Source organism: Periplaneta americana, chromosome 11 (genome assembly GCF_040183065.1).
Source record: "Periplaneta americana isolate PAMFEO1 chromosome 11, P.americana_PAMFEO1_priV1, whole genome shotgun sequence".
Taxonomy (NCBI): domain Eukaryota; kingdom Metazoa; phylum Arthropoda; class Insecta; order Blattodea; family Blattidae; genus Periplaneta; species Periplaneta americana.
In genome coordinates, this window is record NC_091127.1 from 133,314,956 (window position 1) to 133,459,134 (window position 144,179).

General features: G+C 36.6%; 1 protein-coding gene and 2 non-coding genes across 4 annotated transcripts; 2 read left to right on the top strand and 1 right to left on the bottom strand.

Moving 5' to 3' along the window:
* Window positions 1-18,185: 18,185 nt before the first annotated feature.
* Window positions 18,186-104,402, top strand: LOC138709349 (nose resistant to fluoxetine protein 6-like). Of its 2 annotated transcripts, none has more exons than XM_069840058.1 (13): window positions 18,186-18,402; window positions 53,422-53,618; window positions 55,939-56,132; window positions 59,454-59,518; window positions 61,712-61,905; window positions 68,070-68,233; window positions 75,965-76,133; window positions 80,469-80,662; window positions 82,123-82,255; window positions 84,203-84,392; window positions 90,639-90,781; window positions 93,961-94,072; window positions 96,362-104,402. In XM_069840058.1, exons 1-13 carry the CDS (start codon window positions 18,213-18,215, stop codon window positions 96,484-96,486), a joined length of 2,070 nt encoding a protein of 689 aa, XP_069696159.1. In that variant the 5' UTR covers window positions 18,186-18,212; the 3' UTR covers window positions 96,487-104,402. The 2 variants fall into 2 exon arrangements, with proteins under 2 accessions (XP_069696159.1, XP_069696160.1); XM_069840059.1 differs by having other exon boundaries at window positions 18,241-18,402; window positions 53,406-53,618.
* TRNAC-GCA (transfer RNA cysteine (anticodon GCA)) lies at window positions 72,517-72,593 on the top strand. Its single transcript has one exon. It is a non-coding gene; the product is annotated as a tRNA-Cys (tRNA).
* A 14,326-nt stretch (window positions 104,403-118,728) lies between the features above and the next one.
* TRNAD-GUC (transfer RNA aspartic acid (anticodon GUC)) lies at window positions 118,729-118,801 on the bottom strand. The gene has a single exon. It is a non-coding gene; the product is annotated as a tRNA-Asp (tRNA).
* Window positions 118,802-144,179: the final 25,378 nt, after the last annotated feature.

Consider the following 144,179-nt stretch of genomic DNA (forward strand, 5'->3'; position numbering starts at 1 on the left):
TTTCCTAGTTTACGTAAATGGATGAACTACTTTTCTTCCCTCCTGTACCTAGTAAAAAGATTTGTTTGTATTTTACACCAGTATCATCGAACTCCAGTCGTGGAAGGAGGTAGCAAACGGTGTTTCCGGTTCTCAACCGTTGATTCAAAGGTATAGCCAGGTTAATATTAGAAATGTTAGTAAAAATAAAATGATGTTCCTGTACTTACTAATGGCGACTATACTGTTACTACCAATAGAACACGTTAATGTTTTGTTTCAGTGCATGATTCCGTCGTGGTATCTCGCGCTGGATATGCAGCTGTTCTTGCTGTCCCCCTTGCTGCTGTATCCCCTGTGGAAGTGGCCGCAGCGATTCAACGTCACAATTCTTATGGCTCTAACATTCACAGGATTCGCCACCCCGTTCACCATCTCCTACCTCGGAAAATACCCAGTCAGTATGCTATTCGAAGAGTAAGTTTCTTCCAAATACAATTATCCAATACATTTGTAAATCAGTAACAGAGAACAAGATTGTGTCAAATATGTTCATCGAAACGGGGGAAATCAAGCGATATCGCTCGTATTTTCTATTTAATGAGCATTTTTGGTAGACAATACCATTGGATAGCGGAGGAACTTATTGTTTCTCTTTGCTCAGTCTCCCAATTTAATTTTTAATTTTATGTAACTTAGATCTCTTTTCAAATTATCTATCCTTATACTGCTTTTTTTGAAGCTTGAAAGTAATGTAATTTTTAGTTAATAATGGAGTTCGACAAGGTTGTCCACTATCACCAACTTTATTTAATATTTATATAAATGAAATTATTTTAAAATGGAACCAAATCTACACATCAGGAATCAAAATAACCAGTGCTCTAACATTACATACCTTACTCTATGCCGATGATCAAGTCATAATTTCCAATTCAGAGGATAATTTACAAAGAGGATTATATACATTAAATAAAGTATTAAAAGATTTTGGGATGGAAATTTCAGCACAAAAATAAAAAATAATGGCATTTTTAGGACAAGACCCAGTCAGAAGTAAGATAATACACAATAACCAGTGCCTCGAACAAGTACAAAATTTCAACTACCTGGGATGTGAAATATCTTATCAAAATTAAAAAGATGTGAACAAGAAAATGACCAAATTTACACAAATTCTAGGAATAATAAACATACATTAAAAGCTAAATTAGTACAAAAATCTACAAGAATAAAAATATATAATACCACTAGCATTACCCTCCCTTTAATACGGAAGCGAGATTTGGACATTAAAGAAAAAAGACATGGACAGAATCAAAGCAACGGAAATGAAATTTTTCAGGAGGACAGCAGGCTATACTCTTTTAGACCGAAAAAGGAATGAAGAAATTTTAGAACAATTAGAAGTAGAGTCAGTAGAAGAAAAAATCAACAGATACAAATTAAATTGGCTAGATCATGTAAGAAGAATGGAAAATTCAAGAATCCCAAAAATTATGATGCAGTAGGCTATAAACCTAGAGGACATCGTCGACCAGGAAGACCTTTTAGAAGACTGCTAGATGGGACAGAAACAGATGTACAGAGGCCTAATTCGTGAAGGATAATGATTTTTTTATTTTAGTAGGTTATTTTACGACGCTTTATCAACAGCTTACGTTATTTAGCGTCTGAATGAGATGAAGGTGATAATGCCGGTGAAATGAGTCCGGGGTCCAACACCGAAAGTTACCCAGCATTTGCTCATATTGGGTTGAGGGTAAACCCCGGCAAAAACCTCAACCAGGTAACTTGCCCCGACCGGGAATCGAACCCGGGCCACCTGGTTTCGCGGCTAGACGTGCTAACCGCTACTCCACAGGTGTGGACTAAGGATGATGATGATGAGATCTCTTTTCATTGAAATTTAAATATTTATAGGAGGAATATTTACGTAGACAATTATTATTAATTCTCTCACTTGTTTGTACAGTAGAGTACAACGACGCTTTATCAATTGTAATGTTTAACTAGCGTCTGAGTGAATGGAGGTGATAATGTGAAATGAGTCCAGGATCCAGCGCCGAAAATTACCCAGTATTTGCTCTACAGTTTCTATTGGAAGTCTATCTTAGAGTGGATGCTCTGGTGGTTATTTTCTTTTTTATGTTGTCATTTCATAACATGAGAATGACCAATCTGATATACAGGGTGAACCAGAATTGACTCCGGGCCCGCTCATTTCACGGTCAAACATGCTAACGTTACTCCACAGCGGTGGACTCAATTTAACGAAGACTAATGATATAGGAAAAAACTGCTAAATTGAAGCAGGTCATGACCGAAACTAATTTTCTGCATTAGGGATGCGTGAATGCATACTTTCGTGAAAATCTTGAAATCGGGTTTTTCGATGATAACAGATACAATTTTGCTCCTTTTTGCTTCCTTATCGAGAAAGTTACTGAATTAATTCCCAATATGCTCAGTAAATTTAAGAGAGCAATAATAAATTAATATCTCAAAGGATAATTATTTGAGTATTTTTATAATACTGTCCGTCCGAGTGATTATATATACAAAATATTTCATAGCGTATTTTGCATTTGAAATAATTACATTACTTATGGTAACTTGTCCCAACCAAACGTTGATAAGATTAGAGACATATCCTATTTTATATTCATTTTGTAAAATATAGGCCTACTAATGTATTTTTTTCGAGTAAAAAACAAACGGTAGGCTATAATTAATTAAGTGGTTACCAGCCAATTACATTAGAAATCATTTACACTGTCGAAAAGACACTTTTTGGTAACGACCGCTAGATGGAAGTACAGTTGCAAGCTATTATATCATGCAATTCCATCAGGGTTATAACGTGACTTCTTTTGCAGTCGCTAGATTGCAGCATAGTGAAATTAATGAAAGTGGTTGTCTTGAAAGTTCATTAGGCTGATCACTCTGTTATTTGTGATCAGGACTGATAGTGAGATAAATTTATTGTGATGTAATGAATTGTTGTGTTTCAGCCAGGACAAACTCTCTGAACAATGGAACCAGCTATACGTTGTCCCTCAGTCCCGTTTCGGTGCGTGGGTCATTGGAATAGCTCTCGGATACCTCATTTATGAAGCAAAACTGAAAAAAATCATACTATCGAAGGTAAAATTCACTGACGTTATGCACGCATTCATAAAAACGTTTTTTTTTATGAGAGTCATTCTGTTTTTAATTCTTCCTATTTTTTCTCGAATGCCATTGCAATAAAATAATAGATATGGAATATACATATATGAATGAATGATATATCATTCAATCATAGTGTTCTGCCCAAGGGAGGTCTTTCACTGCAAACCCAACATTCTTCAGTTTTTCCTAATTTCTGCCTTCCTCTTTGTCTTCGCATATGATCCATATATTTTAATGTTGTCTATCATCTGATATCTTCTTCTGCCCCGAACTCTTCTCCCGTCCACCATTCCTTCTAGTGCATCCTTCAGTAAGCAGTTTCTTCTAAACCAGTGACCCTTTCTGATCAGTTTCAGCATCATTATTCCTTCATCCACTCTTTCCAACACAGCTTCGTTTCTTACTCTGTCTGTACATTTCACACGCTCCATCCTTCTCCATATCCACATTTCAAATGCTTCTATTAGCCTCGCTTCACTTCGTCGTAATGTCCATGTTTCTGCCCCACACAATGGTACATTCCACACAAAGCACTCCACTAGTCTCTTCCTTAGTTCTTTCTCCAGAGGTCCGCAGAAGATGCTCCTTTTTCTATTAAAAGCTTCCTTTGCCATTGCTATTCTCCTTTTGACTTCTTGGCAACAGCTGATGTTACTGTTTATAGTGCACCCCAAGTATATTTAGACAGCTGTTCTCAGATTGTTATTGTTTGTAGCCACGTTAGCTTTTTTTCAGTGCTCAACAAGTCTCTGTATCTCTGTTCTTCAAAAGTCAATGTTGGTGAGAGCTACTTCTTAACCACCTTTATGGCTCTATTAGTAGGCCTATTCTCCGCGGCAAATCTCATACATAGAGGAGAGCCAATCACAGATCGCTGCGGCGCACAGTAGTTCCAAATACAAATCTATCGAGCCATAATGAATAGGCTAACTCTTCTCGTTTCTAGCAGATTTCCATAAACTTTTGTGTACAGGTTACAAATAACATTTTGCATTTGTGTGTAAATTCTGATTACGTTAAAATAAACCACACTTTTATAGGGGTTGAATTTAAAATAATAATAATAATAATAATAATAATAATAATAATAATAATAATTATATGACATGTCTTATGAATATATTGAATAGGCAGTCGTGGACAGCCGATAAGAGGTGGTCCTCCACCTAGGGGTTGGGCGAAGGGCTAACAACCCATCACCATAAAAAACAGCTTGTTACGAATCCATACGGCGGGTTTATGTGAGGGCGGCAATGAACCTGCGGGTTCCTTTAAAGCCATTTGTAAGTAAGTAAGTAATAATAATTATATGAAACAGATTTTTGCAGGGATTGGAACGAATTCACAAGTTGCATTATTTACATACTTTCTGTTTTATTTTACTGTGTGAAAGATGCTAAAATATATATAATAATCGTATATATTCAATCAAATATAATTTAAAATCTTTATTTTAACAGAATAACATATCAATACAATTGTAACAAAACCACTATCTGTAGTCAAATAAAACCACATTTGAAATATTTACAGACATTTAGAGAGATGAACCTCTATTCATTTTCAATCATCAACATCATAATCACCATCATCATCGCTGTCATGATCCTGAAGCAGTCTCAGTACATCAGAAGATACACTTTTTTCTTCTCTTTTAGCGTTTAAGGAAATTAGAGCGTGTGCATCAAATCCGTCATCGTATCGGCTCTACAAAATTTACGCCTGTGATGTTTCCTGAAATTTTTGTAATCTTTATTCCTGGTTTCTTGAGCTTCTTCGAACATCACTCCAACAGGAAGTACGGCTTCCTTTATCAACTGCGCACCATGGATAAGTATTGTATGAACACTTTGCGGCATATAAATATGACACAATTGAGAATGGACATACGTCTATAACCGAAGTGGAATTCGTGGCCATGACTGCAGCCTCCACGCAACGCTGAAGCTTGGGCCTGCTCTGAATCTTATTCAAGCAATGAATAATTTCTGACTGCAACTCAAATGGTATACTTAACAAGAAGTGAATAAATGGCCAGTTAAAACCTGCTTCATATTCGCACAGGAGTAGTGTGGAGTATTTTCCCGGCTTATTTGTTGAGATGCTGACAAGTAATACCCGACACTTCCACGAAGCTATCATTTTTCTCCCACAGGGGGTCGTTGCCGCATGCTGGATCTTGGGCATCATCGCTGGCCTGGGATCCTTGTACGGAGCCACCCCGTTCTACAAAGACGGGCCCCAGACAACGCTATCGGATTCTGCTTTCTACAACGGCTTCTTCAGAAACACTTGGGCTCTGGGAGTTGGCATAGTTATCTTCCTGTGTGTGACTGGATATGGAGGTAAAGTGTATGAGAGTTTCAGTTTTGTGATATTCTGTATTGTCAAAGAGTACAATTTATTATATACTTACTGGCTTTTAAGGAACCCGAAGGTTCATTGCCGCCTTCACATAAGCCCGACATTGGTCCCTATCCTGAGCAAGATTAATCCATTCTCTATCATCATATCCCACCTCCCTCAAATCCATTTTAATATTATCTTCCCATCTACGTCTCGGCCTCCCCAAACGTCTTTTTCCCTCCGGCCTTCCAACTAACACTCTATATGCATTTCTGGTTTCGCCTATACGTGCTACATGCCCTGCCCATCTCAAACGTCTGGATTTAATGTTCCTAATTATGTCAGGTGAAGAATACAATACGTGCAGTTCTGTGTTGTGTAACTTTCTCCATTCTCCTGTAACTTCATCCCTCTTAGCCCCAAATATTTTCCTAAGCACCTTATTCTCAAACACCCTTAACCTATATTCCTCTCTCAAAGTCAGAGTCCAAGTTTCATAACCATAAAGAACAACCGGTAATATAACTGTTTTATAAATTCTAAGTTTCATATTTTTTGACAGCAGATTGGATGATGGAAGCTTGTCAACCGTATAATAACACGCATTTCCCATATTTATTCTGTGTTTAATTTCCTCCCGAGTATCATTTATATTTGTTATTGTTGCTCCAAGATATTTGAACTTCTCCACTTCTTCAAAAGATAAATTTCCAATTTTTATATTTCCATTTCGTACAATATTCTGATCACGAGACATAATCATACACTTAGTCTTTTCGGGATTTACTTCGAAACCTATCTCTTTACTTGCTTCCAGTAAAATTCCCCTGTTTTCCCTAATCGTTTGTGGATTTTCTCCTATGTCTCGTGACCAGAATATTGTACGAAATGAAAACATGAAAATTGGAGATTTATCTTTCGAAGAGGTGGAAAAATTCAAACGTCTTGGGGCAACAATGACAAATATAAATGACACTCGGAGGGAAATTAAACGCAGAATAAGTATGGGAAATGCCTGTTATTATTCGGTTGAGAAGCTTTTGTCATCTAGTCTGCTCTCAAAAAATATGAAAGTTAGAATTTATAAAACAGTTATATTACCGGTTGTTCTGTATGGTTATGAAACTTGGACTATCACTTTGAGAGAGAAACAGAGATTAAGGGTGTTTGAGAATAAGATTGTATTATTCACCTGACATAATTAGGAACATTAAATCCAGACGTTTGAGATGGGCAGGGCATGTAGCACATATGGGCGAATCCAGAAATGCACATAGAGTGTTAGCTGGGAGACCGGAGGGAAAAAGACCTTTGGTGAGGCCGTGACGTAGAAAATGTTATGTTTTATTTAACGACGCTCGCAACTGAAGTGGTTATATCAGCGTCGCCGGATGTGCCGGAATTTTGTCCCGCAGGAGTTCTTTTACATGCCAGTAAATCTACTGACATGAGCCTGTCACATTTAAGCACACTTAAATGCCATCGACCTGGCCCGGGATCGAACCCGCAACCTTGGGCATAGAAGGCCAGCGCTATACCAACTTGCCAACCAGGTCGACCCGAGACGTAGATGGGAGGATAATATTAAAATGGATTTGAGGGAGGTGCGATATGATGATAGAGACTGGATTAATCTTGCACAGGATAGGGACCAATGGCGGGCTTATGTGAGGGCGGCAATGAACTGCGGGTTCTTTAAAAGCTATTTGTAAGTATATAAGTAAGTATATATATATATATATATATATATATATATATATATATATATATATTTGTTGTGTATTGTGCCACAAAAGTGTCATTCTGAAAAGCCTGTGCAGTTTCAACTCAATTGTTTACAAATTTCTTTATCTACAATCTATTGAAATGAACGATGAAAATCGGTTAGGTCACGATAGTCTTAGATAAAATATCTTTCATTAACCTTGAAACTTTGCGTGGACGTATAGCTAGGGCTACTGACAGATATTTTTATGAGTTGCTTCGAGAAGTGTGTGGTGATTTAAATGTTTTCGTGAAGGTCGTATTGCTGTAGAAGGCAATAAATGCCCTATAAGACCGAGATCATCTACGGACTTTACTTCAGAGGTCATTGTTGCTAATGTTTTAGAAGAAGACACACGCATGACTTGTGAAGAGATAGCCCCTGGAGAACAATTCTTAGGGCGCATTGCTGCTTTAGATGAGACGTGGATTCGTGACTTCGAATCTGAATCGAAGTTACAATCAGCTCAATGGAAACATCAGCCTTCACCGTGTCCATCAAAATGTCGTCGGGAACAGTAAAATGTCCAGAAAATAATTATCAGGCTGTTATTGCTACTTATCGTGTCCTTGTTGGCACATCAGTCACTGCAGATTACTACTCAGACATTTTGCGCAATAAATTACGCCAAAAACTCCGCCAGAATCGACCACAGCTATTGGAGTCTGGAGTCCTGCTTCTCCACGATAATACAAGACCGCATAGAGCGTATTCCGAATCTCATCGGTGAGCAATCCGATGGCATCACGGTGTTCCGAATTCCACCGATGGCGTCATTGATGCTCCACTGGTGTCGCACCGGTGCCATCAACTTGCAGAGGTGGTGGCAGTCTCCATCAGCCGCCATCAGTGAATCTGATTGGTTCTTGTATAGGGCGGGAATTAGCAGACGAATAACATCGTGCACTGTTGTGTCATGGTGGTGTGTTCTCCTTTAGTTCTGCTGTATTGTTTGTAATGAGCACAACGTAAAAACAATATGTTAATGGCTTATGAGCGAACATGTCAACGGACCAGTTATTTCTACCGGTTCAAGAAATAAATTGTTTATGCTCTCTTTTCTTTGAACGAGATGGGAGTACGAAAATTTCGCAAAATTTTGCTAGCGTAGCACAGACAACAACTTGTACAGTCGCTATGACAGCCATCGATCCTTCCAGCAGTTTTGTTCCTTATTTCGCTGCAACGTGACGTCATTGATGCCACCGGACTGGTGAGATTCGGAATACGCTGATATCGGCGAGCCGGTGAGGCACGTATTGACTGATTACAATTGAGAAACACGATTTCACCCTCCCTACAGTCCGGACATGAGTCCACCTGATTACGATCTTTTCACCAGACTGAAAAATCAACTTCGGGGCCAGCGTTTTACAACGTTAAATGACCTGAACACAGCTGTGACCCGGCGTATTCGAGAATTAAACGTTATCCAACAACTACCACAGCCGTTGGGAAGTGGTTATTAAACTCCAAGAGAATTATTTTGAACGATGTTGATGTAAGAAGATTAAAAAAAATTAAAATGTATGGCAATTAAGTAACTCTGTACATTATTTCTATGTATACACATACTAGGACATTCAATAAATAGAACAGTAAAAATAATTCATTATGCAGTTATTTACAAACTTGAAAAATTTGTCACTTTTAAACATAGACCTATTCCCCCTGTAAGCATATGTACAGGGACATCATTTTATTTTTACTAACATTTCTAATATTAACCTTGCTATATCTTTGGGTTAACGGAAACACTGTTTGCTACATCCTTCCACGACCGGCGTAAAATACAAATAAACCACTTTACTAGGTATAGGAGAGAAGAAAAGTTGTTCATCCAATAACGTAAAGTAGGACATATCGGGATTTTGAGTTTGATAATTTTCATTAGGTTTTTGTTTAATCAAAATACAGTACTATATTACAATGTAACAATGAGTGTTTTTACTCACGAACTGAGCTGTCCATTCGGACGTATTCATTATGCAGTGTACATTATACTGTCTACAGCACATTAGCGTACAATATAGAGAATGAAGTTACATTGAAAAATAATCATAATATGAATATTTAAACACATTTTTGAAAATGGTGGCCGTCCATTTCGATACAGGCTTCAGTTCTTTTTTTGCATATTATCGCACTATAGATTGTTGTACCTAATTCCAATTACCAGTTCCGTCCTTCGTACTAGTAACTCATGTTGAAATAATTTTGTATCTACTCTATAAAAGAGTACCTTACGCACTGTAAATTTAATCTTCACTTCTGCCCGATCCGAAAAGATAAAATTACTCAGACATGCTATCTACTGTCCTTCCAAGTGGTTCTGTCGCAGGATCGTAGAAAGGAGGGAAATCACGTGACAATTAATTAACGAGGCCTTTTTATTTAAGTTATTTTAAACAGTTGTATAATATTACGTAGACGTCCAATTCCTATTAGAAATTAATGTTTTCAGAAAAGAACTAAGACAGCCCAGCCGCTAGCCCTGACAGAGGAACGACCAGAAGCGGGTCGGGGAAACCGGGATGTGACATAGGCAAACGGACGACAGTGCCAGTGCCAGAATATGATTCAATATTGAAAGCGAACATATTTCTGGAACGTACTATACTGACTAACTCAGTACTGTTTGTGTTTACTATGACCGTAAGGCGACTTCGACTGTACACGCTTGGTTCTGTGTGGAGAACGGTTGCAAGTTTACTAGTAGAGGGGGTGGGAGTGGATTACAATATAAAACTCAGGTACAATAAAAACTGAAGTAAAAATAAAATGATGTCCTTGTATATTTGTACCATCATCCTATAAGTTTCCTAATTCCTACAGATTTCCAAAGTATGTCCACAAAATATGGTATAGATCCAGCCATATTTTACATACATACATACATACATACATACATACATACATACAAGGTACGCCTCACAAAATCTTAGATATGAAACTTGCAGCTTTACGCATTTTCAAGTGTAGGGACTTTTGCTGATCTTAAGGATAAATAGGCCTCTGCCTGATTTTAACCCAGAAACTTTGCAGGCAGAAAACTAGTATTTACTGAATGGTTAACTCTAAATATGACGTTATTTACAATCTTTGATTGCAGGTCCCGTAAACGCTTTGTTGTCGTGGAGGATTTTTCCAAGTCTCAGTCGCCTGACGTACAGCATGTACCTCGTCCACTCCACATACTTGGAAATCCATTCTCTTTCCGTACGAGCTCCCCTTTATTTCTCTGATATGACAATGGTTAGTACAAACATTTACAATGTAATTTCTACCTACATATAACATTGCTGCACATTTTTTTTAAGTTTCACCTACATACTGTGCTACGTATATTAATCTAAAATACTTGGATGTTACGTTAGTCACGTAACCTAACAATTAAGATACTTTGTTGGTTTAGGAGGAATAAACCTCAGACTCTAATAAAAACCGTGGTTATTCCTTCTTTCTTCAGGGGTTGAATCATCCACCTACTACACATAATTGAAAGTTGTTATTTTCATAGTTTCGTACTTTTCTTTCTTGTTTTTTGCTCTTTACAATATATTTTATAATATTGTATTGTCACATACATTTCGAATGTTTAATTTCTTCGTTATTTCATTATTACGGAGACCTCACACTATCAGTATCTGTCAATGTTTCAATATATACATTCTATTGAACGTGTGAAGGTAAGCAAAATGGAGTAACAAAAAATGATAGGATGTTATTTTTGTTGATTTATAATCGCTTTAACTGTGACGTCATTAAATGCGGATCTAGCATATTTTCTCTGAGATAGAGCTCCATGTATTTAGAGATTTAATAATATTATTATGAAAACATATTAATGACGTACAAAAAAGATAAAACGATATATTGGCAATGTTTATTCAGGTGTTCAGGAGATAATGTTTGTTGTTAAATCACATAATAGTAAATGACACTATATGAGCCGTTTAGTTGCAAATTCAGATACATCACTAAAACATAATTTTTCAGTATGAAGGAAAAACCTTTGCAAGGAACCAAGGATTTGCAACCAATATTATTCTTTCACCATACAAATCCATGTGATTTAACTGGCTTTGGAGCATAACAATGCTATAGCAGTTGTAGAATCATATGAAGATATGAAATATAACATTAACTCATTTATAAAAAAGTGATGTATCTGATTTTGCAACTACACGCCTCATATGTGAACTTCTTTGCTTCTTACATTCGTAAAATATCTAAATCTACAAAGCAATATCGTAACTTCATCATTTACCATTTCTGTGAAACGGGAACAAAATCAACATGCTTACATTCAAATGATTCTGTAACAAATATATATATATATATAAAGGAACTGCAACCTTTTTCCTTCATATGAAATATTTTTTCTCTTCACTGTTTCGATCTTCATCATATTTGGATGTTTCATTAAACGGCTAATCATAGCAATCATTGAAAAATATTTTCAAAGTCGTTCGGATCAATTATACGAGCTTCATTTAACAATTCTCACATGATATGAACGTCCCCTACAGAACAATCCCTTTCTCTCTTCCTTTCTATATTGGTGTGTACCTTTTATTGCAGTAGCTAAAGATTTTTATCGGACAGATATTTTCAAAGTTTACCTGCGGCGATCAACTGATTTCGGTGTAATGTTTCAGTTGCCATTATTATTTGGTGATGTGGTGATTTCCTTGATAATATCTACTGCCCTATACCTGGGCGTCGAGGCACCTACAGCGACCCTACAAAGTTATCTGCTAGGAGGTAAAGGTGAGTTTAGAGCGTTCTTCATGCAGCATTATAAAAAAGGGATTGATATGCTGCAGATTTTCAATATAGTCAATACGAAATTGATACAACGCTGGCATAATTCACTACAGATCCTCGAAGGACCGCTGGAAGCATCTCATTTGCGAAATCGCTGTTTTATCCACGTAGGCTACATTGCAAGATGCATCTCAAAAGTGACTTGAATTTCCGCTACCTCAAAACTTCAATATCACTCATTGCATCTCACTCTTATCCACATCACCCTTCCTGATGTTTGATTTAACGAAACGTAATACAGTAGGGGAGAGTTGGGTAGTATCGGACATCGGCTAATATCGGACAGTGATGTTTCTTTCATCTACCACCAGATGGTAGTACCTAAGTGACATGGTTACGTTTCTGTATGCGACATTTGAACACTGCTACTACCATCTGATGGTAGATGAAAGAAACATCACTGTACTATCACATAGTGGTGGTAAATGAAAGAAACATCACTGTCCGATATTACCCGATGCCCGATACTACCCAACTCTCCCCTATAACCAACGACTAATGTTCGCAGATTTAAAGCTGACTGGAAACCATGTTTGTGATGTATAGGCCTAATCCGGCCCGGGAATTAATGTTTCTCCGGTTGCATTTCATGACACAATATAAATGAAAGTGCATGAATGATAGCAAAACTGCAAGGTATGCAGGGTGGAAGTGATAATCTGCAGATTGAAAGGGAAGATAGGGTATTTTTTTATTATGTTCATTTAACGAAGCTCGCAACTGCCGAGGTTATATTAGCATCGCTGGTGTGCCGGAATTTTGTCCCGCAGGTGTTCCTTTACATGCCAGTAAATCTACTGATATGAGCCCGTCGAATTTAACCCTTTCTGACCAGAATTGTTTTTTTTGTGTGTGAAACAATTTTTTCTTTGTAGGGCTATCCATCTTGTATTTTGACCTAAGACCACTGAGAAACAAAAAAACAAAGCAATCCTCTTCCTAATAACAGCTGGCCAAGGAACTGGCGTGTGCTGCACCCTATCGGTAAAGAGCGAAAGTACTTTTGAGGATACCAAATGGTATCGAGTGGAAAGGGTTAAGCACACTTAAACGTCGCATTCGACCTGGGCCGGGATCAAACCCACAACCCGCAAGCACAGAAGGCCAGCACTTTACCGACTGCGCCACTCAGGTCGACACGAAGGGTACACTTACGTTTTGTGATTAAATGCAAGGTTAATGATAAAATTAAGTTGGAAGTTAGGGGGCTATGTCTGGGTTGGGTTTTTCAAGTCAGCAGTCTGATAACCTCGCCGCTAACACAGTCCCCTTTCTTCTCGTAATACAGATGTAAGAGGTCAACGAACTCAGGTCTGTCTTCTTACGTGAACTGTCTCCCATCTCCCTCTTTCGTTACAACGTTGCACTCTGGTTGTATCATCCAGTGGTTTGAAATTAGCTGTCTTTAAATGACATTTACACGAAAACCGTTCACGCTATTGAAATACGCCAGAGGTATAAAAAATACCTTATTACACTTTCAATCGATATGGACAAAAATCACGATCCTACTCCCAATAGTTGCAGAATGAAAGGGTGTTAAACATTTGGGGGGGGGGGAAACATTTTTTCTGAGAATACTGTGAACTTTCCACCAATATGATATTACAGCTTATTAAAACTTTTCTAACACTTGTTTATATTATTTAGGTTATGTTATAACCAGGCTAGAGACCTAGGGACACAGAGTAACCAGTATGAGGTTTAGAGTGCACGGAATATAAATGACGCCATGACCCGTGTGGAGTGACTGCAACAGCACAGATTGGTCCGTAATGTGCATTACCGTTGTGTGTATTGCTGCTTGGCTGCGGTACATGTAACAGGCTTCGGCGTAGGGACACCTGATTGAAGGTTACAACTAACGTTGATACTTTAATGGTAGACATTTATTGTCTACACTAGGAATGTACTGTATATACTGGGTCTGTACTGGGTGAAATATATTTTTGCCGTACTATGACCGACTGTTTATATGTTGAGAAACGAAGTAACGGCGCGCTCCATCTCGCACTCTACTCGACCAACACAACGCTATAGTCAGTGCGTTCTGAACTTCATGCGTTTCTGTGCCCAGGACCGAAGTCTGGTTATAACAGTCCTGCCGAGCACTGTACAACATTAGTTATTCGCTCTGAAAATCTGCAGAGTTATTTCACCTCCATCCTGTATAAGGTTTACTTGAGAATTGATCTTGACCGATGAAAGTAAATAAATACTTGATAAGTACGCCAATAGCATCTCCCACTTCACCCAATGCAGATCAGTGTGGTCTGTGATTCCAAACGAAATAGTCTCTGAACTAATTTGAGGTAATATGGAGCATGTAATATTGCACAAACAAGTTGATATTGCTTCTGTTCTTTTCACAGGTTCGATTAAGCCCCAGACCGTGGCAACATCTCCGTCAGGAAATGACGTCACTGAAGAAGCGAGGAGCCACAACCAGAACTCTACCAAAGACCCAAAGAAATGCATGATAAGACTTCGGATTATTAGGGACTGATGCGTATGAACAGGAAGGATCATTGTGAATCGTCGTTACTTGAATACACTCATGAGGGTCACAACTTAATAAATTGGATGATGATGATGATAATAATAATAATAATAATAATAATAATAATATGGTCATTCCATACAAAATTTTAAGAATATGCCAGTGATGTCATGAATGTTTTTGGGCTTTTAATATAATAATGTTATTATGAAAATAAATTAAACCGCCAAGTATGACCGCCATATCATAATATTTTAGTCATACGCATGACTGAAAAATGGGTGGCAGTTACATGCTATCCATAATTTGAAATATTGTAGATACCCTATATGAAGTGTCATCGAAACTAAAGAGACGCCATTGTAAACCTGAACAACCATGTTTTAATACCTTAAAGACTAATTCGAATAATATTAAGGGATGCTCATAAAAAAACCTCATTGAAAAAAAGAAACAGTTTTATATTCGAATGCACCGATTTAAATTCATGCGAATTTCATTCGTATTGAAGAAAATCTTATTCTTATTCCATCTCTGAAGTTTTATGACGTTATCTCATGACAGGTTCAGACCTGTCTTCGGACAGTTAACTAAACGACAAACATTTAGTGTTATGTTCGTTAGACTTAACTGCTACCATCGCTACTAAAAATACTTGATCAAACGTTTTAACACTTCATTACTCTACACTGATTGCTCTCTGCGATTTTATTCAAACATAAGGATAGGTTAAAATATGATACCGAATGCTACCGGCCCAATGACCAATAATTCATTCAGCATTGTCAGTAGGTCTACTCTTGTTGAAAAGAAAAATAATTCAAGTGGAATAAAAAATTGCAGAGGAAATATTAAAAGAGGAAAATGAAATATCTTACTAATATGCTTATTGTGTATTATCTTATATTTAAAGTCCATTAAGTTTTTTAATTTTATGTTTTCAAGTACTACGTTTCATTGTTGTCTATGCGATATTAAAATTGGAAGGGGAAAGAGTAGACGATTGTCAAAGTAATCGCACCTGGATTTCAAGGTTGCAAGCAAATCATATTTCTGTCTTGACTATCTGCACACTTGATAGGAAACAATGTCATAATAAATATGATCATTTCGAGGTATACTGTCGTTTATTTTTCATCATGTTTACTGTAGCATTAGAAACTAAAGAAATTGCTGCTAAAGTAACGTTCTTCCTTTCCGTAAAAACTTAAAGGGCCGTATTCATAGACATTTTTAGCGCTGGTTTCCGGTGGATAATCAGCGTTTTTCGTATTCATAAACCAGTGTTAGCGATAGGATATGATTTGAATTCTGTACAAGTAACCAGTGGGCCGGGACTAGGTTAGTACGCTCGTAGCGCGTGCTGCGAAATGTCTATGAATAGCACCCTAAGTTTTTAAGCGTACTTAAAATATTTAACAACCGGTTCTACGAACTGCGACAAATTTAACAAGCGGATGAACCGGCTGAATGACACTACTACTTATTGTAATTTAGTTCATAATAGTCATTTATGATACAAGTTCGTAAAGGTTCTCTTTTTGGCACGAGTGTGAAGTTTGTGAAACGAGGCGAAGCCGAGAACCGAAAAGATAACTTTACGAATGTGTATCATACAATGTTTTTTCTACGATACCATAAAATTGTATTAAATACGTATTTAAAGATGGAGAGGTTATAAGATCACGATTTCACCGCCGTATAAATTCAGAACCATTAAGAAATAAATATCCATGGAATTACAGTCTGTTTCATTAATGATCACGATTTCATGACCGTCTAAACCGGCCATATCAATAAAGCGGTTAGGAAAAGTTGAAAGCTACATCTTGCTGCAATGAATACTGCAGATGTAACTTCAGAATAATACTGGATAAAAAAATAAATAGTCTATGAATGTTGAATATATTAATTATTTGTGTTACGTGTTATATTTACATCATGAAAGATCAAGGTAATGCATTAATTTCTTATTGAATGAAGTTTATACATTGAATATTGAATTTTATTTAGTAGTACATAAAGTGATTACTAGAGTCCGGATTTATATGCACCAAAAGTTAAGAATGGCATCGAGTATAACTGAGTGGATGTGGTGTCTGTTATTAAGGTTTTTGAGCCTTGTTTACAAGATTCCAAAATGTAAAAATAGAGAACTCATTCACAAGGACTAGACAATGCATCTTGTAAACTGCGCGCTGATTTGTAAGTAGCAGTTAGGAGGATTAACTATTTTTAACAGTGCCAAAGGGAAATACAGAAAGACAAGAATAGTATCTGAAAGGAGTGGGAGCATGGATTTTATGTTTAGAAACTATACCGACGAACAATATTAACTTTTAGTGCATATAAATCCGGGCTCTACTGATTACTTACTTTTTTAGGCACTTACGTACTTACTTACTGGCTCTTAAGGAACCCGGAGGTTCATTGCCGCCCTCACATAAGCTCACCATTGGTCCCTATCCTCAGCAAGATTAATCCATTCTCTATCATCATATCCCACCTCCCTCAAATCCATTTTAATATTATCTTCCCATCTATGTACCGGCCTCCCCAAAGGTCTTTTTCCCTCCGGCCTCCCAACTAACACCCTAAATGCATTTCTGGATTCGTCCATACGTGCTACTTGCCCTGCCCATCTCAAACGTCTGGATTTAGTGTTCCTAATTATGTCAGGTGAAGAATACAATGCGTGCAGTTCTGCGTTGTGTAACTTTCTCCATTCTTCTGTAACTTCATCCCTCTTAGCCCCAAATATTTTCCTAAGAACCTTATTCTCAAACACCCTTAACCTATGTTCCTCTCTCAAAGTGAGAGTCCAAGTTTCACAACCATACAGAACAACCGGTAATAACTGTTTTATAAATTCTAACTTTCAGATTTTTTGACAACAGACTGGATGATAAAAACTTCTCAACCTAATAATAACAGGCATTTCCCATAATTATTCTGTGTTTAATTTCCTCCCGAGTATCATTTATTTTTGTTACTGTTGCTCCAAGATATTTGAACTTCTCCACCTCTTCAAAAGATAAATTTCCAATTTTTATATTTCCATTTCGTACAATATTCTGGTCATGAGACATAACCATATACTTAGTCTTTTCGGGATTTACTTCCAAACCTATCTCTTTACTTGCTTCAAGTAAAATTCCCGTGGTTTCCCTAATCGTTTGTGGATTTTCCCCTAACATATTCACGTCATCCGCATAGACAAGAAGCTGATGTAACCCGTTCAATTCCAAACCTTCTCTGTTATCCTGGACTTTCCTAATGGCATAATCTAGAGCAAAGTTAAAAAGTAATGGTGATAGCGCATCACCTTGTTTTAGACCACGTGAATTGGGAACGCATCTGACAGTGTACTAGTGTTTTAAAAGCTCACTTTACACATGATGACAGTAGGTAAATTGCAACTTTATGCACTATAAAAAAAAAAAACATATTTACAAGATTTTTCGGGAATTTAAATCCTGACCCTTTGTTAAGAAATTATCAGCTTTCTAGATTACGGTTGGACCTCGCAGTGAAGGAATGTGAGCCAAATGGTGGGTGCTTATCTGTCACAATCGAGAGCGTGATAACGCTGCATGAGTGATTCTCTCAGTCGAAACCATGCGGCTCTTGTCTGTGGTCACGGGATACTTACTGCTCACCTGTGCGCAATGGACACACAGTTTCCCGTACGTACAGCAACTCCAAGACGCTCTCGATCAACTACCGGGCATCTTAAACAACACTCTATGCGGCAAACATCTCGAAGTGTACTTCAACGAATGGAATGTCAGCGACTGGGCAATGCGCAGTAAGTATCGAATATGCGTCTCTGTGCTAACTTCTCGGCCGATACCTGTGACTGCTGTACCGAAGGTCTTTTCACTTGCTCATTATAGGTATACAGGGTATACAGAGTGTAAGGGGTATAAGTGCCGTAGTTTTCACAGTCTTCGGGGACGGTTTACAGGATCAAAAAATATCCATACAACACAGGGTCAAAACTTGATATTTTTTATTCGCGTCATACTGCTTATATCGTTAGTAAAATTACTAAAACAATTACATCAGTAGATATATTGGGTTATTTTACGACACTGTATCAACATCTAGGTTATTTAGCGTCTGAATGAAATGAAGGTAATAATGCCGGTGAAATGAGTCCGGGGGGCCAGCACCGAAAGTTACCCAGCATTTACTCGTATTGGCTTGAGGGAAAACCCCGGAAAAAACCTCAACCAGGTAACTTGCCCCGACCGGGATTCGAACCCGGGCCACCTGCTTTCGTGGCCAGACGAGCTGACCGTTACTCCACAGGTGTGGACTCAGTAGATATATCTAGCAAAGACTTAATATTAGTTTAAATACATATTTGTGTGTTCTATTATGTTTTCATGAAATTAAATAAAATTGCATGCTTAAATTGGTTAATATTCTGGCGTGAGAGACGTAGCAACGTGTTCAACAAGCAGAACTCTGCACAGATGTACGTACAGTGTACAGTAGTGGCAAAAAAAAAAAAAACCGGACCGACTGAATAATCAAAGTCCCCGAAATGAGCCACTGCGCATGCGACGCCCGCATTCACAAGATAGCCAGTAATCTATTGAAATTGTTGTAGTTTCGACTGCTGACGTAGCCCATTTCGAAAGCCATTAGAAAATAAGCTGGTAAAATTCATGTTCTGGGAATAATAAGTTAATTAAGTAATAAAATATCGCTGCAATCGAAAAGTATTGGGAATAAATTTGAATAAGGAACAAAAAAAGTTTCCTTCGCAGGCAGAATTCGAACCACGAAAGTCTTAGTTACCAGTCTATCGTGCTGTCACTGTGAACAAGGCTCTGAAATCAGCTACAAGGGTCGGTCCGGTTTTTTTTTTTTTGCCACTATTGTACATGTCAGCTGAGTTCAAGCTCCCTGTCCATAGGTCTACTGCCGAGAGGATGACAGTTCGGTACCAGGTATTCGATAAAGAACTTACAATGTTATTCACAGTTTAGGAATACCATATGTTATTAATTTATGGAGAAAGTCGTCGTAATTCAAGTGAGGCAAGAAGATGTACCGTCAATGTTTTCCGCAATGAATCGGCGAACTTTTGTATATAGTGGTTTCTCAACGATTATTAGAAACTAGGAGTCTCTTAACTCGTTTCGAAAATCAAACAAACATAAATTTCTTAAAAAATGGTACTGCTTTATGGAAGCGGGAGAGATTAAAATGTTGCATAAAAAAAGTCGTGTGATTTTGTGAAGTAAACCATTATTGTTTATTTTATAGATTTACAATAAAAAATAGATCAATATTTACAATATTGTTAAATTAAGTGGAAATTTACAATAAAGTTCTGTTAATGAGATTGAAAGTTTGTATTTGCTGTTCGTTTTATGTAAACAAAGGTCCGCCCCTGCATTAGAACAGAGCATCTGTTTTGTACCGGTTTGTCTATATCCGCTTGAGTTGTACCTTGTACTTGTAAACTCCCTCCTCCCCATCCAGCAACGTTGCCAAACACCTAATGTTATAAACTTTAATAATTAGTTAAATATTGCAATTAGAAAAAAATTGTGAGAACATGTTTTTCTTCCTTATGACATGAACAATCATCAGTTAAAATAATGGCACTTATATCCCTTATACCCTGTATAAAACATAATAGGGAAATATTTGTGTTGCTGTAAAAAATACATTTAGATTTTTTTGACATAAGTGTTCTATTTCAGTATTTGAAATATTAACACAAAAAGTGGGTTATCCGTCTGGATATAGAAGTTACTCGGACACTGTTGAACATATTTTTTTTTCACATTCAATATCTATAAAGAGCCATCGGCATAGTTCAGTAGGTACAGCGTTTGCTGCTGAGCCCAAGTTGTGCTCAGTTTGTGCTGATCACCTGGTTAGATTTTTTCCAAGGTTTCCTCAACCATAAGACTAAGCTCAAGTAATTTATGGCGAATTTTCGGCCCCATTGCCAAAATAGCATCTCGGTATCACCAAATTCATCGACGCTGAGTAACGATGTGGTTGATACAGCGTCGTTATATAACCGATTTATGGCTAGCCCACACTAGCGTGTTTTTGTGAACATTATTAATCAGTACTGTTCATGAACAATGTTGATCAACATTTCCAGATGTTGTGTTCATGAACAAAACTTCGTTAGCGTTTGTGAATAAAATTGTTCATAGACTTTTTATATGCTTGACATTTCTCATTGCGCATGTTTAGTAGTCTAAACTGAAACTTATTGTAGGTTAAGTAGGTATTTAAAGGTATTGGAGTACGTCCTGTTAAGAAAGTTTTACAAAATTTCTTTGCATAGAAATCTGATGTTTTACTGAGAAGGATAACGCACTTTTATCACATTTATAACCACGTGCCATTCCTCTTCAATTGAGAGAAAAACAAAGATAAGTTATTAATACTGTTTTTACGACCTTCGATACGCAGGTACTCTATCGAATTCGCTAAGTCCGACGGTCGACTCAAAGAGCCTAATCACCGATGAGGTTAGTTCAGACATGAGAGAGAAAACCAAGACATTACAACAGGTCGGAAATTTTAAATTTATAAGTTGTAAAGATGTGTAGCTTGAAAATGAAAGGAATATTTTTATGAAATTACACAATTTATTTTGTGCGAGATCGTGCGTATTTGCTTGTTTTCCGCACAGAACCAATACGCGGTAAGTGTGAAATACCACATTCAGTATTCCCAACGTAACACACATAACAATTTCCCTCTTCTTACCGCTTAAGCGCAACATTCATTTTACTGCTTTAGGCTTTTAACATATTATTTTTAGAGACGTTTAACATAGTAATAATTATAAATTGGAAACTTACCACTGCAATTTCACCTAAATTGCACTGTTAATTATTGTTTTTAAATATTTGCAAAAATTAAGTAAACTCTACAACTCCACTAAAGTTAAGCTTACTACATTCGTGATGCAGGTAACATTAAGGAAGCCGTGAAAAAATCAACAAACTTGCCGATGTTATTACTGCAATATGTTATGTAAATAATATTGTTAAAATATTAAAATGAAAAATAAATCATTACATAACCTTACCGTTTGTTTTAAGTTCGCATTTATAGACTGGGGGGGGGGGAAGACAGACGTATATCACGGCCTGCTGGAGTATAGTAAACACAGAAAACATTTTACAGCAACAATGTTGAAGAAAGATATTTTGGTGTTCCGAAGTTGGCGTCATTAAACAGAAACCAACATGGAGATTTCATTGCAACTAATTAGAAATTCGTCTTTCAGGTATGTAATAAACGATCTTCGCACAAAATAATGTACGACACACGAGCGGTATGTTTGTTTTCATGTTCTCGGAAATTAAAAAAGCTCAACTACGTTTCGCTTTTTCAATCTTTTCCTCGACCATGAAAACGTCAACATACCGCTCTTGTAACGTATATTACTATTGTATTATATGTTCATGTTATAATACTTCCATCATCAAAATAGTAACACAAAGATTGTTGCCAAGCAACTGTGATTTATTTAAATATTATGTTGAGAACGTATGTTTTATCATAAAGTTGTAATAACAATTATCTTACTTACTTACTCACAAATGGCTTTTAAGGAACCCGAAGGTTCATTGCCGCCCTCACATAAGCCCGCCATCTGTCCCTATCCTGTACAAGATTAATCCAGTCTCAATCATCATATCCCAACTCCCTCAAATCCATTTTAATATTATCCTCCCATCTACGTGTCGGCCTCCCCAAAGGTCTTTTTCCTCCGGTCTCCCATCTAACATTCTATATGCATTTCTGGATTCGTCCATACGTGCTACATGCCTGCCCATCTCAAACGTCTGGATTTAATGTTCTTTATTATGTCAAGTGAAGAAAACAATGCGTGCAGTTCTGTGTTGAATATCTTTCTCCATTCTCCTCCAACTTCATCCCTCTTAGCCCCAAATATTTTCCTAAGAACCTTATTCTCAAATACCCTTAATCTCTGTTCATCTCTCAAAGTGAGAATCCAAGTTTTACAATCATACAAAACAACCGGTAATATAAATGTTTTACAAATTCTAACTTTCAGATTTTTTGACAGCAGACTAGATGGCAAAAGCTTCTCAACCGAATAATAACATGCATTTCCCATATGTATTCTGCGTTTAATTCACCCCTCCCCCGAGTGTCATTTGTATTTGTTACTGTTGCTCCAAAATATTTGAATTTTTCATCCTCTTCGAAGTATAAATCTCCAATTTTTATGTTTCCATTTGCTACAATATGCTGGTCACGAGACATAATTATATACTTTGTCTTTTCGGGATTTACTTCCAAACCTATCGCTTTACTTGCTTCAAGTAAAATTCCCGTGTTTTCTCTAATCGTTTGTGAATTTTGTCCTAACATATTCACGTCATCCGCATAGACAAGAAGCTGATGTAACCCGTTCAATTCCAAACTTTCTCTCTCTGTTATCCTGAACTTCCCTAATGGCATATTCTAGAGCGAAGTTAAAAAGTAAAGATGATAGTGCATATCCTTGCTTTAGCCCACAGTGAATTGGAAAAGCATCAGATAGAAGCAGGCCAATACGGACTCTGCTGTAAGACACATTTTAATTAATCGAACTAGTTTCTTGGGAATACCAAATTCAAACTTCTCTCTTAACCGAGTCATATGCCTTTTTGAAATCTATGAATGACTCATGTACTATACCCTTATACTTCCTTTTTTTTCTCTCCAATATCTGTTGAATAAAAATTATCTATACTTGCCCAAATACAGAACGTCACACGATTTGTTCTATAATCCTTACGCAACTAAAGCATAAAGGGAGAAGGGGAAGGTGAGAAAAAGTCAACGAACCTCAAGGCGCAAGTTCCAATAAACATCAAACAGCCACAGCTCAGAAGCAAGCTTCGGTCTTCGCCATATTTGACAAACTTGAACCGAACATAGCTGTAATGTACGATGCTAATTCATATCCACTTTATATTTTTACGACAACAAATTTAAAAAAATGAGGAACATTTAACCGATATCTTTGGCTTGCCCCAAGAATCCAGAACACAACTATAGTTTACAATAAACCATTTGTTGCAAGAGACGAAATGCAATATATGCCAGATCACTCATTATACATGAAAGTCTATATCGAAGGGTCGTTAGGGAAATCTGGGTGACGGAACCTGGTGAGGGAATCAGTGAACGAAAGCCTTTTAGTTTTTGAGTTATCACAAATTTAAGTGTCACTTAACTCGTGATAACTCAAAAACTAAAAGGCTTATGATACTGATGAAAGAGTAATGGAACGGAGAAAAATTCTCCCCGGCGCCGGGATTTGAACCCGGGTTTTCAGCTCTACGTGCTGATGCTTTATCCACTAAGCCACACCAGATACCACCCCGGCGTCGGACAGAATTGTATCAGATTAAGCTCCAACTCTTGGGCTCCCCCTAGTGGCCGCCCTCTGCACTACGTCATAGATGTCTATGAACGTAGGATCGAAGTCCACACATGTGCTGAGGTGCACTCGTTATGAGTGACTTAGTTGGCCGGGATCCGACGGAATAAGCGCCGTCTTAAATCACGAAGTGATTTACGCATATCATATATATATATATATATATATATATATATTATTTTAATGTACCGAAGTACATATGATATTTCTATGCAGATATTCTGCGTCATCATACGATGAAGTAATAAGGGTTTGCTTATAATAAGGAAACCCTTAAGTCAGTTCCGAATTCATAGACAACACTTATTTTCACGTAATGAGTGCTCACTTACAGCTGCCGGACATGACGTCATAACAAAAGCTGACTCTCATTGAACTAATCGAAAGCAGCTCTACATGTGGAGTTGCTATGACAACGAGTTATTAATATTATTGTACTGAATAAGTTATATACAGCAATAGTTTCATGATATGTTAAATTCTAGTCGCATATTAGTTTTAGTTATAATCAGATATCCTACTAGCTGGAACACATATTCTGTAGTAGTGAATTTCTTAAATAAATAAATTAAGCCTATTAGGCCTACTATATAATACTGTATATTGAATTTATTAACATAGTGTTATATTTACTCTGTAATTTGCCAATTACAGCTACATTTTACATTTTTGGCTACGATATCTATACTTAACTCTTTTAAATTTACTTTTATTTGGTATTTTCAATTTATATCTATATCTGTGTCTTTTATTTATGTAGTATCTATTTTTTTTATTTTTAATTTTTAATTTGTAATTATACTTGTATCTTGCATTTGTATCTGTTTTATCTCTTTTCATGTTATATGCAATTCTATGTTTTTTTTTACACAAATATCTGTACTGTTTATTGTAATTGGTGCTTTGTCCTGTTATAGACATAAATAAATAAATTAATTAAATAAATAAATAGATGGATGGATGGATTGATGGATGGATGGATAGATGGATGGATGGATGGATGAATGAATGAATAAATAACGATCAATTTGGCTGAAAATAAGTATGCCGAAAGGAAAGAATTTATCTGAAGAAGCACGACTTCGGCTTCGAGAGCTTGTCTTAAGGCATAAAGACATCGTAGAAAACAGGCAATCTGATTGTGTCTCTGTTCGAAGAAAGAAAGCTGCCTGGGAAGCTATTGTGTCAGAATTCAATTCCAACTCCGAAAATATTGCAAGGAACGTCGAGCAATTGAAGAAACTATAGGGAAATATAAAATTTCGTAGGAAGGCAGAATTCGCGGCAAAAAAGAGAAGCTTATTGAAAACTGGTGGTGGTATCAACATTTTCAACAGCGATGGGACTGGTAATCCTCTGTTGTATGGAAAATATCAACAATTGTGGTCTTGCGAAAACGATATCGCTTCTTAAATTCCAGTTCACTATACATTTCCAGAGGATTCTCCATGTCTCTAATATACCATTTTTTGGGACACGTATATTTTCCTCATTTCGTTCAACAAACTCCACAAAATCCTCAAAATCATTCTCAGTATCCATTTTGAAAATGAGTGGTCACTTAAGGGTACAGGTGAGCTCACTTAAGTAATCACTCATTATGTGAATGAGGGAGAACTATGAATTAGAAACGAGTATAAGTAACCACTTAAGGGTTCACTCATTTATAAGTGACGACTATGAATTTCGCCCTGAATCAACGCTGTGCGGTGTTCGGCGGGGAAGAAAGGGGATGAAGAGAAATCATATGGCTCCCCGTGAGAGAGTAGAATCCGCTCTTGCTGCCCAGCCCTGAAGTACTCAAACAAACAAACAAACAAACAGTGGAAGTTAACAGAGTAGGAAAATTGACAAACAATTAAACAAACAGAAAAACAAACAAAAAACAAACAATGACAGTTAACAGAATAAGAAAAGTGACAAAGAAGTAAGGAAGCAATGAAAGCTAATAAGAAAAAGAAAAATGATAATGGTGCGTCAGTTTTTTCAGTACTCTGAATTCGATTCCATATATTTATTTATTTATTTATTTATTCTGGTGTAGTTAAGGCCATCAGGCCTTCTCTTCCACACCACCAGAAATACAAATACAATAACAGAAATAAAAAGAAAAAAAACACTATAAACAAAGTTAAGTCACATAAAAATATACACAGGTTGCAGTCACACAAACTTTAACTGAGTGATTAAGTACAATGAATTGTATCCTAATTAACTAACATAAACAAGAAACTTGCGATTTTAAAACACAAATCAACACTTCTAGCAATACCTAAAAAGCATTAAACAAGACAAAATTTTCCAATTTAATTTTGAATTTTGATAAAGTCCGGCAGTCCCTGACATCATTAGGTAACGAATTCCAGAGACGAGGTATTTCTACAGTGTAGGAGGATGAGTATAGAGACGTTCTATGATGAGGGATAGAAAGAAGTGCTTGATGCCGGTTTCGAAGAGTTGTAAGAAATTGAAGGCGCGATAAGAGATAATTCGGAGTAGAAGTATGCATGATTCTAAATAGAAGAGACAGTGAATGTATTGTTCTTCGTTCCTTCAGACGCACCCATGAATGTAACCGGAGGGAAGGTGTTATATGGTCAAATTTACGAGTATTGCAGATGAATCGTATGCACACATTATGAACACGTTGTAGTCTCTCAGCTAAGAGTGAACTTACATTAGTTAGCAAGGAATCGCAATAATCAAAATGGGGCATTACAAGCGTCTGAATAAGATTCTTTTTTAGACTAAGTGGTAGAAATTCTTTCATATGAAACGAAGAGTGAAGTTGAGAAAATATTTTTTTGCAAGTGTGTGTTGAGCTGATCTGTACCCTTAAGTGACCACTCATTTTCAAAATGGACACTGAGAATGATTTTGAGGATTTTGTGGAGTTTGTTGAACGAAATGAGGAAAATATACGTGTCCCAAAAAGGTATATTAGAGACATGGATAATCCTCTGGAAATGTATAGTGAACTGGAATTTAAGAAGCGATATCGTTTTCAGATCAATTCGAAGTTGTTGCTCTAGCCAAATTGATCGTTATTTATTTATTTATTTATTTAATACCTGTACTTATTTATTTATTTACCGATATTTACCGATATTTATTTATTTATTTATTTATTTATGTCTATAACAGGGCAAAGCCTCAATTACAATAGACAGTACAGATATTTGTTAAAAAACGTAGAATTGCATATAACATGAAAAAAGATATAAAGCAGATACAAGTGTAATTAAAAATAAAAAAAAAACAAGTAGATACTACCTAAATAAAAGACACAGATCTAGATATAAATGAAAAATACCAAATAAAAGTAAATTAAAAGGGGTTATGTATAGATATCATAGCCAAAAATGTAAAATGTAGCTCTAATTGGCAAATTACAGAGTAAATATAACACTATGTTAATAAATTCAATGTACAGTATTATATAGTAGGCCTAATAGGCTTAATTTATTTATTTAAGAAATTCACCACTACAGAACATGTGTTCCAGTTAGTAGGATATCTGATTATAACTCATATCATGAAACTATTGCTGTATATAACATTTTCAGTACAATAATATTGATAACTCGTTGTCATAGCAACTCCACATGTAGAGCTGCTTTCGATTAGTTCAATGAGAGTCAACTTTTGTTATGATGTCATGTCCGGCAGCTGTAAGTGAGCACTGATTACGTGAAAATAAGTGCTGTCTATGAATTCGGAATTGACTTAAGGGTTCCCTTATTATAAGCAAACACTTATTACTTAATGGTTCACTCATTTTTTAAGTGACGAAAGTCTTCGTTTATTTTATTTACTGCGTCACTACCACTATAGGTGGTTTCGTAAGATTTTGACTGACTCCCTAATTATGAGGAGGGCCAGTTCATTTAGAAAAGATTTGTGCAGCCCTAGAGTCTTACAGAATTGAGAACAGAAGTTAGGTATCGTTCCTCTTGCTCCAAACATCAATCCCGTGACACACACACACACACACACACACACACACACACACACACACACACACACACACACACACACACACACACACACACACACACACACACACACACACACACACACACACACACACACACACACACACACACACACACACACACACACACACACACACACACACACACACACACACACACACACACACACACACACACACACACACACACACACACACACACACACACACACACACACACACACACACACACACACACACACACACACACACACACACACACACACACACACACACACACACACACACACACACACACACACACACACACACACACACACACACACACACACACACACACACACACACACACACACACACACACACACACACACACACACACACACACACACACACACACACACACACACACACACACACACACACACACACACACACACACACACACACACACACACACACACACACACACACACACACACACACACACACACACACACACACACACACACACACACACACACACACACACACACACACACACACACACACACACACACACACACACACACACACACACACACACACACACACACACACACACACACACACACACACACACACACACACACACACACACACACACACACACACACACACACACACACACACACACACACACACACACACACACACACACACACACACACACACACACACACACACACACACACACACACACACACACACACACACACACACACACACACACACACACACACACACACACACACACACACACACACACACACACACACACACACACACACACACACACACACACACACACACACACACACACACACACACACACACACACACACACACACACACACACACACACACACACACACACACACACACACACACACACACACACACACACACACACACACACACACACACACACACACACACACACACACACACACACACACACACACACACACACACACACACACACACACACACACACACACACACACACACACACACACACACACACACACACACACACACACACACACACACACACACACACACACACACACACACACACACACACACACACACACACACACACACACACACACACACACACACACACACACACACACACACACACACACACACACACACACACACACACACACACACACACACACACACACACACACACACACACACACACACACACACACACACACACACACACACACACACACACACACACACACACACACACACACACACACACACACACACACACACACACACACACACACACACACACACACACACACACACACACACACACACACACACACACACACACACACACACACACACACACACACACACACACACACACACACACACACACACACACACACACACACACACACACACACACACACACACACACACACACACACACACACACACACACACACACACACACACACACACACACACACACACACACACACACACACACACACACACACACACACACACACACACACACACACACACACACACACACACACACACACACACACACACACACACACACACACACACACACACACACACACACACACACACACACACACACACACACACACACACACACACACACACACACACACACACACACACACACACACACACACACACACACACACACACACACACACACACACACACACACACACACACACACACACACACACACACACACACACACACACACACACACACACACACACACACACACACACACACACACACACACACACACACACACACACACACACACACACACACACACACACACACACACACACACACACACACACACACACACACACACACACACACACACACACACACACACACACACACACACACACACACACACACACACACACACACACACACACACACACACACACACACACACACACACACACACACACACACACACACACACACACACACACACACACACACACACACACACACACACACACACACACACACACACACACACACACACACACACACACACACACACACACACACACACACACACACACACACACACACACACACACACACACACACACACACACACACACACACACACACACACACACACACACACACACACACACACACACACACACACACACACACACACACACACACACACACACACACACACACACACACACACACACACACACACACACACACACACACACACACACACACACACACACACACACACACACACACACACACACACACACACACACACACACACACACACACACACACACACACACACACACACACACACACACACACACACACACACACACACACACACACACATATATGGCGAGTATTTGACTCTTCGTCACTTACCCATATAAAGTCAGTTGTGTAGAACAATTTAGCCAGAGAGACGTTGCCCAGGGTACGCCGTAAGAGGATTGTCTATGCTGCACGCGCGATGAGATGATGATGGAGATTTTTGGGATGCCACAGGGTAACCGGAGCTCCCGGAGAGAACCTTTGTTTAGCTGGACCAGTGGCTTTTTCAACACAGGCTCTTGTTTTTGTAATATGTGCTACTTTATTACTTAGGGGAAGGTTGCCTATATGGACCAGTTTTTTGTTTTTTAATCCCATGTCTTTAATAATTATTTAATTAAATCAAAATATGTTCTAGTACATTCTACATTCTATGTACTTTCATCCTATAGTGTTATATTTTAAATTACACAATTCCTAATAAATATAAAAATGTAAAACCAAAATCATGGAAATGGTCCAAATTGGAAAACTTGTTTAGCTGGACCAGTGGCTTTTTCAACACAGGCTCTTGTTTTTGTAATCTGTGCTACTTTATTACTTAGGGGAAGGTTGCCTATATGGACCAGTTTTTTGTTTTTTAATCCCATGTCTTTAATAATTATTTAATTAAATCAAAATATGTTCTAGTACATTCTACATTCTATGTACTTTCATCCTATAGTGTTATATTTTAAATTACACAATTCCTAATAAATATAAAAATGTAAAACCAAAATCATGGAAATGGTCCAAATTGGGAAACCGGTTGCCTAATTTGGACTCATAGTGTCCCAATTTGGACCTTTCAAAAATGCATCAGTAATATTAAACAAATAAGTAGAAGAAGGGTATTGATTATAAATATCTTTATGCTCGACCATGCCGAAACGTAGTAATTATACACCTGGTAGCAGACCTTTAATGCATGTCATTAAAGTACACCTACTCATTAAAGGTCAGGTCTTTCAGCCAATGACGACTCAGGTTACAACTGTTCAGCCAATGACAGGTCAGCTTTCTACCGTTATAAAACCGCAAGTATCGATTATTCTCGGATATGCAATCGAAAGAGAATTAGCGAAAAGTCACGGAGGCTGGAAATCCAATACTGTCGCAGAAGGTTATGTTCTGTTATATAATAATTAGCGTTAATTGTAAATAATATTGAAATAAATTCAATTTGTCATCTCGTTTTTCAATGTCTAATTTAATTTCAATGTTATCTCTATAGGTTCTTATGGCCTAGCAAGGTCAATGTGGACATCTGTTCCTCGGAAAAAATTAATACTTTCGCGTCTGCGCACATCTCACAACATACGGGACATTGCTAAAAAATTAATAATATCAAGTTAGAAATATGGTCGAGCATAAAAAGTCGTATGAAACTCGCCTATAATTTTAATTAAGAAGCTCGTATGAAAATTATGAAACTCGCTTGCGCTCGTTTCATAAATATCCATACTCACTTCTTAATTACCTTCATTATAGGCTCGTTGCATAATGTACTATTAATTCACCAAATTTTACGTTAAAATGTATCAGATATTAACATTTGGTGAAAGACGTTACACAATTCTCTGAACTTTGATGACACATTAAAGAAAAACAAGAGAAATCAATTACAGAAACACTATTGCATTCAAGGCAGTAAAGAACCCCGCCGCATTAATAACACAGACTACTGTGGTGTTTACACCTCTTTCATCGCTTATGGCTCCGACTTGGTGCTTCTCTTTCTGGGCTATAACTTTCTGTTGCCTCTTTTGCACCGTTGTAAACCCAGATTCGTCAACGTTGAATACAGTGTTTGCTGTGACAGTTTTCGCAGCAGGTTGGAAAACTGATTAACACTCTCCCTATTGAAATTTTTAGCTCGGGCTATTGATGTCCCTTCTGGGTGACGGAAAGAAATTTTTGAGTTTCGCTTCATAGAAGCACAGAAACACTTCTTTCCGGCATTTTTTTCACCTTGTTAAAGGTGTAGGGAGCATCATATTTTTCTGCGACATCAAAAGCAAGCTTATGCATATCTTTGATTGTCAACCCATCAAATCTTTCTTCAAACAAAAGAATGTGGTCGGCAATAATTTTTCCATATCTCTATTGAAGGTTGCCTCCCTTCCGAAGGACTTCATTGGAAAGCATTTATACAATCAGCATGTCTCTTTGCTGTAGCCTATGACACTCCATACACGCGAGCACACTCGTTGAGTCCATAGTCACCATTTCTTTATGCTGCTACCGCCATCTTCAAAGTATCATTTCATTTCCGGTAGGTTCCCCTTTTTGACATCTTGGAAACATAAAGACACAGAATCCCCCAATACATTACTTTTTCTTAACGTTGACCCTAATATAATGCTTTATATTCATGTTGAAAAAATACTAACAGTTTCCTAAATTGGACCAGTCCAATCCAGGCAACGCGCAGAGGTCCAACCTAGGCAACTTGTTCACGTATGCAGACAGACGACACTAAACAAACACATGAAATTAAAAACTAGTTTTAATACACGCAGATAGTAGCTAATGAAAAATACTTGGAATGTGTAGTATATGAATAGTTATTACTTACTCCCGCTGTATACAGAAGCTTAAGATCCGTAGCGTAAAAATTGTAAGAGAAAACACCAAAACACGTTAACGGGAATCCTATTCGCTAAGATGGCTGCAGCTCACTGAACTTCAAAATAAGTAACTTAGGCAGCGTTAGCAAGCAGAGGTGTCAACTGAAATTTTCCAAATACTTCTACGTATATGGAAATACAACTGCGGTCCAATTTAGGCAAAGGTCCAATTTCGGCAACTCTCCCCTCTATTTATTGTGTACTTTTGAACTCCCGACGACGAGCGTTTGCTCATACGGGGGTAAATTGATTTACTTTATATTTGTGTTTTGTTTTAATATTTGGAATGTTCAATTTTGTTTCATGTATTATATCTATCTATACTAATAATAAATCTGTAGCCGAAATTTTTCTGGTAATTTTCGATTTTCCAAAAAGTAATTGGTCCTAACATATATAATTAACCACCCTGAAACCGAAAATTGCTTTTTTGAAATTTTTGTCTGTCTGTCTGTATGTTTGTTACCTTTTCACGCGATAATTGCTGAACGGATTTCGATGAAAATTGGAATATAAATTAAGTTCGTTGTAACTTAGATTATAGGCTATATGACATTCAAAATACATTATTTAAAATGGGGGTTATAAGGGGGCCTGAATTAAATAAATCGAAATATCTCGCTTATTATTGATTTTTTATGAAAACTGTTACATAACAAACATTTCTTTAAAAATCATTTCCGATAAGTTTTAGTCTTTGAAAAATTTTGATAGGACTGATATTTAATGAGATACATGAGTTTTAAAATTAAAATAACTGCCATCTAAGGCCGTGTAATGAAATAAACAAATGACTTCGTCTATAAGGGGCCTTGGTCAACAACAATCGAAAGCTATGAATCATAGCCTACAGAAAATGTTTCTGTGTTCGTATGAAGCAATATCGGAAGCTTAAATTAACCGATTTGTATAATTAATTATTATTTCACCATTGGAAAATGTAGTTTCTCTGTATGGACATAATGCTATAATATTATTACAGTAACTTCTGAGTGAATTGAGGACAGGTAAGATTAAAATAGCTTCTTATGCACAGAAAACTTGATAGGTTATTCTGTATATTCATTTCCTGTATTTCTTATAATAATGTTTATGAACATATTCATTTTTATCTCAGAGTGTATTGATTTAGTATGCAGTAATAGTACGTTAGCTTAGCAATCCATTATTTTATAATTCAAATTTTAACTATGCTCAATTGAATCGTGTTAAAATACATATGCAATAAATGCAATGCAAAAAAAATGGGTAATGAGCGAAGCAGATTATGTTGCGCTGTTGTAGAAGTTGTTCCTCCTGAGATTCAAGAGCTCCCACAACAAATTAAAAACTTTCTAATTCGAGTACATCCATTATCAACACACTTTTTCATAATATAATATAATATAAACATAATAATAAATCTGTAGGCAAAATTTTTCTGTTAATTTTCGCTTTTCCAAAAATAATTGGTAATAACAATTAAGAAACATGTTAAAGGAATTCTCATTGCACCAAATGAGTGGTCTCTGGATCAAAATGATCGCATTTTAATATTTTAAATACAATTTAAATTAAGTAACATATTAAACGATTTATCCTTCTATCAAACACGAATGTTCCCTGGATCAAATGTCCTATTTTAATTATGTAATTACTTTATATTTATTTATAACGGGTGCAGCGGAGCGCATGGGTACGGCTAGTTATATATAAAATTTGCTGATGTGCCTAACCTAATTTTTTTAACGGAGATTATATTCAAAGAGAAATTGTGAGAAGTGTTGCTGGAATAATGAGGGAAAAACGGGAGGAACCCAGAAAATCCCTCAGCACCTTTGCTTTGTCCATCATAAATACAAATCAGCCAGCGCCGGGATCTGAACTCGAGTCCATAGTCTTCGTAACCAGCACTAACAAGCAAAACTTCTCGTGGGGGCAGATAAAAAAGTTATTTTTTTCTTCCACCATGTTAATAATGTCAAAACAAGTGCCTATAAGCCTACATACACATTTTGGCTACTCCAGAGCATTTACAATGGCCGTCCAGAAACTAAGCTTCCCTGGAGCTGTTTACAGAAAGAAAACACGGTTTCATGGAAAGATTTATTGCAACGGATACAATTATTGTTGAGATATTTTTCAACATTTCCCCCATCTGAATTGAGACATTTATCATACCAGGGGATCACCTTTGTATCTTGTGTTGTAGAAGTCCGCCGTCTGAGATCGGAACCAGTGTGTGACAGCCGTTTGCACCACTCTGTTGATTCCACGGTATGACAAATGTCTCAATTCGAGTGGGGAATATGTTGAAAAATAGTTCAACAATTGCTGTATCTGTTAAAATAAATCTTTCCATGAAATTGAGTTTTTTTATGTAAATGGACCCAAGGAAACTTACTTTCTGGAGGCCCTCATATTTGCGCTCGGGTGTCCATAATTTGTATAAGCACTTGTTTTAACATTATTAACATGGTGGAAGGAAAAACATATCTACCCCATGAGAATGTTTGCTTTGTAAGTTGAAAAATTTGACTTAATATTTAAAAACACGTAGTTGTTTTAGGTTCTGAAACTGGTGGCTAATTTTTGCAATAGAATCCTAATAATGTTTGAAATGTTGCTATCGTTATAAATTTATTTTGCATTTCATGATCAGTATGTGATACACGCAATTGTGGCATGCTTCAGCAAGAAGGATTCTTAGTCTGTGTGAAGGGTGTGCCAGCATTGATTTCGCTGTTCTCCCGAGAACTCATTTAAGCTGTGGAACTGACCATGCTCAAAACATGTGTAATTAGAATGGGATGTTTAAAGTTTGTATATTTTCAAAGGTCAGCATCGTTAATCACCGCAGCCAGGCTTGGGGCGGGGAGTTTATGGTTTCTCCGCTGGATATAAAGACGAAAATTAATATAAGGTCTCATTTACCTACAACCACGAAACAGATTACGCTTCGGAATTAAATGAAGACTCTATCCTTCATTATATTTAATGACATTCGAGTATTAAGGTACGTGTTACAAACCGGAGTAGAGTTCCTGCAAAATCGGAATATGTCTGTGATTAAAATTTGAAGACTTATTATGAAAAGAGACCTCCGTCCTTGATTAAAGCTAGTTTCTAACTAAAAATTTCAGCAGATTTGGGTTCGATGTCCACTAGGAGAATACAAGTTACTTATTAACAATACTGGCCTTATGTCCTTGTATTGAATTTTGTATTTGTTGTCTTTTAAGATGGATTTGTGTCCTACTGTCTACTTGACCATGGTGTCCTCATATTCGTTATCAGTAGGGCTAGGATGTTTTAGGTGCTAAAATCGGGAAAATATTTATTTTTATGTGCTAAAAATAGGGGAAAAAGTTTAATTATGTTTCAATTATTTTATGTGAACATAAACAATATGCAGTACTCACCAGTTACTGCTTATAGTACACCTCAAGTATTTCACGTTGATGCTGTTTCACCAATTGCTGAAGAATTACAGTGCACAATGAGACTCTTGCTCAAGTTGTCCATCACAAATGACTGACGATTATAGCGGAATACTGCATTATACTAGGAAAAAGAGCGCCCTGTCCATTGAGAAACAACATGTTCGTTCCAACAAGCGGTTCATGGATCAGTTCAATTACAGTTCCTGTAGGATCTAATGCGCATGTGCTAGTTGAGCATCTGCTATGGGATTGAAACTTGACTGGACGCTGTTGGAACGCTATCTAAGTGGACCTCGAATTGAGGAATAAGAAGAACACAATACTTGTTTAATAAATATGTAAATTAATTAGATAAGAATTTTATTAAAGTCATTGCATTATTTACCTTAAGACTCAATAATTTATTAATTCATAGCGAACTTCAATTATGCCAGTTACTCATTAATTGAATCTGTTACACCGCCGCATCTCTGAACTGTTACTCTGCCGCTTCTCACAAGTTTTACTCCGCCGCATGTCTCAACTGTTACTCAGCCGCTTCTCACAGATTTTACTCCGCCGCATGTCTCAACTGTTACTCCGCCGCTTCTCACTGGTTTTACTCCGCCGCATGTCTCAACTGTTACTCCGCCGCATGTCTCAACTGTTACTCCGCCGCTTCTCACTGGTTTTACTCCGCCGCATGTCTCAACTGTTACTCTGCCGCTTCTCAGAGCTTTTACACTGCCCTATGTATCAACTGTTACTCCGCCGCTTCTCACTGGTTTTACTCCGCCGCATGTCTCAACTGTTACTCCGCCGCTTCTCAGAACTTTTACACCGCCCTATGTATCAACTGTTACTCCGCCGCTTCTCAAAGCTTTTACACCGCACTATCTATCAACTGTTACTCCGCCGCTTCTCACAGGTTTTACTCCGCCGCATGTCTCAACTGTTACTCCGCCGCTTCTCACAGCTTTTACACCGCCGCATGTCTCAACTATTACTCTGCCGTTTCTCACAGCTTTTACACCGCCCTATGTATCAACTGTTACTCCGCCGCATCTCACTGGTTTTACTCCGCCGCATGTCTCAACTATTACTCCGCCGCTTCTCACAGCTTTTACACCGCCATATGTATCAACTGTTACTCCGCCGCTTCTCACAGGGTTTACTTCGCCGCATGTCTCAACTGTTACTGCGCCGCTTCTCACAGCTTTTACACCGCCATATGTATCAACTGTTACTCCGCCGCATCTCACAGGTTTTACTCCGCCCTAAGTCTTAACTGTTACTCCGCCGCTTCTCACAGCTTTTACACCGCCATATGTATCAACTGTTACTCCGCCGCCTCTCACAGGGTTTACTTCGCCGCATGTCTCAATTGTTACTCCGCCGCTTCTCACAGCTTTTACACCGCCATATGTATCAACTGTTACTCCGCCGCTTCTCACAGGGTTTACTTCGCCGCTTCTCACAGCTTTTACACCGCCATATGTATCAACTGTTACTCCGCCGCATCTCACAGGTTTTACTCCGCCGCATGTCTCAACTGTTACTCCGCCGCTTCTCACAGCTTTTACACCGCCATATGTATCAACTGTTACTCCGCCGCTTCTCACAGGGTTTACTCCGCCGCATGTCTCAACTGTTACTCCGCCGCTTCTCACAGCTTTTACACCGCCATATGTATCAACTGTTACTCCGCCGCATCTCACAGGTTTTACTCCGCCCTAAGTCTTAACTGTTACTCCGCCGCTTCTCACAGCTTTTACACCGTCATATGTATCAACTGTTACTCCGCCGCTTCTCACAGGGTTTACTTCGCCGCATGTCTCAATTGTTACTCCGCCGCTTCTCACAGCTTTTACACCGCCAATATGTATCAACTGTTACTCCGCCGCTTCTCACAGGGTTCACTCCGCCGCTTCTCACAGCTTTTACTCCGCCGCATGTCTCAACTGTTACTCCGCCGCTTCTCACAGCTTTTACACCGCCATATGTATCAACTGTTACTCCGCCGCATCTCACAGGTTTTACTCCGCCCTAAGTCTTAACTGTTACTCCGCCGCTTCTCACAGCTTTTACACCGCCATATGTATCAACTGTTACTCCGCCGCTTCTCACAGGGTTTACTTCGCCGCATGTCTCAATTGTTACTCCGCCGCTTCTCACAGCTTTTACACCGCCATATGTATCAACTGTTACTCCGCCGCTTCTCACAGGGTTCACTCGGCCGCTTCTCACAGCTTTTACACCGCCATATGTATCAACTGTTACTCCGCCGCATCTCACAGGTTTTACTCCGCCCTAAGTCTTAACTGTTACTCCGCCGCTTCTCACAGCTTTTACACCGCCATATGTATCAACTGTTACTCCGTCGCTTCTCACAGGGTTTACTTCGCCGCATGTCTCAATTGTTACTCCGCCGCTTCTCACAGCTTTTACACCGCCATATGTATCAACTGTTACTCCGCCGCTTCTCACAGGGTTCACTCGGCCGCTTCTCACAGCTTTTACACCGCCATATGTATCAACTGTTACTCCGCCGCTTCTGACAGGTTTTACTCCGCCGCATGTCTCAACTGTTACTCCGCCGCTTCTCACAGGTTTTACTCCGCCGCATGTCTCAACTGTTACTCCACCGCTTGTCACAGCTTTTACACCGCCATATGTATCAACTGTTACTCCGCCGCTTCTCACAGGGTTTACTCCGCCGCATGTCTCAACTGTTACTCCGCCGCTTCTCACAGCTTTTACACCGCCATATGTATCAACTGTTACTCCGCCGCATCTCACAGGTTTTACTCCGCCCTAAGTCTTAACTGTTACTCCGCCGCTTCTCACAGCTTTTACACCGCCATATGTATCAACTGTTACTCCGCCGCTTCTCACAGGGTTTACTTCGCCGCATGTCTCAATTGTTACTCCGCCGCTTCTCACAGCTTTTACACCGCCATATGTATCAACTGTTACTCCGCCGCTTCTCACAGGGTTCACTCGGCCGCTTCTCACAGCTTTTACACCGCCATATGTATCAACTGTTACTCCGCCGCTTCTGACAGGTTTTACTCCGCCGCATGTCTCAACTGTTACTCCGCCGCTTCTCACAGGTTTTACTCCGCCGCATGTCTCAACTGTTACTCCGCCGCTTCTCACAGCTTTTACACCGCCACATGTCTCAACTGTTATTCTGCCACTTCTCACAGGTTTTACTCCGCCGCATGTCTCAACTGTTACTCTGCCGTTTATCACAGATTTTACACCACCGCATGTCTCAACTGTTACTCCGCCGCTTCTCACAGGTTTTACTCCGCCCCAAGTCTCAAATGTTTCTCTGCCGTTTGTCACAGCTTTTACACCGCCGCATATTTCAACTGTTACTCTGCCGCTTCTCACAGCTTTTACACCGCCCCATGTCTCAACTGTTACTCTGCCGTTTCTCACAGGTTTTACACCGCCACATGTCTCAATTGTTACCTGCCGCTTCTCACAGGTGTTGCTCCGCCCTAAGTCTTAACTGTTACTCCGCCGCTTCTCACAGCTTTAATTCCGCCGCATCTCTGAACTGTTACTCCGCCTCTTTTCGCAGATTTTATTCCGCCGCTTCTCTGAACTGTTTCTCCCCCGTATCTCTGAACTGTTACAAAGCCCCTTCTCTGAAGAGTTACTCCGCCCCATCTCTGAACTCTTACTGAGCCCCTTACGCTGAAGTTATACTCCACTACATCTCTTAACTGTTACTCCGCTGCATATCTGAACTGTTACTCGGCCCCTTCTCTCAAATTTCAGTTCGCCGCATCTCTGAACTGTTACTCCGCCCATTCTCTCAAGATTTACTCCGCAGCATCTCTGAATTGTTACTGAGTCTCTTTTCTTAAGTGCTACTTCGGCGCATCTCTCAACTTTTACATTGCCGCTTCAGGCAACCGCTGCACCGGAGCATCTGGTAACGCCGTTTCCGTTGCCTCTGGCAACATAGAAGCCGCTACCTCTGGTAATACCGAAAGAGCTGCCTCTGGCAATACCGAAACAGATGCAGCTAGCAATACCGAGCAGCTGCCCCTAGCAATACCGAAAAAGCTGCAGCTACAATACCGAAAAAGCTGCAGCTAGCAATACCGTACAGCTGCAGCTAACAATACCGTACAGCTGCAGCTAGCAATACCGAAAAAGCTGTAGCTAGCAATACCGAAAAAGCTGCAGCTAGCAATACCGTACAGCTGCAGCTAGAAATGCCGTACAGCTGCAGCTAGCAATACCGTACAGCTGCAGCTAGCAATACCGAAAAAGCTGTAGCTAGCAATACCGAAAAAGCTGCAGCTAGCAATACCGTACAGCTGCAGCTAACAATACCGTACAGCTGCAGCTAGCAATACCGAAAAAGCTGTAGCTAGCAATACCGAAAAAGCTGCAGCTAGCAATACCGTACAGCTGCAGCTAGCAATACCGTACAGCTGCAGCTAGCAACACCGAAACAGCTGCCCCTAGAAATACCGAAACATCTGCCTCTAGCAATACCGAAACAGCTGCATGTAGCAATACGGAAACAGCTGCCTCTGACGACACCGATGGCACTTCCTCTGGGAACACCGACACCGCTGCCTCCGCCAACTCTAACACTGCTGCGTCTGGCAAATGCGACACCGCTATCTCTGGCAGCTGCAGAACCGCTGTTTGGTGCAAAGTTTTCGCCGCTGACTGGAATTGAATTGAAACATGTGTCGTCACTATCTCTTATTGAAACGTGTGTCATTATTCATTTGAACTTAATTGAAACATCTTTGTCGTTGGTGACTTGAACGGAAATATCTGTCTTTACTGACTCGAAGTGGAACATATGGTCGTTGCTGACTCGAAACACAAGATCTCTGTTGTTGCTGTTTCGACAGCTCTCTCTTTGCTGTTGCAGAAGATCGAACAAAGACATTAGACCTACCAGAAATATTGAAAATAGCCACTAGAAATAAAGACACCTCAATCTTGTAGAGTTTGAACTAAATATGTTATTTTATTTGGGCTGCAAGTTTTACGCGCTTAAAATAACTCTGGAATCATATTAGGACAACTGATTATTTAACCAATCTTTTATTCTGTAAAATAAGTGTCAAGATGAGTTGTGTTTGTTCCATTAGGGAGGTAATGGTCATATGTTGCCTTAGAAGGATTCTTATAGAGATTTGAACAAGTGATTGACTATAGTCCAAAAATATCGTAACTGTATAAATATATTCGGAAGGCTTTTTTATTTTTATCAAGTTCTTGTCACCATTGCGGCATTTTTTGATTTGGAAACATTTATCGTCTCGATATTGGACGACCTTCGAGTCACCACTGCGCCCCCCTGGGGTAGAGCAGAACGAGTGATGTATTTGGAAGCAAAATGTGCCCTTGTTCTGGAATTTCGATAGTATCGGTAGTTGTTGATTATGTCGTCACCACCACCAAGAATTTTTTAAAATCTTTTTTAGTGCAGGTTTACTTTACATTTTTATTATTATAGACAAAATTGAATGTATTGTTATAGGATTTATTGTTATTTTTGCGATATTTACGAGAATATTTATTATTTTATTTGATATTGATTTTCTTAATATTTATTAATTTCAGACTACCAATTACGCAGGAATACTTAAGTAATGTGAGAAGAAAATATATGGAATCAAATCTAGGTTGTTGGGTCTGCGGAGTACATTTCACTGTGAAAATGTTTAAATGTGAATAAAATACAACTTTTGGCAAAAGAAAAAAAAATAGAAAGAAAAAAATGTGTCCTGGCGCCAACTGTCCTCGAAAAATATACCTTGACGATGCCTGGGCCAGCCAGGTCTGAAATACATCCCTAAGTACAACTAATGATGTCATATCAGTGTGTTAATGTTAAGAAATGCTTACTTACTTACTTATTGGCTTTTAAGGAACCCGGAGGTTCATTGCCGCCCTCACATAAGTCCGCCATTGATCCCTATCCTGAGCAAGATTAATCCAGTCTCTACCATCATATCCCACCTCTCTCAAATCCACTTTAATATTATCTTCCCATCTACGTCTCGGCCTCCCCAAAGGTATTTTTCCCGCCGGCCTCCCAACTAACACTCTATATGCATTTCTGGATTCGCCCATACGTGCTACATGCCCTGCCCATCTCAAACGTCTGGATTTAATGTTCCTAATTATGTCAGGTGAAGAATATAATGCGTGTAGCTCTGTGTTGTGTAACTTTCTCCATTCTCCTGTAACTTCGTCCCTCTTAGCCCCAAATATTTTCCTAAGAACCTTATTCTCAAACACCCTTAATCTCTGTTCCTCTCTCAAAGTGAGAGTCCAAGCTTCACGACCATATAGAACAACCGGTAATATAACTGTTTTATAAATTCTAACTTTCAGATTTTTTGACAGTAGACTAGATGACAAAAGCTTCTCAAGCGAATAATAACAGGCATTTCCCATATTCATTCTGCGTTTAATTTCCTCCTGAGTGTCATTTATATTTGTTACTGTTGCTCTAAGATATTTGAATTTTTCCACCTCTTCGAAGGATAAATTTCCAATTTTAATATTTCCATTTCGTACAATATTCTCGTCACGAGACATAACCATATACTTTGTCTTTTCGGAATTTACTTTCAAATCTATCTCTTTACTTGCTTCCAGTAAAAGTCCCGTGTTTTCCCTAATCGTTTGTGGATTTTCTCCTAACATATTCACGTCATCCTCATAGACAAGAAGCTGATGTAACCCGTTCAATTCCAAACCCTCTGTGTTATCCTGAACTTTCCTAATGGCATAATCTAGAGCAAAGTTAAAAAGTAGAGGTGACAATGCATCTCCCTGCTTCAGCCCGCAGTGAATTGGAAAAGCTACCCTGCAAAATTTAAGATTAGTGAATTAGCATGTTTTTTGCGTGGATCCTTCAAATTTAAAAGTAACGGATAGGGACTGGACAGTCATCGCCTTCCGAAACATTACTGGAAGTATCAGCCTAAAAGTAGTTTAGGAAGGTGAAGAATGTTGGACCGGAGTAGGCCGCGTGGTCTAAGTCAAGATGGCGGTGGTGGTTTACCGATACCCGATCGTATCTAGAATTTAATAATGTGAGGAAGTCTAATGTAGCCCCATGGAGAGAGTTGAGTGGGATGACGGGTAACTCACCTTCTATAATACGAAATTAGCGATCTTGCTTGATTGTCTTACATGAACATCACGCCTCGGCTTACGTTTGTCTTGAAGTTTCCATAGAAACAGCCGGCATTGTGAGATATTTATTATTACGAATGATTGGTATGGAAACATTAATTGTCATTCTTTACACACACGAACACACAAATCCCTGTAGTGTGACTTACTTTTAGCTTGTTACAGTTCGAAGTGACAGTTTTGATAAAGTGAAAAATAGCTAGTTCTTATATCAGCATTGCTTTGTTAGAAACTTACCACTGTTTTGTCTTTGTAAATTGACTTTAAGCGTCATCACACATAACAAATTATAACCTTTATTTCGGAGGATTTTCTTCGTGAATTTGATGTGTCGTGCAGAATAAACTGACAAATATGACTGATGACTTAATTATGGAATATTCATTCGTGGCAAACAATTGATTGGTATAAATTCATGAATCAGTTTAATTCACAATTTTATTACTAATTCGTAGAAAATTGCTTATGTTGTAGCAAGTAATAAAATAAAAAATAATTAATTTTATGTTAAATAAAAGAGTAATATGTGATAGAATATTGTGAAATGTTTAATTTTATTTAATGAAAAGTGAAGTATGGACCTGACTATGAAATATATTTTTCATGTAACAATATCCCCATATAGGCCTATTTATTTAAAATTTAGAAATACAAGACAAATTTATTAGATTGTACATAGGCTACAAGTACAGTATTTGTTACCGAAAATTAGGCGGAAATAGAGTCAAAACATGCATAGAACCTCAAGATTAACTTTATCTTAAGTGAATACGTTCAGATAACTGTTGTGTGTGAAATTTTATGATTTCGATGGTTACTGTAAACCAGTGGTCAGCGAAGATTACGTCATATAAAGTGCAGCCCGCATAAACAGCAAAGGGGAAGATTGGCGGGAGAGTATACCCAAACTGCTTAAAATTGAATGAACAAGTGATTAGTAATGGGACGGAGATCATGTCTTACCCCTCCGCCCTTCTCGCGTAATGTAGGGTTGACACGCGAGTCAAGTAATGCCGACCACTGCTGTACTTATATTTAAATGTGAGCATTTTACGAATTGTAACTCATTTGTCTATCTCTTTAAACCTAATAATTAAGAAAAATAATTCGTTCATTCATAGTGTTCTGCACATGGGCAGGTCTGTCTTTCACTGCAAACCCAGCATTCTCCAGTCTTTCCTATTTTCTGCCATCCTCTTTATCTCCTCATTTGATCCATATATCTTAATGTCGTCTACCAACTTGTATTTTCTTCTGCCCCGAACTCTTCTCCCGTTCACCATTCCTTCCAGTGCATCCTTCAGAAGGCAGTTTCTTCTCAACCAATTCCTTTTCCTCTTTCTGCTCAGTTTCAGCATCATTCGTTCTTCATCCACTCTTTCCAACACAGCTTGTTTTCTTATTGTGACTGTACATTTCACATGCTCCATCCTTCTCCAAACTCACATTTCAAATGCTTCTAGTCGCTTCTCTTCACTTCGTCGTAATGTCCATGTTTTTGTTCTATACAATGCTACAATCCACACAAAGCACTCCTCAATCTTAGTTCTTTCTCCAGAAATCCGCAGAAGATATCTTTTTTTCTATTAAAAAATTCCTTTGCCATTGCTGTACTCCTTTTTAGTTCTTGGCAGCACCTAATGTACTGCTTATACATCACCCCAAATATTTCAAGCTGTCAACTTGCTGTACTGCCTGAGATTATTATGAGACAATTTTGAAAATACAGCACTATCAATAATCCTCGAGGAAGGAGTAACAATAGTCAGTGATAGTTTAAGTCAGTATGATTGGAGTGAAATGCCAAGAAGGTTATCTTTTAAGCCGTTTTTAAAAGTGTTTATTGTCTTGCAGCCCCTAATACTTTGTGACAGGAAGTTCCAATGTCGCGAGGTGGATACTATAAAAGATGATGAATAACGAGATGTTCTATGAAGAGGTATACTTAACGCGCCACAGATAAGTGATCTGGTATTTACATCGTGGTTAGAGTATAGATAAGAGAAACGAGACGAAAGGTAATTTGATGTTGAAGTGTGCAGAATTCGAAAGAGTAAAGACAAAGAGTGTAAAGTTCTACGTTCTTTAAGTCGGAACCACGAAAGACTTGCGAAGGACGGTGGTTTGTGATCATATCGTCGGATGTTGCATACGTATCTGACGTATGCAATATCCGACGATATGATCACATAGCTATATATAATGCACTTGTTTAGGAGTAAGGAACCAGTTGTAGAGCGATCCTGTAGTGCGCTTTATTTGCTGTGATTGTGAGCAGAGATTGCACTAAAGGGCACGTGTCGTACTGTACACTCCGTGTACACTTACATTAATTCTAATGTTATGGGACTAAGAGAACTGGCTTTAGTTATAACTGAAGCTCGAAGTTCCGACTCTTCTTTCCTGTACACGTAACAAGAGACAAGAGTTCATTATAAACAAACGTGTGCTTTCAACGCGAAGGTACAGTCTGATCTTAAAATATGGTCACTGTCTAAATTACCTTATTGCTATAATGCCACGTTGAGTAAAATAAACAATGCATAATATATGTATATTATCCCAAACTAAATTCAGCATGTTCTTCTATTACATTTAGGCCTATGCAAAAGATAGTAAATATCAATACCTTAAAAACAATATACTTGCATACGTCTACCCTGTAATGAGTTTTTGGAATAACATTCTGGGGAAATTCCACAGATAGTAACAGTATATTCCTACTACAAAAAAGAGTAATTAGAATACTACAAGGTGCCAAGTCTAGGGAATCGTGTAGAACTATTTAAAAAAAATACAAATAATGCCTAAGGCTTGTCAGTATATTTTTTTCATTAATAATTTTCCTCGAATGTAATCGTGATAACTTTGTTACTAATTCAACAGTTCACAGCATAAATATGCGTCAAAAAATTACTTTCATACTCCATCGGCAAGTCTATCGTGCTATCAAAAAGGAGTGCGTTATATGGCAGTAAAATGTTTTAGCCTTCCTATCGATATAAAAAATGAAACTCAAAACGTAAGATTATTTAGGGCCAAATTAAAGAAGTACATAATTTCTCACGCCTTCTATTCTGTAGGTGTATTCATGACTTTCAATAACGCTTCATGAAATTGATACTAAAACTTTGTGTTGTACTAGTGGACTATATTGTAAACGTCTTTTGTATATATTTCAACTAGACTGTGACTATAAATTAAAACTTTATAATAGTATTACGTTTTTTGACTTGTTCCATATTCTAGTTGTGAAGCAATGTATGAATACCATGGAATGTTAATAAATACAATACAATATAATACAATACAATACAATGTATAGTTGGACAAGAACAGTAATCAAGTTTAATATTCCGATTTCGTTTCGTAAAGTTTAACAGAATCCTTTTACCAGATTTATCAGGAAGGAGTATTCCCAGAATAACATTTGCAACACATCTTCCTGTTTCATCAAAGAAAACACAAATCTTATTGTCGTACACATTCATTCATTCATTCATTCATTCATTCATTCATTCATTCATTCATTCATTCATTCATTCATTCATTCATTCATTTATTTTATTCCATAAATCTTACATGAGCAATGAAGCTTTAAGATGTGGAACAAGTCAAAATTGTACAATATTACAATTACAATTTTTACAAATTTTTATAGTTTTACAATTTAGTAATTTTCTACAATTTTTACAATTTTGTGTAATTTTTTACATTTTGGCGAGGTGTAGTGAGATGGGGTGAGGTCCGAAGATTCGCCAAAATATTACCCGGCATTTGCCTTTAGGTTGGGGAAAACCTCGGAAAACCCCAACCAGGTAATCAAATCAAAGGGGTTGATGCCAATGACTCGCCATAGACCATCCGGCTTCAGTCCCAAAGGGGGATCCAATCCAAGCCCAAACGCAGCTCGGATCAGCAGCCCAGCGAGTCTGCCGACTGAGTTACATCGATGGCTCTACTAAAAGTATACAATACATAGCCAATCAGATTATTAAATTTACAAACGCAAACGATCATTCATCACTTGAGCTATATGTATAATAAAAAACAAGTAAGTTAATTAAATTTAAGGCATAAACAATTCAACCAGTTGTGATATACAGAAATTGATAATACATATCATGCAAACTACTTCAAATTACAAACACAAACAATTTATCAATAGAGCTATATAGATTACTATTCAATTTAAAGCGTATACAATTCATCGGCCAAAACTATAGGAATATATACAATAAAAAGCAGCATACTTTCATTAAGCTATACAAATTTGTGCAATTAATATCAAGTAGATTAATTCAATTTATAATCATAAACAATTCATCAGTTGAGCTATACAGACTACTATACAATTTACAGCATATGCAATTCATCAATTGAGCTATACAGACTACCATTCAATGTACAGACTACCATTCAGAAACCCTTTCAGCGAGATATGTTATTCCGCGATGACTGTACCGGTTTCTGGTCTTTGTTGCGGAGAATCCGGTACCGGTAATAATCATTTCAACTGCTTTCAAGTTCTAGAATTTTTTTCCACGCAGGAAGTGGGCCGTGGATTGAAATAGTTGGTAATCTGAAGGCGCAAGTTCAGGGCTTTAAGGTCACAACAATCAAATTTTGTTTTCGCATCCTTAGCAGTCTTTCTTACATCAAGTAGTTTCGTGAAAATATGGAGCATCTGTCTGTATTCCTTTCCATGGTGATATATTTCATTTCGTTCTAAATTTACCTATAAATGAGAAACGTGAAATTTGTCAATACTATCGATATAATAATAAAAGTAATAATTTATTTAGTTACCAGAGCTTTCTCAAATCAGAGACTGCCATTAGTCAAAGCATAGAAAACAAAAAAGTGAACAAATAGACAATGAAAGATAAGAGAGTATCTAAGAAAAATTACAAATAAACCAGTGCTGGGCATCGGGAGCGGAACCAGTCTCTAATTAATATTCATCCGTCACTGTAGGCACTTAATTACAACAATATAAAGACTCATCGGTTGTTTATCCATTATTATAATATTATCATACATAGTTATTACGTCATGGCTGAACTTTAAGATAAGAAAGCGCCAAGTGCAGTGTACACAGGGTGCGAATTAACGGGGTTGATGGCGGGGGGGGGGATTTCCTCCCTGCTGGAAAGTTATCCCCCTCTCATAAATTCATATTAACATCCCTGCCAGGGATAACTTCTATCCCCCTCACAAAATATAATTGTTTTAATACGAGTATATGTACTTTATAAAGTATGAAGTAAACAAATAGAATAATATTGATGTATTATCATCACCGGCAAGCTGACAACAATCAATAACTTAGGAATTACACATCTTATCTTAATCCTGTTCATGGACATAATTATTATTATGATCAAGATGCAAGACAAGCAACTCAGTGCGACCAAGCGTTGAGGCGTATCGAATGAGGGTAATAATAATGTTACGTATGATATTATCTGTCTAGGATTCTATCCACCCTCATCAGAAATCTTAATTCGCACCCTGAGTGTACATGAGGGATTATAAAAGACGGGAAGCAGGAAACAATGAACAGCCAATAATAAACAAAAAAGATTCCAAAACTGGAGCAGGATTAAAAAATTCATACCGTGAAAGAAAAACATATGTAAATGTGCAACATTAAAAGTCACTGAAGGAACAGACCTATATTAAATTGCCTCAAAAGTAATTTTAATAGACGACATATTTACGTCAAACTCTTCGGAACCAAGGTTCCACTATTATTATTTTTTTTTACTTTGCATAATGTACAGTCTTAGACAAAAAAAAAAACATTACCGGCTGCCATATGCTAAATCCCCTTAGGAAGACTTCGATTTATTCCGTAAGAGTTTAGATTTACACATGAAGGAATTTCTTATGTGCGACTCCGCTCTATTTTTCCTTTGTTTTGTTTCTTTGTTGCTTTTTGTTCCCGTTTATAAGTCAAATGTTATGAATAATCTACAACGAAGATAAATTAAAGGAGTAAATTAGGTGCAAAATAAATATCCTTTCCCTAGTCGCTACCCGAAGTGAACTTAAACAAATTCAAACTACAGGATAACGGTCATTTTTTGTGTCTAAGACTGTACATTGGAGGGTTTCATTACAAATACTGTAGATGACTGTGAGCCAATGAGATTATAAATTCCTCTACTTTTCCACAAAAATATTATCTTGTTAAGATGTCAACAAGAACTTATGAGAGAGTAATATCGGATCTGACATGGAATTTGGTTTAATTAAGCTTTATTCAAGACCAAATGAATCGTTTTACATCCAGTAAATCTATTACGGAGCTATGCTGGGGCGTGGGTTCAATTCCCTCTTAAATGTTTACGTGGTTGGATTTTATCGAGGTTTTCTCAACTGTAAACCCGATGTCAAGTATTCACACGGCAAATTCTCTGCATCATCACACCAAATACAGAGGGTTGTTTCCGATCTCTGGTAACGAATTTGAATGACATCATGTGCGTCAGGAATCACTCGGACAGCTGAATTGCGGCGAGAGGTGACAAACCAGTAGTGAGTGATTTCATAATCAGAGTTCACGGACTATCACAGAAACAACGTCCAAGAAAATCAAGCCTTTTTGGGAGGGTACATAACAACTCTTTCTGATGCCAAGTACAGTTACGTGAAAATCATAGGAGCCTGCAAAAAAAACGTGGTTTCGTTATTTCCAAGTAAGGCATCTTGTGTGTACCTAATAAGACTGGCAAAGCTCGGATGGGTTTAACTCCAGAGTAGAGATGGGTAAAAAATAACACAACAGTTATTTTGGAACTGTTCCGGTCTCGGAACTGTTGCAAAAATGAACAGTAGGTCGGAACCTCCTGTTCCGAAATAACAGTGTTCCGACTCAGAGCTGCTCACTTGCCCAGCTATTGCGGGCTCGCAGTACCTCGTTGCACAAGGCATGTTCCGACTCCGAGATAACAGTCGGAACGTCGGAGCTCGTTCCGATGAACCAATGACAGCTGCGGTTACACTGTTCTCGTTGTTCTTTATGTTGTACTTGGAACTTCGTTGGATGAAGTTGGTACTTGAAACTCTCACGTGGTTGGAGGGGGACGCATGGAAATTGAAATCCTTGCGGTGGCGCGAACTTTAATATCAGCAATTGGAAGACTGGCCAATCATCTGTAATGTTATAGTAAGTATTTAATAATCTGTAATATTCATTCCTATTCAATTCCGCGGGAATTGTTAATTCCCGCTTTATAGTTTATTTCACCATTAGTTGACAAATTCTGTTTTATAAACATTCTACAAAGTCATAAAGTACGCATACTATTATTAATTCATTGATCAGCTGATTCTATACATGTAAGGTTAAAGTCGTAAATGGTAATGAGTGGTTTAGTTACAATGTCTGTATGTGTTTGTTGAGGTTAAGTCTGACAAGCACAAGTTTTTGTGATATCTTCTCTGTTATCAAAGAACGACAAAAATGTTGTAGCATTATTTGTTGGAAACTGCCCATATAAGTACTGATTTGGAGAGCGAGGTTTAATGCGAAGTTTAAATTACACTTTGGTAAAGATGCGTTTCCAACATTTTACTAACCCACTGCGGGGTTTCCAGGTTTCAGTACTGCCAATATAAGTTATATCTATTTTATTATTTATGAAATTGTAATATTTATTATTATTATTATTATTATTATTATTATTATTATTATTATTATTATTATTATTATAACTGTGCATTAAGAAAAGGAAAAATAAAAATTAATGATTTGTTTTTTTATTATGTAATAGAGAGAACAGAAATTACATACCATATGTTTTAAATGTCATGTTAATTTTTTTAGTTGGCTACCATGTCTTTATAACTTTATGTACGAGAACAAAATGTTGTATTCTGCCCTTGTAGTCAACAGCTGTTTAATTACTAACATTAAGCTTTTGAGTTCTGTCCGCATGCACAGCAATTTTCCAAAATCGATTCGAATGTGCATTGCAGTGCCATCTATAGATAAGAATGTGTACTATGTCATGCCTATGAGTGCTCCAATGTGAGCTGCATGGTGAAGAGGAAGGGTAGATTAGATTAGATTAGATTAGATTAGATTAGATTAGATTTATTTATTTAACCTGGTAGAGATAAGGCCGTCAGGCCTTCTCTGCCCCTCTACCAGGGGGTACTGTACCGTTCGTTTGAACGACTCCTCAAAAGGAACAAGAGTCAAAGAGAATGCACGTATCAATGAACGACTCCGACTCATCACCACTGGTGACTGTTATTTGGAACATAGTATTTTTTCGGAACCGGAACCGTCGGAACTGTTCCGGGAAAAGAACAACTTCGCCCATCACTACTCCAGAGTGGAAAAAGCAAGCAAATCCACCCCCGTCACAAGTCGCCGCACCTCACGAGACGATACAAATTAACTCCATTCGAGCTTTACCAATCTCATTAAGTACACAGTAGATGACTTTCTTGGAAATAACGAAACTTGGTTTATTGCAGGCTTCTTTTATTGTCACTTAACTGTACTGGGCATCGGAAAGGGTGTTATGTACCACTCCCAAAAAGGCTCGATTTTCTTCGGAATTTCTGCTTTGAGTCGCCTTGCACTCTGACTATGAGATCACTCACTACTGGTCTGTCACCTCGCGCCACAGTTCAGCTGTCGTGTGACTCCTGACGCACATGTCATTCAAATTCGTTATCAGAGATCGGAAACAATCCTGTATCATCTCGCTATCACCAATTTCATCAACTCTAAATAACCTAGTAGTTGATACAGCGTCGTTAAGTAGAAGACCAACGATTTTACTTTCTTACTTTAGGGAAATCGTAATTACAGTCCCTCCACCTAAATTCTATCGTATTCGCTGGGATTTATACTCGCGATACTACCACTACAGGTTGCCATCGACAAAGAGTACCATGATACAATAGAGTAAATGCCTTGAGGCTTAGTGATACATTGTTGTTAGAGTGAAAAATAACAATTTGAATTATATTAAAACGCATGATATTAAAAAGAAGTAACGTCAAGGAGATGCGAATTAGTCATGGTCCATATGTATGATGCCTGAAAATAGCTATTGAGCCTTTGAGTGCTGCAATTGTTAGATCTCTTAAAATATTTTTATGCACGCCAAAAGATTTACAGAAGTCGACTAGGAGTCGGGGTATGGTCCCACGGGCTCCTATCATTAGTCCCGTAATGGCGATGGATTTCAGATGGTATTTGTCCTTATAAAAACTGATGGAAGGTTCATATATATATATATATATATATATATATATATATATATATATATATATATATATAGGCCTATATATATTCCTTTTTTCCTCGTGTACTTCTTCTGGCTGGTGTTTGTGCGTTTCGAATCTCACAGTAGGGTCTATGATGTAACCTTCAAGAGAGGGAGGTTTAAATGCAATTATGTCAATTCTTCGATTACTGCCCTCACTGGATATGCCGTGTACTTCTTCATATACTGAACAACCTTTGTTCCTTAAGGCAGTTGCTATTATAGATCTTACTGTATGATGCCGCGTATTGCGTAGACGTTCATCGTGTGGACAGGCCCCCAGGACATGGGCAAGGGTTTCAACCTCCCTGTCGCAACGTCGAGAAAATAAACGAATGATTACACGTAGGGTAAACATGTGGTGCGTGGTGCTTTCCAGCGGTGATATAATTTGTTTGGATATTTAATTTTAATGATGCAGCTGGTGTCGATTGCAGTGCTGGATGCGTCCACCAAGATCCCGGACAACGTTCTGATGGGCCAGACTATACATCTGGGTAACTTCGATGAGTGCGTGAGTGTGAAAGATGTGGACACGAAAGAAGGCATCTTCAGCGGCAAGCATTGTCTTGCCTGGTTCCAGAATGGTCAGTTCAACATCACAAAGAAAACCGAAAAACTACAAGGTCTTCCGGTAAGTACGCCTATAGAATTATTCTTGTCTTCGCACTTTCAGTGCCATTTCAATAATTCGATATATTTAGTTTTCTAGCCACCTTCCTGTTTGTTTTTTTCTGCTTCAATATTAACTAAATGCGTCAAGAAACTTAATAATAATAATAATAATAATAATAATAATAATAATAATAATAATAATAATAATATTTTTTTTCCTGCTTCAATATCAACTAAATGCGTCAAGAAACTTAATAATAATAATAATAATAATAATAATAATAATAATAATAATAATAATAACAATGATTTATTTAATTCTAACTTCAAACTGGACATAGACAATGTAAAACTTCAATCTGGTGACTCCGCGACCTTAGACCGAGGTTTATTTATAACATGATACTCACCCGCATTATGTCGTTTCAATCTTTCCTGCTTCAGTTCGGTTCATTTTAATGATCTTGCTTCATTTTTACATCCACACAAATAGATTTTAAAAACAGAAGTGTTACAAATATAAAATAGGGGTACAAATATGAAATAGTGTGATATACGACCTGAGTTGTGTTGTATTCTAGTGGAAGCATTCCAAATTACTACACACTGTTACTCTCTTTCGCGGGAATGTGTTAGTTTGCAGTTAGAAGCTGAAATGTTGAAACGTTTGTCATTATTGCGTTTTCAAGGAAAGTGAATATTTTGGCGGCAAGTTCTTTTCTTGAATATACATTGTTGTTCCTTAATGTTATAAATATTAATGATATAATTATATTCTTACCGAGAAATAATCGTCGTTTATAGCAATGTATATATTTAATTGATTTTGTTTTTAAATTATAATTTTTGAGGTTATGACTTACATCAGTGTGCCACAAATATGAAATTCTAGTAGGCCTAATATTAGTATTCCATCTTCATACTCTGGTTTTCTATTTCGTTACTAGTGTTGGCACCTGTAGGAGGAAAAACATCATCTTCCAACAAACGTAGAAAACAGTGGAATGAAAAGGCATTGCAAGAAACCATAAAACAACTTCGAGAAAAGACGTAAGAGACGATTTATCTGGTTTCAGTATTACGGTTCGGAAAACACCTTCTAATGAAGATTCTGAATGCTTGTTCTGTGCTTTTCCTGTAGAGCCCATTTTTATTTTGCAATTTTGTTAATATTGTAACTGGTTAATAATATTCCATATTTCTACCTTCATTTTAAGAAGGAAATATGTTAGATTTTGAGGAAATTATTTCTTTTTCAAACATTTTATAACATCTTACGAACTTCTACGTCCTGTGCACCATTCACAGGGACATTCAGCAATAAACAAGACTATCATTTACGTTCGGTATTCAAAACATGTACACTAGGTTCCAAAACGAAAAAACAAAATGGTATTCCATATTTGTAACACTTTCTCTACCAATAATTCAGACAAGGATGTCTTCAATATATTATTATGATGTATCGAAGTACATATGATATTTCCGTGCAGATATTCTGCGTCATCATATGATGAAAGATGAGTGGAACGGAGAAAAATTCTCTCCGGCACCGGGATTTGAACCGGAGCTTTCAGCTCTACGTGCTGACGCTCTATCCACTAAGCACACCGGATTCCCATCACTTAGTGATTTAAAGACGGCACTTATTCCGTCGGATCCCGGCCACTTAGTCACTCATGAGTGCACCTCTTTCTCTGCACATATGTGGACATTGTGCCACTGTCATACATATATGACGGAGTGCATGAGTGAAGGCCACTAGAGGGAACCAAAGTGGTGGAACTTAAACTGAGATGGGAATCCGGTGTGGCTTAGTAGATAGAGCGTCAGCACGTAGAGCTAAAAACCCGGGTTCAGATCCCGGTGCCGGAGAAAATTTTTCTCTTCCACTCATCTTTCATCATATGTCTTCAATAGCTCATTTGTCACAGTTAGAGATAAATATTACAAAAATAAAGAGTTAAAAGATACTTAAAAATTCTAATGAAGCGACATTTGCATTATGAAAACGTGTAACTACAGTATTCTATATGACATAATGTCCCGGACTCGCATTACGGTATGATCGCTAGTTAGAGTCTTCACGGTGAAGACATTTTCTCATGAAATTTCGGCTAGTTTACAGGACCGGTGTCCACCCAGCATTGAGATGAATTTGGGGGGCTACAGTGAATAGCGAAATCCGGTTTTGCAAGCCAGCTATGACTGGGGAATGATAGTCCTAACCTCACATTATCCTTGTAATGGTTGAATGACGTGAGAGAAACAGTCGACTGATAACGCTTTTCACGCCTATTTATAACGTGCTAAAAGTTTTATTGCTGCTTTCCTTGCAGGATATCCTAATATCGGACAACCCGAGTCTGCGCCTGTCATATTGCATTCCATCGACTTGCGGTGCCGAGGACTTGCAACAAGCGCTCAACTTCGTCCTGCAAGCTCTCCGGCTGTCCTTAGTAGCATCCGTCGGAGATACTGACTGCCACATGGGAGAAGGCAAGACCTTGGCCGTGGAGGCCTGGGTAGCGATGTGAGTTTCACAGTTTTATACAGGATGTAAGGGGTATAAGTGCCATTATTTTAACTGATGATTATTCATGTCATAAGTAGGGCCGTGATATCGGTATATTTGTATTAGGTTGAAGGTGAACACACGACGTCGGACAGAATGTAGTCGACGTGTTTCAAGTACAGGCAGCGGAAGCGAATTTGACACACGTCTAAGCAAGCACGTTCCGTGTTTTGTATACGATTATTGCGTATTATAAAATCAAGACAATACAATCATTGTACATCAAAAAGGTCTAAAATGCTGGTGAGGTTGAGAATAATTGTTAGAAATCATACTTAAATTGTCACAAATGTGGTAAAATATAAGTCTGAAAAGAGGTTTTATTTTTTAATATTTAGAGTTTTGCATTACAGTTTTAGAATATCGAAAACGTATATGGCGTACAATTTTGCTTTCCCTATATTTAACTGTTACATTTTACAATTTATTTATCATATCTACAGTATTTCGTACCTTACTTTTCTTGTACCGTCAAGTGGGGCTACTTTGATAGATTTAACTTACATTTTTTATGGTTAAAGTTTAATTTTTTAGTATTTTAAGATATAAAAAATACGTAGATATCAGATTGTCTTTACCTTGCTATCCTATTTTTAAGAAAATAAATGTGTTGATTTGTACCCGTGAAAAAAAATAAAGACCAGACTATCAAAGCTAAACTGTGATGGGGGCTACTTTGATATACCATTGTTTAAAGCCAGATTTCCGTAGTAACCCGAAGATGACATAATAGAGTCAAACTAAAGTTGTGAGATTTGCTATTATAGAGGTAAATCAGGGCAAATTAAGCAAATGAAATTATATTTAAAGGACATTTCAAATACCACATTAGTATTTCATTTGCAAGAAAAGTACAAAGGCTCATTGTATGTTATAATAGACATAGAAAATTATATAAATTGTTGAAATCAAATTTGTTCTATCAAAACATTACCAATCTCATAAATAATTAATCTGGACTACAAACTAAATCAACTTTTCATAAAAATAATGGAAACAATACTCTAGAATTTACTTGAATTCAAGAACAATAGGGCAGACATAAATCATGGAATTGTCAGTTAGTTCTGCGGCTGAAGAAGGTAAAATCTTGATGAGGTGTTGCATTGAAATAGTAGAAATGTTCTGTCAATTGGCTTAAATTTTGTTTCACTCTCATCAGCTCTTTTGAGACCATGAATCACTATCCCATTTGATGCCATGTCCACAATTTCAAAGACATGTGTGAAGGTTTTCTTATCTTTACTATAAAGAAATTTAGCAAGGATGAAGTTTCCTGTTTTTGGGTTTTTTTATTCTATTTCATATGTTAGCATCTTCTGGAATTTTGGGGCCTGAAACTTTGATCTGCCTATTTACACAAATCACCTGAGGCTCTTCGTCATCATTGCTGCCTTTGTTGTTTGAAGTAGACGCAGTAACTATACTCTTCCCTGCTTCAACATTGAGTCGTCTCTTTTTTCTCATCATAGAGCCAGCTGTACTAGAATTCCCAAATCAGTGTTCTTGAAGAAATGCCATGAGGCAACTCTCAACCTGTTGTTCAACAACTTCTACAGGCTCCGGAATTTTTGAGGACTTCTTTCTTATTGCAAGGACAAATGCCCGGAGAAAAGGAACTGTTTTATCAAAATGTGTTTTATTTCAGACTGTTCTGTATCTTCGGGAAATGATTATTTATTAGTATTTGTCTGTAACTTTGTCTTATCCATGTGGATCAATGCTTTCTTCAACAAGCTTGGAAAATTAACCTTCGGTACAGTTGAAAATCGAGGATTTTTCTTAAGACTCCATCAAAATATGTTTCAAGGCTCCTCTGAAGAATCTGAAAAATTGTTGTACTGACGAGAACCTGGTTCCTTTTTATAATCTCGCACCATAGTAGCTCTGGACGGACAGCGATAACGTCTAAAACAATATAAATGTAATTTTAAATGTTTGACTAGATTATCAATTAAGCTCCATCCTCTCTATCAAAGGTACCCCGTGACTCTTCAACGTAACTGGTGTGCATACTGCAACATTCAAGCGAACGACAAGCAACATTTAAACGCCAAAGAACTATTTTCTTTGAAGATAGAATTGAATATTCATTTATAAGTATGCTTACCTGTATAGCTTCAAAATTTTGCAGGTATCAGAAATCCTCATTCACTTTATAAACCACAAAATATTAATTTCTCCTCTACAACATGTAATATTTATATAGCACCGTCGCTATCTCATAACTAGTTTAACAGAGCTGCCAACACGAGATCCAAAGTTGGCCACATTCTGATATCTTTCACGCGAATTCGATTTTAGTAATCGATGGAAGTGGTTATCAAAGTAGCCCCCAATATCAAAGTAACCCCTAATGACGGTATGTTGTTTGCGTGGTTTCGGTCCCTGCTGAAATAAACAACAACATTCATTTTCAAAGTTTCAAATGAAAATGACTGCCGAGTGTCGGATAGTATAATCTTGTAAGCGGAAGAACTGCGTTCAACATCTGTTGAAACCAAGGGCGCATATGTGAAATATTTCAAATCATCCACTTCTACATCAAGTTGATAACAATCGCTATTGTCATCTTACAAAACTCTTACATTTTCCCATAATGAATTGAAATCACCGCTTTTATGTATTACTGTGTTCATTTTCGCACACACCTTTTTGCTTATATCATCTTGCAGATCATTCACTTTTGAGATGAGATTATTTACTATCGAAGTTTGCTCCACCAATTTCACACCAATCATTTCGAGATATTCGATTGTAGAGGGGATAAATCCAAAATTAGATTAAATATATTCACACTGTTTTTTAATATTTGGGTCACCAAGGAGTGTTTGGACATTACTTATGGAAGCTGCATCGTTTCCGTCAAACATCTGTATGACTCCTTTTACCCTTATAAACAATAATCGTATACAAAACATGGAAAGTGCTTGCTTAGGCGTGTGTCAAATTCGCTTCCGTTGCCTGTACTTGAAACACGTCCGGCGTCTTGTGGTCACCTTCAATCGACCTGAAACTAATACAAATATACCGATGTCACGGCCTTACTTATGACATAGTACCTGTACTTTCGTCACTAATTTCACTTGCTGTTTCAATTTTAAAATACATTTATTGCAGTTTTAAACATTTGATCTCTTTCAGCAACATTAATTTTAACACCTAAAGCAACAAAATGTATACCCTAAGTGAAATAATTTTAAAACAATGAAGATAAAAAAAAAAGTAGTAAACAGAATGAAGTGTCCATTGATACCAGTTTTGCAATTCTTGTTGCAGTGGAGTCTTCATATTCATTATCTTGCTGGTAGTCTCAAGTACTGCTTACGATCTTCTGGAAAAAGGTGCGTATCTGTGTTTCAAGTCAGGATTCACGTCATAAAATGTATGAATTATTAAACAATATATTTTAATCCACAACTTTCAAAGAAGGAACTCAATGCCTCTTAAAGAATACTAAAATCACTATCGTCATAATAATAATAATAATAATAATAATAATAATAATAATAATAATAATAATAATAATAGTAATAATAATAATAATAATAATAATAATAACTTAGAAATGACTTTTAAGGAACCCGGAGGTTCATTGCCGCCCTCATATAAGCCCGCCATTAGTCCCTATCCTGTGCAAGATTAATCCAGTCTCTATCATCATATCTCACCTTCCTAAAATCCATTTTTATATTATCCTCTCATCTACGTCTCGGTCTCCCCAAAGGTCTTTTTCCCTCCGGCCTCCCAACTAAGACTTTATATGCATTTCTGGATTCGCCCATACGTGCTACATGCCCTGCCCATTTCAAACGTCTGGATTTAATGTAACTAATTATGTCAGGTGAAGAATACAATGCGTGCAGTTCTGCGTTGTGTAACTTTCTCCATTCTCCTGTAACTTCATCCCTCTTAACGCCAAATATTTTCCTAAGAACTTTATTCTCAATTTATAAATTCTAACTTTAAGATTTTTTGACAGCACACTAGATGACAAAACCTTCTCAACAGAATAATAACAGGGATTTCCCATATTTAGTCTGCGTTTAATTTCCTCCCGATTGTCATTTATATTTGTTATTGTTGCTCCAAGATATTTGAATTTTTCTACCTCTTCGAAGGATAAATCTCCGATTGTTATATTTCCATTTCGTACAATATTCAGTATTAATAATAATAATAATACTTGCTTTCAAATGTCTTCTAGAGAACCAAGATGCTCAGTGCCGCCCTCACATAAGCCTGCCATCAGTCCCTATTCTCAGCAAGATTAATACAGTCAAATCCATTTTAATATTATCCTCCCATCTACGTCTCGGCCTCTCCAAAGTTCTTTCTCCCCTCAGGTCTCCCACCTAACACTCTACACGCATTTCTGGATTCATCTATAGCCTACGTTCTACATGCCCTGCCCATCTCAAAGTCTGGATTTAATGTTCCTAATTGTGTTAGATGGAGGATACAATGCGTGCAGTTCGGTGTTGTGTAACTTTCTCCATTCTCCTATAATTTCATCCCTCTTAGTCCCAAATTCTTTCCTAAGCACCTAATTCTCCAACACCCTTAACCTCTGTTCCTCTTTCAAAGTGATACCCAAGTTTCACAACCATACAGAACAACAGGTAGGGTAATATAACTGTTTTTTAAATTCTAATTTTCAATTCTTTTAAAGCAGACTGGATGACTTCTCAACCGAATAATAACAGACTTTTACCATTAATAATAATAATAATAATAATAATAATAATAATAATAATAATAATAATAATAATAATCTACGTCAAGGACTGGTTCCTTCTGGATCTGTTCCGACTCCAAACTTGTAACAATACATTATTGGTCTGCTCCTTCCAAATGTCTCCTTCCAGCTAGTATTTATAGTGTAGAAATGCCATTGATAACCTGTTGCTGTATCTGTAGTATATGCTGTGTCCTACATGTGCCACGGATAAGAATAACAATCATAATCGTAATTATCATTAATAAATACAGTAAAACATTTTATGTAAGCTGTCAAACCTGTTTCATCCTAAATAATAGGCCTATATCTATTTATTTACTTTAAATTTGTAATACCTACTTAATGGACTATTTAAAACGAAACTATACTTAATCCCTAGATTCGACTGTAAAATAGGAAGTAGCACCATGATTCTGGAATTTGATGACCTGCGAAGTGAACTTAAAATCCCTATAGTTTCTTGTTTGAAGGCTTAAGAGTCCAGCCATGTCAACGAGTGGCACAACTGAGTCACTTCCCCTACTTAGATTATTAACGCACACCATTACCCCTATGCGGATGCTCAACTCCCACTACTACTCCGACTAGCAAGTATAGATCATTCGGTATCTCGTGAAACCTACCTGCGTGTGAGAGGAAGGAAAAAAGTGGCTGAGAAGCTTTCCTCCCTCGCTACGCTTCGACTTTCAGCTATAGCTAGCTCGCTTACCCTCACCATAAGGTTCTTGCTACAAGCTACTCGATAGAATAAAATTGGAAAATTAATTCGTGACTCTGGATTGTGGTGTTATTGCAGGAACGAAAAAAGAAGTGCTGGCAGCGTTTTCTATATTCGCGAACGGAAAGAAGCTGCTGAGCACCAAACAATCCGCCGACGCTCTGCAATGTATGCATGGCATGAGGTTCATCACCATGTGCTGGGTGATCTGGGCGCACAGGTATCTGCTGACGTCACAGATGCCCCTCACCAACGGCGTCGATCTACGCCAGGTAACGGCTACCACTAATGTGGACTCAACTCATCAGTCATCCCTTGAAGTCCAAAGGTTTAGCTCTTGTCCCGCAACATGTAGCATTATACAGATCTTTCATTTCAAAACTTTCCAGTCTAAATAACTAATTATTTAATTTGAATTCAATTTAAACAAAAAACACGTTAATTTAGATATTGAGGGGGAAGTCTGAAACCAGACTTAATTGCATTTTAGATTTTACCTCCCATCCCCCAGCCTCCTCACTTTGAAATTTCAAATGGCACCTCCATATTTTTATACTTAAATATGAAAGAGCATGCAATTGTTTATACACCTCATTCATTTGTTTTCGTATCTTTTGTTTTCTATCGTCGCCTGCTAACCTGTATTGTTGTTATTGTTATTAGAGCTGAAGAGAATAAAGCTATAAAAACTTATTGAGCATTTCATGTAATAGCTGTGTTTGTGTATTAAATTATTTTAAAATGGTGTATACTCTTCAAGAGAGAACATAAATCATCCTTAATGATTAAATTTAGGATTACACAAAACAAGCTGATAACAAAAACACAGGTTGCCAGACGACGATAGAAAACAAAAGATGCGAAAACAAATGAATGAGATGTATAAACAATTGAATGCTCTTTCATATTTAAGTTTAAAAATATAGGGATGCCATTTGAAATTTAAAAGTGGGGGTGGCTGGGGGGTGGGGGTGAAATCTGGTTTCAGACTTCCCCTTCAATATCTAAATTGACGTGTTTTTTTTTGTTTAAATTGAATTCAACTTAAATAATTAGTTATTTAGACTGGCAAGTTTTGAAATGAAAGCCCTGTATGTGTTTACTCCTACACCATGCATCAGATAGGCCTACGTACAGTCCACGCACAAAATACATTCATACAGTAGAATCTCAAGCTCCATGCAACACGGTCAGTCTGATATGATTTGTCTTGCGTAATAACAGGATGATTAATGAAGGCACTATACTGGTAATAAGCAACAGTGTTATTGAACATATTATTGTCGTTCAGAGAACATACAAAGGCAGTTGCACAAGTTAACTAGCATTTAAATTATACAGGGTGTTTCAAAAATACGGGGCATAATTTCAGGTATGTATTTCCCACATGTAGACAATCAAAATAGTTCATTACAACATGTGACCGGAAATGCTTCATTTCCGTGTTATGGCCTCCACAACATTGAAATTCACCGGAATGTTTTTCTTTCCGCAGGTCGTTGCCGTCAAAGGAAACATTAAGAGGGCACTCTGACAATTCATTCCGAGGCGAAGGTTACATTCAATGTTGTGTAGGCGTTAGACTGTGCGACATGTATTCAAATCAAGAGCTGGTAATCTGCTGGTGACAGGGCCTGTACACGTTGCAAATGATAAGGATACAATTGATACTCTTTCAACAGTCTCCAGACAGTCGTATGAGGAACATTGACTTGCAACGCTACCCTTCGTGTGCTGGTAGAAGGAGTCATGTTCACAGCCTCCAGAATCTCCTCCTGTACTTCTGGAGTTGTAGATCTTGGTCGTCCCCTTCCCAAACCAGGAGAGTTAAATTTTCCATACTCACACAGACGGTAATGGAGACGTACAAATGTCTTCCGATCTGGACATTGTCGCTGTGGGTACCTCTCCTGGTACAAACGACGAGCCAGCGCAGCATTGCCGTCCGCCTTACCGTACATGAAGTGTATCTCTGCCAGCTCTTGATTTGAATACATGTCGCACAGTCTAACGCCTACACAACACTGAATGTAACCTTCGCCTCGGGATGAACTGTCAGAGTGCCCTCTTAATGTCTCCTTTGACGGCAACGACCTGCGGAAAGAAAAACGTTCCGGTGAATTTCAATGTTGTGAAGGCCATAACTCGGAAATAAAGCATTTCCGGACACATGTTGTAATGAACTATTTTGATTGTCTACATGTGGGAAATACATACCTGAAATTATGCCCCGTATTTTTGAAACACCCTGTATAAAGGAACAGTAATATGCATATTGTCACAATTTTCTGGGGGGGGAAAAAAAACATTATTTTGTTCATAGAATATAATACGTGCAGTGTATAGATGGGTTACAAACATAATCATGATTCACTTATATTTTACATTACTGTCTACATCTTCAATATTTATATTATATACACTTCATATAGCTTCTCCAATAGCGAGACTGTAGCAATGTCTTATTTTTCACTATAATCAGCATTTCATTGAATTACGAATGTTTCGAAGTAAACATTTCTGCGATGCTCACTCAGACAGCGTTTGTATCACACCACAGGACGTAATAGGAGCATAACATGTAAAGTAAGGGATGTCACTTTCACACAAGCTATATTTCTCCAGGTTTTCTTCTGTGGAACCAGCCAACATATTAGCTCGTGTAGCCGACATTACTGCATTCCTACAAACATTCTTTAGTATGTTAACAAATTTATATTTTAGGTTTGTGATAAGTGTCTCTACGTGATGACTACACACAGCCATTGATTACACAATATTCAATAGAGGACGGTGAGATCCTCTAATTAGAATATAATATGCACATGCAATTGCCTGGGGTTAGGAAGTGCGCTCGGACTTAGATTCGATTCTCGCTTGGAGTGATTAACTGGTTGACTTTATTAAAAGATTTTCTCCAATGATCAGACGAATGTCAGGTATTCAATGGCGAATTCTCGGCCTCATCCCGCCAAATGCCATCTCGCTGTCATCAATTCCACCGACGCTATATAACCTAGTAGTTGATACAGTGCCTTTAAATTATTGACTAAAATATATAAATTTTCTAGTGAACTTAAAGCATTTATCGTTGATTAAAATTCACACCAATTACTTATATAAGATTATTGCAATTTAGATGTATTAGATATCATTATCTGACACGTGTAGCTGTTATTGATTATATTTACACTCATATTTTCCTTATCGCCACGAAGATAAATTCGACTTGGAGTCGAAAGCACAATAATATCATATCAGTTTATGTTTGAAAGGTAATGTTTGAGCGTAATGTTGGTTCTGAGAAACATAGCACCACAAACTAACGACAATTTAATATTTCATGAATCCGTCAGTTATCGTTATCATTGATATCAAAATAATTATCATCATCACTGTTTACAAACTGGAAGTAAGATCTTATTGTCTGTCTTAACAACGCTGAATGTGTTCTTGAGATTACAAGTCCAAGCACACTTTGGCCGTGGATGACTCATTGTGCCATCTCCAAATGCTGACGTGGGAGAGAAACGGACGGAATATTTTACCTGGAACCCTCTACCTGGGACAAAATTATTTTTTGCACGATAATGTGTTTTCTCATCGTTACAACAAACTACCGCCACGATTGAAAGTTAATTTTACTGAATTCAGAGTTTCCAATCTAGATAAGTATATATCTATTATTAGAGAGAAATTATTTTAGGCAACGGGAATCGAACTCAGGACCTCTCAGGTTTGCGCACTGAGCGCTCTTTTCATCTGAGCTATGCCGAGACATAATTATGTTTAAATATTACAAATAACTGCTCTAGAGTTATAAAGAGAACCACTGCCTTCTATGTATGCCACAATTCTAAAATGCATGTAAAATTCACACGCAAAAGGCAGTGTTAATTAATATACATTATACGAAACAAATCACTGCATTCGAAATGTACTGGACTTTATTTAAAGCACTCAGACTTCACTTAACAAAAAGAAATACAAATTATTTCAATTGAACACGAAATATTACAAGTAGGCCTATCTGAATCGTATTTACTCCTTCACACTGAAGTTGATGGCGAAGTTTGTACGTTGGCCACACTGCTAACCTTCAGTCAGCTGTTCATAGTGTAATGTACGTATTGTATATCAAGATTTTTTAAAAATATTATTTTCAAAATATACTATCATGCAAAAAATCATGCACTTCTCAACCATGTATCGTAATATACCATTACGTAACATAAGCCTACGACAAGGAAACCCCAGCTTTACTTCCCTTTTGACGGAAGTCATGCTAATAACTTTCGTCTTCCCTAAATTTTCATTATCGTCTACGAGTTTGAAAATTTAAACCTAGATTAGTGGAGAGAGCCGCGCAAATTAACGATTTTCATTACTATTTCATCGTCGCTCCATAAGCCCGCCATCGGTCCCTATCCTGAGCAAGATTAATCCAGTCCCTACCATCATATCCCACCTCCCTGGAATCAATTTTAATATTATCCTCCCATCTACGTCTCGATCTCCCCTAAGGTCTTTTTCCCTCCGGCCTCCCAACTAACACTCTCTACACATTTCTGGATTCACCCATATGTGCTTATGGTGGGCCTCCGTAACAATCTGTTTTTTACGGTAATAGGCTGTTATCCCTTCGCCCAACACCCATGCTGGAGGACCACTCCTTATCGGCTGTCCGAGACTGCTTATTCATTTCGCAGCTGTCCTCCGTATCTGGAGGCCTCCTCCTCTATCCGCAACATGAGGACTCACCATGCGGTGGTGTCATAGATGCAAAAGTCGTAAATTTGTAAATGAAAGCAAATATCTTCTTAATTTGAGGATGTTAAAGAATATCTTCTTGTGAGGAATCATGGAAACAGAAATTTATCTTATTTGGATGGACAGTAAATGATTTCATATTGCATCTTGATTACACAACTTTTAACAGTGTATCACTTCGGAATATGTATGATAAGAACTTTCTTGTGTTAAATATTATCCAGCATACTAGCAGAAATATTCTTACACCACATAGAACAGACATACATACTAAACAAAGACAACAACAAACACGCAGACAACATCATATATTGGCACAGATACGTAGATGACATACTAATACTATACAAAGGAAACAAAAGACAGATCCAAAACCTACATCGACACATAAACAAAATGCACCCAAAGCTACACTACACGTTAGAAATTGAAAACAACAAATCCATAAATTTTCTAGACATCACAATAACAAAAGTAGACAACAAACACACATTCAAAGTATATAGAAAACCCACAACAACAACAACAACAACAACAACAACACACATACACAACACATCCAACCACCCCACACAAAACAAACAAGCTGCATTCCGAACAATGGTACACAGACTACTCAACATACCAATGAACCAACAGGATTACAACGAAGAACTAAACACAATCAAATACATAGCACAAGAAAACGGATACAACCCCAATATAATAGACAACATAATACGTAAGACAAAACAAAATCACAAAAAAACAGAAGAATACAACACAAACACAAGAACACAAAAAATACATCACACTAACATACGAAAACAAAAACACACATAAAATTGCAACCTCATTCAAAAAATTAAACTACAACATCGCATACAGAACAAATAACACTCTACAAAAACATCTCAACACACAAACAACACAAACAAACAAATACAACCACACAGGCGTATACAAACTCAAATGTAACACTTGCAACAACTTCTACATAGGACAGACAGGCAGATCATTTCAAACACGTTACAAAGAACACATCACAGCCATAACAAAGTTACAAAACACCTCCACATATGCAGAACACATCATAAATACCAACCACGCCTACAGAGACATCAACACAGACATGGAAATACTGCACATCCAACCAAAAAGCCAGAAACTCAACACACTAGAACAATATGAAATATACAGACACACGAAAACACACCCCAACGATATTCTAAACACACAACTCAACTTCAAAACACATACACTCTACACTACGAACGCACCCACACAGGAAACAAGAAGCGCCAAGACCAACAACGACCAGTTCCGAATATGACCGAAAATAGGTCGAAACATGTTAACAAGGTACGTTAATATTTAACACAAAGTTCTTATACATATTCCGATTTCATATTGTTCGAAATGAGGACAGAGCAATGGTGGATTATTCAGAAGTGAAGTTTGGACTTTTTGTGAAATCCGGTGAAATCATTCATCGCCAGGAATGGGAAAAATCCAAACTGCACCTCTTCTGGGTGTCATGTAGGCCTAAGTATGTCTTTCAAATGATGAACAGTGATAGTCTATCATCATTCACAGCATAACAAAGAAATGGAAGTATTGTGAAAGGTGTCAAACGTAACAGAAAGTTAAGTGTCGTATTCGTGATATTTTTATTGTTTTTTGGCAGTACATGACTGACTGGTCGCGCCTCTACATCACGAACTCGTCGCTTCAGGGCGACACCTTCCTCACGCTCGCTGGTCTGCTCATCTCGTACGTCTTCCTCAATCGCATGAGGTACAGAATATCTGGCTTCAACATCCTGCTCCATTATTTACACAGGTTCATCAGGTAATATTCTATTTTACAGAACAGAAAGTTTTTCTTCAATATCACCGTCTGTTTCTTGCATAGGTTCACAAGTAAAACATTCTCTTTACTCAATCATAAGTTATTCTATTATTCTGAAAAAGAAGACAAATACTAGCGCTCTACCAGAAAGAACTTTTGCGCTGACTCTCAGGTAGGAGATTCCCCACCAGCACCAGCTGACTACACTAAGGTTCGCGTCGGCCTCGGTAGCGCAGTTGGTATAGAGGTGGTCATCTGTGCTCGAGGTTGCGGGTTCGATCCCGGCCCAGGTCGATGGCATTTAACCCTCTAGTACTCGCGCGGCATACATTGTAATCCACTGCTGTTTATTACGTCATCACATCTCCACTTTCAGTGCTGATAGCGTGAAATTTTCAGTACCTTCCTGTTACAGTTTAGCCCTATTGTCGGGAGTGTTTTGAAGTAATTGACTCTTTTCTGTGTAGTAATATGTTTGTGTGTTTAGACTGGATTACAATTGTAATCCGCGCGAGTGCTAACGCCAGTGTTTTTAACAGGCGAGAATACAAGAGCATAATTTTCGATTTCCTTATTTGTAATTTGATTTATTCTTCTAAGCCGTTCATAAGCATCTTACCCGTATTTTCTATTGTTGCAGTGGTTATTTTATCCTGTAATATAAATATTTATACTACACAACAATGACTTCTCGTATCAAACAGATATGTACTTGAACCCAATAGTGATTAAAATTTTAGGAGTAGGAAATTGTGACCCTTGAGTGTACCTTATAATAACTAACAATTAATATACTATAATAACAATAATAAGTCTTTACTTACAATGTTTGTATCATAACACTCATTAGACCTATATTTTATTGATATCACTCATTTAAATATTATATTTCAGAGTTACACTGTTACATCACAAACAGTTCAGTAAAGTCAGTAAGGTAATGTTAGTATTATATACATGTATATTGTAAAATTACATATGTATATCTGTAAATAATTTGTTTATTAAAAAAAGAGACTGATTACAAAATAATGTAATGCGCGCGAGTACATATTAAGACACTGGAAAAGATTGAAAAACGGGCTCTTAAGTGTTGTCGGAAAAATTCACCATTAAAATGGGACACACTCACGGACAGGAGAACGCGAATTCGATTATGCGCACTGTTCAAAACATACAGAGGTGAGCCTGCCTGGGGAGAAATAAAAAATAGGCTGCAGCCGCCAAATTACTCTTCAAGGAACGACCACTCATATAAATTGAGGGAAAGAAGGCAGAGGACGGACACTGGAAAGTTTTCTTTTCTCAATCGTACTATCAGGGACTGGAATGCTTTACCTGCAGACTTACTAAAGGCTTTACCAACAACCAAAAATGCATTTAAAAATAGGCTTAAGGATCTTACTAATAGACGGTAATTATACACAGTATTCAAAGGGTGTAAATGATATGTTGTTATTGAAGTGTTGTATCAGTGAAGAATTATGTTGTGTCAGTGAAGTGTGTTGTATCAGTGAAGAAGTATGTCGTGTCAGTGAAGTGTGCTGTGTAAGTGAAACGTGTTCCTGTCAGTGAAGCTTTATACTTTATAGTGGCAGTGCAAAGTATTTGAACAGTGAAATGTTTTTGAAGTGTTAGTGAAATCAGGATAGAATCAGTGAAATGTGTCGTAGTTCCAGTGCAGTGAGTGAGTTGACAGCGAAATGAGTGTAATGTTGAAAGGTACATGTGCAGATATGAACATATCATACTCGTGGGTTTTAGTTCGATCTTAGTTTTAAGATACAATTTAGAATATTTCAAATGTTATTTTAAGTGATCGTTTCATTTAATTTAGTATATTCCCTGTTATTATTATTATTATTATTATTAATTATTGTTAGTATTAATTATTAGTATTATTAATTGTATTTTTAATTAATAAGTTTATTATTGTCATTATTGAGTGTAATTAGTTACCACTGCCACCGGGTATATACCCATTGCAGTGTGAATACATACATACATACATACATACATACATACATACATACATACATACATACATACATACATACATACATACATACATACATACATACATACTGGTATCACAAAATTATGATGAGAGTATTGAAGGGTTAAGTGTGCTTAAATGCGACAGGCTCATGTCAGTAGATTTACTGGCATGTAAAAGAATTCCTGCAGGACAAAATTCCGGCACATCGGCCACGCTGATATAATCTCTACAGTTGTGAGCGTCGTTAAATATGCCATAATTCAAACACTCAGGTTCGCGGTGTATCCAGGTTTCGAGCACATTACTCCACTCGTCTGTAGACCAACTTGCTTAGTGCCTCACCAACCGGCCATCGGGGAACGCTATGAAATTATAACGGAATGGAGATGAGACTAAATGATGTAGATGCCTAAAGTGGGGAAATGGGAGGATCTCCAGAAAGCTCCAGCTGCGGCCTTGTGCGCCAGTCTCACTGCAGATTTTTTAATGGGAAATCTCAGACATGACCGGAACTCGAAACCGGACTGTCTAGTCTAGGCGACTGACAGTCACAGTAGAGGTATTATTCTATTTAGTTTTTTAATTGGCTATTTTACGACTAGTATCTGAATGAGATGGTAATAATGCCAGTGAAATGAGTCCAGGATCCAGTACCGAAAGCTACCCAGGATTTTACTCTTTAATAGGTTGAGGAAAAACCCCGGAAAAACCTCAATCAGTTAAATTGTTCCAACCAGGATTGCAACCCCGGTCCGCTCGGTTCACGGTCAAGAATGCTAACCTTTACTCCACAGCGGTGGACTATATTTAGTTAACAGAACGTGTGGCATTAATACTTTCTTCTAGTACTTGCACAGGTTCATTAGGAAACATTCCATATTTACTCAAGAACATGAATAATAGAACGTCCGGTTTAACATTTATTTCTGATTTTTGAACCGGTTCATTAGGTACAGTTGTATCCATGCAAGAAGAGTAAGACGTCTGGCCGCGCATGCGTAATTTCACCCGATCCTCACTCTTGTCACTACCCCACCCAAAAGTACACACCAGTGCAAAATGATACTAGTTGTATGTCTTTTACTTGTATATGTCTCTGTTCACATGCATTTCTTTTGTCTTTTGCTTTTATGAAAGTATATAAGGCACTAGTATGCAGTATCACGATCTGATTCAGGCGCTCGTGTATCGAGCTTCATTAATTACTATTTGAGGTGACTAGTACGAAAACTTTCTCAAGAACGAGAAGCCAGAGCTCTCACTCGCGCGTTTCTCCTCTCAGGACGTCTTCCTAGTTGGTATGAAATTTAACATCATGATATCTCCTCAATTTGATAATGATCGTCCGATTTTAACATCTCGTTCCTCTATTTCTACAGATTCATCTAGAAATATAATGTTTTTATCCAAGAGCATTAAAAACAAACTATACAATTTCAATGTTTCGCTCAACAAGGTTATGGTTATGGGATCTTCACCATAAATTCTCTCATTTATTCATAATTTGTTGTCGAATAAGTAAATTTTTCTATTTTCGAATTTCATACGTATATGATCTTCTACTGTGGAAATATTATATCATTTCCGTCCAACGTTTCTTTTTCCTTAAGTCCTTACCAGAACAAACTGTTGTAATAAATTTTACGAGGTTTAATCTGAAAGTAATTCCTTCTGTTGTACAAATATTTATTTTCTTCTTTCAGAACTATGCAGGTCTACTTTTTTCACTATTCATTAAATCTTTGCTTTTCTTTCAATATCGAATAATTAAAGGGCTCCCTGCAAAAAGGGAGTGAGTGAACCGTGAATAGTGTCATGAATTTCAGGGAGTTATTCTTTGAGATATTTCAAACAAAGTTTTCTGATACAATATTGCTCGTTTTTGCTTCCTTTTTGAGATAAAAATTGTTTTATATGAAAAACATCATAGCGAATTTTGGGAAGCTATTGATTTAAATCCAAATATGCTCAGTCATTTTAAGAGAGCAGTGTATTATGATAATAAATTATTGAAATAATTTTAGTTAATACATCACATATTCATTATATATAATTATATATATTCATTATATATATTACATATATTCATTATATATATATATATATTCATTATTATATATGTGATGTATTAACTGTTAGCAATTGTCACAAACTGAGGTTGAAAATGGCCATAAAGTCATTTAAATGTGCTGTCCTGCATGTATGACTTACATTGTCTAAAGTGCAGGTAGTAAGGCCGTAAAACATTACAACGAGGGGAGTTCGGCCGGCACCGTTGATCGTGTCCCGGCATAGCTCAGTTGGAAAGAGCACTCAGCGCGCAGAGCTGAGAGGTCCCGGGTTCGATTCCCGGTGCCGGAACGAATTTTCCTCGAATTTAATGATGATAATTTTAGTTAGTTTTTTTTTTCTTTAAAGGTACAGAAATCTGATCCGAACAAATGTAACTTATCGTTCTGCAAATAAATTTTAAAATCTTACTTTCTGTACGACAACTTTAACCTATGGCCATAAGTGTTGATATCGATCGTCTGTTAACCGTAACATTACTTTTAACACTACTGAATTTGTATGCTCTCGATCCAGGATCAGGACAAGTTAGTGTTACTCTCGATTTAATATAGGCTACTGGTGCAGTTATTCCATACATTGCACAGAAGTAAAAGTTATAGAATATATTCAAGAATAGCAAAATATTCATATCGCTGTTAAGTCACTGCCTGGCGTGGTCTAGCGGTAGCAAACGAGACGTACGCTACGAGTTTGCATTTGGGCCTAGGTCCAAATCCCAGTTGAGCTGATTACCTGGCTGGATATACTGATGATTTCCCCATCTATAAGGAAAATGCTAGGTAATTTCATCGCGAATCCTTAGATTCAACTTCCTACTACCAATTACAACGATGCTAGATAACGTCACACTTGATGTAGCATCGTTAAATAACCGGTGAAAGCAATTCATTCATAGTGTTGTGTCCAAAGGCAAGTATTTCACCCCAAGTATTTGAAGCTGTCCACTTGTTCCACTGCCTGACGAAAGCACAGCCTACATTTATATTCAAAGTCGTATTTTAAGATGAAGAGCAAGAGATATTATTTTCGGAACACGATTAGAGCAGTTTTAATCCTTAAATTTGAAGAAGTCTGTCTCCCACACTCTTTTTCTTAAGCCGTGTCGGATTGTAAAGAAAACAACTAATGCAATCTCCATACTATACTATACTATTCCCAAATTTACATTGGAGATCCTCAGAAAATTAAAGGTTCCTGAAAACACTCTTCAGACAATTGCATCAACCATTTTAAAATCTTCATTGAATATCGTCAATCACCATTTCTATTTATCTTTATAATATTCAGTGTATATTATTTATTTTCGATAAATTTTTATGGTTTTGATAGCTACCACATCTTGTTGCAGAATATTATTTGTTTTTTTAATTTAATTATGTATTTTTCTAACATTAATTTACATTTTTATTTCTTCATTTGAATTGATTAGGATGCCGATATTTTAAATCCAAGATTTGGACGGCTATCATTTCGATATACCACTATTTTATAATTTTGCTTCAATTTATGTTTTCCTACGGCTAGGTGCACACAGAATCAGACGCGGCGCGGCGCGACGCGACGCGACATTTTGTCTCGTGGTACTTGTCTCCCATTGATTTCTTATGATGCGATGCACACAGAATCAGACGCGGCGCGACGGTCGCGAGCAGACACAGACACGGGGAGACAACATCGAATGACTGCTAGAAGTTCGTCGCGAGGAGACCGTCTGATAGCTACAGTGTACTGCGCATGCGTTAGTAGTGGCTATGATTGAACGATTTACTATCTACAAATACTATAGGTTCGTTCCAACAAGCGGTTCATGGATCAGTTCATGTACGGTTCCTGTACCATCTTATGCGCATGCGCTAGTTCAGCATCTGCTATGGGATTGAAACTGGGCTGGACGCTGTTGGAACGCTTTCGCGGATCGTTATGTACTAAATCCAGAGATGCTATAACTGTAATCATCTTTGCTAAGAACGGGATGCTTAATTATTATCGTTTCGCAGCTAATTCTAATTGCAGAAAATAGAATTTCGATCATTTTCTATAAAAAGATGACAAAAAATATGGAAGGCAAGAATTCCGATAATTCAACGTCGTGTACTGGGGGACTCTCATCTAAAAATAGTTATTTTTTTAATTATTAATGTATGTACGTTATTTATTATACTTTTAATCAAAGCTGCATGTTGAAATTGTAATTAACTGTTTCAATACCCAAATAATTTCCATTCCCTTTCTTTTTGGCGAAAATTTAAATTAAATCTCTAGTTTTATTATTCGTCTGTACTGTCACTTTTCATCTTTAACCTCAATGATGTGAACAGTTGATTATGTCTTTCTTCAGTATCCAGGAGACGTTGGTGAGCTTATGCGCATGCGCGTCTTGCGTACTCTTCCGTACATGCCTCAATCCACGGACTATTTTTTACCGTTCCGAACCCGTGTCAAAAGCTTGTTGGAACGCCCGACTGCAGTACATGTTTCCGGTTCAGGACTGGTTCGGATTGTGTTGGAACTTTTTTTTGTACTGCGCATGCTCACGATGGTTACGGACGGTTCCTGACTGTTGTTGGAACGAACCTTATATTGTTGTGTAGTTCACATTATTCAATAATAATTACTTCAACCATTAAAGGGTCTGTGGCAATTCTGAAAAATCATTTATACGGAATATCATAATACCCCCCCCCCTTTTTCTATTCGTTAGTGTGTAATTGTTACAAATATATGTACAAATTTATTATTTCTTAAACTTAAGCTCCTAGTTCACATTTAAATTTGGCTCATCTATCTTACTGTAATCATTACTATTCTTATATGTGTGTTATTCTGTGTTTTTGGCAACCCAGGATGCCTGGGCAGACTATTTCTTGAAATAAATTATATATATAGTACAGGAAATAATACGTTCTGTAAAATCTTTGAAACAATATCACGACAATAATGTGGTTTCTAAAATATGTGAGAAACTGCAAATGAGATGAAGGCACTAGGTGTATAATAATAATAATAATAATAATAATAATAATAATAATAATAATAATAATATGTTGTTGTTGTTGTTGTAGGCCTACTTCTCTGCTCTATACTATCACTCATTATTGATTTAATATATTATTTTTCTTTATTGTGAACCGTGAAGTAGTCATAAACATAGAGAAAGACGTTTGTGTACTAAATTAGTAGTTTTTAATTTTAAGACTCTTTGAATCCTATAGATTTTTAGGCGTATTAGGCATCCTTAGGAAATAATAACCAAATACAATATGATTTCTCATATAGACAGACAGAGCAGACCGTGTTAACACAGTCTAGTATATACAGTCACGAAGCTTGAGTTATGAGAGTGCTAGGAACAATAGACTGTGCCGGTACTATTTAGCATTGTCTGTAATGAGGCGATATTAGCGATCCTAGTGGTTAGCAACTATTTATGGATGCATATTTACTAAGTATTGAGCTTCGTGACTGTATATAGTAGACTGTGGTGTTAAGCTGTCGCGAGGCGTTGTAAAGCAAAACGTCTCGTCTCGCCTCGCTACGTCGCGTCGCGACTGATTCTGTGTGCACCCGCCCGTAGTAATTGTATTAAAATTATAGCATAGATTAAAATGTTGTATCCTATAGGATACTTTGTCAATTAAGGGTTAAATCTTGTGTTGCAGGTTGACTCCGGCGTACGCCATGGTAGTCCTCTTCGAAGCCACACTGAAGAGTTACTTGTCCTCTTCTCCTCTTTTCCAGCAAGCGGCAGATGTCTCGACATCTCGCTGTCAGACTAATTGGTGGACCAACTTGCTCTTTATCAACAACTACGTCAATGCCGACAGCTCTGTGAGTCACCTCAAAGGCGCAGCGAGTAAGCGTCTCTTCTCAGCTATTAATATCAGCACTCAGAATCTGATTACCCTAGCAGAATATTTAAGAAAGAATTGCAATAGGGATATCCTGAACTAGCAGCAACAGATAGCGCGCGTGTAGTTTGAGGGAGGCGCTTTGTTTGTGCATTTGCTTTCTAGTATATCAACATTGAGGATATACGTAATGTATTATTATATTAAATACAATTAAAAATGAAAAAAAAAAAAAATGTTGTTCTGTTCCTATACGTAAAAACCTGGGAAAGTTTTTCGCCTTCAATCAGGTCCCAAAAGATTCTGAATATATGCTTTTAATCTTAAAAAATATAATTAATTAAATTGAGCCTAAAAATGCTAGTTATTAAACAAAAAGAACTGCTTCAAGTAAGAAATTGCTGGCTACAGTTTAATTTTGGAAGAGGGCAAAAAAAAAATTGTAATAAAAATATATGGAACCTCGACAGCAAGCTATGTTAGCTTAGATTATATTTAGTAGGCCTATTTGTAGAAGTCTCCGAAGTTTACACCTGAATTTTACAATGGGACGATACTAAGCCTACAGTAAGCTCTCGATTAACTGGTATAATTATTATCTAGGACGATCCGTAGTGAAAAAATATATAGGCCTATAAATAAGTGTTCAGTATTAGTTTCTGAGGATCAGAATGAAGTGTCGTGCTGGTAATAAACAGCTATTAATCGAGAGACATGATTGTGTACAGTTTAAACCCTGATCACTAGAATCTGGATTTTATGTAATTACATATTCTGTTCCTATGTATGAAGCTATAAGGAAAGCTAAAATGTCGGCGAATCATATCAAAGAGATCATTATTCCGAAGTTTTAAGTTACATATTTTTACATATTTTAGTTCATAATAAATATTTTGGCATATATTACATATCTTTACATATTTTGGAGGATATTGCATATTTTGAAAGAATTCACATTTTTTCACCAATTTTCCTTTTAGGCCTACTTAATTCTTAAGTTATACGTTTTAAAATTGTTTACAAAGCTCATCCCTTCGTCTCTAGTGCATAAATACAGGGACATCATTTTATTTTTACTTCAATTTTTATTGTACCTGAGTTTTTTAATGTACTTCACTCCCACTTCTTCTACTAATGAAGCTCAATCGTCCTCCACACAGATCCAAGACCGCATAGTAGCCTTACGGTCATAGTAAACAGTACGTTCCAAAAATATGTTCGCGTTTTCCAGTGACGAAAAAGCTTTCAATATTCAATCATTTTCGCACAGGTACTGTCGTCCATTTGACTACGTCGTATCCCGGTTTCACCCACCAGCTTTTATTCGCCAGCTAGTGGCTGGGCTGTCTCAGCTCTTTTCTGAGAACATTAATTTCTGTTAGGAATTTGACGTCTGCGTAATATTATACAACTGTTTTGAATAACTTACATAAAAGGGCCTCGTTAACTAATTAACTGTCACGTGATTTCCTCCCTTCATACGACCCTATGACATAACCACTTGGACGGACAGTAGACAGTATGTCTGAGTAATTTTATCTTTTCGGATCGGACAGAAGTGAAGATTGAATTTACAGTATGTAAGGTACTCTTTTATAGAGTAGGTACAGAATTATTTCAACATTAGTTACTAGTACGAAGGACAAAACTAGTAATTGGGATTAGGTACAGTAGTCTATAGTGCGTTAATATGCACATTAGAACTGAAGTCTGTATCGAAATGAACGGCCACTATTTTAAAAAATGTGTTTAAATATCCATATTATGATTATTTTTCAATTCAACTTCATTCTCTATATTGTGCGCTAATGTGCTGTAGACGGTATAATATACACTGCATAATGAATACGTCCACATGGACAGCTCAGTTCGTGAGTAAAAACACTCATTGTTAATACTGTAGTTTGATTAAACAAAAACCTAATGAAAATGATCAAACTCAAAAGCGCGATATTTCCTAGTTTACCTAAATGGATGAACTACTTTTCTTCCCTCCTATACCTAGTAAAGTGATTTGTTTGTATATTACGCCAGTATCATCGAACTCCTGTCGTGGAAGGGGATAACAAACGGCGTTGATAGAACGGTATAGCCATGTTAATATTAAAATGCTAGTAAAAATAAAATGATGTCCCTGTATAATTTAATAATTGAAAATAATAACGTATTTGTCAAAAATGGACATCTCTTTGCAATGATAATAGTTTCTATATCCCTTAAGAAGTAACGGTAAAGTACGAATAAATATCAGTGAGAAGAGTGGGTCATTATACTGCTAACGCGGTGAAGGAAAAAGTGAAAACTACCCTCTGGGTATGACCGTTTCGAACAAACACCCCCAATCAGTTGCTCTGAAAGAAAACAATAGTTTTTTTTCTGTTTTCTTAAGAAGCTTATTTTGACATCAGGTGATACAAGTAGCTAGTACTGCCATTCGCATCCAAGTTAAAAGACTGGATTTCAATTGACGATTCCTTTACTACGATCATAAAATCGTGCTGTATGAAGTGTGAGACAAACGCATTGGGTGCTCCATGAAGTCACAATCAGAACAACATTTAAAAACTGAACTTCACGTGAGAAATAAAAACGTGCTCCGTCGAAAAGAAACAAGTTCTTCACACACAAGTGGTGCTGAAACATTCTTCGTCTTCTACCAGTGAAATTAATAAAAATTTGTGCATGACAATGGTTGCTGTAAACATAACATGGTATAAACTTGGAGTTCCAAAGTTTCAAGCATTCCTATGCAAATGCTGCGACTTCAATATTTCGCATGAATCAACACTCCAGAAAATTATTTGAACTCCTGCTACAATGACACAATGGAGACGATTAGAGCTGTGCTTGATGATTCCTATGTATGGGTTGCCATTGACGAAACGATCAATGACAGCAGAAAACATGGAAAAATATTTAATCATTAATTGCGCTTCCATACAATAATTAAATGAGCTTGAATTACACGTGCACCTGTAATTTTTATTAGTGTGCAAAAATGCATCTAATAAAGCTTAGATTTTAAATTACACATTTTTTTATTTAGGGCCTATTACATATTTATCTACATGTTTTGCCATTTTTAGCTACATATTTATGTTCATATTTTTCATTCTCATATTACATAAAATCAACTTAGTTCGTCTAAGATCTAAGTAGGAAAATCTGTAATGAGTACCATAATGACAATGAAGATGATTTTGTGATGAGAAATTTTAACCGGAAAAGATAGAGACTTTACGTCAATCTGTTATCTGATATTAATCGTTGATATCGAACAGATTAATTTGTAATATGTCCTTCTCAGCCAATGGAAAAATGTTTGTTCAATATTCCTTTAATACGTAATTAAGAATTTGTAAATAAATCAAATTATGATAACAGAATTTTAACATAGCGTTTGTGTAAATCTTCTGAAACTTTCTACCAAAATGAATTTAGTATTTAGATTCCGGTATTTTAAAACGATAGTCAGAACATATTGTTTTGAGAGGGAATTGAGTTTCCAGCTCTCTATGGTCTGTTAAACTGATTCCCAGTCATTCGAAATTTATCTTACATTCAAACTTTATTTATACGTAGTTCTGAGTTGTGCGCGAGTTAAATAATTTTATTGTAATACTTTTAATATATTAGACTTAAAATGAAACAATTGTGAAAGGAATCGAAAGATCAATTCAAAACAAAATATTGTGTTATTACATTCCACTCTGCAGCCTTGATATCTCAGATGGTAGAGTTCTGGTTTCCGACGACCAAATTTCAATTCCTGGCGATGGCAGAGATCTATTTTTGGTGGACAAAGTCAACGTTATGAGTGATTCCGTTTTTTCCTCTTCATTGCAATAGCACTTTCCACAATTCCCCTTTTCATTATCATCTTCATTTCGAGAAAAATGGGCACTTATTTGTATTTGATCGCTGCCGTATTGACCGTCCGCCGTGACAGGTGGTCCTTGTCTAATTTTTGGTGGATGGCAGTGGTGGTGGGTTCTAGACAATTCAGAATTATACAGAGAAATGGAAACCTCAGATTCAGGAGCGGAAGGTGCTAAGACAATTGCCAGGCACATGGTTTTCGGATATGTTTGCTGCAGAGGAATGCTTGGTGCGGCGGAATGTTGGAACCGGCTTAGCCAAGCAGCACAATCGGGACGCAACTCATACCATAACGGTTGCACAGTGCTCAGAGATAATACTGTTCCGCCGAGTAATTCCTTTCACTTGCACCCCATTCTATGTTACATCACAGCTACAACATAGCTATATAGACGAAAATTTGCTTTACATAAGCAGTATAAGTTTTGTGTTGCAGTGCATGATTCAGTCGTGGTACATCTCGTTGGACATGCAGCTGTTCCTTCTGTCTCCATTGCTGCTGTACCCTCTATGGAAATGGCCACCACGACGCAACATCCCAATTCTTGTGGTTCTCACGCTTGCAGGCTTCGCAGCGCCCTTCGCAATTTCCTACGTCGAGGAATACTCGGCCAACTTGCTGGTAGGAAAGTAAGTGTTCGTAAAAAGTGTCTTGTAATGTTTGCAGTTTCAAACGTAGGGGATTTGGGCTCGGTTTATGACGAGAGTATGTATATTTTTCTCTCATCGACACTGGATGTATGTCATTTGTCGTGTGTTGTCTTAATTAGAATTATCAGTACCACGCCATGCTAATTGCATTAGCAAGGAATAATTACTTAAGAACATACAGCGGATTTTTGGTCCCTACTCAGCGACTAGGCGTGACGTCCCTTGGCGTACGGAGGGAGCGTAGCAATGATTGCATATACCTAACGTTCAATATCGAGACCGAAAATCCGCCGACTGTTTATAAATATATAATAACTATAGTTCGTAATTTTCACAGTAGTGTGGATATAACGGGAAAATAATATGCACTGTTTTTAAAGGTACACGTTGAAACGGTATTCATTAATTATCGATGAAAAACTAGATTAAGTAAAATTATTGATGTAAACATTCAAGAATTCCCTCAATTATTTAAATTACATTTAATAGTTTTCCAGCTGTTTATTATCAAACCCGAACGAAGAATGTGTTGCCAAATACATACCTATTGAGGAAATATTTTATGTCCAAAAGTAAAAGAGTGATTTTCAGTAGAAATTATTTTAAACTGATATTTTAAAGTCTGAATTTTATTTTTAATTTCGCGCCTGTCACTACCCAAAGAGAAATAGGGAAATTCTTAATATACCGGCATAAACTTCTGCTATTGCTACTGACATATTCTAATCTGGTAAATTTAATTAGTGAAAGTGCAATTAAATGATACGATACTTTGATACACAATCTTATCTATTCTATGATGTTGATATGATAGTCAGTTACGCTGCTTTTCGTTTCATAATCTGTTAAATGACTTTTATAAATATTTAACTATTTATTACACTTTTCTGCTGATGTTCTTTGAAAGAAATTGTTTTACCGTAATCAAATTTCTATCTGGCATGGTAATAAGCTGATTACTATAATAATTTTCGTAAATTATGCTTAACTGCCTGTTCCCATTTCAAAATTGTCACCTAGACTTTTTTTTCTGAGGCGTCCAATAATTCTTCGACCTTGAAGTTCATAATCATTTTCTAATTGTGTTTGTCGTGTTCATCGATTCTTGTTATGAATATGTTCCCTGCAAGTAATTATATCTACATTGGATATTAATTAGATATGCGTGTGTGTGTCTATCCAATGCCTATCCATTTCACTTGCGTGATTCAGGTTCCTATCACTACCACTACCATTACTACTAATAGCCTAATAAATAATAATAATAATAATAATAATAATAATAATAATAATAATAATAATTTAATGTGTCTTTTATGTATATGAGTAAAATATGATTAAATGCTTTATCTGCATTGAGCTTTTAAATTTCAAATTTTAAATTCGAACAGATTTCAGCAAGCAACAAATTATATGTATTATGCCGCTCTTTGTTTCAGTTGGCAAAAACGTGAAGAGTTCAACCAATATCTGTACGGAGTACCTCAAGCACGTTTTGGTCCGTGGGTGATCGGAATGGCTTTTGGATATTTCATTCATGAAGCAAAAAGAAAACAGTTCAAACTATCAAAGGTAAAACCACTGGATATAGCTGATGGGAATCCGAGATTCTGCTTTCTACTGAATCAGATTTCTTATCCAATCTTCCTATCAAACCCTAGAAACAGGAGGGGCTCGCGACAGGAACCGTTTGGCTGCGGCGCATGCGAAGACCTCTCATACAGTGCCAGCGTGATCATTACTTGGATTTATTTTCGCGTGCACATTCCAATTCAAATCAAGAAATTCCTTTCATGCCCCGGTTACACATCTTGCATATACGAAGGTTAGGTTTAGTTAGTTTAGGTTTTTATTAACTAAATCCGCGCATGCGCAGTTATCATCTCACAGCTAAACTGTACCTCTCGCGAACCGCACGTTTAGAAACTTGGGTTGCGGATACTTTGACTTAATGTAGGCCTAATGAGTCTTTCTAAATGCTCATAAATAATTTTCATATAGTGCATCGTTTCGAGTCACCTGAGGTTGAAGGTCATCGATTATTATTCATTCATTTAGTGTTCTGCCCAAGGGCAGTCTTTCACTGCAAACCCAGCTTCCTCCAATCTTTCCTACTTTCTGCCCTCCTCTCTTTTTTCTCATATAATCCATATATCTTAATGTCGTCTATCATCTGATATCTTCTTCTACCCTGAAGTCCACACCTGTGGAGTAACGGTCAGCGCGTCTGGTCGCGAAACAAGGTGGCCCGGGTTCGAATCCCGGTCGGGGCAAGTTGCTTGGTTGAGGTTTTTTGCGGGGTTTTCCCTCAACCCAATACGAGCAAATGCTGGGTAACTTTCGGTGCTGGACCCCGGACTCATTTCACCGGCATTATCACCTTCATTTCATTCAGACGCTAAATAACCTAGATGTTGATACAGCGTCGTAAATAGCCCAATTAAAAAAATCTACCCTGAACTCTTATCCCGTTCACCATACCTTCCAGTAGGCAGTTTCTTCTCAGCCAGTGACCCAGGCAATTCCTTTTCCTCTTCCTGATCAGTTTTAACATCATTCCTTCTTCACCCACTCTTTCCAACAAAGCTTCATTTCTTATTCTATCTGTCCACTTCCCATGTTCCATTCTTCTCCATATCGACATTTCACATGCTTCTATTCGCGTTTCTTCACTTCGTCGTAATGTCCATGTTTCTGCTCCATACAATGCCGCACTCCATACAAAGCACTTTACTAGTCTCTTCCTCAGTTTTTTTTCCCACAGGTCCGCAGAAGATGTCCTTTTTCTATTAAAAGGTTCCTTGGCCATTGCTATCCTTCTTTTGACTTCCTGGCAGCAGCTCATGTTACTGCTTATAGTACACCCCAAGTAATTGAAACTGTCCACTTGCTCTACTGTCTCATTTAGAATTCGCAAGTTTATCTTCTGTATTTTTCTTCCTATGACCATGGTCTTAGTCTTATTTGCATTTATCTTCATTCCAAACTGCTCAAAGCTGTTTTTTTTAGCTCCAGTAGCATATCCTTTAGTATCATTTCCTCTTCTGCTATCAACGCCATATCAAAAGCAAATCTTATGCACTTTATTCTTCTTCCTCCTACTGTCACTCCTCCCATGTTCTGAAAACAGTTCTTCACTAAATCCTCCAAGTAGATGTTGAACAGGGTAGGTGTTAAAGGACATCCTCTCCCAATTTCACTTCCATCTGACATTTCTTCTCCTATCTTGACTTTGACTCGTTGTTTCATATAAAGATTACTGAACAGTTTTCTATTGATTATTATTATTATTATTATTATTATTATTATATTTAGTTAATCGTTAATCATTAATGTCCTCAAGTATTCAACGATTAATTAGATTAATAAGAACAATGAACTTTAAAGTTTACATTTACCAAGAATTAAGCTGCATTAAGGCAGATCTATTGTCAAAATGGCTGATTATATATGGCAGAAAATTTTCAACCAAATTTTGATACCTACTCAGACTTGACTTGCACTGTTTTCTCTTCACAGATACAAATCGCCGTAAGTTGGATACTGTTCAACGTCGCTCTCATGGGAGCTCTGAATGGAGCCGCCACCTTCTATGAAGATTTCACCCAGAAGACGGTCTTGGAATCCGCGTTCTACAACGGCCTCTTTAGAAACGTATGGGGGTTCGGTATTGGTATCTTCGTATTGTTGTGTGCGACAGGAGAAGGAGGTAAATCTAAACTTTACAGCTATTTTTATTAGCACTCAGCTCATCTAGCTGGTAGGACTTACAATCAAACTGAGTCGTATTGCTGATTTGGTAATGGAATGCATAAATGGTAGAACAGCGCAGAACGCAGAATACCCATAAATGTTACTTTCACACTAATACCCGGGTTCTGGTAACTGTAGTACGTATGTCATATCAGTACCGCGAGTCACTAAAATTGAGGACCTGGATGCAATAACAGCCTAAGTAGATTTAAGTTATTTTGAGAAACTGAAAGACAAAGTTTTAAATTTGAATAACTAAACAATAAACACTAGTGTGAGGTTAAATGTTACACAGATTGTTGTTAACAATAAGCTAAGGCATTTATAAAGTTTATACTTGAATATCTTGCATGATTTCAAGCATATAAATAATTGAATTTTCTTAATATACGCTGTTATTGCATGGAATGCACAAATATTATTTAAGTAAGCTTACAAGTTTTGACTAATTTATCAGGTGAACATGAATGCCTTTGATTGGAAACAGGTTTGGATGATTCTTTGAATTAATTAACATGATCATGATTCAGTTTAATGTTTTTATTTCCCTCATGCATTGTTAGAATCAGATTCATTTTCACAACTTTCTGACTAGTAACCAGACATCGGATTCTAGGGCAAATGCCTATTTTGTTTCTTTAGGAGAAAAGCAAAAATAATTATTAATATTTGTGTTTCATGGAAATTGAAAGGTATTCAAAGAGTTTTATAGTGCCCTAAAATGCCCTAAAACGGTTATTAGAGCCTAATTTGTTAATATTCGCCTAAAAATGCCTAACTCACTGTAAAGTTTCGCATTTTACTCTTACTTTTTATAATTTATACATGCATTCACTGCGAAATTTAAGGCATTTAAAAAGTGGAAAGTTTGCTTCACACCGGCCATGAAACCATTGATAAAGGAAACAAAATATTTTGAATCTCACGACACTCGCAATAGATTTCACCGAATTTAACATGTTTGGAGGCATAAATGCCGACAAAGAACCAACCTTAGTTTTGAAGCAGGCAACAATCACAACATGTGCTGCTACCGATTCAGAGATATACTATACTATAAAAATGACTGTTTTCGGTCTGAAACCAATTAGCTGTACTGCCCTTCAGAGTGTCATAAAATCACACTTTTTGGAGAAAGAGTGTTTTTGAAATATTTATGAAAAGTCGTAAAACTGCGAATTAGTAGGGTAAACCGTTACAAAATATTGAAAAGAATGGCCCTCCTAGTGTTAACACTACCAGGAATTGCAACAATAAGTGGAAATTTGTATTTTTGTCCAATTGAATCTCAATAACAACGGTTCATTTGAATGCTCGTTAACAGTTGCTCTTTCCCTCACCTTATTTGTGTTGAGAAGTTTTGAGCGGTAGGACGTTTTCCTGTGAAGTTTAACGCGATAATGCCGAAAAATATAAGTGCAAAATCTATGTACATTGATCCGGCAATGGCTAGCAGAATATTCAGAATTCACTTATGATGGAAAAATAATATTCTGCAAGATTTGTAGCAAACAGGTATGTAACAATAGTTGAAATATATAAATTCTATTAATTTTAATGAGTAGGCCTATAATATTTATAAATTGACTGAGGTATAATTTTTTAAGACCACTACACTTTAACCTTTTAAATTCCGATAGTTAAAGTATTTGCAGGTCATTAAAATTTTGATTGTTCGAACCCACTAACTTTGTGATAGAAATACGGCAATACAACAATTAGGATTTTATTTTAATTCAGTTTACTTTACATTTTTAGATTTCGCAAGAAAAGAAGTGCCACCTAAAGCAGCATGTGCAAGGAGCGGCTCATAAGGCTAAAGCTCAGCAGAAAAATCAACTGCAACAAACTTTACTAACACAGCCTACTTCATCCAATCTCAGCAGCAATTTCTATGCTGATTTAATCAGAGCGTTTGTTGCTGCTAACATTCCCTGGAATGCAATTGAAAATCCGGTTTTAAGACAGTTTTTACAAACATACTGCAAACAAAATATCCCATCTCAGTCGACCCTAAGAAAAAATTACTTAGACAGAATATACAATGAAACTTTAGCTTCCATTCGGGAGGATATAGGTGATTCTTACATATGGGTCTCTGTGGATGAAACCTTAGATCCTATGAATAGGTATATAGCAAATATGGTAGTAGGAAAACTTAGTCCTGATGGACCTTCGATTCCACACCTCGTATGTGTTAAGGAACTTTCGAAAGTGAATAGCCAAGCCATTGCTTATTTTGTAAATAAAGGCCTACAGTCTTTATACTCAGGTAATATAGACGATTCTAAAGTTCTGTTGTTTTGTACTGATGCTGCCTCATACATGGTTGCTGCAGCTCCACTTCTTAAAACATTTTATCCTAACCTCACGCATGTAACCTGTCTAGCACATAGCCTTCACAGGGTTTCTGAAACAATCCGGAATGAATTTCCTCTTGTCAATTCGTTTATTTCTAACACAAAAAAATGTTTTTGTAAAGCCCCATCCAGGATTTCAATATTCAGAGAGAACTTTCCAGATATCCCACTCCCACCTCAGCCGGTTGTTACACGATGGGGAACCTGGATTCAGTCAGTGGTGTATTATTCTAAGTATTTTAAAGAAGTGGTCACAGTTATTGATAAATTACCTGAAACTGATAGTGCAGCGTGTGTGAAAGCAGTGAAAGATTGTCTGAATGACTCACGAGTGAAAAACGATATTGCCTACATAACATCAAACTTTTCTTTCATAACTGCAAGCATTGAACAATTAGAACGTGAAAAACAATCTCTTTGTAGCCAAATAGCAATAGTAAAGGAAGCTCAAGTGAACATACATTCTGCTTTGGGCGAAACTGGGAAAAAAGTTAAAAATAAGTGGGACAACGTATTAAATAAGAATGTAGGATTTTCATTGTTGGAAAAAGTATCAAGAGTGATATCGGGGGAAAGTGTAAATGTTCCAGTAAGTATTGATGTTTCTATTGTACCTAATTTAAAATTTGCGCCTCTCACATCAGTTTCGGTTGAAAGAAGTTTTTCTGCTTTCAAAATGATTCTCGGTGACAAAAGGCAAATGTTAACTGTGGAGAATTTAGAAAACATTCTGGTGGTGTACTGTGCAGATAATTATAATAAAGTCTGAGCATGGAACTGAATTTCAATAACTTAAAATGAGTAATCTTGATATCAATAATCATTATTTCATTAGTTTCAATATATTAAATTTGTGCAGCTCTGTTTATAAATATAATATAGTATTCTTTTTTAATGTTTAAACATACTTTTTCGTGCGCATTTTAGTGTATAACTAAAAATTTCAGTGAAAGAAATAAGTATAATATCTTGATGTGCCTAAAATGCCTATTTTCATTAAAATAGAGCCTAATTTTACAAATTTTGAGCTTATTTTAGGCGCCTAAAACTGCAATTTTTAGTGCCTAAAAATTCGATGTCTACTCGTAACTCATAGTTAAGACTCTTTCATACCACTCTACATTGTCAGGTTTGAAATATGTAGGTACTTTGTTAGTACATCAGCTCCTTTTGTTTTTGTGATTTTGCACTTGGCTTCTTTACATTATTTAATTTCAAATCATTTTAAGAGAGAAATTTAGCCTAACCTCTTTATTTATGACCATGATTGGTTGGAAGTTGGCAGTGTATGTTTGAGATCCAGATACATTATCTTTGTGATAATGACGTTTCACATATTTCTGAATTGAAAATTTGTACCCTTTCGCAGTAGGTAGGCTAATCTTAGGAACAATGATTTGAGTGCTGAGACCCAATCTTTTATTAAGTTGGCTGACATACATGCAAGAAAGGGTACTGGATTTTTTCTGCTCTCTTTCATTATGTTGATGTACTCTTCAAGAGTTACTATGCTTTCAACCTGAACATCTGAATCACTACAATTAGATGCACTACATTCAAAATTATCATCACTTTTATGCAGTGTTTTCGCACATGTCTCACTAGTAGGCGCTATTTTGTTATATTCACGCTGTAGCCAAGGTATCAATTTTGTTCCGTGCAATAAGAGCGTAGCACATAGCAACAATTTCTGTAAGCTCCTGATCTCTAGGAGCTGCGTACGGAGTTAAGAAGAAGTTTATCAGATAGCAGAAGGTTTAAGGATTTCGAAAACGATGCTTATGCAATAACAGCGTGAGTAGATTTACTCTGTTATTGTATCCAGGTCTTTAAAATTGTTCCCTTATTTTTAAAACAATCTACTAGAAGAGAGAGGTAACTCTAGATATTACGAACTTTTAGATGAAATCCATGAGATCTTTGAAAACAAAAATACATTCAGTTTTCAGCCCATTAAATAATTGATATAAAAGGTTAAAGAAAGATATAATTTTCGTATAAAAAATATAATTTCTTTGTAGTGGACTTTACTAAAAGTCATATATGGCATACAAATAGTCTAATTTTGAAGTTAAATCACCTCACTAAAACATCAATCATGAAAATCTCTCTTGGTTTAATCAATGTTTTTTTTTCTGGCGGAATGCGCCGGAACGTCGTTCCAGCACCTTTTTGTTATATTTTTCATAATGGAACTGAGAAATCTGTTGATAATTATGTTAACATCATGAATTCCACGTAGACTTTGAAAGTCTGGAAGTTGAACGAAAAGGAGGTTAAAATTTTCATCCACTGTACAGTAGGCCTAATCATCTCCCCATCTGTTGTAATATATTTTACATCGAGTTCCACTGCCTTTTTGGTCCAGAAGAAAAACACTGGGTATAATTATATTCGGTAATAGGTTAAGTTTTAATAAATTCTAGTTAGGAAACAACCATTCACTTGAAGCTATACTAGGAATAGCTGGTCCATTTTTTAATGCTAAGAAAAATTACGATGTACTTCAGCCAAATGATTGTTATACCGTCTGATCCGTTTGGGAAGATAAAAAAAAATAAATAATTACCTGTATTATTACAGTAGTTACCTGGGCATATTAATATAATCACATATAATTTTTGAAATTCTTTATTTTAATTCCACGTTTACTGCAATTTTATATAAATATAAATGAAACCATTATTTTCACTATATTTTCATAAAAAGAATTGATATATTATTTACATTTTCAGATTAAAAAATGACAGATATGCATGATGGGGCACCTTGTCATACTGTTAAAAGTGTCAAAACCTTTCTGTCAAAAAAAAAATACGTATTTTTCTTTGGCCAGTAAATTCTATGGAACTGAACCCAATCGAGGTATTGTGGCAATTGGTGAAAAAAGTAAATAACTAAACAGGTTATTACAATCAAAGTGATTGAGAGTATGCGAAGCAGAGTTGAGGATGTTATTAAAGTAAAGGTGGACCCATAAAATTTAAGGACTTTAATGGACTTAAGTGAACTGTATTCTGTCATTTTGTAATACAAATATATCAAAATTTCTGAATATGTGTTCTGAAAATGTAGTGTAAATAATATAATTGCAAGTTCAAATATGAAACTACAGTAGGCCCTAAATATTGACTATTGAAACAAAGTATTTGAAAAGTTGTAGCTTATTCTATTAATGTGGCTAGGTATTACACATAAAACTGTAATAAACTTCAAACTTTTAAGTGTTAAAATTATTTAAAAAGATAATGTATCTTATGCAAACGAACGGTACCATTTCGGCGTAAATGCAGCGCCAAAACGGTACCATCTGGTTGCATAAGATATATTACTTTTTAAAATAATTTTATCACTTAAAAAGTTTTGAGATTTTTAAAGTTTAATGTACTACTATTCTATTATCAGTCTTCTGCATTGGATAGAAATTATTACAAACGACAGACATTTTAGAAAAAAAATTAACAACTTTTCTTGCTCCAAGTGCTTTGAAACTAAAAATGTTGTCTACCTGAAAGTAAATAGTATATCGATTAGGTAAAGGAGAAATTACATAATTTGCGGTGATTGAAATTGTTGAAAGCCTAAGCGACCTTCTTGATCGTCGTGCTACAGACAGGAAAGGAATATAAACACGATTAACTTATCAATTTCTACAGTAAGATTCTTTCTCTTGCGAAAAAGGAAGTGAGACGTAAGTAAAAAGACGATAATCTGTTTTCTAATAAAAAAATCACTATAACTAAAATAATTAATGTCACGTAACATAATATCACTGAATGAAAACGACTTTTTAATTGAAATAGTATATTGTTAAACAAAGAACCTCTCTTGCGTTGTTACAGGCCCTCCTAATATCCTGCTGTCGTGGAAGATATTCCCCACCGCCAGTCGTCTAACATACTGCATGTTCCTCATATTCCCTACTTACCAGGTCACCCAGGTGTTCTCCACACAAGCTCCGCTATATTTCTCTGATATTACAGTTGTACGTATCTTTCTCTTATTCTTGTAATTTATCTATTTATTAACTTCTTTATTTGTTAACTTGTTTATTTATTTACTTGTTTTATCTACTTATTTATGTGCATTTATTTACATATGTACGTACGTACGTACGTATGTATGTATGTATGTATGTATGTATGTATGTATGTATGTATGTATGTATGTATGTATGTATGTATGCACTTCTTTACTTCTTTGCTTATTTACTAATTTATGTAATATATTTATTTACTTATGTATGTATTTATTTATTTACTTATTAGTTGTTAACTAGTTGTTTGCTTGTTTATTTATTTACTTATGTATGTATGTATGTATGTATGTATGTATGTATGTATGTATGTATGTATGTATGTATGTATGTATGTATGTATGTGTGTATGTGTATATGTATGTGTATATGTATTCATGTATGTATTTATGCATATATCAATTAATTAATTAATTAATTTATTCGGTTTTGCCCAAATCAAGTTTGTCATGTGACACAGAATAACTCAGAATTTTTGAATTCATATAAAGATATGGTCCAGAATAAGTTACAAATTTTGATTTTGATAAATATATGCAATAAATAATAAGTTCTCCTCTTAAGTTTCGCTTAAGAATCTTGAATACCGATTACAATTTCTTAATAGGCTATAGCAACTGAGTGCTTAATAATACGTATCATAATGTTCTTCTGTAAATATTTTTCCAATTTATAAGTTCGCCTTCATTCAACCAAAATGGTAACACGAGCCAAAAAAGAGACAGTCACTTCGATAAAATTTACATTACACTTGTCTAGAAAGTATAATATTGTAGGTTCATATAGGTCCTTTTTCTCTTGTCGACTTCATCTTGTTGTCCACTTGATATTTCGAATCGAATAGTAGGATCGATAATTCTCAGGGTCAATTAATTGCAATACTGTCAATTCGGCGACTGCTACTTTTATCAACAAGACCGTGGATCTTGTCGTGAACCTCATGTCCTTTAGCTCGAGCATTGCCCAGCATCATGTGCATGGTGATGTGTCTAAGACTCTCAGTAGTTCTCTCGTAGAACAATTTCTCAGCACGTGTGTAAGAGTTTCATACTCAATATAGCAATATCTGCAGTGATTTGTATCGGAAGAGAACGTACTGGTGCAACCACAGCTGTCATCTTCAACATGTCTCTCCATTCAGAACTTGAGAGGTGTTCCTTTGTTACCATCCTTTAGATCTCAAAATTAATTTCAAAAGTCTGACTGAAAGAAATTGCGAAAAAAAATTAATATGAGCATATCTACTTCGAAATTGATCGTAATTTTGTTTGATCCTTTTATAATTTGGAGCATAAATTCAAAGCAGGTCGCTTTTCTTATTTGAGGCCATGTCTAATATATTACTTTCCTATAGGCATACTTTTCGTAAGAAATGTCGCTTCTTTACTTCAATTTTACTTCGACAATGTTTTTTTTTTATCAAAGTTTATTAACCAAATACCGGTACTGGTCTACTGCCATAATTTTTATATAATTTTGATTGTTTCTTGTGTAATCATTTTAATAGAATAAAAATCCATTGGTGTCTGTGCAGGATTTAATAGATTATTTTATCGTCTACAAATCATAACATGTATTTGTTTAATTTGTTCCGTGACAGGAACTTTCAAATATAATCTCTCTAACCAATTTATTCTCCACGTAGGCCTACTGGGAGAACCGCGTTAAAAATAATTTTTAATCCAGTAGACTTATTAGAATGCCAACAGTCTGAATCCATTTCTGTTTAATCTCGTTTAACAACATGTGAAACAACCACTCAACTTGTCCCTATCCAGAATATTTGTGAACCCCTAGAATGAACTTCGGGGATTCCCGAGGATCCGCGGACCTCACTTTGAGAACCATTGTACTAATGTATTAATAATTATGCTGGTTAACAACCATTTTATATTAATTCACATCAATTTTTGGATGAAGAATCCGAAACGGCCTTCGGAATTACTGTTTCACGTAAGGGTTTTGAGATTTTTTTTAGATTTTATATAGATTTTAAAATATTTTTACGTTGTTCGTGTTGTCATTTTTCAGAGATATTGTATAATAAATGAGAAATATGAAGGCTAAACTCTTTATTTCGATGTAATATACGATGGAAGAAGGTAGGTTATATTTATTGGGCTACAAATCAGGAAATTATTTAAAGATCCTACCTTTAATGCAAAGTCGCAAATCTTCAGTTAACTCTTTGGTCCTCTTTCAAAACTATTATTTACGGATTTCTGGGTAACAGAAAAGACGAAGAGACGATAAATATTTCCATAATGAACGCTCTGCTAGATAATTTCAAGAACTCAAAATCCAATTTACACTCATAGCTTGATTTCTTTCCAGAAAACTGAGGTGCTTGTAGTGATGAACAGAGTGGACGTTTTCATCAGTATACCCTACTACGGAGAGTCGTTATCAAAGTTACTGGAATCACTCAATGATGGGTGATTACTATTGGTTTATGCTTAGAGCGACGGATGAGATACCGTATAAAAGGAAAGCATCGTTATCCCATTTTGCCGAAAGAAATTGGTTTCAAACTTTGTAAATATTAACATCTTAGATTGTTGTGAATTATTTTAGTGATTTTGTTGATTTATAAGATATTTTATGTCATTAAGTAAACTTCAGAGAGTTCTGAGTGTTATGTTATATTTGTATTTAAAATGGACCATGTCCGCCAATGTCAGTGTCAGTGCTATGTATCTAGGAAATGTGACGTGATAGAAAGAAGCCGATTTTTTCACTGAATTCAGCACTCCAAAATGAGATAAATCCACTCATTTACACACCAGATACACGAAAAAAGTTTAAATTTTTTGACTAGTGTTATTAATGACCTACTCATAAACAGGCAGGAAGCGAAGGAGCATGATTCCAGAATAAGAATTTTTTTTATTACTGCTACTCTCTACATCGGAAAAATATTATATGACACTGGTTATTAGACCAAAAATTAATCTTTATGTAGCTTATATGACACGGTCAGTTAATTTTCTATGTGTTTTAACGTGAAATCATTGTGACTTTGAATTACTGCACCACGTACTAGTCAATGAGGATGAAATATAAAATGAAGAACTATGTAGGAAAATGACATCATAGTAAATAGAAATTATAGCTGCTCTTTGTTACAGTGGCCGATCTTCTTCGGTGACGTGATTTGCTGCCTGGTGGTGTCCGCTTTGCTGCATTTATGCGTGGAAGCCCCCGCGATTAACCTGGAGAAATGTTTGTTAGGAAAAATGGGTGAGCTACTTTTTCAGAAAAGTTTTTTTTTTTTTTTTTTTTTTTTCTTCACAAAAATGGTATCTTTTATTTTATTCTATTTCCCTAACGGCTAGGAGTAAGTTTAATTTTTTTACTGTTACTTAACGACGCTGTATCAACTACTCGGTTATTTAGCACCGATGGAATTGGTGATAGCGAGATGGCATTTGGCGAGATGAGGCCGAGGATCTGTCATAGGTTACCTGACATTCGTCTTACGGTTGGGAAAAATCTCGGAAAAAAACAAACCAGGTAATCAGCCCAAGTAGCAATCGAACCCACGCCAAAACGCAACTCTGGATCAGCAGGCAAGCAGGCAGTCGTAACAATACTTTACCCCGAATGCCTCTTAGTTCTCTCGTTCATCGTCCTCCCTGCCATATTGGAGGAATAGTCTGCACTCTTTCATCTTACGTAAAATGTTAAGATTCAAGTGATAAAGTAGGAGCCTAATAATTAGATTAGATTTCTTTTTATGAATAAATTACCGTAAAGTACCCTGCGTTGTTCGGATTTTCTTTCTAGCTTCTATTTTTAGGTAAACTGATTGATGATTCTCGGAGACCTCGGCAACGCAACTACAGAGAACCAAAATCAAAGCCCTGTGTTACTCACACAATTAATGCTTTCCAATAGTATTTACTCAACTCTCTTATTTCTAAAATGTTGCTAAAAGCGTTGGATGTTTCTATAATTCTTAAACAGCAGGCAAAAAAACAAACTAAATATCACACCTCTCGAACTCTATACGCCCGCTTAGCATTGACTAAAAGATCCATAATGATCTTAGGCTGTTATGACATCCATTTCATTTCATTTTAATATGTTCTCTTATATGACCTTCAGAGTCAGGTGACAGACTCTCTTTTTCCATTATTACCCTGTGGGGTAACGTAGTGAGCTGAAAATTTCCTCTCATCATTATACAGGGTGTTTAAAAAATACGGGGCATAGTTTCAGGTATATATTTCCCACATGTAGACAATCAAAATAGTTCATTACAACATGTGTCCGGAAATCCTTTATTTCCGAATTATGGCCTTCACAACATTGAAATTCACCGGAACGTTTTTCTTTCCGCAATCGGCATGTATGGGCGTATGAAAACCCACGTGCAACTGTTCCATCTCATCACCAGGTGCGGTTCTCCCTCAACATGTGGGCCGGTATCATTGGTGATCGATTAGTTGGGCCCCATGTACTTGTAAACAGACTTACGGGGCAGGCGTACACAAACTTCCTGGAAAACACCATACCTCATGTTTTAGAAGACACTCCACTGATCAATCGTCAACACATTCACTTCTTGCATGATGGCGCTCCTGCACACTTCAGTCGTACGGCTCGCCGGTACTTGGATCGAAGGTTTCCTGATCGATGGATAGGTAGAGGTGGCCCAATTGCTTGGCCTCCACGCTCACCTGATCTGAACCCTCTCAATTTCTACTTGTGGGGCCATTTAAAATCATTGGTTTATTCGTCTCCGGTGCCTGATTTGGAATCCCTTCGGAATCGAATTGTGGCATGTTCTGAGGACATACGCAATACTCCTGGAGTTTGGGATCGTGTTCGCAGGTCAATGAGACATCGATGTGAGGTCTGTATACAAGCAGGAGGTGGACATTTTGAACATCTTCTGTAATGACAACGACCTGCGAAAAGAAAAACGTTCCGGTGAATTTCAATGTTGTGAAGGCCATAACTCGGAAATGAAGCATTTCCGGACACATGTTGTAATGAACTATTTTGATTGTCTACATGTGGGAAATGCATACCTGAAATTATGCCCCGTATTTTTTAAACACTCTGTATTAAAGAACAATATAGGCCTATCTGTAGAATATGAAATTTCATTTATATTGTAGAACTTTCGGTTTTCGACTCTTTGACCATTTGACCCGGTTCTGGGTTGAGATCGGGGGGGGGGGATCAACCAATCTCATATCTTATTATGTGCCACGAAAAATGCAGGATGTTAAATAACTGTACTTCGATTAAAGGAATTCGGATTTTTCTCCCTTAGAAGTGGTGACATGTGGTGCCATTTTGAGCTAAAATGTTCTTTTTTTCGTACCAAATAACTAATAAGAGTCATCTTTATCGGTGTATCCCAGAACCAAATGGGGGAATAAATCCAGAAGAGAGGATGACTTGTCTTATTTTAATGTAGCCTATCTTCTTTTTCCTTGCTGTGAAGGCTAAATGAGCAAAATTTGGCAAATATCAATAAATGGCAACATGAGTGACTGTTGTTTTTATTTTTCGCAGGTGCAAGGAGGACACCGGCCGTCACATCACCTACGTTACGTGCTGACTTGACAAGAGATCTAAGCGAAATGTCCATTGAGGATCTCAGGAATAATTCAATAGCGTTTCGGATTCTTTATGACTAGCAAGTGTAAATACGAGAAAATATTGAGTCTTGTGTGAAAATTCTGATGGTTAAGTAAAACTTTCCACAAATTCGGCTACGGCACATATTAATTGTTTAAGGTAAATTTTATGAAAAGATTCCGTATATGTTTTCATGTTAATACAATTACCAGTCCACACCTGTGGAGTAACGGTTAGCGCGTCTGGCCGCGAAACCAGGTAGGGGTAAGTTACCTGGTTGAGGTTTTTCCGGGTTTTCCCTCAATCCAATATGAGCAAATGCTGGACCCCGGACTCATTTCACCGGCATTATCACCTTCATCTCATTCAGACGCTAAATAACGTAACATGTTGATAAAGCATCGTAAAACAGGCCTAACCTACTAAAAAATACATTTACCAACATATAATATAATCCAATATAATATTGTGAATTGTAATTACGCCGTTTGGACTGTGTTGTGAAATGTTTTGATATTCTTTATTTGAGACGTAGATACATAAACAAAGACACACATACGTACGTACGTACGTACATACATACTTATATACATACATACACATATATACATAGTACTGTCGTGCAAAAGAACTGATAAAAAATTTTCAACAAAAAATAATAGTACTAATAGTCTTCGGCGAAGATTTCTGTAAGTCGTAAAACACGCTATATTGAAAGTTCTCCCGTTAAATTCAAATAAATTTTTACTTTTGTCACTTAAAATGGTAATTTTCTCCAAAGTTGTGTGTATATCATTAATATTCTTCGACATTGGCGAGACAAGGCTTGGAACTGAACGAGTTACATCAGTCGCTTGTCTATGCAGATGACGTGAATATGTTAGGAGAAAATCCACAAACTATTAGGGAAAACACGAGAATTTTACTTGTAGCAAGTAAAGAGATAGGTTTGGAAGTAAATCTCAAAAAGATAAAGTACTTATATGATTATGTCTCATGATCAGAATATTGCAAGAAATGAAAACACAAAAATTAGAAATTTATCCTGTCAAGAGGTGGAAAAATTCAAATACCTTGGAGCATGCCTCTTATTATTCGGTTGTCATCCAGTCTACTACCAAAAAATCTAAAAGTTAGAATTTATAAAACAGTTATATTACCGATTGTTCTGTATGTTTGTGAAACTTGGACTCTCATTTTGAGATAGGAACAGAGGTTCAGAGTGTTTGAGAATAAATATTTTGGGTTAAGAGGGATGAAGTTACAGAAAAATGGAGAAAGTTACACAACGCAGAACTGCACGCATTGTATTCTTCACCTGACATAATTAAGAACATTAAATCCAGAAGTTTGAGATGGATAGGGCATGTAACACGTTTGGGCGAATACAGAAATGCATATAGAGTGTTAGTTGGGAGGCCGCAGAGAAAAAGACCTTTGGGGAGGCCGAGACGTAGATGGGAGGATAATATTAAAATGGATTTGAGGGAGGTATTAGTATTAGTATTTATTTATTTAACCTGGGAGAGATAAGGCCGTCAGGCCTTCTCTTCCCCTCTACCAGGGGATTACAACTATAATATGAAGAATAAAATTACAATTAATATTAAATTTACAATTACAATTAAAATAAAAATTAAAGTACGACAAGATTACCTGATTAATGAAAGCTAGACATTTTATCATATAAGTTAAGAACAAAGAATACTTTTGTATTTACTGAATTCCAAATTAAACCTAGAATAACAAAATTCTATAGTGATGAAATTACCGGATATTGAAATATTTTGTGATAGATTAAGAGAACTATCTACAAGAAACCATGTCTGAACGAGTCTCAATTACTGACCAAGTGCCTAGTAAGTTTGCGTTTAAATTCAATTTTATTTCGACAGTCCCTGATGCTAGCAGGTAACGAATCCCAGAGTCTTGGCAGGGCTATTGTGAAAGAGGATGAGTATGAGGAGGTGCGATGGGATGGTATTGTTAGTATTGTTTCGTGGCGAGAGCGTGTGTTCAGATTGAGGTGGGAAGAAAGGTACGTGAAGCGAGACGACAGGTACGAAGGATTAGAAAAGTTCAAGAGGTGGGATACGACTGTAGAGACTGGATTAATCTTGCTCAGAATAGGGACCGATGGCGGGCAAATGCATGAAAAAAATCCACATACAGTAGAACTTCCGCCAAGTTGTTGCTGTTTAGTCAACTGTCCGAAGACAGGTTTGAACCTCATAATTGACTCATGAGGCAACTAAGCCAGGAGATAATGGGGTAGGGTGGCCAGTTCCTTTCCCCCTTAATTGAAAATATAGCCAAATTAGTAACATATTAGTGATATTACACTTGTCAGGTTTCAGAAATTGTAACGCGGAATTACCCGGCCGCAGTAGTAATAGTAGTAATTAATAATAATAATAATAATAATAATAATAATAATAATACAGTAATAGCATTTCTAAGTAAGACTGAAGCTCAATCTTCACCCATAACGATTCTGATACAAAGACGTATGTCAGTAGTCGTCAGCACTCGCTGAAATGTGCAAAGGGTACGCGGTGCCGTCCCGTGTGCACCGTCGTGCAACAGGGAGAGAGAGAGAGAGAGCATACCCGCTAGCAGCTACGGAGTGCACTATAGTGCACTGCGTTTTCCGCGGATAAGAGACTCTAGCCCCAGCCTGCTCTGTGCTGACGACCCCTCACGTATGTGTTTCACGTGTAAGTTTATGTTGTTAAGCAACGCAACCAAGCGCAACCAAGCGACTTTGCATACACATGTGCGATATCAGCCCCGTAGGATAGTTCTAGATCAAGTCCGATGCTTCAAGGCTTTCCATGCGCAGTAAGCACCGTACTTAACGGTGCACAGAAGAGTGGGTCGGTGTTAAACTCAGTGGACAGCGTGAGTACTTCTCAACCGAGCTATCCGTGATTGGATTTCCGATGTGGGCGAAGATTCATCTCCATTTCACGGAACTGGGTGTTTGACGCTTGTCTTTTAAACAGTAATAATTTAACGTCTCCGCAGTATCCCTGCATTGTGTTGATCAGGGAGGCGGGCTTTGTGAAATAATATTAACTCTAGAAGCATATCCTCCACTACACTGCATTGCACTGTAAGTCGGTAAAAAAGAAAATGAAATATATAGTTCTAGGACAGAGTTTTCCAATTTGGGCGGTACCGCCACCATGAAGTGTTTCTTATTTTCAGAGGAGGAGGTAAATTGTAAGGCAAAAGTAGGGGGGACCTTTGGGTTCTTATGGATATTTCTTTTTTGTACTGAGGAGAGACCTGAAGGCTAGCTCCGCAGCCTCGAATAGGACCAAGAGGCTGGAAACTGTGTGAAGAGACAATACGGGATGTAAAGGAGCGATTATTATTGGCGTCACCATCAAAATCATTGCGAAGACTTACCCAAGAAAGTAGTCTCCCATATTTCACGTGTCAAAAAGCCTCCTGAAAGATGTGTGAGAAGGCTTTCCGTCGTATCTAACTTTCGTACCAATTTCTGGATGCAACAGTTTGAAGATACACGTCTCACACCAAATTTAATCCGAAATTTCCTCCTACCATTCTTTAAATGAACCCGTTTGTCAGTATATATGAACGAGGAACACGCACTCTTCGATTGTGTACATTGTTAATCCCTAGACATTCGAGCCAACACTACCGAGATACAGTGTAACAGAACAAACATCAATCAAGGTCACTGGAAGAGTACAAACCTATTGCGAGAAATTAGATCCTGTTTTATATTGTTGAACGTATTAGCATACAAAATTTGAAGATAAACTTTAAGTAAATGGCAGTTTTATAGACAAAAGTTTGAGGTCTCTACCAGAGAAAGACAATGTACCTTTCCGCTACTTTATTTATTAATGATTGTTGAAGTCTGAACGGCCGCTTTCTTGAAAGCGTATCTATATTACCCCTCCACAGACTGACGCCATGTGTACGCCAGTGACAAATACATCACGCAGATTCGGTTAATGCTATTGCAATGATGGTAATGAACAGAGACCGCAAGTTTAGGAATTATGAATCATTAAAATAGGCAGGCAAAAAGGCATCATAAATAGCTAAAATACGCAATAAAAAGCAATTACAAAAAACTTGCGCTAGGCCCACAACCTTGCACTTTCCACAAAGGAATTTCGGCAGCAAGAAAAGCTTTACATAAGTCGAATGCAAATTGAGATTTTCGACTCGATGTTGCAATTACTGTTGGAAGGAAAGAAATCCTCTTCCCAGTAGACTTGGAAAGTGCATTTTTGTGTTTGGTTGTACTGATATGTTGCGATATGAAATATTTAGCTAGCTACAACAACATCGCAATGAAAACTGAAAGAAAAATAATCGTTAAAAATAACGTTAGACCCCCACTCATTGTTGACTTGTCAAATAAACACAAGCGATAATTAAAACGCTTACTGTTATACATTTTTGCACGGCAGCACTCATTGTTTCAAAGAGAATATGAACTGACTGGAAGACAATAATATACATTCTGTGAAGTCACTTTCATTATAGCGGTTATAGATATAAATTAAAATATAGCTGTAGGCAATTTTAATAATAAGTTAATAAATAATAGATACATAATCAAATAAAGGCAAAAAAGCATTTATTTTGTAAATTAGGCATTTGTATTAAAAAGGGAAGAAAAGGGCAACATAAAACTGTGACGTTTCAATCATAAAGGTATAATTCGTACAGATTTACTTTCAAAATGGAGATAGATTTAACACATTTAAAAAGGCATTCTGCCAAAGTTCCACTCTCTGGTAATGAATATTGTAATGGAGAGTGACGGTGGAATGATGGAGGGAAACGGGAGAGCTCCCAGAAAAAAAAAAAAAACTATATTCACCACAAATACGACTCCGTAATCACCGAAATTCTTGGACTTCGTAAGCCAGTACTCTAGCAACTGAGCTACCATGACGGCTTTTTATGGACATTACAGAAATATTTTATTTTAACAATAATAATTGGCAACAAAATATTTAACTAAAGTGTTTTAACTTTATTGCAATACATATATTGTATAATTCGTATAGTAGGTTTAATTACCGATTATATACTTAGGTTTATAAATATTTAACTTAAGCTATGTTTTAACGTTCCTCGCTAATAACTCAATTGAATCACTGCAGACCAACCCGTAACTCACCACGCCACCTTCTCCGGCAGAAACAGTAATATTTTGGTGCGGTACGAGAAGACAGAAAGGTCAGTGACAGATTGTAGCAGGCGGGCATTATAGCTTTTATGAACTTTCGGCTCTCGCTGGTCGCCTAAAATCCACCACTGATGCACAAAACCATACTGTGTGTTTGTTTATAAGGCGGTGTAAGCGAAATGGACATGGGAGGGGGTTTCTCCGTTCCTTTTACTACCCCTCTTATGCCCAGGGCTGCTTTAGACTGTCCAGTGTTTTTATTTCTTACCCTGGCTGCATCAGAGACGTTGTGAAAGGGTGTATGAGACTGCCACAATACTGTATCTGAGTCTGAAGGGTGATTCGATGATCCATCATCACTCGACAGATTTTCTCTACGACTATAAACAGGTCTCGTCTACCCACATCTCTCTTTTAGGAGTATTTTATTCTCCAAGGTGAGGTTAACCTTCCTTGTCAATGTCAATGTGAAACTGGGATGAAAAGCATTTGAAAGATACGCGAAAACAAACTCTTAGCAAAGGAAGTTGAGGCTGATAGGAGAGAAGATGTCTATGGGAGTTTCAAGCCTGTTGGCCATTTATCCAACTCCGATTTTCGGCCTTCCCAAAGGTCTTTTTCCCTCCGGCTTCCCAACTAACACTCTATATGCATTTCTGGATTCACCAAACAAAGCATTATTATTATTATTATTATTATTATTATTATTATTATTATTATTGTATCAGTGCTGCCTTATTGGTGTCATTTATGAGGTTCTATTATACATACTAGGTTCAAAAAGTTCCCGGAATTTGCTAGCATCATAGAAACAACGTACCTTAAACACTATTCTACAGCATTCCCTTCAAAATAGTTGCCTTCCGCAACAACACACTTTTGCCAACGCGTGTAGAGTTCCTGGAAGCAGGCCTGGAAGCCATTTTGTGAAACCCGTCTTAGTGCTCTCGTCGCGTTTGCGATAACCTCTTCAGCATTGAATCTCCGTCCTTTCAGATGACTTTTCAGACGGGGAAACAGAAAGTAATCAGGTGGTGAGAGATCAGGAGAGTATGGTGGGTGATCCAAAGCAGTTATGTTGTGCCTGGCAAGAAAATTCTTTACAATAATTGCGCGATGAGCAGGTGCATTGTCATGCATAAGGAACCAGTTGTTTTCTACCCACTTTTCTGGACGTTTCCTTCTCACTGCGTCCCAGAGGCGACGGAAGGTTTCTACGTACAATTCTTTCGTTACAGTACGACCTTCTGGAATGAACTCATGGTGCATGAGACCCTGAGAGTCGAAGAAAACTTCCAACATAACTTTGCTTTAAGTGTGCTTAAATGCGACAGGCTCATGTCAGTAGATTTACTGGCATGTGAAAGAACTCCTGCGGGACAAAATTCCGGCACATCCGGAGATGCTGATATAACCTCTGCAGTTGCGAGCGTCGTTAAATAAAACATAACATTTAAAATAACTTTGCCTTTGGAAGTGTCCCTAGGAAATTTTTGCTTCCGAGGAGATGTTTTCGATTTCCACTCAGATGACTGTCGTTTAGGGACTGGGTCGTACAAGTAGCACCAGTTTCATTTTGTTTAAGAAATCACCATCTTCATCAGCCATACTGATCATGTCCCCAGCAAAACACAGAACTTGATGTTTGTACTTTGCTCTGTGGACATAATTACAAAATGCGACGAACAAACAAAACACTATGATAAACAATTGCCTACAACTCAAAACCAATAATTGCCATTATCAGCAAACTTTAAGGAAATGACATCATGAATGTTACCAACAAAACAAATGTATAATATCCCTTGTTATATATTAATACGAAAAATGGTAGTAAAATTCCGGGAACTTTTTGAACCTAGTAGTATTTACTAGTGTTGTGGGATTTGATCGATTAACAGATCAATTTCTGTTGTAAGATTAATCGATAAAAATATTTAATCGAATAATCGAGTCGATTAAAATCAATCGGTTATAGTTGATATTAATTATTATTTTGTTAATACAAACTAATACTAAAAATTCCAACAATATTTCTCTCTGGGAAATTGCTTACTTAAAAGCACAACTAACTGTAAACCAGATAGATTAGGGAAAATCTTTGCACAAAGTTTCAGAATGAGATGGAGATCTGAGGACAGTGACCTAGTCTACCTCTATTGAAAGCTGAAACACAATGCGAAATCCTTATTAAGTTTTATGGTTTTCCAAGAAAACTTCCACCTTGTTGTCAGCTCATCTTCCTAGCATATGAAATACATACTTTTCTGGGATTCGTCCCCCTCATCCCTTTTAAAATAGCCATGTCTACACTGTGTGCAAGTGAGAGCGTAACAACCTTCTTCTCTTTCTAAAATCTAGTAATTCGATTACAATAGGGGCCAGTCTTCTGTTTTGACAGCTGTACTTTTGCAGTTGCAGTTTCTGTACTGAGTTTTTATATGAAGATTGTGTGTTTAGTTTGATAAAGAAAAAAAATCAGAGTTCTGTGCTTTGTAAAAAGTGTAAACTCCATTATGTCATATGACAATTTGAGAGGTAAACTTGGTGAAACGTTTGGATTTAAATTGAATGATCGTGGAGAAGTGCTTGACAGAAAAAAAGTTTTTTCATGTTTAGTAATGCAGGAAACATCGTTACTAAACGCAGAGCGGCACTTAATTCGGAGCATGTGAATGCACTCACATGTTTAAAATCATGAATGAAGCAGTATTAAGCATACTTTTTGTTATTTATGTTTGTCTCAAAAATTCCCAGAGAAATTGACAAATAAATTATAAGCCTCATAATAAATATGTTCGTAAATAATTTAAATAGTTGTTTTGTAATATGGCGATACAATATATACAGATATACATTTAATACTTATGCTTATCACCGAACACGAGTTAAATTTAACAATAATTGTATATTACAGTATATTAAAACATTTTTTCAATTAGATCAAAACTCGATTAATCGATTAAATTCAAATAGTTAATAGATTAAATATTTTGATCGATCAACAGCACTAATATTTACCCATGATTAATTTAGCATTTTGTTTCAACCACCAGATTCCGAAGTAGATAAATTTAAACTTATCAATAGACCTCGGACTTTTAGGTCCTAAAAATCTTAAATTAGGTACCTAAAATAGGTTCTATCACAAATCAAAATAGGTTCTAAAATTACAAAAATAGGTGAACAAAAAATGGCATTATTTCATTTCCTATTACAAATTTGCCGAAACATTTGACATTATTTAATTGTACATGTCCATAATTAGATCCAGAGTAAACAACTAACATCTTTTCTAAGTTTTCCATTGAGAAACTGCATTGCTTCTCAGATAACACCATCTTATATGCCGAAAATGAGCGTTCCACATCAACTGATGACACCAGAGCATATTTAAATGTTGGTATTAGATGCAAGGGAACAGCACATTCATGTTCAGGTGTTTTGCCAGCCAAGATGTCAGCAACTGTGCGGAGAACTGTCAGTCCTGGGTTTTTTTGAAGCACTGATTTGAGTTTTTCAGAAACTTTTTCACCAACATAACCAGGAACCAAGTTGATTTTTTCTGTCACCTCTTCTATCAATCTCAGTTGCGTGTAGACCGATTTGCCCGAAGACTATAGAGCATTAATAATGGGGACCAGAAATACATAATGTGATTTGATGAATGCAATATCCCGGGCAATTGTTGGGTCCTGCAGAAGTTTTTTAGCTGAAGTAATGCTCACTGCATCCTCCCCCAGTTTCAAAACAAAGTTATTAATGTCCTCCAAATGCTTGCTGTAATATTCCACGGCCTGTAACCATGTTCCCCATCGGGTAAGAATAGGTTCCGGTGGAAGTGGCACATTGGGAAGTTGCTCTCGAAATAATTGAATCCTCGTAGGTGCTTTAATAAAAACCTGTTTAATTGTGGAAACCAGCTTATTCACTTGTGGATATTCAAGCCGTATCGTCTCAGCTACGCGATTCATGGCATGGGCAAGACAAGTAATATGGAGAAAGGCAGAGCAAAATACTAAGTAATTTAACGGCAGCAATCATGTACGGAGCTGCATCAGTGTAGATTACTAGCTGCGATTGTTGCCAAGGCACGACTGGCATACAGAATTACACAGCGTTTCCATATTACCAACTGTAGAAATTGGAAAATGTAAAATTAGGTAAAAATAGTTTCTAACGTGAAATTAGGTATTTTTAGGTTGTATAGGACCACCATTTTCGAACATATATTTCCATAATTCGTATATATACAACTTTTCTTTTGTATATATCATGAGGAACAAAATAGGTTTTTACCTAAAATCCGAGGTCTACTTATAAGCTTTCCTAACTGACTGCAGACGCTCATTTTCCCCACAATACAAAAGTAGAAATACCATTTTTAAGGGACAGCCACTGTACTGATAACGCTGATACCTTCCAGTTGTGTGCTGCTAGCAGAATGGATTGAGCGGAAACCGAGGCAAATTCTGCCGTATCCAAGTATAAGTACTTTTTTTGGTGCATGAAGGTAGTATCAACCTCCAACAGAAATGAGTACCAGGGGCATTTCCTTGGGAGTAAAGACCGATTTTCCCTGTAATGGGGTTGATTTTACCTTTAGATATAGTATTAGGACAAGTTTGACTTTAGGTTTTTCCGTTTCCTTTACCAGTACTTCACCGTTTCCCTATAATTTAGTCACCTGTGCAAATATTTGTGGGAAACAACTGCACTCTATCACCTTCTTAGAAGACCGGCTCTCAAGGTTTCCTGTCCCGAACGTTCCACGGCGTAAGCAACCGTGACTATCTTTGGAGTTAATGCAGATGTTCAAGTCTGCACACATGGCACAATCAGAATAGGAGAGTTCTACAATTCCGCCAACGCTCTTGAACATATTGTCCTCAGTGATAAAAATAATAAACTCTATGATGTTGCTATAGACCAGGGCCGGGAACTGAACGCTCCGTGGAGCAGAGGAGAGCGGCTCTTGCTCACGAAATACTACTGCCAGCTCTCCAGTGCAAAACAGCTGTGCAGAGGTGGATTAGAACTTACAGACGCATGAATATAATAGGAATCATATTCACTTTCTCATCAATTAATAGGCTTTAAAGGGATTCAAATAAACATATTTCAATTAATCAGAACATTCGTATTTAAGAAAATAAATTAAACTTACACAATCGGTATATATAGTGTTTATTAAGAGTATACAATATTTAATATGAAATAATGTTTAACTATAATATGTATATGCATGATTTATTTATTATACAACTACTATCAGATTTTCTCCTAGTGACATACAACAATAATTCACCATTGTGCAACAAAGCACACAACACTAAGAATAATCAATATTATATACAGAGTGGAAGTGAAACAATCCTGCAGATTGAAAAATACGAAAGGGTACACTTAAATGAATAGAACACCTAAATAACGTTTTGTCATTAAATGCACGGTTAGGGTACAGAGAGCTAAATCAGATAGCGGGGCTATACGTATAATATTAAGGTTTTGCCCATGCTCTGTGTCTACCGACAACGCCATATTGACGTTTTCAGTTTCACAGTGAATGAAAAAGTGTTGCTAACGTTTGTGGATAGTTTGGTAAAAATTCTCGTATCCTGAGACAAGCAACACGAGTTATTGTAACAGGCGGCAAGTAACAAACATATGCAGCATGTAATATTTTGGTCAGTGAACGCAAGCTTTATTTGCCTTCAAATACTAAATAGTCCACAGCTGTGGAGTAACGGTCAACGCGTTTGGCCGCGAAAGCAGGTAGCCCGGGTTCGGATCCCGGTCGGGGCAAGTTACCTGGTTGAGGTTTTTTCAGGGGTTTTCCCTCAACACAATACGAGCAAATGCTGAGTAACTTTCGGTGCTGAACCCCGGACTCATTTCACCGACATTAAAACCTTCATTTCATTGAGACCCTAAATAACCTGAGATGTTGATACAGCGTCATAAAATAACCCAGTAAAATTAAAAATAATTACTAAATATAATATCGGCTTTTATCTGTAGTCGTGTCCGTGGTATGTAACAGTCCGTCTGACTGGATGGTGGCGCTATCTCTTGCATTATCCAGTAACTACGTCCTCCTCGGTTATAGGTAACCTGCGGGGCTATTTCGATACATTTTAGTGGGATTATACCGATCACAAATATATATATTTTTTCGTGCATAATTACTAAAAGTTACTTCCTCGTTCATTGTTTCAGATGGTAAAACATAAATCAAAGAATTTGCGGCTAACGTGGCAAATGAAGCTATGCATCAGAGGGGAAAGTGACATTATTGGGAGCAAGTCAGTTATTCCAAGTACCATATAGGCTACTACCTTGCAATGAAGAGTGGGCTACAGTCAAAAAGAAATGAATTGAATGTAATAGCACTTTCAACAACGGCAGGAGCAACATTAGACCATCCTTCTGTTTTCACGAAAGGCATTGAGAAACCTTTCGCTGATCGCTTTAAATATTTACAATGCCGTGGATTCGGACTGACTTAGAATGAACTACGTATCTCAGCAAATTCTTATGCTTTCAAATGTAATGTTGAAGTACCAAGTTCTTGGTCAACTAATGGAATGGCTGAGAAAGACTGGTGTCTTGGATTTTGTAGAAGAAATGGTCTTAGTTTAATGAGGTCTGAAGGTCTATCTAAGACGAGAGCAGCGGGCTGTTAGTTCTTATTTCGAATTATTGGATAAGCTGCGTTTTCTCTTCATGATAAGTCCACACATATATGCATAATACGGATGACCACAATCACCACTGAAAATAATAGCAGAGAAAGGTAAAAAAAAGTAATAAGTCTGACAAGTACTGAAAGGGCAGGAAATGTGATGGTAGTAGCGTACTGCAATACTGCTGGATACTATCTCCACCACTCATCATTTTCAAGGTAATACGTCAGCGACCAGAGTTTAAGGACAATCTTCCTAATGGGTTAGTTGTATGTATGACTGAAACGAAAAATATTTGTGACATTTCTCCAGCATTTCCAGGAACATCATGCGCACCAGGGAAAGTTCTTCTGATTGTAGATGGTCACTCATCTCATGAAGCACTTTCTGCTCTTGAATATTGCCAGAACAATGACATTGAAATACTCCTATACTTTTTCTTCCACACACAACGCATGTTTTGCGGCCCCTCGATCGTTGTGTTTCAAAGCTAATTATCATCGTGAAGCAACATCATGACCACACAGGTATCCACGATCTATTATTTATTTGTTATCAGTATAGTCCCACAAAAATGAATCGAAATAACCCCGCAGGTTACCTATACCGAGGAGGTCGTAGTTACGGGACAATGCAAGAGATAGCGCCACCAACCAGTCTGACGGATTGTTACATACCAGGATACGACTTGCAGATAAAAGCGATATGATATTTAGTATTTGAAGGAAATATAGCTTACGTTCACTGACCAAAATATTACATGCTGCATATTATACTATTCTAGAGATGTTTGTTACTTTCCGTCTGTTACAATAACTCGTGTTGCTTGTCTCAGGATAGGAGAATTCTCACCAAACTAGCCACAAATGTTAACAACACTCTTTCATTCACTGCGAAACGAACAGTGCAATACTCTACATATAGTAGTTGATACAGCGTCGTTAAATAACCAAGTAAAATAATATATATATATATATATATATATATATATAAAATGCAATGGCCCAGAACCAGACTGTTCCAAGTCCATTTTACTATTCTTTTTTTTTCAGGAGCGCTATTTCAAGCTCCTCACATTCAAAGTTTCATGAAACAATATATTTGGAATACCTTCATAGCAACCTATGGAGAGGAATATTTATAATTTTGTTCAATTCATAAATGCAGACAAGAACTGAACACAATGAAACATAGGGTTACCATGAGAAGAAATTCTATAGGAGGACATGGAATCTAAAATAAGAGGACATTACTGAAAAAGGGGGACTTTTTAAAAATTGGTATGAACAAAATTAAAGATAAAAACAATGGCTCACCTTAGTTAGTCCTCTCACTACTTGCTGGATCAGTATTACATCTGTACCCTACTTATCGGTGCAGCCCACTTTGTGCACAAGTCTGAAGAGACAAACATGTCTTGTACCAAATAACTATGGAACTGTTCAAGGACATGTCGTTGAAATTATATTTTACCATGACGATACCTCTGACTGTCTCGGTTAGCATGCGATTTCGTTCCTTTGTCCATTGAGCAGATATTAGGGAAAATACTCTCTCAACACTTCCATTGTGACTTGGGATAAATAAATAGAATTGACATAATTTTAAGAGTTTTGAGAAAGTTTCAGTGCTTGCAGAAGTATTGAAATTTAAGAATTTGCACCATCGTTTATCTAAAGTTAAATCTTTGTCAAAATTAACTTGATTGGCATATCTTTATACATTGTAGAATAAAATTGATAAATTTTATTTATTTTAGTGGGTTATTTTACGACGCTCTATCAACAGCTTAGGTTATTTAGCGTCTGAATGAGATGAAAGTGATAATGCCGGTGAAATGAGTCCGGGGTCCAACACCGAAAGTTACCCAGCATTTGCTCATATTTGGGTTGAGGGAAAACCCCAGAATAAACCTCAACCAGGTTACTTGCCCCGACCGGGAATCGAACCTGGGCCACCTGGTTTCGCGGCCAGTCGCGCTAACCGTTACTCCACAGGTGTGGACTAAAAATTGATAAAATAGCTTAGAATCATGAATAGTAACATTTTAAAGTGTAAGAATTCAATGCATGACAATAGGTCATCATATTTTTTATGTGCTCCAACTTCAACCATTGAAAACAGTTAAATTCTTTCATAAGTTTTCACCATTTGTTTAGATATTCTATGCATAATATCGTACATTATTCAATATTCATATTAATTCTAGTTGAAATGCGAAATGCCGGACATTTCAAATTTTATTAAAATGCCTGCCAGACAGGATAAAATTATTAAAAAAGAGGACAGGTCCTGCTTTTGCCAGACGGATGGTAACCCTAATGAAACACAGATTTCTTTCTTATAAAAAGTTGGTTCTCAGTCGTCGATATACAGTATAAGTAAGATAACACCAGCAGAAATTAAAGGCGATATAACAGAGGATATAATTGAAAACACCGAAATTAGACAAGACCCTGAAATGTTTACATTAACACACAAAACAGAAGTACATCGGCAAAATTGGAAAGATCACAGAGAATGAATTTAAAAAGTAATATATCCTAAACAAAGAAGACAAACAGTCCAAGAGGAAGGCGAGATATGGACAGATCTAGGAAGCGATGTGCTGAAGCTGGAACAGGTCTAATGACCAGGCTTCGAGACTTGGGACCCGATACAATAAGTTTACTCTGCATGTACTATAGGTTGTTGACTCGCTGCAGGTAGTGAAAGGTAGAGATGTGTTGAGGTAACAACGTTTCTATTTAGAGTAGAGTACGGTAGTATGGGAAAACATACACATATGGACATTCTGAAAGTAAATATACATTACACAATGACAATGTCAAAAGAATGTGAAAAGCACTTATTCTCCTGTCTTTTATAAGCATTTGTGTTTAATTATACACAGTGTTAATGTGTTATCCTATTGGTCGTCTTTAGGAAGTGCAGTTACAGTACCGAATTGCAATGTACTACAAGATACATTTTCAGTGTCTCAAACGTAAATCTTTTTCGGTTATCTGCTCTACGTCGCATGACGTGATAGGAGCAAAACGAAGAAACCTAACATCATTGCAGTCTCTAAGAGACAGTCTTTTATTTCCGGGTGACTCTTGTCCACTAATTTGCTGTTTGTATTACACAATTTTCCATATCCGTTATTTTTACATAAAATTGATTTCCACTTCTGTTTTACACGTTCAGTAACCGGTGTACTTGGTGTCTCATTAATTCTGTGTGTTATTTCTTCAATTAATTTGAGGGCTTCCGGCATCTCTTGCTCTGACTTTTCTAACCGTGTAATAGTTTCAGACACAGTTTTAAAATAGGTTTGTATGAAACCAAATTATTCGTCAGAACCTTCAAATCCAGAGCGTTTTCAGTTGTGTATTTGTTGGCATTCATTCTACAGTAACCCCACCCAATGTACGCTTTACCACTATACTCAGTACGCCGTTATGCGGATTTCCCACTGAACTGCTCTATCGGGTCCGAAGTTTCGAAGCCTGCTAATGACCTAACCCGTGACCTTAGATTTATGATGATAATGATCATGATGAGATTTATAAACATCGACTATCGAAGCTCTAAAATAGGTATCGATGTGGGATACAGTGTGTAGAGGAATTTATTGTGATATGGACCAATTTCTAAGTATTATCATTATCATCATCATTATCAGAAAAAAAGTGAAATAATCGGAACGTTAGTCTCACATTCCTTTCATTATATTTTTCTTTTCGAGTAATCTGTATTACAATCACATTCTTGAGAGCATTGTAATCACAGAGGAATTTGAAGCGATCATGAGATGATTCGAAAGAATGTGGGACTGTGAATCATGCATTACGTTCCAATGGAGATAATGCGAGATTTCCTGGAATTAGATAGAATATAAACGGAACGTTTGCCATTATCTGTCTCATGAGCTCGTCTCTATTTCTAAGAAATTTATTTCCTTTTTATTTTCTAATAGTACGCAATATAAAGATGCCTACCATCTTTAGTTAATTTAAAACGATTTCTGATGAAAGCTATTAATCATTCCGAAGAGAACATACTTCAACTCTTCAGTCTTGTACATTCGTTCAAGGACAGGTCTTTCACTGCAAACCCAGGATTCTCCAATATTTCTTATTTTCCGCCTTCCTCTAAGTATCCGCCTATGATCCATGAATCTTACTGTTGTCTTCTATCATCTGATATCTTCCTCTGCCTCGAATTTTTCTTCCGTTTACTCTCCCTATCAGTGCATCCTTCAATAGGCAGTTTCTTCTTAGCCTGTGATCCAGCCAATTTCTTTTCCTCTTTCTGATCAGTTTCAATGAAATAGAGAGGGGGGGGGGGGTACCACAATGATTCCATTTATCGCCTATCCTGTTCAGCATCTACTTGAGGAAGTCCACACCTGTGGAGTAAAGGCCAGCGCGTCTGGCTGCGAAACCAGGTAGCCCGGGTTCGAATCCCGGTTGGGGCAATTTAACTGATAGAGGTTTTTCCGGGGATTTCCCTCAACCCAATACGAGCAAATGCTGGGTAACTATCGGTGCTAGACCCCGGACTCATTTCACCGGCATTATCATCTTCATATCATTCAGATGCAAAATAACCTGAGATGTTGATACAGCGTCGTAAAATAACCCAATAAAATAAAAAATCTACTTGAGGATTTAGTGAAGAACTGTTTTCAGAACATAGGAGAGGTGATAGTAGGAGGAAGAAAAATAATTAAGTGCATAAGATTTGCCCATGATATGGCATTGTTAGCAAAAGAGGAGACGATACTAAGGGATATGCTACTAAAGCTAAATGACAACTGTGAGCAGTATGGGATGAAGATACAAGACGAAGACCATGGTTATCGGAAGAAAAATAAAGGTAAACGTGAGAATTCGAAATATGGCAGTAAAACAAATGGACAGCTTCAAATGCTTGAGGTGTAGGCCTACTTTAAGCAGTACGTCTAACATGAGCCACTGTCATGAAGTCAAAAGAAGGATAGCAATGGCAAAGGAAGCTTTTAATAGAAAAAGGAGCATCTTCTGTGGACCTCTGGAAAAAGAACTAAGGAAGATACTAGTGAAATGCTTTGTGTGGAGTGTGGCATTGTAGCATGGACATTATGACGAAGTGAAAAGAAACTACTAGAAGTTTTTGAATTGTGGTTATGGAGAAGAAAGGAGCATGTGAAATGGACAGACAGAATAAGAAATGGAGCTGTGTTGGAAAGAGTGAGTGAGAAAACAATAACGCTGAAACTGATCAGGAAGAGAAAAGGAAATTATCTGGATCATCGGCTAAGAAGCTGCTTACGGAAGATGCAAAGGAACAATTGGTGACCGGGAAAAAAGTTCTTTGCACGACAAGGTATCAGGTGATAGTATTAAGATATAAGATGGATCATACGTTGTGACGAAGAGGGAAGATTGGAGAATGTTGGAGTTGCAGCGAAGGACCCAACCTTCAGCAGAAAATTATGAATGAATAGATGATTAGTAAATCTGTTTTCAACAACGAAACACAGTATAAAGATGTCCCAAATTCATGCAATTGGGGTATTCGGTGAATTAAAGTTAGATAGGCCTATAACTTCGGTAGTACGGAGATGAGTGGTCACTTGTTCCTGAAGGAAAAATTATCGCTATTGTCTGGCAGAAAACTGAGTGGATCCTTGTATAATTATGAAATTGAAAAGCTAATTCTAGAATCGAACCCACGCTCTTTTCTGAGTAATCTCGGCTGTTATTGTAAGTTGAAAATTGTAAGACGTCCGGCAAATAATGCGAGTTTCTTGGGTGGAGTCACGGTTCGACGAAGAAGCGAATTTTCCAGGTGTGTTATCAGCGGGAAGTGAATACTGGGGCAGCCCGTTGTCACGAGATAGGCCACGACCTTCTGCTACACAAACAAACAGACGATTAAAACTTACAATCAACTCTGTCTTCTTTGTGATAACGATATTGGAAACAGATAATTGGCGCATTTAATATATATATATATATATATATATATATATATATATATATATCAATACGATAAAAATATAAAGTTCCCTGTGAGGAAATTTTATTAAGTAGTGCTAAGAAAAATCCAAAGGAAAAAATTCTTCAAACCAACCTACGCTATATCGTATTTTCAATGCCTGCTACAACCATGTTATATTGATTCACTGTTAACCCTTAAATTCACAAAATATCCTATAGGATACAACAGGTTAATAGGCTATAGGCTATAATTTTAATAGAATAGAAAAAATTGGTAGGAAAATTAAATTGAACCAAAATTTCACAATACTATAATATTCTACAACATATAAAATATGGACATTGCGATAGTTGTTTTCTTTACGGTCCGACACGGTTTAATAAACTAGTGTGAGAATAAAAATATGCGTTACAAGAGCGGTATGTTGACGTTTTCATGTTCGAGGAAAATATTAAGGCCGGGATTACGATCGACGTTCGTTTGCGTTGCGTTACGTTCCGTTCATCTGTACGTTGAATTTCTACCGAACGTTCAGAGGCTATATATTATGATCGACATTCGTGACAACTATCACGCTCTGCCGGCCATAATGAGTACTGAAATGCACACGTTAGTCAGTCAGTCAGCTGATTACGATAAATATTGAATTTTATGGTAACTTTGAGACAAATAAAATAGGCCTACCGGTATTACAAAAATATTTTACCGACAGAATAATATAGAATGACAATAATAATAATAATAATAATAATAATAATAATAATAATAATAATAATAACAATAATAATAATAATAATAATGATGATGATGATAATAATAAAAGCATATACTAGGTAAGACTGTTGTACCTTGAAACACTTTTCACATTTTTTTTTTAATTTTGAGAAATGAAATTTTTTAAATGAAAAAAAGTTTAAAATAATTATTGAAGTTTCCTTTACAACTTCCTGTATGTATTTTCGTGTTCTACAGATCTATTAAGAATGGAAAAAATAAAATGAAGGGATATGTAATGTGTTCAAAGGTACAACAGCTTCATGTACCTTGGAATATACCCTTTTGTAATTTGGGACACATGGAATATAGGTGGGAATATAGCTGTAAAAACTGACAATCATATTTAAAATATATTTCCCATCATAAACCAGACTAGGCTTCTCTGATTGAGATTTTATTCCTTGGTTTTGTGTTAGAAAACATATATCAATGAACGAGATGTTTACTTCTGGTACTAAAAAAAATTGTTTTGTTCACAGAACTCACATTTTGCAATAAATCAAACCGAAATTACGACCAGAGCTACTGAGCGAATTTCTCTACAATCTACTTCAGTTTGCGTCCTCTAGGTAGCAAAAAAAAAAAAAAAATTCAAAGCTATACTATGCTGAAGGTACACCAGTCTTTCCTACTAAATAGCTGGACTAGTGTGAATTACGAATATATTATTTGTGAGGTAAAAGCCCCTTTATTTCGGGTTAAAATAAAATAACGTATCCAAAATAATGTAAATAAATGGTTAAAGAGATAAAAAAGTAACATTACCCGAGCTTCAAACCAGGGCCCATCTACATCACGACCAGTCTCTAGACCACTACGCTACGGAGAGATACGAAATGTAATTGTTGAATTAGATGTTATGAAGGTTTTTATGTTTGCTGCCTATAATGTTTAATTTTAAACAAAATGTGTTTTATGCCATTTAGAGGAAATATATTCATGTGACGTGACATATTCAATCAAAGATCGTTTCTCGTATTATGTAATTTTTAATTAACATGATTTTATTTAATATTTCAGTAGCAATATGGCGCATCTACAACGAAAGAAGAGGTGAAAACATATGAAGGGCTTCTGATTCGTGATTGGTTGACGTTCAGCTTGCGTTTCTTTGCGTTTGTGAAAGCTTGACCTGACAATGTTGAAACAACGCCGTCATGCGTTCGTTCATTCTAACGTTGATCGTAATGAAATACACGGAGCTTGTATTTGTCGAACTTCTACGTACTTCACCGCAACGTAACGTAACGCAAACGAACGTCGATCATAATACCGGCCTGAAAAAGCGATACGTAGTTGAGCTTTTTTAATTTCCGAGAACATGAAAACAAATATACCGCTCGTGTATTGTACATTATTTTGTGCGAAGATCGTTTATTACATACCTGAAAGAGGAATTTCCAATTAGTTGCAATGAAATCTCCATCTTGGTTTCTGTTCAATGACGGCGACTTTGGAAAACAAATATATCTATCTTCAACATTGTTGCTATAAAATGTTTTCTGTGTTTACTATATTCCAGCAGGCCGTGATATACGTCTGTCTTTTTTTCCCCCAGTCTATAAATGCGAACTTAAAACAAACGGTAAGGTTATGTAATGATTTATTTTTCATTTTAATATTTTAACAATATTATTTATATAACATATTGCAGTAATAACATCGGCATCTAGAATCTTGTTGATTTTTTCACGGCTTCCTTAATGTTACTTGCATTACAAATGCAGTAACTTTTGTGGTGTCGTAGAGTTTACTTAATTTTTGCAAATATTTAAAAACAATAATTAACAGTGCAATTTAGGTGAAATTGCAGTGGTCGTTTCCAATTTATAATTATTACTATGTTAAACGTCTCTAAAAATAATATGTTAAAAGCCTAAAGCAGTAAAATGAATATGGCGCTTAAGCGGTAAGAAGAGGGAAATTGTTATGTGTGTTATGTTGGGAATACTGAATGTGGTATTTCACACTTACCGCGTATTGGTTTTGTGCGGAAAGCAAGCAAATACGCACGATCTCGTAAAAATGAAATTTCGCCAATTTAAGGGTTAATGCAGTGCGTATAATAACTGGCTCCGTAGTGAAACAAGCGGCAGTATTCGACCCGGCAGCGATGTAAAGTTGGTATTGTGTAACGCCTAGTTAGAACACGTAGGAATATTACATCTCTCTCGCTTCCTCCCACTCTCCACCATTCAATGCGGCCAAAGTCATTCACTCTACCTGCACGATACCAACACAACTCCTCGAGTCCATGCGTTCTGCTTGCCAATCCTCCTGCGGAGCCAGTTAGTATCCGCACTGTATCTCTTGGAATACTGATGAAACCAGTTTGACAGCTACGTAACCTGAAAACTAGTTGTTGGTTTTATTCTAGGGTTTCAGTGGTTTGCCCTGTACGATGCTCACTAATATCCCTGATCACATACAGGGGCGTATTTCGCGGACTACCGGGGCTACCGGCGGTAGCCCAAGGAAATTACAAAAGAAAAAGTTTATAATGTAACATAATGTAATAATTTTGTATTATTAGTTTTACCACAGTAATTAAAATTAAAGTAATTGTTAGATTTATATGCGCTCTCTGCTCTCGAAAAGAAACAAGTTGTCAAGGCGGCATCACTGGAGAAACCGCAGCTACGAGGGGTAGCCTGTGACCGTTTCGCTCACGCTGTCCTTTAGCACAACTGCCCGTCCCCCGCTCCCTTCTGTTTCCATCGTGCAGTGTAGGCCGGGTGAGTTGCCGCTCTCGTGATCGGCTTCTTCGTAGGCGCGAAGCAACAATACGCTTAGTACGCTACATCATGAATGTGATTGTGTTCTTGCAGTGCAGTATTTTAAATTGGTGATTTGTTCGAGTGTCTAAGAGTTATATTAATTGTGAATTATTAAGTTTTTAATTTCCCATTTAAGTGATATTGTGAAAAATACGGCAGAACAAGTTTCTGGAGAGGTTTGTGATGAAAATGACTGTGTAATAGTAGGTTTATTAAAAGTGACTTTTAACCGTCGTACATACAACGAGAAAGTTGAAATTGTGAAAATGGAAAGACCAACTCCTGAGTTAAATTTGTCCATGGACGTAAAAGAATAACAGCGTGAGTACACACGCCATTTCACTTCAACATCATATGGTAAGTGGAATTGGTTGTGTGGTAGTTCTAAACTGTCTAAACTATTTTGCTGGCCATGTTTGTTATTTAGCCGCGAAACTACGTAATGTGTGGTCAAAAGAGGGGTTTTCTAATATGAACTTCCTTCGAACGGCAGTTCTAAAACACGACAAATCAAAAGCTCATACTTGTAGTAGCATGAACTTTGCAAACTTTGGGAAGACAAGAATTGATTTACTGCTAGATAAGCGAAAAGCTCTTCACATCAACCAACACAATGCTCTTGTGAAAAAAAATTGGGAGATTTTACTGCGTCTTATTAACGCAGTCTGCTTTCTAGGAAAACAAGAATTGGCTTTTCGGAGTCATAATGAGAGTGTGGAATCAGATAATAGAGGAAATTATATTGAATATTCAAGTTCCTTAAGTGAATTTGACCATTTACTGGCCAATCATCTTGAGAGTTCAACAGTATTTCGTGGTACTTCTCCCGCAATTCAGAATGACTTAATATTTGCTATAAGTGGGGTTATGATAAAGAACATAAAATCTGAATAATTTCGAGGAAAAATTGTTCCGGAGCCGGGTATCGAACCCGGGACCTTTGGTTTGACGTACCAACGCTCTACCACTGAGCTACCCGGAAACTCTAACCGACACCGATCCAATTTTTCCCTCTATATCCACAGACCTCAAAGTGGGCTGACAACCGTCAAGCAACCAACTTCGAGTGCACACTAACTCCGTGTGACTTAAATTGTGGTTTTCTGTTAACGAACAGTGACGTGTATTATGCAAATCAAGATTTCAGGTATAACTCCCTGTGAAGTTGATTCGAATAATTTCGAGGAAAAATTGTTCCGGAGCCGGGTATCGAACCCGGCTCCGGAACAATTTTTCCTCGAAATTATTCAAATCAACTTCACAGGGAGTTATACCTGAAATCTTGATTTGCAACATAAAATATGAAATAGAAGAAGCACCTTTTGCTGCCATTGTTGTTGATGAAACAAGTGACTGCTCTAATCAGAGTCAATTGTCCACTGTTTTAAGATACGTCGACAGTACTGCCAATGTCCAAGAACGGTTTATAAGATTCACAAATATCAGTTCGGACAAAACTGCTGCTGCTTTGTTTCAGCATGTGGAAGGTGTTATAGCAGAATATAATGTCGGCAATAAGTTAATTGCACAGAGATACGATGGTGCTTCAGTTATGGCGTGAAATATTAATGGCTTAAAAACAAAAGTTCAAGAAAAGTATCCTCAAGCACTATTTGTCCATTGTTACAGCCATGTTCTCAATTTAGTTTTGCAACAAACTACTTCATCCATTCCAGAATGCCGCATTTTTTTCAAAACACTGTCGGGTTTAGCTGCATTTTTCTCATCATCTCCTAAAAGATCAGAAAAACTCAAGGAGTTATGAAAAAGAAACTCCCAAAAGTAGCACCTACTAGATGGAATTTTACATCTCGGCTTATAAATATAGTAAAGGAATACAGAGAATAACTGACTGCTTTCTTTGAAAATATCATTTGTAATGACTCTGAAGAAAACTGGGATGATGATGTAATTGTGCAGGCTCAAGGATATTTGTATTTTTTCACACAGTTTCAGAATATATTTCTTCTTGAAGTCTATGCTAGAGTGTTCGCACATACAGATGTGCTCTACAATATTCTTCAGACAAAAAGTCTAAACATAGTATACTGCTTGCAAGAGGTATCAAAGTTAAAAAATACTATATCCGAGTTCAGACGTAGTGGGTTTCCGTCCATATGGAGTAATATGGAAAATGAAAATTCTTCAGCCAATACAATGGAAGCACCATTAAAGCGAAGAAAAGGAGATGATGAATTGAAATACAGGCAGCTGTACTACAGCATACTAGATCGTTTGCACATGGAAATTACTGACAGATTTTCTGATTATGGAATTCACATATAAGTAGGTAAGGAATTTTATTATAGGGATTTTAAAATATATTTTGTGTAATAATAGGGTCAGTGGTAGCCCAGATCCTTAAACCAGTATACACATAACAGATTTATCAGCCTAATCGTCTTTCAAGGCGAACAACTTTTATCAATTTCACTATGCTGCCGTCTGGCGACCCAAAAGGTCACGTTAAAATCCTGATGGAATTGCGTGGAGTAATAGCTTGCAGCAGTACTTCCATCTAACTGTTATTACCAAGGAAATTCATTTTCGACAATGGATATCCTCATGATTGTTCTCTTTTATATGTTGCCATTTAATAACATGGAATGGCCACTTTGATATATGTGTGATCAGGACCAACAGATTGGAGGTTCGTCCACACCTGTGGAGTAACGGTCAGCGCGTCTGGCCGCGAAACCAGGTGGCCCGGGTTCGGTTCTCGGTCGGGGCAAGTTACCTGGCTGAGGTTTTTTCCGGGGTTTTCCCTCAACCCAATATGAGCAAATGCTGGGTAACTTTCGGTGTTGGACCCCGGACTCATTTCAGCGGCATTATCACCTTCATCTCATTCAGACGCTAAATAACCTTAGATGTTGATAAAGCGTCGTAAAATAACCTAATAAAATAAAAAATAAAAAAGATTGGAGGTTCGCGAGTTCCAACTCAACAGTGGACGTGGGTTTTTAAAGGCGATAAAAGTTATTATCGTGGAGGCCTGTATTGTACATTTTTGACATGGGAAAGAATATTCTATCCTAGAGAAAATCTTCCCTCATCCAACTCCATTCATAATTCATCATCTTCTTCCATTATTCTACCACGGAGGTAATGCTGAACTCCGCTTTATAGGTATCTCAGCCTCAAAAAGAGAATTTTTCAGATTAGCGGAGTCCAGAAAGATCCTCGGTGAACTATGTAGAAATGTTAGCATCCAAATTATATTCGTCTCTAGGATAGGAAGCTACTGTAGCCATAATGACATTGTAATGTCTTCGCTTTTTCCTCTGTGCCACCGAGAATGTTCTCCTGGTACTATTTTAAGTACACCGTGTCCGAAAAAAACCTAGTGAAAGAGAGCAAATCATATCTCAGAAGCTACTCGTAGATATCCGAAAAACATTAAGCATACAAGTTCCTTGTATAACTGAAGAAATTCAACAACATCAGCAACAGTGGAAGAACCATATACAAAGAATGGAAAAGGAGAGACTTCCAATATTAGCCTCAGTATAGCTATAAACCAAGAGGACAACAGATCAAGGAAGACCAAGACATCGATGGAGGGATCAAGGCCATCTTTCTTAGATTTCGTTACAGATCACATGGTCTAAAACGAAGTTCATGATGATGAAGATGGTTAGAAAGCGAGTTTTCGTAAGGTCTAGAATCAGTGACAGGTTAGGTTTAGTTTGTTTAGGCTTTTGGTAGACCTTGCATATACACTTTTTGTTCATGCCTTTGTTTGTTTGTTTAAATTAGTTTTTACTAGTTGAAACTGGTATTGATGAATATTGGCTTTTGACGGTAACATTTAGCCTACATGATTAGAACAGGAACTAAAAAAGGCTGTGTTGCACTCGCAGCTTGGTATGCCCATGCGCATACCCTTGCGCAAGGAGAAAGAAAAAAATATTGATATTTTAAACTTTAATTTTTGGACCTACAGAATTATCTGTTTTGGTTATCATTGGATAACAGAAAAAAATTCGCTCCAGCGCCGGGAATGGAACCCAGGACTCCCAGTCTACGCCCTGGATGCCCTACCACTGAGCTACGCCGAGGCTCAATCAATAGCACCGAATCGAATCTTTCTCCTTTGGTCTTTGCCCTTAGTGGCCTTACTTCATGTTCGACGTATACAGGAAGTGAAATAGTCTTGCAGATTTTCAGAGCGAATAGCTCATGTTGTATGTAACAAAAAACTATAATATCATAGTGGTGGAAAGTTAATTTTTTCAGAAAAAAAAGTTTTTCTCAAATGTTTAACAACATCTTATTCGGTAACTACAGTATTGGGAGTAGGATCGTGATTTTTGTTCATATCGATAGGAAAACTAATAAAGAATAATTTACACCCTGGTGTATTTCAATATTGGGGACGGTTTTCTCGTAAATTTAATTTTAAAAACCTCTAAATTCAAGAAATTGCACTCTGCGAGTTGGTTGCAACACAGTGCCAGCTCGTCTAGCGAGACACACCAAGTTACCGAGTTCGTTGACCTCTTACATCTGTATCATGAGAAGTGTGTGTTAGCGGCGATGTTGTCGGACTGCTGAAACTTCAAACTTAGTTTTCTAATTAACCGTGCATTTAATCACAAAACGTAATATAGGTTTCCTATTCATTTACGTGTACCCTATCGTCCCTTTCAATGCAAGACTATTTCACTTCCACTCTGTATATACAGTGCGTTCGTACCTCGGCCGGACGGTTCCCCGGCCTTGGACTGGGTGAAGATTGGCGCGCCTGCCGCCAAAGTTACACGTAAACGACCGGCAAGTCCGGCCGAGCTACGAACGCTCTGTATAATATACAAGGAGCGCACTCATATGAGTGACTTTTGCGGCCGGGACTCCACAGTTTAGTACGCACTATTAAGACAAATTATCTATGTAAAGATTATTAATTTTTTGGTCCTACAGAATTGTATACATGAGTATATAAATTAAATTCGCCAATTACACTGGTTAACAGCCATTTTGCATTAGGTGTGTGATATATCAATTCATATAAATTTTTGGTTGTAGAATGTGATACGGCCTTCGGAATTGCTGTATCATGTAAGAATTTTGAAATATTTTAGATTTTATATGGATTTTTAAAATATTTTCACTTTGTTAATGTCATTTTTTCAGGGATAGTGTATAATAAATTAGAATTATGATGGTTAAACTCTGTATTTATATATAAATAATATATGGTGGAAAAAGTTTTCAAAAGAGTTACTCACTATATGGCAGAGGTATTTAGTTGTGGTGACTCAGCTATAGTTCCGACGCTGTTATTTCCGGCGTGACTCCGCCTCTTTGCTTACGTCTTAGAAAGTGAAGGCTCTATAAAGTCTAGGTAGGTAGTATCATTCGCCATTTCTGTTCTTACGTTGCCGAGCTACCATACGAGGAATCTATTTGCAACACCGTTAAACATTATCATGTCGTAACTCCTATGATAATAAATCAAACGCAATGTAATTCAGCAAATAATTGAGCGGCAAATAACGTCTTCGTGTGCTTTCTGCGAACGCCAACTAAAGAGCTAAAATGGCGGGCGATTACAATAAGTATTTATCGAGCCTTAAGAAATGAATCAGCGAATCACAAGACGCACACGTTTAAATGTAGCCGACCTGCAACGCGATTGGCTGCCGGAAATTAGAGCGACGGGACTATAGTTGTAGACTAGTAGCCTACGTGCTGAAACGTGATTTTGCTAGTTTACAAGAGTTTTTTATGTTGTCAAGAAAATTTTAGGGGAGTTCTAAGTGTTTTGTTATGCTTGAATTTAAAATTACCCATATTTACCAATATCGTATTACTGTCTTTGTGTTAGTGCTGTGTATCTAGAAAATGTGACGTGGTAGAAAGAAACAGATTTTTCCACTTAATTCAGCATCCCACAATTAGGTAAAACCACCAATTTACAACCAGACACACGAAAAAAGTTTCAATTTGTCGACTAGTGTTATCCGTCTCCATTATCGCTGTCACAAATAAGACAGAGTTGATTGTAAGCTTTCATCGGCTGTCTGTGTAGCAGAAGGTCGTGGCCTATCTCGTGACAACGGGCTGCCCCGGTATTCACTTCCCGCTGATAACACACCTGGAAAATTCGCTCCTTCGTCGAGCCGTGACTCCACCCTAGAAACTCGCATTATTCGCCGGACGTTCTACAACTTTCAACTTACAATAACAGCCGGGATGATTCAGGAAAGAGCGTGGATTCGATTCTGAAATTAGCTTTTTAATTTCATAGTTTCAATCTACTACCAGACAAGAGGGGGAATTTTTCCTTTGGAATTAAGTGACTGACCACTTATCTCTGTAATAACGTTGTAATAGGCCTACCTAATTTTCATTCACTGAACAACTCCATTGAATGAATTAGGAAAATCTTTATAATGTGTTTCGTTGTTAAAAGAGATTCACGATTCACCCATTCATTCGTAATTTTCTGCTCAAGTCTAGGTCCTTCACTGCAAATCCAACATTCTCCAATCTTCCCTCTTCGTTACCACGTAGATCCATATGTCTTAATGCTATCATCTGATATCTTTCTCTGCAAATAACTTTTTTTTTCCGGTAACCATTTGTTCCTTTGCATCCTTCCGTAAGCAGCCTTTTCCTTAGAACGTGATCCAGCCAATTTCCTTTTCTCTTCCTGATGAGTTTCAGCATTATTCTTTATTTATCAACTCTTTCTAGCACAGCTTCATTTCTTATTCTGTCTGTCCTTTCCGCATGCTCTATTCTTCTCCATATCCACAATTCAAAAGCTTCTAGTCGTTTCTTTTCACTTCATTGTAATGTCCATATTTCTGCCCCATATAATGCTACTCTTCACACAAAGCACTTCACTAATCTTTTCCTTAGGTCTTTCTCCAGAGGTCTGCAGAAGATGCTCCGTTTTCTATTTAAAGCTTCCTTTGCCATTGCTGTTCTCCTTTTGACTTCCTGGCAGCGGCTCATTTTACTGCTTATAGTACACCCCAAGTATTTGAAGCTATCCGTTTGTTTCTCTGCCCCAGTTCGAATTCGCACGTTTACCTTCTTTATTTTTCTTACGATAACCATGATCTTAGTCTTATTAAATTTATCTTCATAACGTCATATCGTGGAAAAATCTTATGCACTTTCTTCTTCTTCTTCTTCCTACTATCACCTCTCCCATGGTCTGGAAACAGTTCTTCACTATAACTTATCCTCCAAGTAGATGGTGAACTGGATAGATGCTAAAGGAAATCATTGTCGTACTCCTCTACCTATTCCACTGAAACCAATCAGGAAGGGGAAAAGAAATTGACTGAACCACTGGCTAAGAAGAAACTGCATATTGAAGGATGCACTGAAAGGATAATGAACGCAAGAAAAATTCGGGGCATAAGAAGATATCAGGTGGTAGAAGGCAACATTAAGATACATGGCTCATATGCAGCGATTTAGACGAAGGTTGAAAATAGGAAGGATTGGAGAATGCTGGGTTTGCAGTGAAAGACCTATCATTGGGCAGAGCACTATGAACAAATGTACAAGACTGAAAGAGTCAAGGTATGTTCTCTTCGGAAATAATTAAGACTTTCCAACAAAAGTCGTAGCCGATTACTTGATTTTGTAGCATCTTTATATTGCGTATTATTAGAAAATAAAAAGGAAATACATTTCTTAGAAATAGAGACGAGCGTAAGAGACAGATAACCACAAAAGTTCCATTTATATTCTATCTAATTCCAGGAAATCTCACACTATCTCCACTCCAACGTAACGTATGATTCACAGTCACACATTCTTTCGAGTAACATCATGATCACTTGAAATTCCACTGTGATTACAATGCTCTGAAGAATATGATTGTAATACAGATTAACTACTTGAAAAGGAGAAATATAATTAAAGGAATGTGAGATCAACGTTCCGAATATTTCACGTTATATGTCGATAATGTTAAAGATGATAATGGTGATGATAATAATCATAATAATAACAATAAAAATTGCAATAATAACAATAGTAATATAACAATAACAACAATAATAATAAAAACAAAAATAACAGCTGGAGGAAGAAACCATAGATAAGCACTGGAAAGATGCCTTAAGACAGGCATGCCAGAAATCGGACACTGAATGTGCAGTGCACGGAACGCCGGTCTGTGCAGATTGCGTCATTCACGTGTTGCTCTTACCAGTTCTTAGCGGGAGGGATGTACAAGAAGCTATTCTGCGCTTCTAGTGTTGTATTAAATTGACATTTGGAATTATAAACACTCTTACCAGAAGGACAAAAACACAATTATTGTCAGTGTATATATTTGACAATTGTAACACAAAAAAAAAAAAAACAATAGACTTACTTAGTTATAATTCACAAAGCAGTCGTTTGTAAAATAATCATTTATTTACACGATTTTTATACAGTATTCGAAGAAAAAATAAATATTGCAGTAATTTCGAAACAACAAAACACTAACACAGTATTTCATTTTACGTAATAAGTACTGATTATTTCAAAGTAATACTCTTTCATTGTTCATGAACATTTGTTAGCAATATTAAATATTGTTCTCACGAATGAAGAATCAGATTTTGAAGACATCTGCAGACAGTAATATAATGAGGCTACGGTTGCGTACCGGAATCCGCCAGAGAACGGTCCGAAACAGCTGTGTTTACATCTCCATCACTCCCAACTTTTCCCTGTATCACTGGTTGCTGTACTTTGAGTCGCAGGGTGCCTTTTCATGCCATGCTTATTGATTACACCATGCAGCATGATTTTCTATGAATTGAAACTAAATAGCGTTTCTTATCGACTTATGCTGGTTACGAAAATGTACTTAGTTTTTGTCCATCACATCAGAATATTCCACAATTCGCAATTTTATTTTTAGTTAAGGGACGCGGGGACTGAATTTTGAAACTTTTACATTTCTTGACAGATTTTCTTAAAATGTTTACTGTCAATTAACAGTATTAATTAACAGTAATAATATTACCAAATTTAAATTTAATCGGACTAATAGTTTTAGTAGACTTCGTGGAATTGCCACGAGAATCGCAAGGTTTACTGCGCACGCGGTATAGACTGTATGAGAATGGGGAGTGCAAAGAATGGAGTATGCCTCTGATGTAAACACTGAGCAGTATACTTCGGTTACAATAAAACCTGTATCCTGCATTCAAGAAATATAATGAATGATCTTTGAAGTAGGAAATGTCTAAACATGTAAATACACAATTATTTTGCAGTGAGATATATTAACTTTTAAAATTTAATGTAAGATACATCATCCTTGAATATGTGCATTGCAGTGAAGAGTTACGTACATTTTGAGCGACTTCAAAGTAACCTCCTCCGATGGTCACTTGAACAGTTTTTATTTTGGGAAAATTTACGTTCAACATCACACGATTAATACGTACATATTTGAAGAACGGAAATCACTACTTTTTAGTACACCAACTTCAGATGTCTTGTCGTGACCTGATGGTACATCATTTATAATACGAAGTTGTGAATAGGCAGAATTTTTAGCAATAATGTTTCTCAACTTACATTTTACTTTCTCTGAAATTAGTGAATTGTTATTTTGGATAATGGTTTGTGATACTTTATCCACTATATTAAGAGCTTATGAGAGTTGTAGCTTAGACGATTCTAACAAGATGATACTTTTGAACACGAATTTAAAATTAGAATCAATGGACAGAATATCTTCCAATAGCTGTTCAGAAGGCAATGGTTTTATAGCTGCAACAGCGGAACTGTCTGTGCTATCCAATGCATCAATTACCTCCATTATTTTGCCGTAATGTTCTGCATAATAATTAACAGCATCCAACCACGTTCCCCAACGGGTCAAGAATGGCTGCGGGAGTAAGGGTATTCCAGGGGCAAATATTTGGAACAGCAACACTCTCATTGTAGTATGTTTGATTGAATTCTTGACTGCACTGAACAAATGTTAACCTTTGACTATTCCAACCACAGTAATGTAAAAACAAGTGCTTACATAGGTATACATTAGCTGTAGCTGCTCTATCTATTTGTACCGGTCACAACTCTTAACATGAACTGCTGATACTACGAGACCGGGCGGTCGCTGACCTCCTCTATACTACCGTACATCGGCAACCTGATAGCAAGCTGCGTGTGGAAATTCAACGAAGTCTAGTTATTAGGTTATTATTTTTTAAATATTTCTATATGCAACTAATGCCAATTAAACAAACGTTCCATAGTAAAATCCATATCTAGTAGTTCTGAATCTGATACCCAAAATACAGAAGTGTACCAACGAGAAACTAGTGAAGAATCTAAACCGTTAACTCAAAGTGAGCTTGATGATTTTGTGAGAAACTTATATTTGCCGAAAGACTCTGCAGAATATCTCGGTTCTAGGCTTAAAGCTAATAATTTGTTGGCTAAAGAAATCAGGTTTCTTAGGTATAGACACAGAGAAAGGAATTACTGTTGTTTTCTAAGAAGAAAATCTTGTGTTTTGTTCAGATGTTTGTGGACTTATGAAATACACTGTATTAGCGTCATATACAGCCCTGAAGACTGGAGATTGTTTATAGACTCTTCAAAAAGAAGTCTTAAAGGTGTTCTTTTACATAATAAAAAATATTCATCCTTCCCTTTCCATACCTCATTCAGTAGTTTTAAAAGAATCATGACAATATAAAGACGGTACTGCAGAAAGTGGAATATGATTTCTTTTTTCTGTTTCCTTTAGCATTCCTTTCATTTAACTGTAAGAAAGTAATTAGTGAATTTAGAATTAGATTGAGTGGAAATTGTAACTTTTTACTTCAAGAGTCGATGCATATCTTAAAAGCGACAGTGCTGCCTCAGGGTTCAAGAACGGCTTGGCGGGCTGTGAAGCTTGTCTCAATTGTACGTTGCACAATAGAGCAACAACGGCTTAATAAATTGCTCAAGTTCAAGGACACAGCTATTTCGTAAGTAAACGGAAGCCTGTAGGTTGTAGAGTCACAGACAAAGAATATGACTTTTAAGCAGAGGGAAAAGAGGCGGAATTTCTCAACATATAGGCTAGTTGTAATTCATAACAAAACTACAAATACAAAAATATAAATTCAGCATGTCACATATAAAATTTTTTTGTTTGTTGTTTAGTCAACTATCCGAAGACAGATCTAAACCTCACAAGTGATACCAAGAAGGCACCACTTATGAGGCAACTAGGCCAGGAGATAATGGAGTAGGGTGGTCAGTTCCTTTCCCTTCCATTACATACATCGCCTACTAGCTACATATTAGTTTAGTCAAACTTCAGATGCATACAAACAAATTGTTCTTCCTCTGACACATATCGTCTAGTGAGATGTACTGCCTGATAATAGATGTACATATCAGCCATAACCTCAATCAGAAGAAAATTTTGTTATACCACTGAAATTACAGGATGTATTCTGAATGACTGTGAAAGGATTTCTGAAATAATTATGTGGTTATATATTTAAATATACAGATATGAATTAAAAAGTACCTGTAATTAAAAAAATAAACTGAAATTGACTATTGTTTACATTACATTTTTAGCTTGATTTTAGGACTTCTAAACAATCCCCAAAGTTTTCCCATTTATTGGTTAACTCGTGCACAGGAGACAGCAATTTTAATTTCGTATGATATATTCAGAAGACTTTTATTCCTATATATACAAATGGATCAATTTAACGAAAGCTTGTTTATAACGGGATGATACAACTTTTGTCCTCGTCAGTCAATATGCGATAAATTGCTTCTTCATATTATAATACACTTGTGGCTTAAAAGTTTTCTTCCATACAAGTAGTTTACAAGTGAGACAATTCTTTAAAATTATTCTATGTAAAGCGTTTCACATTAGTGGAGTGCAAACTTAACTCAATATAATTTCGTAATGCATGCAACTTAACACCTTGACGTTAATAATAAATTGGCATGTGCAATCTATGTATTTTGTGCAGCCAGTTTTACAGGTATTACATTTTGCAAATATACTCAGTAATTTTTTTCATCGTTTTATTCGTTTTCTATCTTTCTTAGTAACCAATTAAAATGCATGACATTGTCTTTTAAGTTACGTCGTAGAAAACTCAGACGTTGAGGCTTATCTCCCCTGCTTATGGTTCACTGGATTCCTCATATGACAGGGCTTTTCCGTTACTATTTTTTTTTTAGTTTATTATTGGCATTGTTGTATCTGCTCTATGTGGTTATCCCAGTCACGCTTTGTACTTTCACCTATTTGAAGTATTGTGTGTAGCCTTTTCTGATTAAGTAATCAGTTTTTACTTTATCACGTAGAATTGTGCAGTAAGTTTATTAAGTTTCTCATGATACCAGGGAAGGCAATAATTTTTTATTTAAAAATTTTAAGAGCAATTTTTATCCTTGTTTCCAAGTACGGTAATTTTGCACACCTCTACTCCCTCTTACTTATCTGTCCGATTCCACAGTCTTTCACGGTATCATAACTTAAATACTCGGTCACAATATGATAACACGCTAGAAATACCACTTCACACATCATCTCTTTATTCTTCATCTTTCACTGTCGCTACTTCTCGTCACTGGAATTCTCTGCCGCCTGAAGTCAAGGGCTGTCGAACTTTAATTTCCTTTAAATATAAATTAGAAAAATATCTTATGAGGAGTTTCCAAACCTAACACGTTGCAAATATTTATTGGAATGTGTTCCACTGTATTTATTTATTTATTTTTTTGTTTCTTAGTTTTATTGTGTAATCATGTAAATCGTGTTTATTTATCACTTAACGCCAATATGTATCCCACTGTATTGTTTTTTATTATTAATCTATTTCTTTTGTGGACATTGTATTACATTGTCGGTTTCTGGTTTAATTATGTAAATCCTACTTAATTGTAATCTAATACTAATATGTATACTAATGTGTTTATTTTCATTTTTACTGTGTACATTTTTTTTATTGAATTATCGGCTTGTTTTTATGTGATTCGTATTTGATTCTAACAACATTAATATGTATTCCACTATGTTTATTTTTAATTTATGAGGTAAATTTTTATGTAACTACCTCTTTTGATCTCATTATGTACCTAAATTGTATCAGTATGTAATTACTTAATTCCGATCCAGTTTTATGTTCAACTATGTAAGCAAGTTTTAATCCTGGTTGAGTGTAAGAGAAGGCCTTACGGCCTTAACTCTTCCAGGTTAAATAAAGCTATTATTATTATTATTATTATTATTATTATGTTCAAAAGTTTAGAGAATGTTCGACAAATAAAGCTAAACAAGTATGCATGTAATATTGTAGATGGAACATTATATTAAAATCTGTGAAAACTATTATTATTTATTATTTAAATTTAAATATACAGAATACATAATATAATTACAGCAAGAGAAATATAAATAAAATAATATAATCAATATAAAAAGGGAGCTACAGTAATATTAACAAAATTTGATGATCGAATGAGCAGCGCTCTTGTTCGGTCGGAGTTCAGATATATTATTAATAGGCCTATAAGAGAATATACGAAATAAAATAAAATAGGACCTAAAATAAAATTACATGGGTAATGAAATTATATAATATAATATTAACATAGAGAAGAATAATATCGTACGTGAATAAAGTAGGACAATTTATGAAAAAATATATATTCCAAAATTGTAGAATATAAATGTAATATAGGCTGATTAATTCATGCACATAAATTTATTTAATCATTTTGAAGACATTAACACGTTTCCAATTTTCTTGTTATATCTTAGCGGGTTACATGTTAGAAGATCTGGGTGTAATTTAGCTAAAGAATTATACGACCGAGGACCAAAATTAATGCTATGCTTTAGACTAGCAGATGCGAAACATTTAGGTTCTACTAATGTTGAATTATCATTTCGTCTTGTGTCACGATTATGTGCCTGTAATATAAACTTATTACGATTTTTTGATAAGATTTTAACAGAGTATATTTATAAATTTGTTCAATATTAAATACATTAAAACTGGTATGAAGTTTTCCATTTTTCGGTAGGTAAAACTTTCCCAAATAAAAATATGTCACTAGTCGACTGAACCACTTTAATTTGTTCCTCTGTTTAATAAAAACTGCGGAGAATATCATGGATGTCGAAGTAATTCATATGTGCAATGGAAACAGCTATTAAGCAGTGATAACATGAATGAATTATTACTTCGCAGCTAATACTTAGAGGAAAATACGTGCTTCCACGAACATTATGGGTTAGTAGGTTCCGAGTGAAGTTCAAGGATAACACAAATTTCTCTTACGCACGCCATTAGCTTATCTCTAGCCATTTTTTTTTCGAGTATTTCAAACGTCATCCTTGTGTTATAATGGTATATTTCGTAAACCCAAGATACAAAGAGGAAAACAACAACAAACTTGATGACATAAGAGTCAATGTAATCGTCTTCTTTACACTACCAACCACGGTACGTTAACTAATATTGTAGCGGTTGTCCAAGGTTAGCATGCTGGCCGTTGGATTCGAGGTTCGCGGATTTAGACCTGCAGAAGGCAATAAAATGCTTAGTATGGTTTCCTTTGGGAGAGAAGTAAAGCTGTGGACTTATTGTACATTTATAGAACTAAAACGATTTGCCGTCGACTTTGAATGTTGACGCTCACTAATCTTTAGTCCAAAGCGTCGTTCAACAGAACACTACTACAACCATTACTACTGCTGCTACTACTACCATTTCTACTACTACCACCATCACTACTGACTACTACTACCACTATCGCTGCTGATGACTACTACTACTACTACTACCATCACTACTGACTACTACCACCACCACCATTATTACTACCATTACTACTACCATCACTACTGACTACTACTAACACCATTACTACTACTGCTGCTACTACCATTACTACTACCACCATCACTACCGGCAACTACTACTACTACCATCACTACTGACTACTATTACCACCACCATTATTACTACCATTACTATTACTATCACTACTACCACCACTACTGACTACTACTACCACCAATATCACCACCATTACTACTACTGCACCTACCATCACTACTCACTACTACTACAATCACCATTATCACTACCACCATCACTACTGACTACCAATATTACTACCATTACTACTACTGCTACTACCACCATCACTACTGACTACTACTACCATCACTACTGACTACTACCACCACCATTATTATTACCATTTTTACTACTACCAGTACTCCATCACTACTGACTACTACTACTACCACCATTATTACTACCATTACTACTACTGCTACTACCACCCTTACTACTACCATTGCTACTACTTCTACTACCACAATTGTTACTACCGTTGCTACTACAGCTACTAACACTATTATTACTGCCATTACTACTACTGCTACTACCACCCTTACTACTACCATTGCTACTACTTCTACTACCACAATTGTTACTACCGTTGCTACTACAGCTACTAACAATATTATTACTGCCATTACTACTACTGCTACTACCACCATTGTTACTACGATTGCTACTATCACCATTATTACTACCAGTGTCCTGGAATTTCGAACATGAGAGAGATAACCAAGACATTAAAAACTTCGTCTTATTTCGTATGAGAAATTAATCGCAAGATCTGTGCTAAAATCCGCAAGTGATTAAAACATGCAGGAGTGGGAGTGGAGGAAAGCGAACGGCTTCTGCAAAGCGAACATTGACGAATATCGAATTTCGCCATATTCGACAAACTTGAACCGAACATAGCCCCTGTATTGCACGACACTAATTACTACTATTACTACTACTGCTTCTACTACCACCACTACTACCACCACCACCATTAGGCTACTATTACTATTAACACCATTATTATTACCATTACTACTACTGCTGATATTACTACTACCACATTATTACTACCATCAGTACTGTTATGACTATTGCTACTATCATCAATACTACCACCGTCACCATTATGACTACTATTACTACTAATCACCATTATTAGTACCATCATTGAAGTATGAAAATATGAAAAATCTGATATCCTATAAGGGCAATGGCCTCTGTAGTAGTGTAGGGTGAGCTAAAAAGTCTACTACACTAGTACCATTATTACTACCATTATTATTATTATTATTGTTATTATTATTATTATCACTGCCACCATTACTATTACCGTTACTACTGCTGCTATCACCATTATTGCTACCATAATTATTAATATCATTACTATTTCTACCACCGCTACAATTATTACTGCCATTACTACTGCTAATACCACCATTATTACTGCTACTGTTAACACCGTTGCTACTACATTCACTACATATGTACGGTATAGGCCTATCTACTATCAGGCAGTACATCTCACTTGATGTATCAGAAGAAGAACAATTGTTTGTATAGCTATATCTCAAGTCTGATTAGTGTAATATGTTATTAGTCAGTGATCTACACAGTGGAGGGGGAAAGGATCTGGCCACCTAACCCCATTATCTCCTGGCTTAGTTGCTTCTTGAATTATATCTTATTGGTGTCACTTATAAGGTTCCAGCCTGTCTTCGGACAGTTGACTAAACAAGTACTGCAGTACTAATACTCCCATTACTACTACCACCATTGTTATTACTATTACTGCTACTACAGTAGAACCCCGATTATCCGTCACCCTATTAACCGATTGGCGGATTATCCGACTGTCTTTCTTTCGCTCCTTTTTTTTGCTACAGGAACATATGAAGTAGATTCTATTGTACGTTATATTAGTATAGGTTTTTTTCTAGAGAGTGTTATTACAAGCATTTACACTTACACAGTTTGGTCTACTGTTCGAGTTGCCGTACCCTACAGCTTTCATATAAAATGTATTCCATGAGTGCCAAAAGAAACGTGTTGTGCTAAGTATCGAACAAAATGCAAATAATTAGGTAGTTTGGGGAAAGAGAAACTGTGGCTCATCTCGCATCAGAATATGAGACTGATGTTACAACTGTGAACAACTGAATAAAAATCAAAGATAAAGTGTATACAGTATATAAATCTATAACATGAGACCTCTACTATTTATATCTTTCTGCTGACAGCCATTACAAGGAGTTTTCTTACCCCTTAAAAATACGTCGTTGACAACCGAACTTAAATTAATGAACTTCTGACTCACTACCAAGAGTGTTAAACACAAGACCACGGAGAAAATGACGAAAATTCAAGTATTATTCACTTAATTTACGAAAATATTTTATGGTACGGATTATCCGATTTTTTCGATTAACCGTTTCGTCAACCCCCTTCATTACCACGGATAATAGAGGTTCTACTGTACTATGGTTTTACAGTGCAGTAAATAGTTCCGATCAGTGATAATTTATAGTGTCAATGAAATGTGTTCTATAGTGTCAGTGAAATGTGTCCTAAAGTGTCAGTGAAATGCGTAATAGTGCCACTATAGTGAGTGAGATGAGAGTAAAGTGAAAGACTATTCTCAGTACCAATGTGAAACTTATGTAGGGCCTATACATATGTATGTTGTATTGTAAAATTAGGTTCACTTATTAATTAGGGTATTTTATGTATTATTATTAATTGTAATTATTATGTTACATTGTATTGTGTATATAATTGTATTGTGTATTGTATAATTGTATTTATATTGTATAATTGTATTGTGTATTGTAATTTTATTGTGTATTGTTTATATTGTGCATACCACTGCCACCGGGTGCTTGCCCATTTGCAGTGTACATACATACATACATACATACTACCATCATTACTACTGCTATTAGTCGGAGGCACCGATTTTGGCAGATGACCTCGATGACATTTCCAGTAGGCGAGCCAATATTGTTTGTATAAGCTGCGAGAATGAGATGCGATAACATTCTGAGTCGTTCCCATTTTCATAACAGCAGCTCATATCAATTATCCTTATTATGAAACACACCACGGTACAGTCCTACTCAAAGAATACCTTTAATAAATGTAAATGACTTCCGTTCGCAATGATTTTACAATACGTCTCCTACATTTTCTAAATTAAATTAATTCTTAATTAAAAGGAAAAAAGCATTGCATTGCGCATATATATATATATATATATATATATATATAATCCTACCCTTACCAGATCAATATACAAGATTTGTCCAGTAATAATCTAGGGATCGTCTACTGGTGGTGCGACAATTCAAGTTAATAACATTACGATTCTTCTTAATAATCAAAATATAATTTGGTTAATTGGGCAAAATTGCATGCTGCGGAAGTTAGATTTATATAAGAGTATAATAAATAGGATTGTAATGGATATTACAAAGGCAATAATTTCTTCACATGAACATTGTGAATACAACAGAGAGAAAAAAAAAAACATTTTAAAATATTCGAAATCGTACAAAATATCCGAGAAACCAATTTTCCCTGCACAAATTGCACCAATTGAAAAATATAATTACCATTCACAATAAATATTGTATTTTATGGATTCTAAAACGTTGTTTATTAATCTAGAGGTATTGGCTGATGACTATATTAAATTCCAGCACAACATTCATTCAGAATATGTAGAAATTACACTTTGGATTTTACTAAATGTATAGGTCTACTATCAAAAGGTGTTACATACCCCCTTAAATGCTGTACATGTGTTACCTATGCGATATCCGATGTTTAATTTTTTTAAATATAATTCATAGTACTGAAACTGCCACATTGAATTCGCACAAATTGTACTCGTATTATTCGTAATTTTCGTCTCGAAAACCCCTAAGATATCTAATTTAATTTTTCACCCATTTTGTCCCACTCCACCACTTTAGGGACAAAGTCGGACTAAATAATATCTTATTCGTATTCTGTGATCGCAAAGATCCCCAGATATAGACTTTCATCGAGATCGGATGACGTGAGATTTCTTACTCCCTTCTGCCTTTTCATCAGTACCTTAGGATATGGTATTTAAAAAATCTAAGAATGTTTAACCAATATTGTAGAGAGTAACCTTCATTTTAAATTTTACGTCTCTAGTTAAATATAGTTTAGTGAATTTTTAAAATAATCGTTGACTTCTTTCTCTCTCCTCTCTGCTCGGAAGTAAAAAAAAAAAAAAAAAAAAAGAACTGAAGTTATTTCAAGGGAGTAGCCTACATGAAATTGAATTTTTTTACTTTCCTTATACATTTTAGAAGCAATTCTGAGAGATGAGATGAATAGTCTAACCCAATTTTATGAGTGAATCTTTGTTTTAAATTTAAAGGTTAAAAAAAATAAATCGGTATAATTATTTTGATCATTACTGCCTCCCATTTTCCATCCCTTAATGTTCATATTTCGTAAAACTCAGTCTTATCTATTGACTAAGGATTAACATATTTCCATATACACATATATATATATATATATATATATATATATATATATATATATATATATTTCCATATATATAACAGATTATATTTCCATTTCGTACAATATTCTGGTCCCGAGACATAATCATATACTTTGTCTTTTCGGGATTTACTACCAACCCTATCGCTTTATTTGCTTCAAGTAAAAATTCCGTGTTTTCCCTAATCGTTTGTGGAGTTTTTCCTAACATATTCACGTCATCCGCATAGACAAAAAGAGCTGATGTAACCCGTTCAATTCCAAACCCTCTCTGGTATCCTGAACTTTCCTAAAGGGATATTCTAGAGCGAAGTTAAAAAGTAAAGGTGATAGTGCATCTCCTTGCTTTAGCCCGCAGTGAATTGGAAAAGCATCAGATAGAAACTGGCCTATACGGACTCTGCTGTAAGTTTCATTGAGACACATTTTAATTAATCGAACGAGTTTCTTGGGAATACCAAAGACACATATAGGCTACTGTAATATTTGTTTAGTTTTTGGAGGTCACTGTCCAGAGTGCACAAATACTCGGGCGTGCATGTTTACTCTTATGTCCTAACCATTCCACTGCGACAGAGATAACAGCCGATCTTGCAGCGGTGAGGAACTCGCTCTCCAGTTCACATTAAGAAAATCCATCTGCCAAAATCCATGGCGTGACCTATACCTCTATTATAGTCGGAGGCACCGATTTTGGCAGATGACCTAGATGACATTTCCAGTAGGCGAGCCAATATTGTTTGTGTAAGCTGCGAGAATGAGATGCGATAACATTCTGAGTCGTTCATATTTTCATAACAGCAGCTCATATTAATTATCCTTATTATGAAACACACCACGGTACAGTCCTACTCAAAGAATACCTTTAATAAATATACCAAAGACACATATAGGCTACTGTAATATTTGTTTAGTTTTTGGAGGTGACTGTTCAGAGTGCACAAATACTCGGGCGTGCATGTTTACTCTTATGTCCTACCCATTTCACTGCGACAGAGATAACCGATCTTGCAGCGGTGAGAACTCGCTCTCCAGATCACAATTAGAAAATCCATCTGCCAAAATCCCTGGCGCGACCTATACCTCTACCACTTCTACCACTCGTTTATCAACGTTTGTATTAATAAGACTCTGTAGTCTATCAAACCACTAATAAAATTAACATATTATACTGTATATTATTATGATATTGTGCTAACGCGTTATAAATAGTGGTATACGCATAAAATGAGTTGTTAGTGTCAATATTATCACGATCTCGTAACTTAACAACATTATGTCTGCTGATGCCTCATGAGACTCCAGTACAAGTCGAGCATCGTGAGGTCGATCACGAATTGCAATGGATTGCGACTTTGTTACACTTATCTCTTTTCTTCCGTCAGGAGATAGTGAAAGTAGGAATTCCCCGACAATGGTGTACATGTGCTTTCCCCCTGTAGATAGGCCGCGAGGTGGAACAGCGAGGTATTGCAATGTCACGCCACGTTGTACAAAATCATGTTTGTTACGCATTTCTGTCTGTCCGATTGATTTTGACTATGCTTAACAGTTCAATAATATAGATCGACTGGAGACGTATTCGAAATAACTTTTTATAAATTTGATCACAATCGTGTTCTGTTTTTATTACAACTCTTTTGCACACAAAACTCATCAGCCTTAGTGAATATCTCCACGGGGATCTGGTATTCGACAACCGATGCCGGCTAACATGACAAGATTATTCCTGATGGTTTTCTAATTGGTTATTTTACGATGATTTATCAACTGTTAAGGTTATTTAGAATCTAAATGAGATGAAGATGATAATGCCAGCAACATGAGTTCAAGGGCCAGCGCTGAAAGTTACCTACCATTTGCTCAAAATGGGTTGAGGGAAAACCCCAAATGAACCTCTATCAGGCAATTTGTCGCAACCAGGATTTGAACCCGGGCCCACTAGTTTCAAGGTCAGATATGCTAACCTTTACTTCAATTCGTGATGTTGACTCAGACTGTTCAGAAATATGCAGATGTATTTTAAACTAGCCGCAATCGCCACTTCTAATGCTTTTACTTCACAATAACGCAGATAACCTCTAACTTTGAAAAAATATGTAACAGCTACAAACACAGACGTCCTTGATTGTATTATCTGTATGGTATTAACACACGATTTTAATATGAACATTAATTTTGAAACCAACCCAATCATTTTTGGTTATCCACAGTTTCCTGTTTAAATTGTTTAAAATTGTCCTTTCTTTCAAAAGTTTACAAAATAGGCCCATTATGTTGTTTTTTTATACATAATATAATGTTCTAGAGTGAGAAATATAATTCTGATCAAGTTGACTACCATACTAATCAATTTATAACTCCTTAGAGTGAGGAATATATTGCTGGTCAAGGATAAACTTTGAATTACCGTACTAATCAATTTGTAACTCCTTCTAGAGTGAGGAATATATTGTTGATCAAGGAGAAACCTTTAAACTACCGTACTAATCGATTTGTAACTCCTTCTAGAGTGAGGAATATATTGTTGATCAAGGAGAAAACTTTAAACTACCGTACTAATCGATTTGTAACTCCTTCTAGAGTGAGGAATATATTGTTGGTCAAGGAGAAAACTTTAAACTACCGTACTAATCGATTTGTAACTCCTTCTAGAGTGAGGAATATATTGCTGGTCAAAGAGAAAACTTGAAACTACCGTACTAATCAATTTGTAACTCTTTCTAGAATGAGAAACATAATGCTAGTCGAAGAGAAAACTTTGAATTACCGTAATAATCAATTTATAAGTCCTTCTAGAGTGGCAAATATATTTCTGATCAAGTAAAAAACTTTGAACTACTACTAATCAATCTGTACCTCCTTCTAGAGTGAAGAATATATAGATGATCAAGTAAATTTTGAACTACCGTACTAATAAATTTGTAATCCTAGAGTGAGATTACATTGCTGATCAAGGAGAAAACTTCGAGCTACCGTACCAATCAATTTGTAACTCTTAGTATAGTGAGAAATATGTTGCTGGTGAAGGAAAAAAATTTATACTACAGTACTAATCAATTTGTAACCTTTCTAGAGTGAGAAATATATTGCTAGTCACGGAGAAAACTTTAAACTACCGTATCCATCAATGGTTAACTTTTTCTAGAGTGAGAAATATATTGCTGGTCAAAAAGAAAATTTTGTACTACCTTACTAATCAATTTGCAAAATTCCAACTTCGTTCAAGAGTTCGTAATTTTAGTTTGTATGTTGTTTAATGTTATTTGGATAGTGTACAATGTTTGGAATTGTTATGATGTGATTGAATTTATGATTTATTTCATCATTTACTTGAAGAATGAGTCAAACAATGCTCTTATACGTTACACTACGTGAGTACTATAAAGTAACAACGTTCGGCAAAGTTTTATCAAATTGTTAACGATTTCAGTACTTGTACATCTAGTCACACTTTCTTACGTAAAGATTTCGTCTTATTTGTTAATTTTGTTGATTTAATTTATGAAAAAAGAATGAACCTTTTGTTAAGTGCATTATCTATAATAACTGTACAAGATTAGATTACGTATCATAATGTAATATCAGGCACAAGTCTTTTTCATGATTCATAGTAGAATGATTGTTTTGAAAGTTGAATTTAAATTCCTTTTCGTCTTAATCATCTATTAAAGAAACAATAATATTGTACTGAATTTTCTTGACTAAAGGTCTTATCCTCAAACTAAAATAGTGTTCATGAATGCATTAATAATTATTATTTCATCAATAAATTAACAATAAAAGAATAAAAATAAATTAAAGAACTTTTTGTTATGAAATTAGTGTTGATACGTAATAATACTATACAAAAATGAGAAAAACATCTATAAGACAGCTCAAAACAGTGCTAGTACTTCAATACGTTAAATGATCAAAGTGGTTTATACGGATCTCTTTGAAGTTCTAATATTTTAAACTGAAGTTTCTGATTGGAGTTAAAATTCTACAGAGAAAAATTAATTTCTGTGGAAAAGAATTGTAGATGTAAGATTTAATTCAACACTGTCTTAGTAATATCTATTTGATATTTTCCTACGGATGTTTTTCGAACTAATCTACCACGCTGCATGATTGTTTTGGTCGCAAAAGAAACACACTGCTGGCGCCCTCCTTAGAAAAGTGAACTCGCATACAAAATGACTAAGAGGGAAAAATTCAAGGTCGTTACAGCTAATTTATGAGTAGGTATATCGGTACTTTAATATGTTAGCCTTGTTTGTTACTTTTCAGTACAAATGAACATTTACCATGTATAGACTATTATTAAAATATGAATTACCTTGTAAATACATTATGTGAAACATCTTATCCATTAGTACAGTATGTAAGAGAGACTGAGAAACAGAAGACAGGCGAATATTCTCAATTCGATGAGTGCAAGCAACGTACATTTCTATGAAATATTTTTTTCTTTTTGTTCCCCATAAAAGTACGGAGAATTTAATAAGAGTGGTGGAGATGTTAATCGTTAAGATTTCTAACAGTAACGATTGATGTGCGTCAAGATGTGAATCTGACATTCCGGGAAGTGGGAAGCACTCACCAGATAAGAAAACGTGAGACCTCACAAACATCTTGACGCTATGTCATGCTCAATGCTTCAATTTAAATGTGATTACTCATCCTTGCACACCCACTGTTTCGACGTCCTTTTATCTATATTACAAAAAATTACACCACCACATCCTCATCAGTGCTTGCGCTTTTAAGTATGTTTGCATCTAAATAAATATCTGTAACTTACCAAATATGGACATGAGCGACGCCGAAATAAGGAAATTAACTGGCGTATCTCGAATCCAGAAATGTTAACTTCATTGAACTTACATTCATAAAGAGATATACAGAGTAAATCGTAAGCAATGTCATTAATTTTAAGGGGTTTTTCTTTGAGATATTTCAAACAAAAAAGTTTAATACAGTTTTGATCTTTTTTCTTCCTTTTCGAAATAAAAATTGTTTTATATGAAACATTTCGTAGCGTGTTTTGGGAGATACATTGATTGAATTTTCAATATGCTCAGTCAATTTATAAAATAGTATAGGCTATTCGTTATCTCCTGAAATCTACCTGCGCATCAGGGGAAGAAGAAATTGGACTGAGAAGATTCCTCCCCTCGCTACGTTTCTACTCGTAGCTAGGTAGCTCACTTACTCCACCATAAGGTTTTGACTAGCCTATATGCTACGGCGGACGCAAACATTTTTGTTTCAAGAGATAATGAATGATTTATACATTTGTTCGGATCAAATTTCTGAAAATTTAAAAAAAACAAAATTAAAATTCTGTAAAATATTTATTATAATAATACACCGCTCTCTTAAATAGATTAGCCATATTGGTAATTAAATCAATGGCTTTTCAAAACATGTTATGAAATGTTTCATATAAAATATTTTATATTTCGAAAAGGAAACAAAAACGAGCAAATTATTGTATTACACTTTTTTGTTTGAAATATCTCAAAGAATAAGCCTCTGAAATTAATGACATTACTTACGGTTCACAATGTATGATAATGAAATGGAGAGGTTTTTATCCAAGTCCAACAGAAAGTTTTTATGGAAATATTTTATAAAAATAAAAATATTCCTATATAAATTATCACCGAAATAAGTAGTTATCATGGTTATTTGATTTCAACGCTTTTAATTAAAGTGATTTTCCTTGCGCCTACAGGATGGTCATTTGAGAAAAATGTAACTACTGTAAAATGGAAATAACACGAGAGTTTTTATATTCGGAGAAAGCCAGATCAATTATAATTAATTGAAAAGAAACGTTTAGTGGGAAAGTAAGTAACAAACCAGTTTAAATATCCATTTAGCATAGGGCTTATATTTTCTCTCTACCTCATTTCCAGTCACTTTTAGCAAGACCAAGTTAATAAAGATTTTATTTAGTACAAATAAATTTTGAATTCTTCAAAGGATACTAAATCATACAGGAATAATAATTAGGATTCTATAAATTAATGCAAGATCAAGAAGAAGCTATCAGATGAAAAGCATACTTGTAGTAGCTCAGAATGTGCCTTTCTTAGGGCATAGCTGGAATAATCACATTTGTCATCCGCATGTTCGAGATTCGCACCCTATTATTTTTCAAGCATTCTTCTTTAACTTCTGACAGTTCTAACGGCGGCGAATAAGAGTGTTCAATTTATGAAAGGGAATATACAAAGGAAGAAATATCGATCAACGTTTATTATTTGATTATACCAGGCTTCCCAAAAAGCTACCACATTACAATGCTGCAGGTAGAAGTTTAGGAAGACCAAAGGCACGAATGTACGATCAATGGAAGACATTCCTTGAAGACGGAATAGGCCTAGCAGACCTAGCCTTGCCAGCTGAAGAAGATGTATTATGAACTCCTTCGAATTAAATTTATGAAGTCAACCTCATTCCAAAACTTTTAGACACGATTGACGTCCATGCATCGCTCTCAATAAAAAACTTACTTCAGTGACGGATAGTACATAAACTCATGTTGTAAAAACAAACACCACTCTAAACATAAATTAGGATAAGATTGATAAGTCCAAAAACAAACCACTGAGCATTCATTTATTTAGTGTTTAACTGATCAGAAACTGCCTACTAAAGGATGCACTGGAAGGAATAGTGAACGGGAGAAGAGTTTGGGATAGAAGAAGACATAAAATATAATAGACGTCATTAAGATATATGGATCATATGTGGAGACTAAGAGAAAGGCAGAAAATAGGAAAGACTGGAGAATGCTGGGTTTGCTGTTGGGCAGAACAGTTTGAATGAATTATCGCAGACACCTCTTGTTTTGCATTAATGTATCAATATTCGGCTGGATTGTGTTAGTACAAGACGTAGAGCAAATACAAGATGACAGGCATTTAACCTCGAGCGTGCGGCTGATTCAATTAAAAAAATACTGTT

Coding starts and splice junctions, on each gene's coding strand:
- LOC138709349 (XM_069840058.1), top strand. CDS start 18,213: ATGCGGCTCTTGTCTGTGGTCACGGGATACTTACTGCTCACCTGTGCG. Junction 80,663..82,122: donor GCCAACTTGCTGGTAGGAAA/GTAAGTGTTCGT, acceptor TCTTTGTTTCAG/TTGGCAAAAACGTGAAGAGT. Junction 94,073..96,361: donor ATGTTTGTTAGGAAAAATGG/GTGAGCTACTTT, acceptor TATTTTTCGCAG/GTGCAAGGAGGACACCGGCC.